This window comes from Oryzias latipes, chromosome 1 (genome assembly GCF_053564925.1).
Source record: "Oryzias latipes strain Hd-rR chromosome 1, Olatipes_Hd-rR_3.1".
In the NCBI taxonomy this organism is placed as follows: Eukaryota; Metazoa; Chordata; class Actinopteri; order Beloniformes; family Adrianichthyidae; genus Oryzias; species Oryzias latipes.
The window spans coordinates 15,822,605-15,944,500 of record NC_136237.1 but is presented as its reverse complement, the minus strand read 5'-3'; the positions used below and the strand labels follow the sequence as shown (position 1 = coordinate 15,944,500).

The following is a 121,896-nucleotide window of genomic DNA, read 5'->3' as shown; positions in this document are numbered from 1 at the left end:
GAACCACAAGGTGGCTCTTCATCATCATAAATGTCATCAAAGGGCATGGACAAAATCTCAAAATTCACCAACCAGTTTTTCTTGAAGATTTTTTGATAGATGGGTTAAACTGGATCCTTTTTTAAATCAGATATCAATCTAATTGCAAAAAACACTCTCAATGGTCTAGCTTTAAATGAGTCTGGAAAATTATATTGTTTATAATTCTTTGTCAAAACATGGAGGATTTCCAAAGACAGAATGCTGCATATAGAAATAATTAATTTCAAATCTTTAAACAAGCAGATTCAACTACATGTAAAGCATTTTGTGTTTGTAAATCATGGCTCTGCAAGTTTTATTTACTGTTAAGTAAATATGTGTTACATGGCCATGTGCTTGACACTTCTTAACTTAACCAGAGCACCAATTGCAAATTAGGCCCAGAAAAACACACCGTGCAAGCTCCGACCAAAAGGGATGGTAATTTTGTGGTGTCTCGACTCATTGGTCGGCGAAATTTGACCCTCCCCCACTTTTTCAAACTAAATAAATTACATTTTTATTGTTAAAATACAAGGCCCATCTGTGTTGCCTGTCAATACGCTAAAAAAAACTTTTTTATTTTATCAATGTTCACTTCCTCATAGCAGTATGGGTAAATCATTGCGAAACACCAGTAAAGAAAGTCAGGAAGTAGAGTCTTCATAGCAAAAACGGAACTTATTTTCTTTGTGTAGTTGACACACATTTGGTTGTTAGATCAGACTTTAAGTAAAACTTTCAGATAGTTTTCAATTTCAATATATAAAATGAGTTAATGAATTGTATGTGTATTAAGATTTAATTTACTGGATCATTATTATTTAAAGAAAAAAAAAATCAGCATTACGTTTATTTCATTTTAGTTTTTTCTTTTGATAATTTTTGTAGAAAACTTTTTTGAGGTACATTTTGAGTTTTTTTTTTTTTTTTTTTTACAAATCTACCTGACAATATTCTTTTTTTCCAGTCAGCTCTTAAATTGAAGCAGGTGGTGAATTTAATTATGAGACTAAATGTTGAGGAAACACAATGCGTAATTGCAAAGCTCGGTGGCAATAGAACTTTATTTTGAAAGACTGCCTCCTTTCTGGTTTTGTGGTTAGGCAGCTAAAAGGAAGAGGTGGGGTTTCACGTTAACTCAATTCAGCTGTCACTGCTGTGTGGACTAAAGGAGTCTAAAACTTGGGGGGTATTTTTTTCAATTGTTGTCAATTTTGGTTTAATCTATTCTTTTTTGCTTTTGGATAAACAACGGAATGACAAATGGGTAAGATCTGCATTGCTCTTATGTTAATTTGGGACTCCTGATGAGTTATGCAAAAAGATAAATGACAAATTCACATGAGATGATTACAAAGGTTTTAAGATTTGATCATTTACAAAATGTTTATTTTTTTATTTGTCAAGAAATACTTTGGGAAAACCAGAATAGCAGTTGTTCACAGGACTTTGCAGTGATTTAATATTCCACACAACATTTAATGTATTAATAAAAGTATGTGGAATTTTGAATAATCCATATTTGAAACTTTCAGAATTTTAAAGATTGTCAACATTAGCATGAAACATTTCCGACTAAATGTATAGGCCTAAAGGAAGCAGCAAAACCTTTGTTTTAGTGTCAAATTGGTTTGATATTTCAAGTACCTATTGTGTTGACATTATCCAATCTCTGTAGTTTAAGAAGACATAAAAGAAAGTTTTAGTCTTCCATGAAAGTTAGAAAATGACAATACAAGTGAAGAATATTTTTGCTCAGCTTAGTGAAGCAATGGACCAACAAATAGTGTCCTTTCACATTTGAAATGGGGAAGAGACATTCATAGTCTCCCACAGGACTCTGCATCACTGGTACAAGTATAAAAACAGAAGTTAGTACTGGTTAGAAACACAATCTACCTTTTATTTCACATCAAGTTTCTTCCAGTTAATCAGAGTTAATGTAAGGAAAATAAGCATTATTTATTTTCTTAAATGACATGAATGCATATTGACATGTACGTCAAGACTTATGGTAGTTTGGGTTAAGGAAGGGTGAGTAAGTGGAAATGTTTTAAGTGAGATCATTACTAGTAAACATACTTCTGAGAAAATATCCTCCTATGACAATTTAAAAAAAAAAAGTTCCCAGTGGTGTTTTAATTATGATTATGATGTTGTTAACCACAATCCCACAACCTAAATGTCTTTTAAAAGAAGCCATGTCTCATGTTCATCTGAAGCCACTGTTTCAAAAATCCAAGGGGACCTGGGAGGTATTCCAGGAAGCATGTTTAAACTACCCTGACTTTAACCCTGAACTCCGGCTGAAATCCGCCTGAACTTGCTTGCTCTGGGTATGTCAGTTCCAAAAGACCGGATATGAGCTGGCGTAATTACGCTCGACTTGGTAACCCTGGGTTAATGCACGAGCACAGCTAGTACACAAAGAGATTCTCAATGGATCGGCGATTTCCGGAGTCACCATGGAAACGCGTGGGGAAAAAAGAGAGTGCTATACTCCAGTGAGACGGAGTTGGAGATTTTAATGACGGCGTATGAAATTTATACGCCCATCAAAAAAGTAATACGGCTGGATCAGCAAAAGAAACAGTTTCTGCTTGTAGAAAAGGAACGGACAAAGTAAACGTTAGAGTTTCTGATCTTATTTTCATTGTGACACACACATATATATAACATATCCAACTTTAATTAATTCATTTGGTAACAAGTAATTGAGTTACATTTATTCAACCTAATTTCTTACATCTATCTAACTCAATATTTTATTTACAACTCAAGTTTACATATTTATCTAACTAAAATTAATATTACTCCAATTTAATTAAAGTTTTTCCATCTTAACTTATTGTAATTCTTGAACTCTCATATGTCTAAATTTGAGCCTGCAGATATACTCATTTTTACAATAATAAAATGAATTAAACAAAACGGATTGGTATCATGAAACCACATACCATATCTCTGAGTTTATCATCATGTCACTGAACAGTAGGGGTGCTATGTAAACTCTTCATCCTCTCCCTCCATCTCACTCATGGTGCAGAAAGAATTAAACATAGTAGGACAAATAACTAAGCAAAACAAAGTAAACAGCTAAATAACTGAACACATTTGGTCAAAAACCCGCACTTGAACTTCTTTAAAAATGAAAGTAAAATAAATGTTTGATAACTACGTGTTAGTTTTAAGCTGACTTAACTAAAAAGAATTGATTTAACTGAACTAAAGCAAATAATTAAGTTAGATCAAAGTAAAAAGGTTTATCTTTCCAACATCCAAACGCGGTCTTATCACCCTCTCACGGTGGAAAAAGTATTATCTGAGCTTCTTCATCCACTAAAACATCTTCAAATGGACACTGCATGCTGCTTCACCTCTCTGTAAACAAAGTAACCTTCAACTAAACCTGCTCCAGACCAGGTTATGTTCAGAGCATGAGTTTACAGGGGCCAGGGCCAGCTGTGAGCGTCAAAAATTTTACACCGTAAATGTCTCTGTCAAAGCGTGCTTTGCTCTGATTGTAACTCCTTTTGCGATCAACCAGATCAGCAGATAAAAGCTGCTGTGTGTGCTGGTAGACAGCACACACAGCACAAAACTGCTTTTCTCCACAACAGACTAAGCTGATTCACGTTGATCTTTAAAAAGTTACATTTGCACACCCTGTGATTCACAAACACACACGATGTGTTTCACACATGCACAATACGTTTTTCTCACAAATACAAACTAAAAAGACAATGCGAATTGCAGAATGTCATTTCCAAACCCCCTCTCATTTGTGAATCTCCCCACATTTATGAGAGAAATCCCTGCGGTTAATTTTGAATATCTGACGCAGCAGGTCAACTAATGTCATCATTGGCTAATGAATCTGTCAATCAAACTCCTCAGCAAAGCAGGCGTGTTTGCTTTCAGCTAATCGAATGGCCCTATGGCATTTCTACACCTTCACACTGGTAACAGAAAAAAGCCCTGCCCATCTTTGATTCTGTACCAGTTGGTTGTTAGCGTGTTAGCTTTAGCATGGCTCATAGGTGTATTGAATTATATCACTAGAGGAGACACACCCGCTTGGGAAGCCTGGCCTGGCGGAGCGCAACGCCATCTTGGTGAGGTCGTCGGCGCCCACATGACAATGCTTTACATAGCCTTTAGTGGTATCTAAACAGTGGCGGCTACTGGTCTGTCAGAGAGGAGAAGCTCATTTTCGGCCTACATCATAAAAATGTCTATTTATTTAAAAGTAAAAAATCAAGCAATTTCGCCAAGCAAAAATCAAAAAAATAGATTGCAGCAGTTTTTATTTCGACTGAACTTGAGAAATGCGATGGGACTGAGCGCGAATAGCTTCAGTGATTCCTTATAGAACAGAATCGCTGTCAGTCAAAAGGAGATGCAGTCTTTTGACAGACCCTCCAATCATCACGCAGAAGCTCGGAGTCCGGGCCAGCCCACTCCCCATTCACCCCCAGAGACGCTGAGCGTCCGTGGGCGGTACATAATCGCAGCGTTTATCCAATGACCATCTAGTTTCGAAGTGCGGAAAAAAACGTTCAAACCAGCCCCTTTGAAGTCAATGGACGCTGGGCTTCAATAGGGAAATGCACTGTGACGCTGCGGGAATGTATGAGAAGGAAATCGAGTCAGCCGACCTGCTATGCATAACTGATTCTGAACGAACTCGTCTTTGAGATGAACGTTTTCTAACGCATTTTTAGTCAATAAAATAGTATACAATAGTACATATTTGACCATTAATTTTGTGACATTATAAGGGAAGCCGAGCTTCCCTTGCAGTCTTAAAGAGATCGCCACTGTATCTAAAGTAGCTTTTATATAAATTATATATATTCATATTTCTATATATTTATACATATTGTAAATATATATGTAAATAATTTATATATATATATACTTCTTTTGTTGTTGTTAAAAAAGAGAAACAGGCAGCCTTAAAAGCTCAAACTTTAATGAAAAATGCATTGTTGCAGGACTTCTAACAAATAAATAAATGATTACAAATAATTAAAAATTATAATTTTTAAACATTTAGAAGTTTTAGCCCTCTTTGAAATGTAATTAATTATTTAGAAAAGCCCAACAATAAGTCAATAGTAAGTCACTAATAATAATAGATGATAACAATATATAAATAAGTCAATAATAAAAATAATAATAATGAATTAATAATAAACAATAATAATAAATCAATAGTAAGTCAATAATAATAATAAATAACAGTATATAAATAAGTCAATAATACTTATAATGCATGCTACATAGTGTGTTCACATGCATGCACTGCAGCAGTGACTTGATCTAACCAAGATGGCGGTGCAAGATTCCCATGACGAATCACGCAATGTCTCCTCTAGCAATACAACTCATTGGGTGTATTGCCTTTGGTCGTCAAAAATTACTGGCGTGCGCAACTTTCCAGTGGACTTGGAAGCTAGGCAACAGTAGTTGAATGCGATGAGTTTCACTCGGGACTGTTTGGTAATATGTTATCCTTAGTAGGTATAATGCTAGTGTCATTTTAACATTCAGACACCAGTTCTGTTCGGTCTGAATCATGAGAAGGTGGAGGAGAAAAATCCTCAACTTCCACAGAAATTTCTGTGGAGACACTGGCATCACTTTTCTCTGTACGACCTCTCCATATTGAAGACTCAGCATGACTACAATACCTCAAGCTAACCTTAATGTCAATCATAGATCCAGACTACACCTCTACCGCTCAGTCCCCCCCCCCTTTTCTTTTTTTCATTTTTCAAATCTGGGATGAGAGTGGAGTCAGCCTCCAACTGTCCTGTTGGGTTTCCCCTTAGGTACCTGAACAGGCAATAATGATTTTAATCATAATGTCGATGATTTAATGTTGTTACTCTTAACTAGTGGACTTAGCATCTCCTGAACTTTATAACTTTTCTACTTTTGTGTGCCGTGCCGTGTACCTTCAGTTTCATCATCAGTGTGAAAGTTTAGAGAAAGTCTGAACACAGGGTCTGCATTTGTGAAACACAATGTGTGCATTTGCAAATTTTTATTGCACGTTTGCATAAAATTACAGTTATGAATCGGAGTGCGTGCATTTGGGACACAGACTGTGGGCATTTCTGAATTATGAGACTGTTCTGGCCTCATAGTTGGTGCTGAGCTGAGTAGCCTCGCCCTTGATCCCCGATTCGCATGGCAGAGGACGCCAGTTTAAATGTTAAGTCAGTAAGAGTGTTTGGCATGACCCAGGTATACGCAGCGCTGCGCAGATTGAAAAAAAATATTGCGAGGTGGGTGCAAGGCGCCTATCCAGGCAAGGACAGTTGGAAATTTGGAACTGCGCTGGCTGTGAGCCACTTAAAGACTACAAAATAATGCATTGTGGGAAACGGTGTCATGTCAGTACTTTTAGTTAAAGCTATGACAAGAGGAAAGTTTTATTTTTGGAAAAACACACTAATAATAACTCATTATAACAGTTTGACGGGTGTTTTTGATCCTTTTATTTGTAATGGCCTTCCACTCTTGTGTTCTTATTTGCCATTCGTCCAAAGTCCCCCCCCTCCCCCCCATATAAAATATTCTAGCTGCACCATTTTTATTCACTTTTGGTTAATAAAAATGGTGAAATAACATCAGATTAAGGCAAGAAAATCTTTATTGCTCTTTAGCTTTATGGAGATGCAGAGACAAAGTGTAAAAAAAAAAAACGTTCTAACAGATCTGAATGTAGGAATACATGATTTTTATAATTAACATAATCTGCAAATACTTTAGATAACTGATCTGCATTTGCCATGTTGATTTCTAAAATAGTTATTTTTTACATAATACTTTAAGTAGATTATCTTTGTCATGTGCTTTATTAATACCTAAGGATTCTTAATTCTGTCTGATAAAAGTTAGGAACAGGATAATGAAAAATTATGTGAAAAAACTGTTACAAGGGTGGGATTATATAAATTTGCTTCCTACCACTCCTTTTCAAGCAATATTTCTTTTTATCTCAAGTTTGATACGTCATTGTATGAATGTATAACTGATGATTGTAATGTCTTTTGTGTACTATTCTTATTTGATTGCTTGAAATGAACAATTTCAAATCAAAATCACATTTTGATTTCTGCATTTTACCCATAACCTGAAAAAGTCATAAGCTGCTTTCGCAGTGGTTATCTGGAACTATTTAGCCGTATTAAACCCCAATGCAACCCTTTAAACTGTGTCCCAAGAAAGGGGCAAAACACTGTCCCATTTTTAAAGTTAATGGAAAAACTCCACGGTGGATTCAAACCCATTCAAACAATAGTCTCATGGCTGTTAATTCCATCTGTACAGTTTCCTCAGATTTTACAGCAGATGAGAGGATGGAGATCGAGAGCATCAAAATGTATAAGAAGGACCTTCTGGATGACATCCAGGTAATGTCTGTACATTTCAGTTAGACTCCACAATAGGCTTTAGTTACATTTAATAATGAAAATAATAATACACCTAATTTTTGTTTCACTTTGTCCAGAAGCTAAAGTCAGAGATAGATAGTGTCATGGCACAAATCCTCAGCTTTGAGTCTGCAGAAGAAAAGTGAGTTTCTCCTTGAAGACATCGCCGCTGTCTGAACAATTACATTTCATTGTCCTTTGTTACCGATTATAAAAATCCCTAACACAAACAGATCTCCACACAAGAAAAAGATACAATCAATCAAAGTTTCTTTTTTTTAAGTTTTACAATTTCAGTTAATTTTTCTACAATTGTGATTTGCAGCAAAGATATGGAGAGGACGAAACAATTCTCAAATGGAAAGAAAAAATTCAACATGGATCCTAAGAAGGTGAGTGGAGAGACATAAAGCTCCATAGAATAAATGTGTTTCAAAATAAGGAAAAAAAAAGGTATTTTTCATTCTTAAAGGTTTTACAGTGCTTAAAGACCCACTCTAATGAAAATCCTGTTCTTAGTGTTTTTAACCGTCTCTTGTGACTTTTTTTCTCATTATGGAGGACATATAAAAAGAAAATCAAGCTCAAAATTGCATTTCTGAGTATTATTCTATTCGTGTGAAACAAGAGCAGATAAAAAAATACAGTTTAAAAAAGAGCGTATTTGTTACATAGAGAACACACTGAACGGGCCACAAGCTTCCTGCTTCATTCTGATGAATCCACTTGCAGACGACTAGCTCCATGCACTTCTTTGTTTTCCTAGCATCTGGCTCAAAACTGCCCAGTTGGATTGCTACAATTTTGCTTGCTATTTTTGTTCCCCTGGTAATGTTAGGTTGAGGGTATGAGTGGCTGCAAGCTAGAGAGAGAGACTGCGTAAACAGAGAGCAACAATTGGGGGAAGAGGGGCAAACCAACAATCCTGCCCACAACTATGAGGTGAATTTCTAATGAGCTGCTGCCGCTGTGCAGAAACTGTCTAATAAAAACAACACAATTTTTGACCAAAAATGGCATAATCATAATTAAAAGACCACTTTTACAGTTGATTAAAAGAGGATCAGAGCTCTGAATAGCGTATTCGTGTCACTCCAATGTGTCACTTCCGTTCAAAGTGGGGAGGCTGTCAGTCTGTGAACTGACTCTTAAGAAGGGACAGTGAAGTTTCAGTGGTTTGTCTTGTTGGTTCTAATATCTTGAAAGAGGAAATGTATGCAGATGAGGTGACAGAAAATGGATAAGCTGGTGAACCTGTGGGAAACTTACAAGAATATATATAGACTATTAAACATTTTGGGTGGCTTAATTTATAGGTACTTCTTTTGTAGCTGAAAGAGGAAGAGAAATTAGTTTCAAGGAATTGGGATTTTGAGAGGTTGCAAGCTGCATGCTATTACCAGTTGGATATGAGGTCATTGTGAAAGCAACAGCTTGCAGCCAGAGGAAAGCATTCTTTTAACAGAGTCACCAGTCCCTGTTCAGATGCATATGCAGTAACCTGAAATAAACATTGTGTGAACCTTTTGTGCAGGGCATCAGTTACTTAGTGGAGAACAAGCTGCTGGATGGAAGTCCTCAATCCATTGCTGAGTTTCTCTACAAAGGCGAGGGACTTAACAAGACTGCCATTGGAGAATTCCTTGGAGAAAGGTGAGACATAATAGACAGTTTACCTGCAGATATGAAAGTGCGGGGACAGAGGTCAGAGGAGTGAAAGGTCTGAAAGACTCACTTTGATAAAAACAGTGTTTTTGGTGTTTTTAACATGCTTGTATGGCGTTTTTTTGATGATGGAAGATAGAGAAAGTTAGTTAAAATTGCATTTCTTAATATTTTTTTTTTCAAATTTCTGTGAATCAGAAGCAGTTGAATAATGCCATTTGAAAAAGAGCTCATTTCTTCCATAGAAATTGTGCTCCATACTCTGAGCTCTCATCAACTGGGAGGGGAAGGGGGATGGGGTTGTTCTAATGAACTCCTGCCGCTCTGCAGGAACTATGTCCTAGAAAGGCAAAGGTTTTTGATTTTGCCAAAAAAAACCATAATCATACAGTAATTAAAAGACCACTGGAACCCTTTTATAATGGATCAAAAGAAGACAAGTATATGAAAAAGTAGACAGTCAAGAAACAAAACATGTGATTAAATTATTGTTATCCACATACTAAATGGCTACACATGAGGAAGACCGGCTCTCAGAGCTGCTTTTTTCTTGGGAGGGTGAAACTTTGTCCTTTTTTTTTTCTCCCATCACACAGGGAGGAACTCCATCTCCAGACCCTGAAGATGTTTGTGGAATTGCACAAGTTCTCGGATCTAAACCTGGTCCAGGCGCTCAGGTCATCACCCTTTACTCTTCAGTTGATGAAAAATACCTATCATTTTTTTAGAAATAAAAGACAAGGAAAATGAGTTTTTAGATGTGTGTGGATATTATAAAAACCTAAAATTGACCTTTTTGTTTATGAGGAACTGACAAAGAGCAATTGTATACCTGGCATGTGACACATGTTCAAGAAAGAGTTAAACACATTTTTGGCTTAGTGCAAAATGTAAAAGTCGTGTAAGTCTTGCAAATTTTGCTGCAGACTTTTTCTTTCGCAGCTTTTTTCTGATATATGAAAGACTTGGTATCAAATTATTGATTTCTCCTTCATCAATTTTCAAATGGTTAGCACTGCCGTGAATTCAAATGGACGCCATCAAAACAGCACCACCAAATCCAAGTCCCCCGTTTAATGGCGTCCATTTTAATTCACAGACAAACCGCAATTATACATTTTTCTTCGAGATCATGTTTGCAATGGTTAGCACTTCCATGTTTTGAAAAAGACGCTACCCACATGTCACTATCAAATCAAGTCCCTGATGCCCCCACTCACAAAACCAATTTCCTAAAATAAAAAAAGTAAAATTATTTTAAGAAAGCACCTCACAACTTTTTTTTGGTTTCATTTAAACACATTTAACAAATTTAATGACAATTGAACAGACATTTTATGTCTTTGCAAAAAAAGAGGGAAAAAAAGGATTTGATTTAATATTAAAAGCAATATATCAGCTTCTGAACCATCAGTTGTTGTTGCTGGGATGTTAATTTTGCTTTATATTATTTTTTTTCCTTTTGGATGTCTCATGTATTTATTCTTTTAGTATATTATAGAGTGCAAGGGGGAAAAAAGTTTCAGACGATGTTTCTTTTACATTTCTAAATAGCATTTTACATTTTAAAAATGCAATGTGAAAGCGTGGCCCATGCTTTGATTTACAGGCTGTGGCAAATACTCAAGATCCTTAGGCCTGATTCCAATTCACTTTGGAACCAATAAACTGTTTATGGAATTTATTTTGAAAACTGTTTATTATTATAATAATAATAATAATACATTTTATTTATAAGGCGCATTTCTGGGCACTCAAGGTCGCCGCACAGCATGTATACAGTATAAACTTCACTTCACTATTCTATTAAAAAGATTTTGAACACTTTAAAATAATACACCAAAAATGTTATTTAATGGTGTGCATTTCTTGTCATTGACACATTATTGGAGAAATTGAGACAAAGCAAGTCTGGGATCAGGAATTATTTTTTACCAACTTGCATGTGACATTCTATTTGACTGAAGCAGTGAGTTTCATAAATGTCATGGTTTTATAGATATGATGACAGAAAAATGAAAGCCTCTCCCACTGAGAAATTTAATTTAAAAATCTCTAAGATCTTAGTTACCTTTTTTTGCTCTTGATAAATACAAATACAAAGTTACAGAAGCAATATGCCGGGCTTAGATTTTAATTGACACTGTCACTTCTTCCCTCCTGGTTTCATGATTGAAAATAACTTTCAATAACATTGAAAAAGTTTGTTTTTATGATTTGAACTTTTCTTATGATAGAAACTGCAGTGTAAAAAGACGATCAATTCTTTTGATTCTTAACCAAAAACATCTTTTGCAGTTTCACAAACTGTCACTGTGAGGGAACTACATCATCTTATAACTGCTGGTTATTTCCACAGTTATATTACCAGTCATATCTTAGATTTTTATCAGAAAGTCTATAACACAAACTGACTTTGCCATCAGACACAAAAATTTTTGGAGGAAAAGACCAAAATGCCAAATTTAACGACTTGTAATGGTTGTAGTTTAAATCAATCAAAGCTTATTCATAGAGTTTATAACCATGGTTGTCAAAAGATGCTTCAAAAGGAAAGAAAAAGAGATCAAACTAAGCTTTTATAGTTACAATTCCTTAACCCTAAAGGGTTTATTTTGTAATCCCCATGCTGGGTAAGCAAAGGATGACAATGGCGAAGAAACTATAAATGGAAGTCGTGAGAAAAAAGATTCTAATAGAATCACAGTTAATAAAAGAGACCATTAAATGATACCAGATGGAGTCCAAGAGGACACGAAAAGTGCTGGAACATCTGTCGTAGGAGGTATTAGATTGTTAACTGCAACCATAAGAAAAGATAAATTAAAGCAGATGGACAAAGACAAGATCCTTAGAAAAGTCAGTTATTGCCTTAGTCACAACTGCTCATGCACATTTGTTCCAGAGGCATGCTAGGGCGACAGGTTGTAATGAACATTTAAACAACACATATGGCTAAAGTAGGCCCTAATGCTATGTTCACACCGGCCTCTGCAACGTGCATTCAAGCGCTTTCAAGAACACAGGGCACATGTGCAGTGTGAACGTAGTATACTTACAAATGTATCCTTAGAAATACATCAAGATGTACTTGCCACACAAATGACAACCATATATGTTCCATTTTCATGACGTCCCTTGAGGTGGCCGCAAAAGCCTCAAGGGAACTAATGCAACCACTCCTGCTACAACCTTCAACGGCCCCAGTCAAACCAAAAACCCACAGCACCCATTCAGGTCAACCACCTAAGTCATTAGGGACAGAAAAAATAAATGAATTATGTTACAGACGTAAGTCATAAGGAAGCAGAAGGGGTCAGAAAAAAGACAACTATACATTATGAAAGTACAGAAGAACATGCTAAAGATGTACAAAAGAAAAACTAAATGGGTGAGTTTGTCAAAAACTTGTCAAAACTGTTTTGTCCCATGTCCTCTTTCATATGACAGGCAGTTCCTGTGGAGTTTTCGTTTGCCAGGTGAAGCTCAGAAGATTGACCGAATGATGGAGGCCTTTGCCACACGCTACTGCGAATGCAACACTGACGTCTTTCAGTCAACCGGTTAGCTTTACTAAATCTATTTCCTCGCTTGACTGCAAGAACAAAAATGTCTACATGCCTAAGCAAGACTGGTTATTTTTGAATGATGACATAACTTCAGAGTTGTTTCTCCTTTTTGCTGCTACTTTTATTTTTTGTTTTATTTTTATTATTGCTTGATTGACAAAATGCTGTGATAAGTAAATAATTAATGAAGCTACTTGATCATCACTTGTGTTTATTTTTCTACTATAAAAAATACTCTTTGACCCTAGATACCTGCTACATCTTGTCATTTGCAATCATCATGTTGAACACCAGCCTCCACAACCCCAACGTGAAGGACAAAACACCTCTGGAGCGCTTCATATCCATGAATAGAGGCATCAACAATGGAGACAATCTTCCTGATGATTTGCTTTCAGTAAGAGCCTCCAGGAGGTTACCCTTTTTCAACCAAAGCTACCGGTAGTTTGTACCTAACAGCCTGTCCCAATGGTTCTTTGGTAAAAGCGGGTCCCACCCTGGACAATGGGAGTCTATTTTATTTGGGATGCTCCGTGTTTTTTTAAGGTTGGAAAAGTAATTGGACTGATAGCAGCAGGTTGTACACCTTTATGAGCCTATAAAGGCTCATAAAATGTGGGATTGAAACTAAGAATGGGATCTAAAACCTGCTCAGGAATTAACTTTGTGCAGGACTGTAGCACAATCTAGGGACTCTAAAAGTCATGATGTTTATTCAAATTACAAAAAGGAACCAAAATTAAATGATAACATTACTGATCTGAACGTTTCTGGAGATTGATGTTCTTAAGAACAAGAACCCAAACATTTCTATGGACTTGCACTGCCAAAAGTCTAGTGATCCAATTATTCAGTACAGTGTTTTTCTTGTTTATTGTGGAAGTTACATTCTAAAAATAACCTGTAATAGGTGAAATATGCAAAATAAGATGAGAGATGTTTTAACCCATCAGAATTCAGACCGAATTTTTATTAATATGAAAATTATGTGGGATATACAACAGACCAAGTGGACCACAAAACATTTCTGATGTTTTTCTGTTAGTGATGTCATTGTGGGTTCTTATGGGTCAAGGCTGTAAAACCCCTCACAACTTACTTCGTGCATCTTTCTCAGACAGATGTTAACATTTTCACGTTTTTCTCTCATGTTTAAACTCTCAAAGTTCAAACCTTCCTACAAAAATAAGTCCAGTTTCATAGAATGAAACCAAAAATCAAATAATTTTGTAAAGGAGACATGGCATGGAGGAGATTGATTGCCAGCCAATCAGGACGCAGAACACAATGCGTTGTATAAACAAAACAATACATGCACAATCTTGTGATGACGATATAACTTGCAGTACATGAACAAATAGCAAAACCTTTTTTGTCATTTCATTGCAACAGTTTAATTTAGATAAGAGTCAACATAAATTAAATTATACTCCAAATAACGCTAGTCGACATAGGAGGAGATCATCTAACATAAAATAGCTCCATCCGATTAGTCAACAACGTGAGCGGGTCCATCTGATTGGTCAAATGCATCAATGGATTTATTAAACACTTCAAGCTGCCACGGGATTGTTTTAGGTAACCATTTATTGCAATTTTAGCCGTCTTTTGTGATGTGCGTATTGCACAGCTTGAAATTGCGACAACGATAAATTTGCGATTTATTGTGCAGGCCTACTGTTCTATATCACCTAAAATACAGTATTTATCTTTTCTGATTGTATCAGTCCAGAGTTGATTTGGACATGCACTACTATAATCGTTAGAGTAATAGTAATTGTTTGATGCTCTTTCCCGCAGAAACTTTATGCGAGCATACGTGACGAACCATTCAAAATACCAGAAGACGATGGGAATGATCTAACTCACACCTTTTTCAACCCTGACAGAGAAGGCTGGCTTCTCAAGCTTGGTAAAATTCTTAATTTTTTCTTAACTTTATTTTTATTAGTTTTTGTTACATGAAAACAAACTACAAACCACAATCAAAACAGTGGTCATCCTAGGTGCTTCTTGTATCTATTTGTTGTAAATTGTCCATTTCTTCCACTTTTGGTGTAATTGTGCCTCTTTCAGTCTAAGTCTGTATGTTATTGTTTCCGTTGAATAAATGTTTTTAATTGTTGATGTCCACTGCTCCTTTGATGGGATCAACGTAGTGCCCCAGTACCTGGTTAATGTTTTTTTGTCTGCTAGTGACATAACTTTGAATAAGTATTTGTCACTTTGGTGAATTGAGTTTCCTGAGAAAATGTAAAAATAAAACGGTTCTGGTTCCAAAGGAATTGTATATCCCAGCACTTTGTATGTAATATTACACACCATCTTCCAAAACCCTGTTACATTCAAACAATTCCAGAATACATGAGAATGATCTACATTTACTTCTCCACATTCACGCCAACAGCTCTGATTTGTTTTTAACTGTTTGTTCTTCAGCTTCGGTGTTATGAAAAATCTTATAAGGTTATTCCAGGCGAACTCTTTCCATGTTCGAGATCCAGTGGTGGTATGGTGGTGTCTCCACATGTCTAACCAATCCTGCTCAGTTATCTTTATGTTTAATTATTTTTCCCCGTTATCTTTTACATTTAACGTTGTGTTTTTGTCATTCTCTGTTAAAGATTTATATAGTGAACTAATAATTTAGTATTGCTGTCCTTATGTACCTTTATTATTGTTTGAATGATCCCACTCTCACCTCCAGAAGAGCCACTGTGTATTGCAGTCTTACAGTAGTTTCTTATTTGTAAATAACAAAAAAAATTCAGTTTTTCAAGGTGAAATTGCTTTGCCAAGCTCTCAAAACTCTCCAGCAGTCTGTCCTTCTTTCTAACAAGCACCATGCTGTAATTCCGTTTGTTGTCCAATATTTATAAGTTGGATCATATACTGGTTTAAATTGCCTATCATATGCTACCCATTTTAATATTTTTGCACTATTTACGATTTTGTATTTTTGCAGTAGTTTTAAGCATATAGTTAGTATATGATTTGTTATAGGATCTAGATGCATAGGATCTAGATGAATTTTCTTTGTTTCATATATCTCCAATAATGTTTTGAATTTTTTGTAAGGTTTCACATTCTATATTTTTCCATTTTCCAGTATACTGGGGATTACACCAACAGTACAAGTATCATAGTTGTGAAGAGATGTAGTATTCTCTCAGCTTTGGTAGAGTCATACCTCCTTTATTCTTTGGAAGCTGGAGGTGCCATGTTTTATTTTTGATCTTTTGTTGTCCCATATGAATCTAGTTATTAACGCTCGCCTGCTTTGGGTTTCATTGGGGGGGGGGGGGGGGGGGGAGGGGGTCGGTGTGTACGTTGTATCTGGAGATCAAAGTCTGCAGGTATGAGAAGCAACTCGTTCAGATGAGTTTCAACCGAACCCCCTTCAACTTCTTCTGGTGACCCAAAGATTCTGATATTATTTCTCTGAGCCCTCGCTTCAGATTCTGTGATTCAGTCTTGCATACGTTAGATCTGCTTCTTCAATGTTGTTAGCTCACCATTAGTCTCCGTGTTGCATTCCTCCAAGTTTGGGATGCGTGACTGGGCCTCCGCCAGGTCTGCTACATGATTTTCATGCGTATTGTGATGTTCTTTGAATTGTAGGTCCATATCTGAGGGAAGATATTTCCCTTTTAGAATTTGTCCTTTACTCCTCGCAGTTGCATATCCAGGTCGAAGATCTGACAGCTAATTTTTGCTAAACCGTCTAGCATTAGCTTTGTGTCGCTGTAGCTGCGCTGGGTTTCGTAGTCCATGTTAGCTTTGTTAGCTTTACTAGCCGCTTCCTCCATCTAGTGGTCGCTGTTTCCGGTTCGGTCAGTTCCTACTTTTCTTTTTTTGCTCTTCGGCTTTTCCGCTGTGTGTTTCCTCCACTCAAATCCTCTCTTGTATTTGTTTTTTTCCCCAAGATGTATTTGTGGACTTTTTTTGATAAGCCGATTGTGGTAGCTCCAGACTTAACGTGTCTCCTCTATGCCATCCCACCGGAAGTCCTTGGTAAAATTCTTACTATTAAGGTTTGCTCACAAGAAATCACTGCTCTGTAATGAATTTCAAATTAATGTGCTTGCAAAAATAAACAGAAATGAAAGGTTGCTTAAATGTGTGTTTCGTTGAAATAAGCAGAGCAGTTGCTTTTGTTGGGAAATGGTCAGTCTTAGGAAATAAACCAAACCACAATTTACTTCTGTGTGTATTAGGAGGTCGGGTCAAGACATGGAAGAGGCGATGGTTCATTCTGACTGACAACTGCCTGTATTACTTTGAGTTTACCACAGTAAGGCTTTCTATCATACACACTCTGTTACTGTATGAGCTTTAAATGACAGTACTAGTGTTTCTCTAAAGCACTCTATTTTTTTTAAAAAAACTTACAGTTTATCACTTGAGTGAAATTCGAAAGAATTGGAAAAGAGTTTTCTGAACTTTATCCATTCATAAACTATTTATTTTCTTTTTCAATACTGAATGTAAACCTAGAAAGATGTAACACAGACGACATTTTTATCATGTAGAAACAAAAAGAGGCCTAAAGCAGCTTCTCTTTCTTTTTTATTTATCTCGTCACAGGACAAAGAGCCCAGAGGCATCATCCCACTGGAAAATCTTTGTGTGCGAGAAGTGCCATACACTCGCAAACCAGTAAGTCTCAGTCAGCAGATTATTGTGAATGCTTAGTTGCTACTAGGGTTGTGCCGATTGTGATGGGTGACTGACCTCACGATCAGACAGACACCATCACACACACCATCACCAAACACAAATCCACGTGATTGTTTGAACGGTTTCTAAGGACTGAGCTACATGTCTACTTTGAAAAGCTAAAACACTGCCCCAAACAGCCCCTGTTAGACCCAGTTCTCCTGAGTCCTGAGTTCGGAAGCTCGTTCACCTAGAGCTGCGGGACGGATTGCAGTCCTAAATCTCCCACACATACCGCACACGTAACAAAGCCCCCCCCCCTCCTCAAAGACAAAGCTGTAAGTCCGCGCTCCACCGGTCCAAGTAATTGAGTGCAGGAGCAGACAACTTCTTTTCTATTGTTTTTTTTTTTTCTTGTTGAAAGAAAATCACCGCGGATGAGTCATTAGTTGGGAAATAAAATAAATAAAGTAATAAATTAAAATATGGAATAATAATTATATAATAACGCAACATTAACCCCCCCCCCCCCCCCCCCCCCCGACGTTATCATCGTCATATCATCGATGGTTTACTGCAAACATCGTCAACTGGTAATTTAAGTGACTTCGCCCAACCCTAGTTGCTACAAAATAAATGCAAAGTTGTCTGTCACCAGATGATGATTTTTTTCTTTGTTCTGTTGTTTGTCTGACAACTTCTAGTATTGTCTGGAGCTCTACAACCCCAACAGTCGAGGGCAGAAGATCAAAGCTTGTAAAACAGAGACGGATGGCAGAGTGGTGGAAGGAAAACATCAGTCATACACCATCTGTGCCTCCAGTGCTGAAGAAAGAGACTCTTGGATTGAGGCTATCAGGTGAGCCAACTTTTTTATTTAAATAGATTTACGTATATTGGACATATTTAATCAGAAAATGTTGTCTTCAACAATAAAACATTTATTTGGCTTTTTTATAAATAGTAGTTTAGGATGTAAAGGCATTATCCGTAATGAGCAAAACTGAGTTGGTTGTGATTTATTTTTTATTTTTTCAGTCAACAATCAGCATCCAAAAATCCATCAAAGTCCTCATCTTCTGTATCTGGAATGATCAGCCGGCCTAAATTTCTGTCAAACACGGCAGGTTCTCTTTCGTCATTGTCAGAGTCTGTCTTGTTGCCGTGCGGCTCCTCATGAATGATGCCGGCTTTTCGGCACCTCGAAAGCAGTGTAAGCAGACGGATTAGCCCAAGCATCTACAACCCATTCACAAATTGTGGCGTAACTCGCGCTGCCTGTGACAACAATAAAAGCAGTGCGCCGTTGTGCAGATCGATACTGTGCTGCTCCCGTTCTTCTCAACATTGTGACTCACCGGGATGTCCAAAGTCAGCGGCGCCTCGTCCATGTTGGTGTTGTGGCTGGGCTGGAGGTGTTTATAGGCAATCATTTTACTGCAGTAGGAGCAGAAGATGAACAGCTTTTCATTGTAATCTGCTGGAAGTCGCTGCAGCACCATATTCCTCGCCAGGATGGAAAGATGTTGAAAGCTTCCTCTATAAGCATTAATGCCCTAAGTCGAATGGTGACTGCAGAGAAGCTTCTCCAAGCTGTTAGCTGATTGTTGATCATTTAATCCATCGCTCGAGTTGCCTTTTTTCTGCGGAAACTCAGCTGCGTCTTCTTGACTTGTCAGAGTTCGTTTTCCAGTTTCCTCCACTTGTGAACCATGGATTCATACATCTGGAATTCTCTCGCAGCTGCTTCCATAATCCTCCATGTTGCTGATAGTTTGCAGTTTGAACAGCGCCTAAGCGATTTTGTAAACAATATTGCTCTGTTGTTTATGCCCACGATTCCCTCCCCCGTTCTCATGCCGTCTTCCTCTACTTCCAAGAACACTCATAGGGCGCTCACTACATTTTGGAGGAAATTTGAGACTTTTAAGTGCGCATTATGGTCGTGAAAATATGGTACGTTTAGTCCTTTCAAGAATGTGGTTGAAATGCTCAGAGTAAATGTAGCATGACCCTTTGTTTGAACAAATTTGACAGATTGTGTAATTGATTCAAGCAAACAGTCTCAACATTTTATTCACAACATTAAGTTGCAGCTTTGTTTTTGTTTTTTTACATTTTAGTAGCTTTGTAGTAACTTTTCTTAGTAGCATGTGCACACACATTTTTATACCTAATGAGTCGTCTTTATTTCAACAGAGCAAGCATCACCAAGGATCCCTTCTATGACTTGGTCTCAGTCAGGAAGAAGAAAGTTATAAAACAGTCTCCACAGGACTGAACAGGGAAGCAATCCACCCCATATGTTTCTATGTTACTGCAGCAATGTGGGACTGTTAGCATCTATACCACTTTGACCTGTTTGGAAAAACTTTGCATTTTGGAGTCGGCGCATTTGACCTAACAGGAACATACTGAATGTGCATGTTGACGCTAAAAACGGAAAGATGGGGGAGGGGGTTTGGTTCTCCTTCAGATTTTCCCTTCTCTGAGAAAAAAACTGTGTCAAAGGTACAAGACTCAGTGACTTGGTATTAGTGAGACAGGAGTTTTTAGGGTATCCACGATTAGTCTATTTCATTTTTCTTTGAGGAATGAAATTTCACATGCATTTTTATGAATGGCTGTACATTTACAACACTTTCTTATTTCTTTAACTGTAAGAAGTTGTTTGAGTGACTAACAATGCTGAAGGACAAATAGGGTCTGTGGTGTCACAGCAGTTCCATAAAGTAAAAAAAAAAAAAAAAGACTGTGTCTTGGCGCGTCACAATCTTCGACGCTCAGAAAAACAACCAACTTTTTGTTGTGCCCTGCTGAAATTTGTGGCAAATGTACATACTGAACTTGCCTGTTTGAAAGTGTTGTAAAGTTTACATAAGTATTTACATTAATGTAAATATACCTGTTTGCAATTCTTGTTTTTCTAATGTAGTCTACTTAGAAAGCCTAGTGCAATAAGTGTGTCCTCTCTCATCTGTTCATTTAAATATGTTACAGGAATGACTACAATGATATATGGGTGTAATAATTAATCAATTTCATTGATGAATCGATTTATACTCCCACAATCCAATCAGATCCATCTAAACAAACCAACATTACAGTTCAACTTGTGGAAACAATTTGAATTTTGCAAAGACATATGACCATACAGTGTGGTATAATGTACTAATAATGTTCTGTTTGTATTATTTTGATGTGGAAAAACAAGTCGAACTTTAGGAAATTAAAATATGACTGCATTTGGCATTATATCTTGTTTACTCATTTGCACACATATTTAATTTATACTTTATTATCTTGCAAATAATACAAGGACTCTGGAAAACTTTACCTGCACTGTTCAGTAGCCAGGCATTAATCTCTGAGTCACACTGGTTGAAATTTTGGCTAAATACATACTGGATCAATCTTAGGTCAGTGAATCGGACTGAATCGGATCGTTCAAAATAAAACAATATTGACTATGATTTGTATTGTCAGCCACAAATGATGTTATGAATCGATTTGTTGTTACAAACCTACTTTGTTACTATGTAATCATTTTACAAAAAATGAATATCTGTTTGTATAAGGAGAAGTAAATGTTTTTTTAAGACTCTGGCATCAACTTTGTGGCAGCTGTGCTTTCAGTCAAATGCACTCAGAGTTCATCTGACCATACTTCACTTCCTCATATTTCCTGTTTCTGTGTATGCTCTTCTCAGACAATTGCTTGCACTTCTTGGGTGAAGTAGCGAAACTTAAACCCAAATTACTCACTCCATGGTAACTTCTATTTGGCCAAACTAACATCTTATTCTAACCTTTGCCAAATTAGGTTTAAGCAGAAGTTTACATGACTCTTTTTCCCCCTTGTGTTGCACATCTTGCATATAAATGACAGGCTGAAAGTGGAAGTATGTTACATGATCTGATGGTAGATTCAAATGATTTTTAACTAAACTGAGCTGCCTCTTGTTGTGACATTAGTAACAATTCATGAGCGTTTAAAGAAAATGCTCATTGACGCTTTTGCATATCTGAAAAAACGGATGTGTATTTTTTGTCACAGCTGCTCTCCCTGCTTCATCTCTGACTTCCTGTTTCAGCATTGCACCACAACCTGCCCCACCCTCACCCTCAGTTCCAGTCATACCAGTGCTTCCTCTATTAGAACTGCACTAGACCAAACATAAAGTAGCACATAGTGGCCACTGGGTGCAGTGCTATAACCCTTGTGCTATCTTAGATGACCCCTCCCTTACAATGACGTGTTCTCCCTACCATGACAAAGGTGGATAAAGGTAAAGAGGATTTCATGTAATCCATGGACACCAGTGAAGATCACAAATCATTGAAGAAAAAAGGTTTAGCACACTGTCTTGTGGGGTCTACATGACCCGACTCCCAATGTTAAAGTGCCTAGGATAGCACAAGGGCTAGAGATGATGTACCTCAGAAAAACACCTACAGCATCTATTTTGTTTTTCTGTCAGTAACAGCACATCAAAGTCCAAGCAAGCTTTTACTTTTTGAGATCAACATCCAAACATAAAAAAATCTAGAATAAAATAAAAATAAAAAAATGTGAAAAACCGTAATCAAATAAAAGTTAGCAGCTTGATGACAAATATGATTCATTTGAAAATAAAATTAAGAAAGACAAATGAGTAATCAAGAAATGTAAAATTCAGAGTTCAACACTTTTAATTATCATAATGCAACTTTTTATTTTATAATCACAAGGAGACTGTATTAAAATGCTTTTACATTTTAAACTTTACACTTTAAATGATATAAAACAATCAGTCTACATCATCATAGATTTAGAAAAAATAATCACCTTAAAGTTACTAATCTTACTAAACGGATTGTTAGGATTCCTAAGAAAATGCTATTCAGACATTTTTTTTAGAATGTACTACATATATGTATGTGATGTAACTTCTGTTACATCACATTCAATAATAGTTATTGCCCCTTTAAAAAATAAAAATGTAAAATATTGCCATGAATCTTAAAAGTTAGCTTGGTTCCAAAAATGCTAGTATAACATTCCTATTTAGCATAATTAAGATGAATTTAAAAAAATATATATTAGAATTGGCCATTAACTGCCTCCTGTTGTCATCTTAAAATTCAAACATTATTAGGGGATCTGTGTCTCTTCTATTACAATATAAAAGGAAAACAAACAACCTTTTATTTGTGTGGATAATCTTGTAAATTTTTTTAGCAAGATGTTGATTTAAGATTCCACAACAATGCTAACCACTTAAACTTTTTTTTAACAAAGTCATTTTAGTCATCATTTGGCATATCAATGTGTCCAAGTGTTTAAACTTGATCCAACCTCACCAATTGCTCCATTTTAACCTGTTCTGGTTGTTTGAAAACAATCTCACCTACTGAGAGAACAAATAGTGTTTAGGGCATGTATTAACTTTTGTTAGTATTTTTGGACAATCAAATGTTATAAATTTTGTTCAAAGGAACCTTGTTTCTTCCATTACAGTGCTGGGAAATAGACAAGCAGTTGCAAAGTTCAAAGAAAAACATTGGGTTTAAGGCTAAACATACTTCAATAAATACATAAACTTACTTTGCAGTTCACCTCTCAGAGGAATCAAAATATTGGGACCTTTCCTTCATAAGTTAGTAGGAGCAATAAACCTAATTAAATCAGATTTTAATTATAATTTGGCACAAAATGTTAACAAATCTCACCGCGTAGTCTTTAAATGTATCCAATCTTAAAGTACATTGGCAAACAAAAGTCACACGTTTTAGGATATACAAGTCAAGATCAAGATACTTTGCAAGGTGCTTTTCCTTGAGACCGACTTTTACCACCTGCGAACAAAAAGAAAATACATGGGTCAGTTTAACTAAAACATCAGTTAGTTGAAATATACTCGTTTCCCATAAAGCAATGTTGAATATTATGAACATGTCAGTGTTTGCTACTGATAGCAATGGAAAAGAAGAAGTCTTACACCGGGCTTGGTGGAATTGTTCCAATGCGACAGAGGATGAAGAATGAATTCAGTGATTTGAAGTTTATTTGATTTGTTAGCATGTTCTTTTTGCTACGATTATCTGAATAATTGTTCATATTTTCCACCTAATATGCTAGATTCATTCTAAATAAGCATTAATGTGATAGTGAAGAATGCATATATTCAGTTATCATTATTTGCCTTTAAAGATAAAAAGTCCGTTCTTGTTTTCACATTTTATTAAATAGATTTCTCCTAAAAGTGCAACTTATTATTTTTCATTCTCATTAGGCATTTTTTGGCTGCTGCGACTTCTAGTCCTAAAAAATGGTAAATTTATTTACAATTAAATAAAAAAGGGTGAGAGAAGAAAAATAAATGTTCCAATTATTCTGATAAACCACGTTTTCCTGACAAACGTTTGCGTCTAATCAAGTCAAAATACAGTTCCTTGTCATCGCGAAAGATTGTATAACAAAACAACTCTCTTTTTCTTTATACTGTTACGTGACAGTAAATGTTTGAATTTCTGTATATGTGATACTTACTGGTACTGCCATTGTCATGTGATGTGTTGACGGTTTGTAGAGACATTGTTTTTTTCTCCAGCTTGGAAACCTTCCTACTCACTTTAGATCTAGACACATTCGACTCCAAACGGTCTTCGGTCTCATCTGTTTGACTAAATCCAGTGGATGGAGGAGTTCTCATCGAATTCTTGATTTTTTTCTTCCATGTCATTTTCTTGTTTTTTTCTGGAGCATTTCCTTTAACACTGGTTACATTTTCACTCAGTTCAGCAGCAGATACTGGGCTTGTTGTTTTCACATGAACACTGCTGGTCACTCTCGGCCTGCTCTCATCCACGTCTTCAGAAATCACCGGATGAAGTGAATTTATTTTAGGTCCTAGTTCTTGAAGAGACATTGTTGGTCGCAGAGGGCTCTCTAAAAGGAGTGAGTATTTTGGGTTATAGTATTTGTGTGCGGGAACTTGGATGTTGACGTTTCTGGAATCCCCTAAGCTGACCTGGAATCGGGATGTGGTCGCTGGTAGCGGTGGCCGTTTGGGCTCCAATTTGGAGCGCACAGTGGCAGTCCTAGTGTTGTTGGGTTGACTGATGTGAAATTCTTTGTAGAGGTCCAATTTCTCAGAGATAGCATACAGCTCACGGAAGTCTCTGTCAAAGAAGTCGACAACTTGTCCTGTCATCACAGTGATCATGTTTCGATCCATACGAGATGTACACCAGGAGAAACTGAAGAAAAAGGGAATATACTGTGAGTTTAATAAATACATTCTGATAAACAGTTAGGAACTGCACAAGATTGTCAAATGGAAATGCATTAAAAACAAAGCTTGACCACTGGAAAAACAGGTCAAAGTGCTTTCACCACCCAGTGGCAGGTATAAGAAATACAACAATGGTTTGGAAGTGTTTGCTTTTCCTCCTAAAAGCGTAGAAGCAGTGCACTTTGTGGATCATGTCAAAACAACTAGTTAGCTAGCTTTAACTTATTAACTACTGTATTTTCTGCACTAGACGGCACACCTAAAAGCCTTATTTTTTTTATAAAAACAACAGTCCGCCATATAATCTGGAGCGCTTTATATCTGGATTCATTCTGGTAGTGTTTACTGATGTTTAAGCGATTCTGATAGGTACACGGGGCTCCGTCAAAATATCAGCCTGTTTTTTGCACGAGTTGCAAAGATGGACCTTAGTGTGTCCTTTTGATTCAGGGTTAATCAGAGAAAATGTGTGTTATGCAAGCTTAGAAAAATCACAGCAATACACAACTTTGCATTCACTTTAGCCTTATTTTCTGTTCCTGGATGGCTAACTTGTTGACTAACTAGCTGACTAAGCTACCTCAGTTCACTGCACACTAAGCTGCACACTGCAGCACTGATATGGAGAAGCTTATTATGGCGTTTCATCTCTGCCATAAAGTGAAAGGGCGTAAAGACAACTGAGCGGGCGTATTCAGGAACTGAGTAAGCGAACCTTACAACTGCACAGGCGCAATTGGAACCGAGCGACCCCGTTTTTTAAAACTGCATGCTTGAGCTGTGATCTTGCATGGTCAGTTCTCCTTTGCGCGCTTGCTTGGATTTGCGCTCAGTGTTAAGGGGGCGTTTTCGTCACTTGGGGGGCGGTATTCAGGGGTGTGAATGTCACTTATGGGCAGTAATCTTTCTGATTGATCTGATTGGCGGAAATTTGGATGTCAAATCCAGCGAGGCAGTGAGGCGGAACTTTCTTTTAGAGGCTTTAAGAGAAAAGAAATGTTCGCCTTATGGTTGTGAAAGTACTGTATATTAGAGGTAAGATTTTAAGCCCGAGCCCGAGTCAGAACCCGACTGGCCGGGGATCTCTCTCGCTGACTTTTTTAATAAATATATTGTAATGGCTGCAAAGAAGCTCCTTAGGCGGGCGGTTGTCAAACAGCTCTTTATTAATCCTGTACGTCAGAACGGTTACCGCACGAACCGAAAGGCACAGCCAGCTTCTTACTCAGAGGGAGAAAGTTCACCGAACGCACACACGCACACACACACACAGGTAGACCCCGTCCCCTCCCACCAGTCACCAGCCCCCCGTTGATTGACATACGCTGTGGTCCAGCAACTGGCAGAAAAAGGGGGCGCCGGCCACCCGCAGCTCTGCGGACGTGATGTGATTTTCCCTCCGCAAGTCCGCATGTATTTTGTCTAGGTATCCCCGATATGGAGCAGCAAGAAGTCAAGGATAAACTTAAGACAGGGGAACTGAAAATGCAAAGACGCACCGCACGGCTGCAGTATTTCTCTGCGTAATGAAGCGAGTGCGCATCAAGATCCCTCTTTCACTCTCTTTGTCTGGCCTCTTATTCTGTGTTCCAGCGTTATTTCATTGTGCAAATGCATTTATTATGTAGGGAGGAACCTATGCGCAGCGCTTCCGGCGGAACTCTATGCCACAACAGCGAGCTTGACTACGTCCGCGGCTGCAGCGACCACTCTCTGTTAGAAAATAAATCATAAATATATGTAGATTATTTTACCTTTTGGAAATCTGGCGTTTTTTTTCTGCCAAAAATACTATGGGATAAATTGAAATTTCGGGTTTGCTTCGGGCCTGCAAATCAAGTTAATTGGTCGGGTTCGGACCGGGTTCGGCTTTAATGCCCGCGGGCCTGTGTCGGGTCGGGCTGAATTTTTTAGGCCCGATCTTACCTCTACTGTATATAAAAAATATGATAAAAGGCAGAGAGCCGCATGCAGCTCAAGAGCTGCCCCCCCTGCTCTAAGAAATGAAAGTCCCACCCCGCTGCCTCGCCGCATTTGACCAGCAAATTGCGGTCAATCAGATCAACCAGAAAGGTTTCTGCCCCCAAGTGAAAAAAACACACCCCTTAATACCGAGCACAAATCCAAGCAAGCGCACAAAGGAGAACTGACCGTGCAAGATCACCGTTCAGTTAGTATTGCAGGCGTGCAGTTGTAAAATGCGGGGTCACTCGGTTAGAATTGCGCCTGCATGGTTGTAAGGTTTGCTCCCTCAGTTCCTGAATACGTCTGCTCAGTTGTCTTTACGCACTTTGACTTTATGGCAGAGATGAAAACACCATACCTTATCAACCGTATAAAATGGTAGAACACCCTATTTGTGCATTGTGTGCTATGTCAATGATGAGTGTGTAAACTACTTCTTGTCACTGCCTGCACCAGTGAGTTTCTCATACATGTCATACATGAGATGTTTCACAATGACACAAAAAAAAACAATGCAGCAAAAAATATTTGACATTCACAGATCCGCAAGTCGAAAAAAGATGAAAGAGTAGGGGTGTCACGATTTTGACTTTAAATCGAAATTGATCGAAATTAAGTCACAGTCACAAACTTCGAATTAAAAAATGGAATAGTCGATGCTGCCATGCCCCCATGTTGCGTCTGGTTACTTGCAAAGCGGAAAAAAAAAACATGTGTTGAAGTGCTGCGAGTCAACCTCCTCTAACAGCCACTCAAAAGATAATTCAAAAGATGGCAACTGCAGATGCAGGAGACCCATCGACAGAACTCGAATCCCCTCCTCTTTCATGGAAATCGCTGGTGTGGAAGTATTTTGGATTTCCAGTGTTATGTTGACAACGTTCCCGTTGTCGACGAAAAAACAACAGTTTGCAAGCTGTGCTATGTGCGTGTACCATATTCTCTCACGGGCAGCACAACTAACATGGCAGGGCATCTCCGCAGGCACCACAAAAACATAGATTTATCTGTTAAACCAACAACTACACAAACTACTCTTCCGTCTTTGTTTGGAATTAAACTTCCTAGCAACTCAACTCGTGTAAATGCAATTACGCGTGCGTCGGAGTATTCATAGCCGTGGACATGCGACCTTATTCGGTGGTGGAAAACTCCGGTTTTAGGCATTTAATTAGCGTGCTAGAGCCACGCTACGAAGTAGAAGGCATCTCACAGCTACGGTGATTCCCTCCATGTACAATAACGTCAAAGAGAAAGTTATTGAAGGTCTGAGCAGTGCACATTTAGTTGCCTTGACTACAGATTGTTGGACATCCAGAGCAACACTGAGCTTCATGACTGTCACAGCACATTACATTAATATTAATAATGACTGGGAAATTCAAAATCCAGTCCTTCAAACTCGCCCTATAGATGAAGCACACACAAGTGAACATTTAGCAGAAGGGCTGAGGGAAGTGGTAGTGGAATGGAAGTTGGACAGACAAAATTCAACCATCCCTGTGACAACTGTTGAACATTGTCAATGCCTCAAATACAGCAGGATTGTCACCACAAATCGGATTTTTAGCCCACACTGTGAATCTGGCCTCCCAGAAGGGGTTGGTAGTAAACCAGATTTCTCGTCTTTTGGGCGGAGTCAGGAGGGTGGTCACTTTTTTCCACAGAAGTACCACTGCAGCAGCCATCTTAAAGTCAAAACAAGACATGCTTCAGCTTCCTCCTCACAAGCTGGTTCAAGATGTCATTACAAGATGGAACTCCAGCTATGACATGATCACACGCTATTTAGAGCAACTAGCTGCTGTCTATTCTGCACTTGCAGAAAAAGACATTAAAAAAATGCCAAAGACCTTATCACCCTCTCTGATCAAGACGTGACTGTTCTGGAAGATGTATCTCAGGTACTGAAGCCCCTGAAAACAGTCACAACCTTGATGAGTTCCAAACAGCAGCCTACTGTGTCTATGATCATGCCCCTACAACACACCATCCTGACATCTATGAAACACAGTGACACAGATTCAACAGTTGTAAAGGATGTTAAATCTGCTATAGAGGCAAACTTTGAAGAGAGGTATTCAGACCCAGATCTGACCCAAATATTTAAAAAAATCACAGTTGTCATCTGCCCATAGAAATGTAAATAGTTAATATTTTAGCAATATTTTAGTCATATGTTAGCAGTTCTCTTTCCATTTTCCTCTTGAAGAAGAACTTAAAACTGCAAAATTGTTACAGTTGTCTTGTGTTGTTCTATTATAAAAAAAGTTAATGTTTTTGACAACTCAAAGAGCAGCTCTAAACAACATATCCATCTTTAGGAAGAACATGAAAAAATACAGTCATCATTCTCAGGGGATAAAAAGTAGTTATCAGTGTGGTATATGTTCATCTGTTCGGAAATAGTTTAAGACACTTAATTGTTCAGAGACTATGGACTTGTCTGTTTTATTGTTTTTGTTTGTTTTGTTGTGAACTTGAATTTTGACACCCCTATGAAAGAGGTCTGTAATGTTCATCATACATACACTTCAATTGTGACGAATGTAAAAAAACAGAATCTAGGAAATTACATTGTGGGATTTTTTTAATGGCCCCCACTATATATATGGTAAGCATGAGGAACTTATTGTTTAAAAGTTTAGTTATGTTTGTCCTTCCTGACTTTAACCATGCCAGAACCAGCCATGGAGAACACTTTAGGGTGGGAATAAGGATGCTTTCAAACTGAAAAAGTCAGCTGGTCCGTACCAAGTTCGATAATTTGGTAGGATCGAGTCCTGAACCTTGTTTTTGGTTGTATTCAGACTACCATGAGTGGACATTTCTGCTTCAAACCAGACCTTGTAAACATAACCTCATGATTAAAGATCTCTTCAGTCATTGACCAGGAATTACAAGGTCAGGCAAAGCAGCTAGAAGCAGAAATTATGGAAGTCTAAAGCTTTGCAGTTATTGTAGGGATAGCTCACTGATTCAAACTTTATATTTGTTGACCAATTTTGAATGCCTGTATCAAAGTCAGGTACATCACTTTTTCCTTGCTGCTTTGGCACGGCTGAGGCATGGTGCAAGGCGGGTATTGGCAAGAAGACGGCTATGAAGTGAAGCTGGTAAGTGTTTATGACATATAGATTGTCAGGAAAACAGTGTGAGAAGCAATGTGTGTCATGTTAAACGTTGTTTTAATGAGCCTGCATTCATCCGACCACATTTCATTGAGCTCATCGGTTGCTTCATTCCTACTCTGTTTACATCTCGAGACGACCAGCTACGGTAGCTGCTTTGGTCCAGTTGTTCTGCTCTGAGCAAAGAGCCTTTTCAGACTCAAGAAAGCTAGTCAGATTGGACATGAACCAAGATCACCTTGAAAGATGGTTCCAAGAGCAGTTCCTGGTCCTGGACCAGGGTCTGCTTTGGCATATTCTGACTGAATATAGTTCAAGATTATCGGGGTAAACAAACTGGTTCACTTTAAGCAAATCAAATGTGTCCAGTCGGAATACACCCTAAGATATGCTGCTAATTCAACTTCTTCCACCCTTTACAAAAATGCCAGATTCAAAAGACGAAGATGACAAGGGTGCAGACAGCTTTAATGTATGTATTTATGCATGTTTTTTCTGAATGTGATTGTGTGACAGTGGTCATCTGAGCAGCTAAAATTGGATTTTCATTTAGGAATAAGATGTTTTTTAGTCACTCAAACACTTACCTGTAAGAGCCAAACATTACTTTGTCCACATCCACCAGCATGTATTTATTACAAAGAGACCCAGGGAATTTGCCAAAAGACAAATTGAAGCCAAATCCTTGAAGTATTCTGGTCCGAATGTTCTGCAACCGCAAAAGCTCCAAGTCAGGTGATAACAAATGAAGAATCCCGTAAGCAAAACAGTGCCAAAGTGAAACAGAAATTTATATTTAACTTATGCTCTGACTTTTTGAACAATTTTGGAAAATTTGGTTCACTACCCATTTTGGTCTTTGGTCAAAAAGATCTTAACTCATGTTAAAATGTACAAACTATTTATCTTCTAATCCAGTAATCACCCAGATTATTTCTAAACGGTGAAAAATGTTAGTGAACATTCAACCACTAAATTAAAAAATTCAAGCATCTTCTTATCCTAAAGAAAGAAAAAAGATAATTATATTTTTAAGGATGAATCGTATTATGGAGAACTAAAGCTAACCACTACAGAAATTTGACTGGGGTGCACTCATGCCAATGTGATAGAAGCTGGAACAAACCCTATCGTCCCCCTTTTTCAAAAAACGATCTCAAATCTGGTTTCACAACACAAAATACAATGTAACCGGTATTATTAAAGCTTCTTTTTTTCTTTTCATTTGGTGATTAATGCAAAAATTATAGAGTGAAGTAGGTTATTGGCATAGACTGAGTATAGACAACTTGGACAGATTGATCCCTCCACCCTTACGTTCCAAACAGAAAGTACCTGCTGGCTCCAAGAAGCCAAAATCCTATAGACTTTCACTGTGAAATAAACTGCTATTACTCAGTCATTCTTTTTGTCAGAATAAACATTTTTGGGCCAATCATCTTGCTAATCCAAATTTTTTCCATGATATTCTTTCTTTATTGCTAGTTATTCAAGTTAAAAACTGACCAATCAGATAGTAAAAGTAAACATTTGATTGACAGATTCTACCAAGTGGAAGGGGTGTGGACTTCGAACTAGCTTACTCGTGATTGCCGACATTAGTTTCCCTAGAAATGTTGACTCAGATCAACTCGGACCAATCATTGTTGACTTGCGGCAGTTGGCGGTGCCCGTATTGCAGAAAAATAGTGACTGAATTAGCTTACTTTCGCTGGAGCTGGAGGTAAGGCAGTTTCTATGGGTGACATCACAGCTGCTTTGTCCATCTCTATATCTAGTCAATGGTATAACCAGTCCATCAGAGTATTACTGATGGTCCAAGGTATAACCTGCTTTTGCACTGAAGTAGCTGGAATAATTAGAAATGTGTGGTAAGTGTATCATGATGTTTCTGTAAGCCTCTACGGGCCCACAGAGAGGTCTACGACCTTGATATTTCATGAGGGCCACTTGTGTCAAATCTTAGTCCCAGATGTGTCCCTCTGCTAAAGCCAGTACATGTGCAGGCCCGTCTAAAGTTTGCTAGTGAGCCTTTAGATGATCCAGAAGTGGATTGGGAGAATGTCCTATGGTCTTATGGCCTTATGGCCTATGGCCTAAGATGAAACCAAAATAGAACTTTCTGGTAAGAACTCTACTCAATGTGTTAGGAGGAAAAAGAATGCCGAGTTGCATCCGAATAACACCATACCTACTGTAAAGCATGGGGGTAGAAACATCATGCTTTGGGGTTGTTTTACAGTAAAGGGACCAGGATGACTAATCAGTGTAAATGAAACAATGAATTGCATTGTCAAATTTTGAGTGAATTGGCAGGTGACTAAATACTTTTTTGCCCCATTGCAGGTGTAAATGAGTCAAACTAATGCTAAATATGCATTTACTGACATTAGTGATCTACTTTTTTTAGAAGTGCTACATTGATTAAACACATATGACAAATATAACTTTAAAATTTCACCATTATTTATCTCCTTCACTTTTTGAATTTAATATAGGGTGGGACTAAACATAAATAAGTTACCAACATAATGCCATACTGTGAAGAATAGTTAGAAACTGCCTTTAACTTTTATTACACTAACTTTTACTTTTTATCACATTAATGGCTTAAACTTGATTCACTAAGTATTATCATCTCAAAATTATATTACAGAGCACAACCAAAAATATTGTCTCGTAACATTTCTCTAGCAGCCTCCCCGTTCATCTTTGTGTGTCACGGTGTATGCGGTCTGGCAATTGTCTGTGATAACCTCAGAGAGATCTGACACTTTTAGGTTCTCTGACCTTCGAACATCTAGCCTGCAACAGTCTGTGGGTGTGTTTTTCACACCATGATCCATCGGATGAGGTTCTGAATATGCAAATGCAAGGTATATAGACCAAGCCTTTTTCTGAGTTCTGTTGTTCGGACTCTGATGCAAAAACCCTGTTCATCTGTCTGTAACCCTGCGTACAAATTTGTGCTCTTTGTGCGGAGTAAATCTACAAAAGCTAAGTAGCTGTCTCTGAGTCATTATTCATTTATTTCTGTGTGCAAGAAACTGGTACGAACCTAAAATATTTAATACAGTCCTTTCTAGAGAATCCAGTTTCTTCACACATACACATTTAATTTAGCTGAATGATTCAATTTCCTGATGCTGAATTCATGATTATTTTATAATTCTCGACTTGAAATGAACCATTCAAAATAAGCTCAAATGGTTTTTTTTCTGATAGTCCTCTTCATTTTGTGGTTGTGAAAGCTAGTCTGAACTTACTATGCCTCAGAGCAAAGGTCTAAATTCACTCACAAAATAACTCAGGTGCAGTTCACTTGAGTTTGAATCCAGAGTCTGCTGTGCCGCAGGTCTAAGAGCAGAAGCAAACCTAAGTGAGTACATGGCATGACAAGAAATGCTAATCATAAGCAAGTTGATAGATAGTCTCATTGTCAACACAGTAATGAGTAATATTATGGTCTGACAACAAACAGAAGGAACCAATTTGATTTTTTAGCTGTTACAGTCAAAGTTCCCTTTGGACAGTACTGCCTCCAAGTGAACAGCTGTTGGAACTGCATGTTTTTTTTTCCAGGCACTTTGGTTTGTTTCTGGGACTGCAGTGTGTGAAAAATCAAAACTAAAATCAATAAACCATCTTTCAGAATACTATTTAGACTTAATTAGAGTGGAGTCAGTGGGTGCTGGAAATTATTCCACCTACTTCAGGGCAAAAGGAGGTTGTACCTTGGACCATCAGTTATACTCTGATGGACTGGTTATACCATTCACTGGCTATAGGGATTGACAAAGTGGCTGTGATATCACCCATAGAAAATGCCTTAGCTCTGGCTCCAGCAAAATGAAGAAAATGTAGTCACAATGTTTCTAAAAATACGGGAACCGCCAACTGGCGCAAGTCAATAGTGATTGGTCCGAGTTGATCTGAGGCAACATTTCTAGGGAAACTACTGTCGGCAATCATGAATGCGCTTGTTCGAAATCCACACCCCTACCACTGATGGTACATGTGCAGGCCCGTCTAAAGGAGAATCTGTCAAGATGAGAGGTAGTAAGCACCACATGCTTTTACTGTGGCATCTGATTGGTCAATTTATAACTACAATGACTTGCAATAGAAAAAGTCATGAACAAAGAACCAGGATTAGCAAAAAGATGTTAAGAAAAAGGCATCGGAGCAAGAATAGGTATTCTGATAAATATAATGAATTCTAAATAGAATTCTATGTTATTTTGGCTTCTAGGAGTAAGCAGGTACCTATTTGGAACGCTAGGCTGGAGGGGTCACTCAGTTCAGTTGCTATGGGCAGTCAATGGGTTATCGAGAATGTCAATCATTACAATGAATACACATTTACCCTATGGGCAATTCAGAGTCACCAATCAGTCATTTACTTTTGTTTTTGCAATGTTGGAGGAAGCCGGAGTCCCTGAAGAAAACCCACACATGCACAGGGAGAACATACAAACTCGCAGATGGGATTTAAACCAGGGGCTTCTCACTAAGAAGTGACAGTGCAAACCACCGTGCAGCCATCCTCAATAAATTAATCACGGTCAAATTTATCTAGACTCTTCACCCATTCATGAGTCTGTGCGACCCAGTTTGAATCCACCTAAACACATGCCATACCTGTTCTGTTGTCAGTCTCAGTAATTTCGTGCAAGATTGTTGTTTTGTATTTTTTTCCTACAAAGAAAAGAGCTGCTCTTACTAAAAGATGCTGTGCGCCGATCTGAAGTCTAGAGCACATATCTAGAAAGTGCGGCACGCCTTGTCGATCCAACAAGATGTAAACAGGTACAGAGCGGCGGCAAGCTGCATCCATTAGGTCTTGTAGGATCTGGACATCTGTGAGCAGATCCATTACTATTGCAATCACCTGCAAGAAACCCAACAAAGTCAAGTCAAGTATACTTACTAAAATGGATGCATTAAACAGAAATAAATAACATTTGATGCTCATTTTGTGCGCACATAGGGCTTACAAAGGGCTAGTAAAGCCATTGCTACAATTCTTTATATTTTATTACAGCAAAATACAGGCTCGGCCTCATCTTGAGATGAGCCGCTCCGGGTTTTGGCCTATGACATTGAAGCACTTACAAGAAGAGCCTTCCCTCATGTGCCTGCTGCAGTCCAAAGCGATCTGGCGAGGGACTAGTTTATTCATGCGCTGTCCGCCTGTGAAGGCGGCAGGCCAGTCTGCAAAGTAGCACAGGACATTGACCCCACCAAATGGAAGAGCATAGCAAGACCAGGATTTTGTTTTTTTCCTCTTTAATACACATCCTTTGGCTTCGGTGACTTATAGTCGCTGTAGCAACTTCTAGTGCGGAAAATACTGTAGTAGGAGTGTCAGCACATTATTCAACTTAAACATGGTAATCAACATTAAGTTAACCACTTTATATCCAAGAACTCCACCTCTTATACAAGAATGGTCTAAATGACAATAAAAAAAATCAACAAGGAAAACAAAAAGTAAAGCAAACCTTATGAGGGGCCGTATAAGACATTATTTATTCTGAACCATTCACATTCATACATTCTTGCTCTCACAGTCATATATACTCTCTTTCGCATACATATATTCTCTTACGCATCCATATATTCTCTCTCTCACATTCATACATTCTTGCTCTCACAGTCATATATACTCTCTTTCGCATACATATATTCTCTTACGCATCCATATATTCTCTCTCTCACATTCATACATTCTTGCTCTCACAGTCATATATACTCTCTTTCGCATACATATATTCTCACTTGCACATCCATATATTCTCTCTCTCGCATGCATATATATTACTTTACACATACATACATTCTCACTCTCATTGTCACTCTTAAAAAAGAATGTATGTATGTGAAAGACAAGTATATATGAACGTGTGAGGAAGAGTTTATATGTGTGTGTGAGAGAGGAGTATGCATGAAACGGAAGTGACTTTGGATGAAAAGGAAGGCACTTTGAATGAAAAGGAAGGCACTTTGCATGAAACGGAAGGCAGATGATTTCTCGTGCTCTGATTGGACGAGAGGCCGCCACCTCCCATTTTGAACAGACGCTAACACGAACCAATAAGAAGGCCATCGGAACCTTAAGAAGTATTTTATCTTCACCTCAAGTGGTCACAAATCTGTCTGCATCTCTAGAGACACAAAGGAATGTCTCAAATACCAATAATGGTAATAGAAGTGCCACCGAAACAGAGAATCCGTATCCACCTTCTTCCTAGCCCCCATGAGCCTTTGCGTGAATTATGGGCGACACTTCCTGTAGACGCTGGAACACGCATTTACATTAAAACAAATTCCTCTTGTTTTCGATCCATAACTACATATAAATGTGGGAAAACCAGCTGTCATTTCTTAAAAAAGGCAACGGTGAGGTGGAGATGAAATATTTGTTAAGGTTCCGATGGCTTCAGGACCCCCGTGGCTACTTCTTGCCGGTTCGTTTTTTTAAAAAAAATAAACTTTATTAACAATATCTTGCACATACAAAATACCAAACACAAAACTCCACTGTGTGCAAAATACAATCTTCACGTTCGCCATGAGAATGAACAAAAAAAACATAATGATAACCATGTAAAACAGGTTATGCAAAAAGAAAACAAAAATAATAAGGCAAAGGAATCTGTTAAAGTTTCAGGAGAGACCATGTTTCAACTGTTCTGACAGCTTTTTTGTTAGTGGAAGATTTAATACTGTTCACATACAAAACCATTTCTTTCTGAAAAACATAAAACACGTTTTTTTTGTTGGCATATTTACACTTGTGTATAAAGTATTTAGCCATAATTATAAGTAAATTAACTACATATATTTTTTCTGCATTAAGTCTTTCTTGTGTAAAATATCCAAAAATAATATGCTCGTAAAATAATCTATAATCTTCACATAGATGAGTTCTTATAAAATGTATCACATCTTTCCAAAATAGTTGAGTGAAAGAGCAAAACCAAAAAAGATGAGGCACAGTTTCTGGTGAGGAATGACAGAATGAACAGTTTATGTCCAGATCTTTTTTAAACTTAGTAAAGAAATGTTTCACTGGATAAAATTTGTGAAGAATTTTGAAAGAAATTTCTCTGATTTTATTGGTGATGAAATACTTTTGTGGCAGGGTCGAAACCTTTTCCCACTGAATTCTACATCCAAAGCTGTTCCAGTATGAGATAACATACGGTTTTGTGGCAATCTCATTTTGAAACAGAGAACGGATACTTTGATTATTCCTGCTAGCTGAAAAACATACCTTTCCACACCACAAGTCTGTTAATTTGGGATTTCTTGCTGGTTCATGTTAGCGTCTGCACTGTAATCCCTAGCGAGTTGACTGAACTTAAAAATTATTGTGTAACAGATTACGCAACAGTTAAGTTATATTATTAAAACTTTTAAGTTAACATTTATTAAAATTCATATTGTCAGTTGGCTTACATTTGTATTATTTCATATAAAAAATATTAAGATTCCTCAACTTATAAAAGAGAGATTATTTACTTAAAGTTTTTAATATTTTCCAACTAAAAAACGCTTTAAGTAACTATATTTTTATATTACTCAACTCATAAAATATGTAAAATTCACTCAAATGCTTTATAAATTCTTTAACTCATTAAATGTGTAGCATTGAAAATATTTAAAATTCTTCAGCTTAAAATGTATTCTAAACGGAGATAGAGATGATACTGCCCCACTACATTTTAAAGGCTAACATTGATAAAAACCAACAAACGTGAAGGCCACACAATAGTGATTGCATAATACACTTTTTTTAATTGCTCTTTAAAAAAAAGCACAAATATCAAGAGGATGAAGAAACAATAAGTGCAATAAAACTGCATTATAAGAGTGCCACACAACATATTGACAAAAAGAGTTGGTTTTGTATTGTACGGCAGAAAAAGCATATGATCACAACAAAACACATTAGTTACATAACACTTAAACCAACAAATAGTCCATTCTGGAAGACTCACTCAACGAAACATTCTTCAGCGTCAATAAAGGTCCTTTCAGTGGTTTGCTGTCCTCAAGGCTCAAGACAGCATTCTGAATAAATATGAAGGCAAGTTCAAGTTTTTTGGGGTGCTGTAGGTCCAGAGCATAGATGTCCCGAAGAGTTAGAAGAGATTAGTCAGCCAGATGTGTGGGACCACTGACGGCAGCATCAGGAGCATCACCACGACAACTGAGAAGATACCCACAGCAGTGTCTGTGAGGTCTGGTATTCTGGAAAATACAAAACAAAAAACACAGATGAGTTCAGACCCTCAAAGATATTCATCACACTAATGTCCAAAACTGACATTCCTGCCATCTGTCAATGGGAATCTTTTCATGCTAACATTCTGTTAGCTTTTAATCAACTGGCTATGATGTTTTAAGGACCAACTCCAATTAAAATTGTGTTTTTAAAAAGTTCTTTAGCATTTTTCTGAAGGAGGACATTTATAAAATAATTTAAGACTAAAGCTTCATTTTTCTTTATTCAAATAATGATGGATCAGGAGCAGAAAAAGGTAAACGAAAATGTTCCCACTCCTTCCAATCAGGAGTCCCTGATGTTCGTCTCATCTTCCATCTCATTTTTAAAACCATTTAAAAATATCACTCAGTTTACAAACTACAAACAATTGCCCATTTATTATGTCACTCAATAAAATCTCAATCAATATTAAAGGATTAGTGAAAACCATTGACAGGGAGTCGTTTGCACTTACTGTACAGGTCTTGAAGAAGTTGGAGGCATCTTCATGCAGATAAACAGGAAGTGCAAGGAGGACAAGTGCCCGTCTCATGTTCACGTCACGCTGGTCCTAAAAGAATAAAAAGAAATATCCATTACCTTTGAAGCAAATGCAGAGCAAACACTTCCATTATTTATTTAAGGAACTTTAAGAAATAATAAAATGATACCTTTTCTAGATGTCTATTTCTAGTGAGAGTACAATACAGTGTTTATGTCATGATCCACTTCAGGTCAAAGACCCAAAGTCATTTTTAAGGCAAGTTACACCTTGGCTTCTTACAGCTGTTATCCGTTTTTGAATTATGCACATTAGAAATTCACCTGGAGGTCATAAATCCTAACCAAGCTGGCCAGTTCCTGTCTGTTTTGGTGGACTTAGTCTCAGAAAAGGGCAGCTTTAAGTTACACAAACATGTAAAAACTGCACAATTTCCTCTGACTGCATCTACTCTACATAAATCCATTTCAGATCTTGACAGATGAGTTTTCATGGTTTCAAATGATGGAATGGTGCTAATACAACATCATTTTATTATTGTAATATACTGTCATAAAGACATGACAATATTCCAAAGTGTCTCCACATACATGGCAGTGGAAACACTTTGGAATATTTGCTATGTAGTACTGCAGTATTATATGTAGTACTGCATAGTGCCAAAGTAACAGAACACAACTTGCACCTCCATTCCATTGTGCCACCTTCAGCCTGCAATCTAAATATGTTTAGTTCAAATGTAAATAATTTCAGCTCTATTTAGACCTTTGGCTAGTTAAAATGTGCATAAATGTTTCCATGCTGCCGTATAAATCTAATAATGGTAATAGTTCAGGATGAATATATTAAATAAGTATAAAACTCACCCACTGACACCTCTTTTCTGGTGAAATGGTGACTTTCTGGTGAACTTTCTGAAGTTCAGTTTCTGAAGTTCAGTATCTGAAAAAGTCCAAAAGAGATTTTTCAATGTTAAAAAATGTTTCAATTATATTCTGATCAAAAAACATTTATTGCACTACACAACCTATTGCATTTTTTGTTTTTTTAAAATAGCTCTAGACAAATAACTGATCAGGAGACAAGTTACCTGGCTGGCCTTGGCGTCTACCTGAGGTGAAACACTGAACACTCTGTAGTTCGGTACCTGAACACAACACGAGCACGTTGATTAATTTATTTTTACAAAAACCTTTTTTATAACGGAGATCAGTGATTTATAAAAGCTTAAAGCTGCATTCAAAACCCAATGCTTCCATGTAGCAACCAGGCTTAAAACTGTTGGCGGTAGCTCCTCCCACACAACCGTTAGAGGCTTTGAGTGACATTTTTGGACAAATGTCCAGCAGCAAACTTTAGCCACAGACAGAGGCCTCCAACGCGAATTTCACACGCGGATCATGTTTAGTGTGATTGCAGCATAACAGATCATTTCTACCTCTGAAAAAAAAAAAAAACCTCATCACTGTCGTAACTTACGGGCAGAAATGCATTTTGGGTTTGGCTCGCCATACGTCTGCTAATATGACAAACTAATCATGTATGCATTGCCACATTAAGCTCTAAAACAATCGTAACACACATATGTTTAAACAACAGTAAACCACATTTACGGTAGTATAAAGAGCATTCTTAAAGCATTCATTCAAAATAAACCATGAACGATACTTACCAAATTAAATCAGGGCTGAAGACAAGACGGCACCATCAGCGATGAGGCGGATGAAAAAAAAAACCCGAGGTTGGGGCGTCTTGAAGCGGGACGAAATCGCAACGCTTTGCAGAAAAATAAAATGCTCGACTTTCAATTTCAAACGTCGCTTACTCGCATTCGGCAAATCCAACATGGCCACCTGAGCTAACGTAGAGAAAACGAAAGACCCTCCCACCAGTACGTGATGACGTCATGACGCTACTTCAGGGATCTTAAAATTTTTGAGTGCTAGATACAAATAAGCTTTAAAATATTTAGCACTGTTAAGTTAAATTTGAAAAAATCTTGATAGAGCTTAATACTTTATAGTTGAATCAACTACAAAATGACATTTAAGTTGTGTAACCTTAATAGTTATGAGTCAGTACAAGTGATAGGGTTTAGAGGGTGTTCAAAATGGGAGGTGGCGGCCTCTCGTCCAATCAGAGCACGAGAAATCATCTGCCTTCCGTTTCATGCAAAGTGCCTTCCTTTTCATTCAAAGTGCCTTCCTTTTCATCCAAAGTCACTTCCGTTTCATGCATACTCCTCTCTCACACACACATATAAACTCTTCCTCACACGTTCATATATACTTGTCTTTCACATACATACATTCTTTTTTAAGAGTGACAATGAGAGTGAGAATGTATGTATGTGTAAAGTAATATATATGCATGCGAGAGAGAGAATATATGAATGTGCAAGTGAGAATATATGTATGCGAAAGAGAGTATATATGACTGTGAGAGAAAGAATGTATGAATGTGAGAGAGAGAATATATGGATGTGTAAGAGAATATATGTATGCGAAAGAGAGTATATATGACTGTGAGAGCAAGAATGTATGAATGTGAATGGTTCAGAATAAATAATGTCTTATACGGCCCCTCATAAAACCTTTCTGAGCACTTTTACTACATGAAGGTTCTTTAAAATGATAGCAGTCTTTCTTTTCAAAAGCAGGAAGTCACTTAGTCCTATCCTTCTCCTGACCTCCAATCAGATACACAAGATTATGCCAATAAAGCTAACAAACTAAAGAATTCCTAGATTTTACAGCAGGTCAAAAAGATCTATACATATAATTATGGCATTTTAGAGAAAACAGAGGGTTCAGAAGCAAATTACATATAGAAGTGTTTAAAAAAATGGAAGTTACCTTTCAAATAGTGGATGGTATAACCTAGTTAAAACTATTTCAAGGCAAAGCCTAGTTTAGAAACTGTGGATTGCTTTACCTCTCCAAAGTTTAAATCAGGAATACATTAAAAAAATACAAACAGGCTTCATAACATTTGCAGCAACCACTGCTCTGTTAAACAATTAAAGACTTTTTGTTCCCCACATAAAAAAATGAATTTGTTTTGATGGAAGAAATGAAACACTAAGCTTTAAACTAATGTGATGTGCTATCTGTAATGAATGGCTTTATCTCCCTACACTAGCAGTCAAATGTTTTGATGCCCCATGGTCTTGAAGTGTATCTATTTTGTAACTGGTAGTATCCTTGTATGGAGACAACTAAAGTTAATTAATTTGGAATGTAGGTTATACTAAATGTTGCACAAAAAGAATGTGAAATAATGGAGCACTTAAAAACATCATTGCATAAGTCACTCTGCTTCCTGCAAATCTGTCTTTACAAGGAACATGAATAGGAAGAAACACAGCATTTAGACCAGGCATGGGCCTATTGCAGCCCAGAATTAATTCTGTCAATTTGGAAGCAAGTGGAATCAAAATGGCGCCATTGTGTGTGGCCTGCCGTCTGTCCCTTGTTGTTTGTATGCTTTTGTTGTTTTTGATAAGTATTACACATAAAGCAACCTGGCTACTGGTGTATGACTGACAGTCGCTTCTGGATTTCCAATCTTTAATGAATCTTTACCACCTTTCTGGAAAGAATTTCAGTATTCCTCTGCCGCCCTCCCGGGGCCCCTTCCCCGTGGAAAAGATGCCACCGTCGCCGCAGTAAAAGAAGCGGCAAAATCATGTACTTAAAGACTTGTTTATGTTGTTTTACTGGACACATCAAGGCAAAGCTCACTGAGCTCAACAGTTTTTGCCCCTTACACCACTCGCTGGAGCCTGCGATCAACTGGCTGACACCTGTCACCGGCTTCGAGGAGCTGTCAAACGCCTGCAGGCCCTGCTCGCCCCACCCGCGCCACTGAGGGATAAACGCAATCAATGACCTCTGTGTGGGGTCACCATGGACACACTCAAGTTTGCGCTACTGAACGCGCGGTCCATTTCAAACAATTTTATTTTAATTGTATTTCTCATCGGATCTTGGACTTCCTGTGCCTCATGGAGACATGGCAGCGGGAGACGGATCACATCTACCTGAACAAAATGTGCCCCCCGGACTGCTCCATGCTGAGCACCCCCCACTCATCTGGACGGGGTGGGGGTGAACTGACTCTCATCCATCAGGACCTTTTCCCCAGCACCAAACTGAACTTTGACTCTTTTGAACTTTGATCTATAAGGTTGGATCTAACCCTTTGTTTTACTGGATTATAATTTATCAACCTCCTGGCGCTTGGACAAGTTTGCTGAGTTTTTATCTAGTATTATCACATTTGATAAAGTGCTTTTAGTGGGTGATTTTAATATTCATCTTGATGATTCTTCTTGTGTTTTTGCATCAGAAATATTATTTTTAACTGAGTCATTTAATTTTATCCAGCATGTTACAGGTCCTACCCATGTCACATTGGACCTGGTCTTTTCTCTATGCCTAGATATTGTTTAGCATTGTGTAAAAAACAGTCATGTAAGTAACCACAGCTGGATCTAATTTATTATGTCATTCACTCTTTCACCCTCTCGGTCTCCTCTTATATCTCAGCGTTGTGTTCTAGATCAGACTGTTTCTGATGGTTTTATTGACCTGTTTGACTTTCATTCTTTTAAGAGTTTTTATGATGTCGATTCTTTTATGCAGTCTTTTAACAGTCATTGTGTGACCATTTTGAATGAGGTTGCTCCTGTCAGAGTGAAAATTGCCTCTCCTAAAATGTCTTTTCCATGGATATATGAAGAAATCCGCTTCTCCAGAAGGCTTTGTTACAAAGTGGAGGGTTTATGGAAGTCAACAAATTTGGAAGTACACAGGTTGCATCTTAAAGATCTGATCTGTTCTCTAAATTAAATGATAAGAGAGGTCAGATTAGCTTTCTTTTGCAAACTTATTTCTACAAATAGGAAAAATCCTAAGATTGTTTTCAACAAGCCTGACTGTAGTTAATTTCTTCACCGTTTCTTAGCTAAGGTTTTGGATGTTGGAGCAAACATCCCCCTTTAGCCAGTGTTCGGCCCTCTCAGACCCTTCACAGGCTAACTGTCAAATTTTTCTCCTGTGACAGTGGAGGACGTTCATTCTCTGCTGAAAAGGATCAAACCCTAGACATAATTTCCACCCGTCTTTCTAAAAGTGTTCCAGAGTATAGGTTCTACTGTTGTTGACCTCATTAATCTTTCCTTGAACTCAGGATCAGTCCCCAACTTCTTAAAGCATGCTTTAATAAATCATGTTCTTAAAAAGCCTTAAAGACCTGTCAGATCCAAAAAACTTTAGACCAGGGGTGGGCAATTATTTTAACTCGCGGGCCACATTGAGTTCTAAAATTAGATAGAAAGGCCGGACCCCAAGCAGATGAGTGGACTGAGAATGATATAACATGGAATATAGACAAAAACACTTGGATTGAAAATATATTCTAAAACAGAACATTCTAGAGTTTTTAGTTTAAAACTTTTGTTCCCATTTTAGATCAGTTTTTCACTGTGAAGCCCTTTGGTACCTTCAAGGAGTTGTAAAGTGCTGTATGAATAAAGTTCCATTCATTCATGATCTTTTTAATAAAATAAATAACATTATTAATGAAATAAAGCAATGACCAATTGCCAAACTCTCTGATTTTCAAAGACAAAAATTCAGGTAAAATATACTGATACATTTTTAAAAAAAACACAAAAAAAAACAAATAATCGATCCTCTCCTGTCATAATCCTAATAAAGACAGGGCTGCAGCTCCACACGTCTTACAATTTGCGTAGCTGCGCTGTGTCCTGCGTGTCTGTTTCTCATCCAGTAATAATGAAAAAAAGCTAATTTCTATGTCTTCTGCAGCAGCTACGCATGTTTCTGCATTACCTTTTCACCAGTACAGAGTTCCTCGTTTATTGCAGGAGTTACGTTCTAAAAATAACCGTGATCAGTGAAATCCACGGAGTCTGATTAAAAAATACTTACTGCCTAAATACATTTTTCTCACACAAATATTTTCACCCTTTTCTCTCTTGTTTAAATTCTCAAACCTTCCTAGAAATTAGATCCAGGATCTTAGATTGAAAACAAAGATCTGATCGATCACAGATTTCTGTAGATCTGAAGAGCTCCGCGTTTCTGTACAGGTGACACGGCACGGACTGAGGAGATTGATTGACAAGGTCTCCAGCCAATCAGGACAAAGAACAGGGTGCGCTGTTCAAAAAAGGCAGCATGATCGCCCTGAAAGAATGAGCTAAACTAGGAAAGATGAACTGCGACGTAGAAAGGGTAGACTGTCTTCTGTTCTATTTGACAGAGATTTTGAGAGGGTTTCAGGTTGGAGAACAGACTGCAGAAGGGGGGAATAATCTCGAAGCTTCCTTTTATTTCTAAAATCTTGGAGAAAGTGGTCACTGTTTAACTACATTTGTACCTAGAACAACACAATATATCAGATTATTTTCAGTCTGGCTGTAAGAAGAACCATTCCACTGACACAGCTCTCCAAAGAGTTTCTGAAAATGTGCTTATCGCAGCTGACTCGGGCCAGTAAACTGTCCTCGTACTTCTAGACTTGAAATCTGCTTTTGACTGTAGATCACAAAATTTTAAATGAAGGTCTTCACAATGACTACGGTCTCTCTGGGTCAGTTTTAAATTGATTTATTTCGTATCTTAGTGGAAAAACTTTTAATGTGGCTGTCGGCTCCTCAAGCTCTGCAATTGGAAAAATAAGTGGTGGCGTTCCCCGGGGTTCTGTACCTGGCCATATTTTATTCATTTTATGTATGATTCCTCTTAAGAAAGAAAAAATTTCATATCAATACTATACGGACGATATCCGGCTGTACTGTTCTTTCCCAGAAAATAATTAGTGTGAACTACAAAATTTGTCGAGTTGCTTGATGAGCATTAACACATGAAAAAGCAATAATCATTTACTCTTAAATACACAGAAAACTGAGACATTGATTTTTGCCCCAGAACATGAAATCCCTTCCATCAGGCAACAACTCTGGTTTCTGAGCTCTTCTGTCCAGTCATGCCTCAAAAATCTTGGGGTGTTGTTTGACAAGTCTGTGTCCTTGGAAGGTCACTCAAACGGATACTAAAAATCAGTTTTTATCATCTGAGGAACGTGGCAAAATCAAAAAGTATTTTGTCTCGATCTGACCTGGAAACAATTATGCAACCTTTTATTTCTTCTCATTTCGATTACTGCAACTCTCTTTTTACCTGTTTTAACAAACATTCCCTTAACCGTCTTCAGCTTTTCCAAAACTCTGCATCAAAGCTTTAACAGGAACCAGTAAACGGACACACATCACTCCTCTGTTGTCTGCTTTACATTGGTTAGCTGTCAAATTTTGAATTGATTTCAAAGTTCTACCTTTAGTTTTTAGAGCCTTGCATGGTCAATCTCTGAAATACATATCTGACCTTTTTACCCCATACTCTTCAGCCCGATCATTGAGGTCTTCCAACCAAAATCTTTTAAGAGTTCCAAAAACCCGCTTTAAGACTAGAGGAGATCTCTCATTTCAAGCCGTTGCTCCTCCTCTTTGGAACTCCTTCCCATTGTTGTTGCATCAGATTTACTCCATTGAGTGTTTTAAATCTCGGGTAAATACATTTTTTATTTAGGAGAGCTTTTAGTTGATTCCTTGCTTTACTACATTTTACTGTGTTTTGTTTTATTATTATTATTGTATTTTATTACCTCTCTGTGTCTTGATTTGATTTTATGCTCCTTTTGTAAAGCACTTCAAGGTTCTTTCTGGGAAAAGTGCTATATAAAAAAAGATATTCTATTCCATCTACCCACAGGCTCTTGTCATACAATCGATAACATGCCCCCCAGTACTTTCTTAAGAGTGGGTATGATTTATTTATCGTGATTGGCTTTTTTCTGTCATAAGCCGTTGACTCCTCCGCGACACACTCAAGCTCATTTCTAAAATGTCAACAGTAGACAAAATGAATAAAATTGTTTCTGTGATCAAAACCACTTCTGAATAAGTTACCTATTTGTGTTATTTTCCTGTTCACACAATTTACATCTAGAAGTTTAAAGTGAGGTTTTGATAGTTATTTTTTATCGTTGCAAAAAAAAAATTGTATAATTTTTAATTTGGATTGGTGGTATTTTAAGGGTTCAAAGAATGCAGAAAATGGATGGCCCTCACATATTTTCACCTCAGCAAATCTGGCCCTCTTTGCCAAATGTTTGGACACCTCTGATTTAGACCATAGTTAAATAACACTCATTGAAAGATGAGTAACGGTAGGACAAAAAAAGAGTGAAAGAGAAAGAGGACAAAAAGGGACATAAATCACTGAGGCAAAAATTAAAGGGAAAAGTGTTTTTGGTGTTTTTAACATGTTATTGTGGCATTTTTCTGTTGATGGAGGACACATAAAAGCAAATTAGGCTTAAAATTGCATTTCTGAGTATTTTTATTCAAAGCGTTGTAAAACAGACAAAAAAAATTAAGTTTGAAAAAGAGCTTATTTGTGATGATGTAAATACACAGGACAGGCCACAAGCTTCCTGCTTCCCTGTGTGAGGGGATGTAAGCTAGCGGGAGAGTGTGTAAACAGAGAGCTCTTAGTAACCGGGAGGGGAAGGTGGGATAAGTTTCCTTCACAACAATGGTCCCGCCCACAACTCAAAGGGGAATTTCTAATTAACTCCTGTCGCTCTGCAGAATTTATGTCCTAGAAAACCACTTTTTTTTAATTTTAGCCAAAGAAAAATTGCATAATCATAACTATATGACAATTAGGAATGCTTTGAAAATAGATCAAAAGATGATCGGAGTGGGACTTTAAAACTTTTGAAGTCAGGTAGGTCTTTGACAGAAAAATAAAAGGATTTTTAAAAAAAATATCAGCACATTGTTTAAGAGACGGTGTTGTAAGGGTTGACACCAACCAAAGACACAAAGGATGTATGTGTAAAGCATTACAGGTGCAAAAAAATGGTGGAGCCAGATACCAGCTCAGACTAGGAATATGAAGATGTTCATGGATATTCGTCTGCAAGTGAATGCATCAGAATGGAGCGGCGCAGGGAGCTGCTGTGGTGTAGCTTTTGTAGGCTCTATTTCACACCTACAAGATTTTTCCAATGGCAGTGTTTCATGTGCTCCTTGTTCACAAAGATTTCAATAAATAAATTCTCGACAATGCAGCTCTTATCTCAATTTTATTATTATTTTCCCCCCATCATCAGAAAAATGCCACAAGAATATGTTAAAAACACCATATGCACCATTTTTGTTTTAAAACGCCAAGCAGCAAAAAAAAGGTACCTAGGATTTATCCCACTGTGTTCACAAAAAGGTGGATGCATTTATAGAAAGTCAGGTGGTGTAAAAAAAAAAAAAACCCAGGTGAGTCATGATTGTTGCCCTGTATAAAAAATCCCCCAGAATGACTACTTTCATATTACAGGCTTTAAACTACTGGTCTCTGTAGGTTTTTATTTTTTCTGTTTTTTTGAATAAAAATTGTCACCAACGTTTTACATTCTCTCAAATGTATCTTTATGTAGCATTTTTGGAACATTGTGGGTGTAAAATACGTTATCAAGCGAACCTTTTTTCTGATCCAAGCTCTCACCTTTGAAGCCTCTTGGATGAGCTGCCTCGCCACTTCCTTGAGGTGAGGTCCATTGTCCTTAGGTGGATGGGTGTGAACGGCCACCCGGGTGACCCCTTTGAACAACCCCCCGCTGGGCCAGCCGATTTCCAGCGACGGCACCTCCGTGTCCGACGTCTCCGGCCAGTAGGTGGAATTGACTCCAGAATCTGCGTGGGAGTCTGTCGGACTTGTACTGCTGGCACTCTCCGTGTCATACTGCCGGAAGGAGCTCAACAATAGTTTTATTTCTCTGGCTGACAGAAAGTCTATCATCTTGTCCTCTTTTAACCGCGTTTTGAAGGCGCCATCGCCGTTCTTTAGCAGCTCTTCGATGGCCACGCGCTGCTCCTCACTGTAGTAAAACTCCGGTCTAGATTCTGGGATCCTGGTTCCGATGTGCCCATCTTCCAGAACCATTAGCTGTGATTCAGCCATTGTTTGGTTTGACGCTTATCTTTTTATGCTTTTTCTGGACCTCTAAAACTGCCTCTGTAGAGTTTCTATTCAGTGATCACTCGTATGACGGCATATCTAAAGTGAAATGTCACCTGGCCGGGAGCGGCAGAGGTGGGGCCCGGTGTTGAAATCGTGATGCCTTCAAGACCGTTGGAATAACGATAACTAAAATGAAAATGAGGTTTTAAATCCAGCCTGCATCGAGCTATTTTTACTTTGCAGTTTTTGTTGTGTGACACTAACTGAAAAAAAAAGAAATGGAAAGAGATGGATTTATAAGTTACATTTAAAACATCTATTAATGTGCTACTAATATTTAATGACCAAGTTTATGTATTACTATGTATGTGTACAGTGTCTGTATATTTTAAGACACTAAAATGCTAAACACCACTTAATTTTTTTCTATTATAAACAAGTAAGGTATTAGTCGAAATGTAGAGCATTAGGGGCGGAGTCAAAGCGAAATGATTTATTTTGATGGGAGCGTGAGAGATATCATTCACGTCTAGGGGGCTGTCACGTGACCTTTGAGAGTTTCTTTTTGGTCTTTAACCTCCATCTATATTTATCTCTGTTAAACATGACTTTAAGCTAAAATGTAAACAATTCTTGACGAGAATAGAAATATTTGCTCACTAATAATCTTAGTAAGATTAAGTATTGTATTTTATGTTTCAGTAATGCCCTTTTTGACCCTTTAGTGTACCTCTCATTTTGGCATAATGCAGTCATTACAAGAGCATGATAAACATGAGTTAAATATATATGGCAACATATTTTACTTATGTATGTATAAATCATCTGTTTTATAGTACACAAAATGAGACATAAATAAAATAAAATACTGTTACGTTAAAAAAAAAAGATTGTTAGAGTTATGAAAATGTGGCGACCCCTGATGCGAAAGAGGAAGAAGTTAGAGTTATGAAAATAAAATGAAAAAATGCTACTATTCTATTTATGTTCACCACAAGATGGCAACAAAACACACTATTCTTCCATTTGCATCCTGTTAACATGCACTGACATTCTACCATAGAAAAAATATAGAAAAGACTGAATTCCTTTTCTTAAATTGTTTGTGTCTCTGTGATTTGTTTGAGCTGCACAGTCAGCACTGTCACACAACTCATTCAGCCCCCCCCCCACCCCTTGCACACACACACATATCCACCCACACACACAAAAGTTGTACTTTACTTAGAAATTCATCAAAAAATACCAAAATAATTTGTCTACCTGGATACAGTACATGATATTAACAACCATGACGAATTAAAAGGAATATTTGGTCAACTGTCTCTATCTTGTCAATATGTAAGGGTTAATGGCCGACGAAGTGTGCATTATTACTTTTTAACGACGCGAAGCGGAGGACGGTTCAGGCGTTAAAAAGTTATAACGCACACATCGAAGGCCACGCTTATACCATGGTCACTCACAAAAAAAAAATTTTCAATCAGTTTTAGTATTTTATTCTTGTTTTTTGTTCAGTTTGGATCACTTTTTCACAGAAACCGTACTATTTTTTATGTGGTGCTGCACGTTGTCATGACTACAAATGCGGAGCCGGCACTGTAGCGGAAGAAAGTAGGATCATATGGTGATCGTCATGATAAAATAATCAAAGCGTCATTGTGCACCTCTTACCGCTCGTTATTATCCAGATAATGAAGCAAAGCATGTTAAAGAAACAAATACACAAGATGCTTCCAAGATTTTATTATAAGAGATTTCTACCAATAAATCTGAATATTAGCTGTCAACAACCAAAAAAATGGTTTTATTAATTAATAAGTACGTTATTTTACATTGAGCCTGTTAACTTTGAACCGAGCAAAAAAGTCGGCTTTAGGAAGACAGAATTGTTTATTTAAAATTAAATTCAACATTGCCATTAATCGTAAAATTTGAAAGAGATACTGGCATGTCCACCATATTGCTGTTCGAAGGACAGATGTTTAATTTTTGTGGACCCTGACCACTGCTGGTGGCGACGTTGCGGGACGACAGAATGTTGCTCCATTCTCGTCTTTCCTGAAGTGACAGAGCTCATTGAGCCTGCAGGCTGCTTTCACAGCGGTGCCCTGTCACAGACATGATCTGGCGTGATTCCAGACCGGCGTCTGAGAGTCGACCCACAGCCGTGCTCCGCAGGCTGTGGTTTGTGTAAATCGGCGACAGACCCACCTTAAAGAAACAATCGTAAACACAAAGGCTATTAACAAAATCAGAAGAGAGGTTTGACAAAATAGGGCTATGTAGTTGTACAGACCTCTTCACTCATTTTTTTTAGCATTGCTCCCAGGTAGTTGACACCCATCGATTTCCTGGAGTACCAAACCTCCGATGCTGCGGTGATGGAGCGCTTCGGATGCAGATAAAAAGATTTTGCATCTGGGGGACATTTAGAGATGTATTTCTTGAAACTTTTTATTGGGCACAGAGGATCCCCGGGTCTTGCAAAGATTGAAGACTTCCGCTTCCGGTCCGCATGGAGTAAGCAGCGCGAAGGACCAGCTCCGAGCTTGATTAAAATTTATTATACTTCCCAGAGTTACACTCTTCTAGTAAGCTGACTGCTACGTGACTGGAACTTAAAATTGGATACAAGGAAAGGAAAGAAATATACGCAGACGACAATCGAGGCGGGCGCGCAGCTTTCAACTGAGGAGAAAAGCAACACAGCTGACGCTGGCCGCGCCCCCCCGAAGGAGGACGGGACAATTTCACTCGCAATGCTGCGTGCTGGGCTGAAAAATCACTTTGAAATATATAGAGAAGATATGAAAAGTGACATTAAAGCCCAAATAGAAATCCACTGCAAGGAAATACGCGATGATATTGCTTCCTGGTGATGTCAGACTGAAAGCAACATGGAAACTATCCGAGCTGAATTCGCAGGCCGGGTAGATAAACTAACAGCAGCACAGAAAGAAGCTGCAAAAACACAAGATGACATGGAAAAATCTCTAAATGACATGTCTGACAGAGTGGTGGCCCTTGAAAAATCATATCAAGTGCTGGTAGATGATAATAAGAGGCTGGCGGACAAATGCTCTGACTTGGAGAACAGAAGCCGCAGGCAGAACATTAGAATTGTCGGGATCGCAGAAGGCATTGAAGCAAAAGATGCAAATAAGTTTGTGGCAAGATTTCTCGGGGAAGTGCTTGGAGAAGAGAATTTTAACCGGGCTATTCTGATTGATAAAGCTCACAGAAGCCTCGCACCAAAACCACGCATAGGAGAAAAACCTCGAGCCATAATTGCCCGGCTCCACTACCTCTCTGACAAAGAGAAAATTATGTCTCTGTCCCGGGCAAAGGGTAAATTAAGCTTTGAAGGATCCCCAGTTCACATCTTTCCAGACGTAAGCCCGGAGGTTGGACGACAATGAGCAGCGTTCAACCAGGTGAAGGCAAAGCTTCGCAGCTCGGGAATCCCATACAGTATGCAGTTTCCAGCCAGGCTTGTGGTAACAGTGGACGGCATGCGACACGTCTTCAAAGATCCACCATCTGCGGAAAGATTCATCAGGTCCAACTCCCTGTGCCCACAAGAGGAGAGCTGAAAGTCTGCCAGAGTCAAGCCAGTCAAAAACTTTATGAGCTGGGAAGTAAATATTATGCTTATTAAAAAGTTATGTAGTTCACAGGAGCTTAGTGGTAAGTCATATGTTCTCTTACTTCTCTGAGTTTATATACTCAGATTTTTCTCTTTGTAGTCGCACTCTTGGGTTAGGTTCTGGCAGAATTGTTTGTTTAAAGAGTTCAGAGAAGGAACAGTTTGTTTTCTTGTTTTGTTTATATTTTCACCTGCAATTAATCAGAATATTGTTATTTATAGAGGTTGTCTGTAAAATACTGAAAATGTGTTCTTTTTGTCCTTACAATCTAAATGTCGGCAGATAACAGAACGGGTTCTACTGTAGAAAGGGGTGTGAAATGGGTGTCATGGAATTGCAAAGGATTAAATGGAGCAGTAAAACGGGGAAAGGTTTTGACACATCTCAGAAAATTAGGAACTGACATTGGGTTCTTACAAAAAAACCCATTTAAGAGAAAGAGAAAATAAATATTTAAGTGCAAAATGGATAGGACAAACTTTTCATTCCAACTTTACAACTAAGAGCAGAGGAGTAGCAATAATTATCAGAAAATCTATCCCTTTTGTTCCCTCTACTGTAATATCAGACTCTCATGGGCGGTATGTTATGATCACAGGAAAATTACATAAGGATAATGTTACTTTAGCTAATATCTATGCTCCCAATATTGATGATGAGAATTTTATTAACACTTTTTTTTCATTACTTCCAAATATAAATTCTCATAAATTGATTATTGGAGGAGACTTTAATCTAGTTATGGATCCGATGATGGATAAATCATCTCAAAAATTATCCACCATCTCAAAATCAACAAAAGCTATAAAAACATTCATGGAAAAATATAAATTGTTTGATCCATTTCGCACGTTGTCACCAAACTTTAAAAAATATTTTTTCTTCTCTCCCGTGCATCACTCCTATTCTATAATAGATTTTTTTTTGGTGGACTATGCGTATTTATCAAAAATCAGCAGTTGTGACTACGAGGCGATCATAATATCTGATCACAGCCCAGTAACTCTTCAAATTGCAATAGATCAGAACCCAATAAACAAGAAATGGAGATTTAATAATACACTTTTGGGAGACCGCAAAATTGTAGAAGATATTGAAAAAGAAATGAAGATATTTTTTGATATAAACGACAAGCCGGAAATCAAAAGATCTGTACTATGGGAAACACTAAAAGTGTACATTCGAGGGCAAATTATTTCAATAAGTAGTCACGTAAACAAACAACAAAAGGAAAAAGAATTAAAACTAACCGAAGATTTAATCACAATTGACAGACAATATGCCATATCTCCTACACCTGATATCTACAATAAAAGGTTGTCTGTACAGAGTAAACTTAATTTTCTCTATACAACTGAGACCGTAAAACTATTAACACAACTGAAACATAAATATTATGAACATGGCGAAAAGATTGGAAAATTATTAGCCCAACAAATTAAAGAAAATACAGCTTCAAGACTAATTACTGAAATACAAATAAATTCAGGGCAAACCACCACAGATTAGAAAAGTAATTAACGATGTGTTTAAACGTTTTTACTCCAAACGTTACTCCTCAGAATCTAAAAAAGACCAAATCTTAATAGACAATTTCTTTGAAAATATTCATATGCCCACAATCAGCTTAAAAAGTAAAAAGTTGTTAGACGAACAAATTACAAAAGAAGAAATAAAATTCGCAATTCATAGCATGCAAAGATCTAAATGCCCAGGTCCTGATGGGTATAGCGCAGAGTTTTATAAAATGTTTACGGATCAGCTTGCCCCACTGCTACTGCAGGTCTATAATGAAGCCTTATCAACAGGACATTTACCATCAACCTTATACGATGCTAATATCTCATTAATCCATAAAGTTGGCAAAGATCCGACCGAACCGGGATCTTACAGACCAATTAGCCTTTTAAATGTAGATAATAAAATACTTGCTAAAATACTAGCTAGACGTTTAGAAAGCATTCTTCCAACTGTTGTGTCCCCAGACCAAACGGGATTTATTAAGGATAGACAAATGTTTTTTAACATCAGGAGGTTGTTTAATATTATTTACACCCGTAACCCTAAAAATGAAGGGTTGGAGATGCTACTCTCATTGGATGCAGAAAAGGCGTTTGACAGGGTTGAATGGGACTTTCTCTTTTCAACCCTGTCTAGGTTTGGCTTTGGCTCTAATTATATCTCTATGATAAAGTTACTTTATGCCGATCCCAAGGCGTCAGTACAAACAAACAACATTTGTTCAAGTCCTTTTTCTCTCCAACGTTCAACAAGACAGGGCTGCCCTTTATCTCCCCTTTTATTTTCTTTGGTCATTGAACCCCTCGCCATATCCTTGCGTTCCTCTAGCATCTATAAGGGGATTATGAGAGGAAATACAGAGCATAGAGTGTCTTTATACGCAGATGATCTGCTTTTGTACATTTCAGACCCTCTTACGTCAATACCTTCAATTATGACTATCCTTTCTAAATTTAGTGACATATCAGGATACAAGATTAATATTTCAAAGAGCATATTGTTTCCCATAAATTTCAGCAATACAAACTTGAATATACTGGCACCTTTTCCTTTTGTTGTTTCGAACAATTTCAGATACCTAGGCATTAATATAACAAAAGATATATCTGGACTTTTTAAACAAAATTTTCTGAATCTTTACCAACAAACAGACAAACAATTTAAGCGTCTAGGTAATCTACCCATCTCATTAGCTGGTCGTGTAAATATAGTTAGAATGAATGTATTGCCAAAATATTTATTCCTTTTCCAATGCATCCCTATTATAATTCATAAAAAGTTTTTAAAAAAAATTGATTCTCTTATCTCATCATTTATTTGGAATAAAAAAACACCCAGAATTAAAAAGGTTTTTTTGCAAAGACCAAAATTCTTGGGAGGATTAGGACTACCCAGCTTTAGTCTGTATTATTGGTCCTGTAATATTCGATGTATGTCATTCTGGGACGGAAAAACCAGACCTGACTGGGAACGGTTGGAAAATCAAGCTTTCTTCCCAAACACAGTAAAGTCACTCCTATACTGTACATCAGATCTTTCTAAATTTAAATGCCAGAACCCAGTTGTATCGCAGTCCCTAAAAATTTGGTCCCATATAAGAAAACATTTTAAATGGAATTTTTGTTCAGTACAAATGCCATTGACCAACAATCAAACTTATAAATTACTATCACATGATACATTTAAACAATGGGGCTCTAAAGGGATCCTCTTAGTAGCAGATTTGTTCATAAATAAGACTTTCTCTACATTTGACCAATTAAAACAAAAATATAATCTTGATAACAAAGACTTTTTCAAATATTTACAGATTCGCGACCTCATTAGGGCAATCTTTCCCACCTTTCCCAGTCAACCAGAAGAAAATGTTATGGATAAGATCTTACTCAATGACCCGTTGAAAAAGGGCTCAATTTCTATAATATATCATAACCTTTTTGACATTGAATGTATTGCTACATTGGATCATCTGAAAGAAGCCTGGAGTTTGGACTTGAAAACAACAATTATGGAAGAACAGTGGATAAAAGCACAGCAACGAGTTCACTCCTCATCCATATGCTGCAGACATGGTTTAATCCAGTTCAAAATACTTCATAGACTTCACTTGTCCAGGAAAAAACTATCAAGAATGTTCTCAGGAGTGGACCCTTCATGTGAACGTTGTGGACACGCTTCTGCCTCACTGTCCCACACATTCTGGGACTGCAACAAAATCATTCCTTACTGGACCAAAATATTTGAAATCTTGTCTCTAATACTTAATGTTAAGTTAGCATTGGACCCTATAACAGTATTATTTGGAGTGCCAACTACTGGAATTTGCTTAAACAGTAAACAAAAAAATGTCTTGAACTATGTTACCCTATTGGCTAGACGTCTAATCCTACTTAATTGGAAAAGCAAATTTCCTCCAACATATCTTAATTTGATAAGAAACATAATGCAATACTTACATTTAGAAAAGATTAAATTTTCATTGAAACAGCAAGAAAACCTTTTTTTTTAAACATGGCAACCATTTATTGACTATTTCAACAGTATATAGACAAGTCAACCCCCCATTTAAACACATAATAGTAAAATAGCAGGGTTTTTTTTTTTTTTTTTTTTTTTTTTGTTCATTTTTGTTGTTGTTGTTGTTTTGATATTGTACTGTCTGTATTGTTTGCTGAAGAAAGGAATTAAAAAAAAAAAAAAAGTATGATTAAATCTTCCATTAGCGGTGAAACAAAAAAAAAAAAAAAGAAGAGAGGTTTGACAAAATAGGGCTATGTAGTTGTACAGACCTCTTCACTCATTTTTTTTAGCATTGCTCCCAGGTAGTTGACACCCATCGATTTCCTGGAGTACCACACCTCCGATGCTGCGGTGATGGAGCGCTTCGGATGCAGATAAAAAGATTTTGCATCTGGGGGACATTTAGAGATGTATTTCTTGAAACTTTTTATTGGGCACAGAGGATCCCCGGGTCTTGCAAACATAAAACCTCTTAAGTTTTGCTTGTGTGGGTCGTTTGGAGTTTTGTGATTTTTAGTTTCCGGATTATGGATGCTTAAAGATGCCATGGTCAGCTCACGGCACCCCTCAATCCCACGTCGAGCCAAACACAGCTGGATGTCAAACAACACCTTTCTGACGAGGCCAAGGGGCGACACTCCCAACAAGGGAAACAGCGCAGATGAGCATCTGGTTTTCTCAAGGTCCGACTCAGGAATATGAGGATGGTGGTAGTTGGTGTCTTTCCCACTCTTTCTGTAGCGCTTCATTATTGACTTAAAAACCGCATTGCTGCTCTTGAACACAGTGTCGCTTATGATGTTGACGTCTCTTACGTGGCGATTCAAGCTCCTCAGACTGGCAACACTGTACTCTCCTCCTTCCTTAGTGGACTGAACAGAAACATAAAAAAGCCGCAGACTCTCATTGAGAGTGGTGGCAGTGTAATTTTCAAAGTTGATGTCCATGTTTTTTTGAGCCAGGAAGTCTCGAATTATATTAACTGCCCATTTCGTGATTTTCTTTGTGTTTACCTCGTCCTCGTCCTCTTCCAAAAAGTTCAATTCTTCCGGTGTCACTTCCTTGTGTCTCCTCTCCCTCTTTTGATGTTCTTGTCTCTCTTTCTCTTTGGCTGCATCCCAGTCATCAAAATTATGAAATTCACCGAACAAGTTAAAAGAAACAACAAAATCGCTCATGTCTTTTTGCTGTCTTGTTGTAAACTGTGAAATAATCTTTTAACGTATGTTTTAAGTTTTATTCTAGCGGAGTGATATGTGACCGGGACTTCTTTTTTCACCGTGCGGTTATCAGGTTTTAACGCACACCCAGCAGCCAATCAGAATCGAATATTCACCCGGACCATGGTATAAATACCATGATAAAAGCTTGGACCTTTTCCCAATCTATAAGCCTTGCTCCCTTTCCAAATGATCTCTAAAGCGCCAGAGATATCCAAATTATTTTTTTTTCAATGATGTTAGCCAACTGTCCAAGCTTCCCTGTTAAAGTCCCTAAATTCAAAGTTCCCACTCAAAGGCCTTCCACCGCTTCTTCTTCTTATTATTCAACTAGCAGTTTTTCCAATTTCTTTCAGCACACTATAGGGTGACAGCACTGGCAGTGGACCCAATAAAGTTTTGTTTGTGATTTGCAGAACCAATTTAGCTTTGGTTTTATATCAGATGTTTTTGTAAATATTTTTTAACAAAACATTTGGCATTTTCCTGGGCTTTGGACCAGCACACGAAGGCACTGGATTCTGCCCTGTTATGGTTGCAATCCTTCTGACTCTTGTGCCAACATGCAATTTTATCCAGTCAGTAAAAATGCCTACTGTTGTCATGGTGCTTACATTAATCTTTCAAGATATTTACCCGCACCCACAAGTAAAATGCACACACACAAACACAATTTTTTTCTCAATACCAGGCACATGTAAGCACAAATGGTTTTCTTGAACTGATTTCATTGGATTTATCAAAGGCAACCATGAAAACTAAACATATAAAACATAAAGACATGTCTTGACAATAAAAACACAATACCCATTCACTTTAATCCTCATCTTTCAATTCCTTTTTCCCAAAAAGCCCTCAGCAACGCGTGTTCCAGCGACCACTTACAATGAAGTCTATGTAAACGTATTTATGTGTTTGTTTCTGCCTTCTATGTTCAGCTATGCACATGTTTAAGTAAGATTTCTGGCTCTGCCTGCCAAATGCATTGCCACTGAACACACGTTGAAAGTTAAAGTTGGGAGATTTCCGGTTCTGGGTTACGGGCAGGGCGCGTGGCGTGCCTCTCTGCGAATACAACTATCTTCGAATTACTTAAAAGGTTGATTTTCCCCAAAAAAGAGAGCTGACCATGCCCCCGAAGAAACCCCAGGAATACGAAGACCTCAAAAAGACTCTTGACATTATTCAAGAAACGCTGAAAAGTTTTATGGAACAAGTGTCGGCTAAGCTAACGCCACTTTGGGAAATGATGGAAGAGTTCCGAAGATTTCGGGCTCAAAACGAGCAGCGAGAAAACCGGGTCGAGATTCTGGAGAAAAGACTGGACGATGTGGAACAGCAAGTAAGGATAGATAATGCCATTCTCACTGGAGTACCATTCAAGCCTCGAGCGAAGCTGAATGCAGCAGGAGCAAGCACTGCTAATGCTAGCGCTAGCATAGCTAGCAGTGCTAATACGGAGATCGGTGCAGAGTCTCTTGAGCAGCAAATACATTCATTTCTCACATCTAAAGGGATTTCCCTGGATCTCAATACCATCGAGACCTGCCACCTGCTCCCCAGGAGAAAGGAGACGGATAAACCAGCGATCCTCATCAGGTTTGTGAATCACAAACAATAGCTAGCTTTGATGAATCAAAGGAAGAATCTGAAGGGATCTGCTGCTTATCTGAACAACCATCTGACCAGAAGGAATGCTGAAATCTCAAAACATGCACGGCTTCTCAGGAAGCGTAAGCAGATTGAGAACACTTGGGTTAAAGGCTGCAGGATTTACGTCAAACCGCTCAGTCCAGAGGACCGATCCAAGGTTCTGGTTGTGAACACCATGAAGGACTTTGAGAAGTGTTTGATCACGGTCGTCTGAAACAACATGGAGTAATAAACCAAGAGCCAAATAATTTCAAGAAATATGACACGTGGATTCCTCACTTTCTCTGCTGTTATTCAGGTTACGTTAGACATACAGAGAGTTCTGACCTGCAGACAACTTGACCTCAACTTTCACCGTCGCTGATATCAGCTGAAGAAGGATATGGACCTGAATCTAATGTCTACAGTCATAACATCGAAGAGAACTATTAACTCTGTTTAAACCCAGAAGTACGGCTGTTATCAGTAAAAGAAGAAATACCAACCTTGGACAATCGACAGTTATGGACCCTTTTTACTTTCCCCCTACAGCATTACTTTATTATAAAAAAAAAATAATAATAAAAATACAAAAAAAATATTTAAAAAAGTAAAACAAATGATTAATCACTTATTGAAAATTGTTAAATTGATTGACTTTTAATGATATTACTTCACTTTCTCCCAAAATTGATAAATTGATTCAAAAATCTTTCCTAATGTAGCATAATTTTGCACGTTTTTAACTTTTGATACTTGATGAAATTTTGCTATGAAAATTCCTGAAACAGTGTTGTGTCTACTTTACTGATATAGTATTATGTTTTATTCATATGAATGGCTTTTATAAGTAACATAATCTGCATATATTTCAGATGACTGATCTGCATTTGCCATGTTGATTTCTAAAATAGTTATTTTTGACGTAATACTTAAGTAATTCATCTTTATCGATATCTTATGATTTTTAATTCTGTCTGATAAAAACTGGGAACCGGATATTGATAAATCATGTAATAAAATGGTTACAGTATAACGGGGTGGGATTATATAAGTTCGCTTCCTTCCACTCCCTATCAAGCAATATTTATTAATATGTATAATTATCCTAAGTTTGATTAGTTACTGTATGAATGTATAACTGATGATTATATTGCTGTTGTGTATTATTTGTACTTAATTGCTTGAAATAAACCATTTCAAATGAAAAAAATCAAATAAACCAGTTGCACTTTGATCAATTAGGGACTCTGCTTAAGTAGTGATGTCTGGATGGTGACCCTTTTAATTTACAAACGTGCCAACTTTTAGAAAATTGATAATGTGGAAGAAATTAGTAATTGCAGTTTTTGCCTGGCTAGAACTATAAGACACCAAGTATTTCATATATCCGTGTAAGGATGTGAAAGAAAAAGCCTGGAGAAAGATTTGCGAATTTTGCACTGATTCCACATTTTTGAAGCAATCCTCCTGTAGGTGACGGATATGCACTAGTATTAGGTAGTGACAGTCCAGTGTGAACTCCATGTGCTAAACATGCGTTAATGCGCATTACTTCCCCAATGTGAACATAGCATGAGATAAGTGACAAAGTATGTTTTGTAGGACCTCTCATACATAACAGTTAAAGGCTGCTGTTGTTAAAAAACTAACGCATTTTTTATTTTTTCCTTTACATCCAAAAAATATCATTTGCTTTTTAGGATAAAATGATACTGTAAAACATCATATTTGTTATTTAAATCATCCTTTACACAAGATTAAAAATATATCTGGAGAGTTAGTATTTCCAAATTGGATCTGTGTCAGTCATCATACCAGAAACTCACCTTTTAAATATATTGAACAGGAACCACTTGAAAGGACCTGAACATGACACCTACAGGTGTTGTCAGAGTCTAACTCTTGACCTGGGCAGTGTTCTCCAGTGTGAGAGGATGACCGCTGGACCTTCTAGAAACTTAAAAATAATACCACCATCCTTTTAAGAACACAGACAGAAGACAAGAAATCCAGTAAGAAGACATAATTAACCAAGGTTTTCTCCTAAAATGTCTTCAAATGCTCCCTCAAATGTCAAACCAAACTCTCTTACAAACCAATTCTGCTGCCAAAATGATTCATTCTCATCAAGCTCTTCCGCCATCTCATCTTCCTCCTACCATAATGTGATTAATGCTGTTTATCTGGTGGACTTTTTTTTTTTTTTTGGTGTGTGTGTGTGTATTTATGGTGTGTATGAGTTTCAGCTCCTGTAGAGGTTTAGCCCCTTCTTGGCTGCTGAAAGCTGAGGTCCTTTAATGTGTCCAGCAAGATATTGGAGATCTTCTACCAGTCTGTGGTGGCCAGCACATTGTTCTTCTCTGTGGTCTGCTGGGGAAGCAGCATTGCAGTCAATGACGCCAACAGACGGAACAAGCTGATTAGGAAGGCAGGTTCTGTCTTTGGCTGCAAACGGGAAACATTTGAAGCAGTGATGGAGAGGAGGTCACTGAAAAAAACTCTTATCCATCATGGACAACCCAGAGCATCCTCTCCTCCTTGTTCTGTACAAACAGCGGAGCTCCTTCTCTAGGAGGCTCAGACAGCTCCGCTCCAAAACCGCCCAATACAGGAAATCATTCTCACCCAACACAAATCAACTCTACAAAAACTCACAGTGTAACAGATGACTTTTGCACATTTTACTGTTTGTAAATAGTCTTTAAACTATACCGCCTTATTTGTTTACATTTCTGCTACATTTTTGTTTTTTTATATTATTCTATTTCCTCTTATGTTTACTGCTATGGTAACGCACAAATTTCCCACATGTGGGATCAATAAGGTACTTCTGATTCTGCTGACTCCAACTCCTGCATAGCTGATTGAGGCTTCAGCTCTACCAATCACCAGGCTGGGAGGAAGGTATAGCTAGCCTTTTAGCATCAAATTGTTGTCCTTGATATCAGGCAAGCACTAGTAATGTCTAACTAGTAAACTTAACAAGTAAGAGTACAGTTGATTAGTGACATAAAAAAATGTCACAAAAGACTGGAAATTCTGTTCTGTGTCTGAAGGAAGCAAACCTGTCTTGTACTTGACAGACTTTATTGAATCCCAAGAGGAAATCAACACAGCGAACAAGCACAATGGTACTGTATTAAATGGTTGTAAATTGTAGTTCTCCATTTTTTCTTTTTTTGTACGTTCTGTCTGTCTTCTTTTATGGATCACATCTAAGTCTGAAATAAAGTGAATTATTAATTATTAAAGAAGAATGAACTTCTTTTGTTTTTAAAGTCGTAGAAAGTGTTAAAGATACACATCTAATTTCTTGATATGTGCCATGAGAATTTACTGTTTAGTTTTATTTTCACATAGGTCAATTTTTAGGTAAATGGGTTTTGAATGGATTGTCTAGAAACATTAGCCGCGGTTACATGGGCAGAATATATCTTGATCGGATCAATGGTCGGGTTAAAGTTCACCCGTGCACATGGGCACAGAAAACCTTTTTCCGATTAGAACAAACGTTCCCATGGCTCACACTTTCGGTCAGAATGAATAATTTGGGCATGCGCAGTAGTGCAAAATCACCCGGATGAGGAAATAGGTCCCGTTGTAAACAAACTGCTGCCACAGACAGACAGCATGTGCAGCAGCTCCGTAATACGAGACGATCTTCCAAACGTGCTTTTATTAATGTTATGAATATTATGAAGCGCCTGTTTGCTCAATGTTATATTTAATCCGTGTGGTCAGTGCTTTTTTGTGGAAGAATTAAGCTGGAAGAAGGGTTAGGGCAGGCTAACATCATTAGCCTTGATGGACACAAAATCCAGGACCGTGCGATGCAGCAATCTGCATCTTGGCTGCACGTAAATGTGTGGGAATAACATCAGCCTTTATTTTGTCGGGACACAACTGGAAACACAAATCCACGTGATTGTTTGAACAGTTTTTAAGGACTGAGCGACATTTATTTCTGCTCTGAAGTACCCAGGCGCAGAGAGGAGAGGAGGCAGGAGGTTGCAGGGGAACAGGGCTTTAATAATAACAAATGACTACAAACCAAAATCCACTGCTTAGCAGGCTAGAAACTCGAAACTTGAAAATACACAACGCTCGAAACCAGGGAACAGCACAATATGGACCAGCACAGGAGGAAGGGAAAGACAAGACTTAAATACATACAAGGGAACAAGACACAGGTGGAAACACTCAGGACTGATGGGGAAAGGTAAAACTTGAGACAACAACAAAACAGGAAATGCTACAAAATAAAACAGGAAGTAACTCAAACAGGCCCGAACATAAAACAACTAGAACATAAAGGCAAAGAACCTAAAACCGTGACAATATGTACATAAAACAGAGTGGCGCATTACCGCCACCACCTGGTCTGGAGCCAAACTACTTCTATTTAAGGCGGATTATGACAACACCTATTTTCTGAAGTAAAAACTTAATAAATATGAACATTTTACCAAGACTATTTATGAATCTGCTGTGTTCTGATGATGAAAAACATGACTAATTTATAAATAATAAAAATTACAAACAGATTGGTGTAGATTTAATGTACTTGTTCAGAAATAAACCGCCAAGTTACCAGTACTATTTTCGTGCAGCTGAACAATTTACGGGCTCGTGCCAGGAGGCAATTTTTTTCCGTAGTTTTCTCTTCCACCTTACTAAAAAATGGCTTTGAATATGAATCTGTCTGTTTTTCTGTTGGCAATAATTCAACTGTTTTTCTTGAGATCAAACTAAAAACGAGCAGTCTCTCTCTCTAAAGCAAAACAAAATACTTAAAAACCATATGAGCAAACACCAACATATGAGCAAACACCATGACAGTAAGTACTATACTGATGCTGATCAAGAGGGGTTAGTGAAGCACTGCACTCTCAGCAACTTCTGCAGTTACAGGGAAATGTACTGGAGCACCTCAGACCTTCACTCAGCAACTTGAGGAACTGAAAATTTACACACACACTCATACACATTAGCATCTATCAAAAACATGCTTGACAGGCAACTGATGTCAAGTATTTTTTACAAAGAGATGCACACTGATCAAGCTTTAATATTTTTGCCTGTTTTTCTTCCTTTCTGGTGCTCTAAGACCGCACAGACAATCCTCACATTCTCACACAAACAATGTGGAGCTTGATCGATGTAGGTGAACAACCATTAAGAAGGTTTGAAGGCATTTTACATCTAATACGCCGTGTTTGGTGTTATTTGGCCAGCTGTGTGTGATTCAGAGGTTTCACATGAAATTACAAACAATAAGCGCTTGTGTGCAATTTCTTTCTCCACATGGGTTGAATTGTTATTGACAGCATGTCAGTTTGCTTAGTCCAGGTCAACACTAATGCCCTTGCTTGCCAGACACCAGATGGTGTGTCGACAGGAGCTGATCTACCCACAGGGCTTCCATCACACTGTTATACGTCATCAATGCCCAGCACACTACGTAATGTCATTAAAATTGAAACAAGCCTAACTCTGAAAACAGAACTTATAATCACACAAGCAGACAGAACAACAATTGCCCATTCAGTGAGGATACGCATTGATTTAAAAAAAAATAGTCTTTCACCAAAATATTCTAAAATAGTTTGTACAAATTCAAAATATGCTTAATCTCAAAATAGAACAATATAATCAATTTATGGATGGATTTAAAATATGCATACCAGGCATCTTGTAATATATTTTAGCGCCTTTCAAAAATACTAAATACTAATGGTGGATAAGTGCCAACAGAGCAGTAAAGGGGGAATTAGGAATTGACGTTTAGTTTTTTTTTTCGATAGTTTGCATAGTTTGTTGTACTTTTTTAAAATATGTACAATCAGTCATGCCTGGTATTTAAAACAAAACTTCAAGATCCCAGCAAATGTTTTTTAAACCAAAATTTTTATTTTCATTTTTTTTAAATTGTGTTTGATTTAAACAACAGTGTGCATAACAGCCCTATGCAGTTTGTTGCATAGGGCTGCACTAGGGTGTAGTGGTTTGCACGATCACCTCACAGCAAGAAGGGTCTGGTTCAAGTCCCATGTGTGTTCATGCGTAGGTTTACCTCAGGAAGTCAAATCTTGCTCCTGCAATCCAAAAACAAGCTTCATAGGTTGATTGATCATTCTGAAATTGTGCCTTAGGTATGAGTGTGTCTTTCATGCTACATTCACATCGCCCTTGACAACACATGTTAAAGTGACCATTTTCTATGAAAAGACTAAGTAAACACACATAAAAAATGTTTTGGGCATCTGCATTCAAAACGCTTCCATTAATCTGTCACTATGCAAGTTTCTACGACAGTTCTTAGGCTCTACATACAAAACTTGCAGCCATTGAACAAGCTTTGAAAGTTTGTTGAGAGATTTTCTATTTATTTACTCAAGTTAGAATTTATTTTATGTATCTTTAATTAAGCAGCATTTGATCCCTGCCACCAGGAACTGCAAGTTTTTTTGTTTTTTTTTAAACACGAAGAGGACAACGAGTAGCATAGACATGTAGATCTCGTGGCCAGTTCTAATAAACCTGTTCAAGTTGATTAAGCTTTAGTGCCTCCGTAAACTTCTTTACCTTAAATTCAGCCCAGTGATACTGCAATAATCCAACAGGTCATGGACCCAGGAGGAACTCGAAGAGGTTTGATGTTTTATTGCCGATAGAAAGTTGAGACGGAGAGCGTGCTAACGGCAAACTAGCATCATGGATCAACAAGGGACAAGTAGGTTACCTCGACTCATGTTTGACGGAGATGAAAGTCAGTATGAGCTTTGGGAAACTAAAGTGCTTGGAAATTTGCATTTGTTAGTGTTGAAAGAGACTGTTTCGAAAGAACCGAGGGGTGAGGTCACGATAGCGCCAAAGCCAGGAATAATGCTGACACATATGCCGAGATGATTCAACTGTTGGATGACAAAAGCCTGTCATTAGTTATGAGGGATGCATCCGATAATGGAAGAGCTGCACTGAAAATTTTGAGAGGCTACTAAGCAGGAAGAGGAAAGCCCTGCATTATTAGCATTGTTACACCACGCTGACATCGCTTCAGAAATGGAGCGAAAAGATGATTACGTCATCGAGGCCGCCATTATGACACTACGCAACGTGGTTGAGATATTAGCAAATGGCCTGCTGATTGCTATGGTTTCTAAAAAGACTACCTGAAAGTTTTAAACCAATTGCAACACGTGACTCATAATAGGAACGATATGACACTTCCTGAATTCAAAACCGAGTTGCGCAGTTATGAAGACAGAAAAGTTAACTGTGGCAGAGTCAAATGGAAGTGATGAAGACAATGGCAAGAACCGGGCAAAAGCACATCAAGTCAAGCGCACATAATAGAGACCACAGTGATGCAGATATATTTGTCACGGTCCCTCTGTCAGCTCACCTCCCCCCCTCACAGCTCTGCTCTGCTGATTGGAACCAGTTGTCCTTTATCACCTCATCTTCTGCCAGACCTTCTTAAGGGAGCGGCTCACCAGGATTCAACGCCAGTTTGTTAAACTCACTCCGGTTCATCATCCACTGGTCACGCTGGTTCCTCGTCCAGAGCTTATCTCGTCTCGCCTCTAGCTGGTCCCGCCGTCCTTGGCGTCACGCCTCGCCTCGCTTTGCCTCACCGTCCCCGAGGTCGCGCTTCACCACAAGCAGGTCCGGTCGTCCTCGACCCCCACGCCCCGCACCTCAGGAGCCAAGAGCCACAGCGCTACTAGAAACTCTTTTTTGAAACTGCTGGAGTAATAAACTCTTACAAACTATCTGGGGTCTGAAGTTCCTTCTGGGTTCCAGCATCTGGGTCTGCCATGTCTACGTCAGCCCTGACAATATTAAATGTTTTAAGTGCGTAACAAAGGTCCACCGAGCAAAAGCATGCAGGAGGAAAACATGGTGCAACCATTGTAAGAGCAGCACACACAATGATAGCACCTGTAGACACAAAGACAAACAGTATGAAGCAAGGAAAGTCGCAGATGAGAGCGGCAACAGAGCTGGGGCTACAGCTGCAGATTACGCCTTCCGGGTTACTAAGGCAGACGTCAAAGGCCAGCAGCAACCAGCATGTCACATAAAGGAGAAGGGTCTGATGGTCGACACTGGAGCTTCCTCACACATCATTAAGTAAGTTGCCAAGTTCAAGAGCTTCAAACCAGAAATGCATGTTGTGGAGCTTTCAGATGGAACTATGTACAAGGGAGTAGCTCAACAAAGAAGGAATGCAGAAGTGTTCCTGGTAGACAGTACAGGTCAGTAGCACAAGACAACCCTGAGAGGAGCATTGTTTATTCCATCATATCTCCAAGACATTTTCTCATTGAAGTCAGCTACAGCATCAGGAGCTACAGTCACTTTTAAACAAGGCCAGGATGTGTTAAACCCACAAAGACAGTTCGAACTTTAACATTCATGTGCAAGGTAAGTAATATTATTTGCAAACTGAAGTTGAGGAAAGTGATAAATGTAACACCTGTCACGATATGCAGACATAGCACAAGATATCAGGTCACTGCAACTAACCAACCATCTACCACATTTTGTAACCAAGGTTACAAAATGTGGTAGATGGGATCACTATTAAGGGCAGAACAGATAAGCCTGACCATGACTGTGAGGTATGTATTTAGGGGAAATTAACACAAACACAAATCAGAATCCTAATAGGGGAGCAACAGCCCCCTGCATATGGTACACACAGACTTAGTAGGACCAATAACAAATGAGTCTATTGATGGGTACAAATATATGCAGTAATTCACTGATGACTACTCCAGCACGGTATTTGTATATATTTTTTTTTATTTTTAAACTTGTCCTGTCCAACAGCTAGGCAGACAGATGAGAGCTGAGGGCCTCTTGTGTTGGACATATTTTACTTTAACAATAGGGGTTATTAATCTTCAGACAAACCAAAGGTATGTCTGAATAAACCCCTTTTGTAATTGAGGCCAAACTTTATTAATTTCAACCATGTTTGAAAATCTTTGGTGTTGGACCGGACGGAAAAGGAAAGAGGGGAAGAAGAGAGAGGGACGTTAGAGAGAGGGGGGGGTAGGAGGGTGATAATAGGAGGGGAAGGGGGGTAAGACCATGAAGCAGCATAAAGCAACAAGTTTACTGCTTGTTAATCATTATGGTAAGGTTCAAATGTAGCACAAAAAGGGCGGGGCCTATCCACACACACACTCAAATGTTATAAACACACCTGCTAGCTGCAAAAATGTCCACCTGTCGACATGTACACAAAACAGATAGTGTTCACACGCATACTTATGCCTTTAAAACCAACTAGTGTGAAATATTTCAGTCATTCAATCATGCAAACTGTTAGTGCAAAGGTGAGCTAACACCTGTGCTCAGGTGAGTGTTTATGTTCTTCTAAAATGGATGGTGGAACGTGACAAGAAGGAGGGAGAGTGCCCAGCCATCCCCACACCAAGACCCCCACCGCAGCAGCAGCGGCAGCCGGAATCCCCACAACGCCACACGGGAACCGGCAGGGAACAACCGCCGCCCGGGCGACCAAGCCCGCCACCCAGGCCAGGGCCAGCAGGACCGCCGCAAGGCCCCCAGAGCCAGAGAGCAGGGAGGCACGGAGGGAAAGAGAGCGCCGCCCCAGCCCAACCAGGAGAGCAGCCCCCCCGCCGCGCCGGGAGCGCCCAATGCAGGGCCCCACCGGAGAAGGACGCCCACAGCCCCAGACGGGCACCCCACCACCACCCAGGAGTTCTGGGCATCCCCCCGCCCCAACCCCAGGTACGAGCCAGGACCCCCCAAGGGAGACCCGCTCCGCACTCCAGGCAGCCATCCGCCCGGCCCACGGTTGGTCCAGGGAGGAGCAAGGCAGGGGCCCGCCAGGAGGGGGAACCCAGGGGGAAAAAAGAGGGCCCACAAGGGGTGTTGTAAATATGGCCCGACCAGGCTCAGCCACAGTTGGAAATTTGGCGGGGCCCAGCGCTCAGGAGCAGGGACCAGAACCCACCCCCCAGGGACACGAACACCCCTGGCTCAGATGTAATGTGAACCCCCCCACCGCGCGGAGAGAGCACCGCCGGGCCCAGGAAGCCGACACCCCGGGGACACGGCCGCCGTTGCAAAGGGGCCCGTACCCCCCACCAGGGAAGAGGTAGGGGACAGATGGTCCTAGGTCCCACCTTCCTTGCAAAATGTGTGTGCGTGTATGTGTGTTTGAGAGGGTGTGTGTGCATGTGTGTGTGTGTGTGTTTATGTTGGGATGTATATATTGAGGGGGGAGGGGTGTGTGTACTAAGGGCGGTGCAGTTAAAATTGGCGGGTAGGGCACTAAGGGGACATCTCCTGATTACTCACAGTGACGTCCCCTCATCCTCCCCACCAAGGGGCCCTAAATGTCTAAGGTGCGGTTAAAATTGGCGGGTAGGGTGCTAGGAGAACATCTGCTGCTTGCTGGCAGTGATGTCCAAGCACCCCCCCTACCAAGGGCCCTACATGTCTAAGGTGCAAATAAAACCGAAAGAGGGGGAGCCCACTCCATACGGCAACCATAGGAGGGGGGCCACTGCCTAGTAACCCCCCCCCCCAAGGCCCATCGCAGGCTAAGCCCCCCACCCCCTCACCCTAATATGAGGTTGTATGAGGAAGGGGGTAAGTTGGGGGCAGCTGGTAGACTGTCCCCCGGTGGTCAAACAGCTGTCCCCCCCCCCCCCCCCCAGCAAGGGGGCCAGGCCCACCCAGCCCAGGGGCCCCACCCCCGGAGGCGCCGACACCCCAGGCCCAGCACCACCCACCCCACACAGAGAGAGAGGAGCCAGAAAGCGTCGCCCCCCCCGGAGCAAGCCCAGGCCCCCACCCCCAAACGCCGGCCCTAGAAGAGCTCTGGTCAGGCCTCGACGGGACCGAGGCAGCCAACCGGCCGGGGAAACCGCCGATGGCCTCAGCGGAGACCCCGACCCGTCAACCCCCCCTGCCCCGTACCAATAGTGCCCCCCCCCTCCCCCAGAATGCCCCCCCACAGGACAGGACCGACAAGACCCCCACCCCCACCCCACCCCAGACCCCGCAGCCGAAGCGGATGACACCCAGAGCGACCGGGGGCCCCAAGAGGGTTGTCCCGTCCCGCCCCAGAGCCAGGGAAGGGCCGATCCCAGCCCCAGGTGTAGATGGACAGCCCATCCGGCGCCGCTGGGCCCCCCCCGAGCAGGGCCCCCCGCCAACCCCCCCAGCACAGGCAAAGGGACCACCCCCCCAAGCCAAGCCAGACCACCACCCCACCCCCCCCACCACGCACCCCCACACCCAAGCCCATATTTTTTGAAAGCCAAAAGTGATGCACTGCACGCAACAGAGACATTTTTAGCCAATATTGCCTCTTTTGGGAAAGTAAAATGCATCCGATCTGATAACGGCACAAAGTTTACATACAGAGACTTTCAAACTTTGTTGAGGAAAAATGGTATTAAGTATGAGACATCAGCACCATATTCATCTCATCAGAACGTCACTGCCGAGAGAGGCTGGCATACATTTTTTGAGATGGGCAGGTGTATGTTAATCGAAACTCAGTTCCTAAAAATGTCTATGGAACTATGCTGTTCAAACAGCAGCCGTAGTGCAAAACAGACGATTTAATGAGTGAACAGGAAAGACTCCTTTCCAAATGCTAAAAGGGAGAAAGCCAGACATGTTAAAAAATAAAAAAATTGGATCTGTATGTTATGCATACAAACAGGACAAGGGAAAAGCTTGATTCAGTCTTACCAAGGATTCTTTGTTGGTTATTACCAACAAACACTGGGGGACAGCTGTTTGACCACCGGGGGACAGTCTACCAGCTGTCCCCAACTCACCCCCTTCCTCATATAACCTCATACTAGGCTGAGGGGGTGGGGGGGGTTTAGCCTGCAATGCACCTTGGGGGGGGGCTACTTGGCAGTGGCCCCCAATCCTATAGTTGCCGTATGGAGTGGGCGCCCCTTCTTTCAGTTTTATTTGCACCTTAGACATGTAGGGTCCTTGGTAGGGGGGGTGCTTGGACATCACTGCCAGCAAGCAGCAGATGTCCTCCTAGCACCCTACCCGCCAATTTTAACCGCACCTTAGACATTTAGGGCCCCTTGGTGGACCAACCGTGGGCCGGGTGGGTGGCTGCCTGGAGTGCGGAGCGGGTCTCCCTTGGGGGGGTCCTGGCTCGTACCTGGGGTTGGGGCGGGGGGATGCCCCGAACTCCTGGGAGGTGATGGGGTGCTCGTCTGGGGCTGTGGGCGTCCTTCCCCGGTGGGGCCCTGCGTTGGGCTCTCCCGGCACGGCAGGGGGGGCTGCTTTCCTGGTTGGGCTGGGGCGGCGCTCTCTTTCCCTCCGTGACTCCCTGCTCTCTGGCTCTGGGGGCCTCGCAGCAGTCCTGCTGGCCCTGGCCTGGGTGGCGGTCTTGGTCGCCCGGGGGGTGGTTGTTCCCTGCCTGTTCCCGTGTGGCGTTGTGGGGATTCCGGCTGCCGCTGCTGCTGCGGCAAGGGTCTTGGGGGTGGGGATGGCTGGGCACTCTCCCTGCTTCTTTTCACGTTCCACCATCCATTTTAGAAGAACATAAACACTCACCTGAGCACAGGTGTTAGCTCACCTTTGCACTAACAGTTTGCATGGTTTAATGACTGAAATATTTCACACTAGTTGGTTTTAAGGCATAAGTATGCGTGTGAACACTATCTGTTTTGTGTACATGTCGACATGTGGACATTTTTGCAGCTAACAGGTGTGTTGATAACATTTGAGTGTGTGTGTGGACAGGCCCCCCCTTTTTGTACTACATTTGAACCTTACCGTAACGATAAACAACCAGTAAACTTGTTGCTTTATGCTGCTTCATGGTCTTATCCCCCCTCCCCTCCTATTATCACCCTCCTACCCCCCTATCTCTCTAACATCCCTCCCTTTTCTTCCCTTCTTTCCTTTTCCGTCCGGTCCAACACCCAAGATTTTCAAACATGGTTGAAATTAATAAAGTTTGGCCTCAATTACAAAAGGGGTTTATTCAGACATACCTCTGGTTTGCATGAAGATTAATAACCCCTATTGTTAAAGTAAAATATGTCCAACACAAGAGGCCCTCAGCTCTCATCTGTCTGCCCAGCAGTTGAACAGGACAAGTTAAAAAAAAAGAAAAAGGCCCTTCCATCGCCCACACGCCCCCGCTGGTCTCCTTCTGGATGGCACCCTAGCTGATCGGAGCCGCCGACAGATAGTTCCAGGTGAGATGTTGCGCCTCTCCCGGAGCACTCCGCTGACGGCCCGGTAGACGTGGGTCCGCCCCCTGTCCCTCTCCGCGCAGGCCTCCAATGCCTGCGTAGGCGGCATTGGAACCGGGCGGTATGCCCGTCCTGCCTCTGGCCGTCTCCGTACTCCAGCGGTCCGCCCTTGCTGTCATGGGCACTGAGCTGGACGTCGTAGTGTCTTTCCGGGCCCCTGGCCAGGCCCAAAGCACCGCCAAGGCCACCCGGATCCACCCCCCTCTTCCTCAGAGGATGGAGCTGTGCCTGCAGATCTTCCTCCTCAGCCTCTGCATCCTCACCTTTTTGTGGTCTCCTCTGCGATCCCACTTCTGACACCATATGTGGCGGGGTCCCGCCGAGAAAGGATGCAGAGGAGCCAAGGTGAGGAGGTTCTGTCTTTATTCAAGGCAATGAGCACTACAACTGCACTACGCAGGGCCGCACCAGCACGCGACACCTCCGTCTCTCCTCATTTTTCTTCCTGTTAAATGATAAGCCCCTCCCCTTGGGCGTTGCTCTTCATTACCTGGAAGGTAACCTCAAAGGAATGAGCTTTAAACATAAAATACATAAATACACAAACAATAAAACACGGTGTGTGTCCCCCTCGTCATCTGACGGTGCCACACCGTCACAGTTGTCCTATGATGACTGTAATCATCTCTCTGTAATATCTTCATTTTACACACCTGCAGCTGTAAAGACAGCAGCTAATTTCACCATTACTCATCTCCACCCATCCTGACAGTTTTTAACTCAGATGTTTTACCTCCTTTTCAATTGCTAAATTGCCGGTGATGACAAGAAATTACAGATCACAAGGGTACGTCCTGTTAAATGTCAGGAGAGATAGGAAGGCGAGTGTGAGAGAAGGAAGAAAAAAAGAGCGTAAAGGTCTTGACAGAGAGGATAAAAAGAATTTAGCAGTCACTCAGTCTGCAAAATTTCCCACTTCCAAAGATGACAGAGGTCTGTAATATTCATGATAGATACACATCAATCAATTTTGAGAGACAGAAAGTAGAAAAGAAAGCCATGGGATCCCATTGTATGATTTCTTTTTAAAATAATGTATTTGTAGAGTGTTACAAAAAATTACTTTTTGATCCTTTGTGGTTCTTATCAGTTTGATCTTGAAGTTCCTACATCCCCTCAGTTTGTAGTCTCATTCATTTTCTAAAAACTGTTTTTGGAAGTGGAATGGTAACGATTTCCCACTGGCTCTGTATAAAAGTTGCGCAGTGTAAAAATCCACAAGGTCATACAGTTTTAAAAGTCTAGATTTATAAAATAAATTGTTTGTATGATCAAGATATCCGGCTTTATGTACAATTCTGACGGCTCGTTTTTGAAGTAGAAAGAGAGGATGTAGTGAGCTCTTATAATTATTCCCCCAAATTATAATACAGTAGGTGAAACATGGTAGTATTAAGGAGCAGTACAACAAATATCTACTGTTGTATTCAAATATATGTTTCGGACACCCCCAGAGTAAGCTTTTAAGCAGGTTTAAGGGTGTATTCAGACTGGAAACACCATTTGATTTGGTTAAGATCCGCTTAATTGGTTCCAGATCAATACTGTGACAACTTGCAGAATCTGAGACTGAAAAATACTTTTCTGCCCCACTGCATTTTGATAAAGTGGAATGGGAAGGGAGAAAGTTGACATAAATATTTGGATGTATCACATGAGTGGTGATCCATTTTTGTTTTGACCGGATTTGACTTTCTTCAGGTATCCTGTGTTCAGAAAAGAAAGGAGAACTAAAAAAAAAAAACAACAATTAGTAAATAAAATTTAAAGGTTGCATAGATTAAGGTATGAGTACTTAACACTGTGTTCCATTCTTAAACTGCTAAAAAAAAATAAAAGATAAATGCTGTTAAAGGAAGCATTTGTTCTTCTCAAGAAGTCAAATAAAAATAGTGTCTGTTAAAGAAAACAAAATTTCCTGAAAACCTAAATTTATTTTGGGGTTTGTGTTTTTGTCTTAGATGCTTCACTTTTCACTGAATTGCTTTGTGGGAAAACAGTAAATTGATCCTTGGACACAAAATAAATAAACGACCATGCAAATTATTTTAAATGATGTGTTTGGAATGATGTAAAATGTACTGTTTTTGCAGAAGCCAGAAAAGACTTGACATCTATTAAAGACTAACTGCTTTTCTTTCTTTGGAAACCAATACAACTGCCAATAATTAGTATTGGTGTGTCAGTCAACAGAACATAATACAATGTTGCTGCAGGGCAGGACATGAAGATACCACCAAAGTGAACATAGGTCTCTGCAGTATTGTTTTGTTCACTCCGCAGCTGTCAAGATGTCTCTGCAAATCAAGCCAAAATCCTGTACACTCATTATAATTGGTCATTAAAGTATCATCACAAGCTTGAGGAATGGAGGCATTGGCTGGAGGGGGCAGAATTACCGTTTATTGTCTGGACGGACCATAAAAACTTGGCTTTTCTCAGATCCGCCAAACGCCTCAACTCCCGTCAGGCCCGCTGGTGCCTTTTTTTTGATCGATTCAATTTTACCATCTCCTACCGCCCAGGCAGCCGCAATATCAAACCTGACGCCCTTTCCAGGAAATACACTTCCGACGAGTTCTCGACTGATTCACCCATCCTTCCCTCCACCTGTCTCGTGGGGAACCTCACATGGGACATCGAGACCAAAGTCCAGCAGGCCCAAGGTGAGAAACCTGACCATATCGTTTGTCCGCCAGGAACCCTGTTTGTCCCCACATCTCTCAGGACTGATGTACTCAACTGGGGACACGCCTCTCGTATTGCCTGCCATGGAGGGGTCCACAGAACAGCGAACCTTCTCAAAAGACGCTTCTTTTGGCCCTCCATGTTGAAAGACGTCCGCGAATACGTGGCTGCTTGCACCACCTGCGCCCGCTCAAAGACAACTAATTCACCCCCTGCTGGTCCTTTGCTGCCTATTCTCACCCCCAGTCGTCCCTGGTCCCACATCGCGGTGGACTTCGTTACGGGTCTACCTCCATCTCAAGGAAATACTGTCATATTTACTGTTATTGACCGTTTCACTAAAGCTGTTCAATTTATCCCCCTTCCTCAGTTGCCCACCGCCTCAGAAACTGCCGACATCTTGGTCAATCAGGTATTCCGCCATCATGGCATACCCACGGACATTGTCTCCAACAGAGGTCCACAATTCATCTCTCAAGTGTGGAAGACATTTTGCTCTGCCCTCGGAGCCACCACCAGTCTCACATCTGGACACCACCCACAATCCAATGGGCAGGCAGAAAGAGCTAATCAGGAGCTGGAGGCTGCCCTCAGGTGTCTGGCTGCCCAGAACAGTGAAGACTGGTCCAAGTATCTTATTTGGGTGGAGTACGCTCACAACACGCACCCCTCCACAGCTATGGGACTGTCTCCCTTTGAGGCTTCCTTTAGGTACTCACCACCTCTGTTTCCGTCTCAGGAACTGGATCTGGCAGTGCCCTCGGTCCAACTCCATCTCCAGCGGTGCCAGAGCATTTGGCGCCAGACCAGGGCTGCTCTACTCCGCACCAAGGAGAGCAACTGCCAGATCGCCAATCGCCACAGGGTGGTGGCACCCAACTACCAGCCTGGACAGAAGGTATGGCTATCTTCCCAGACCATTCCCATTCAGGCTACGTCTCGCAAGCTGGCCCCACACTATATCGGTCCCTACGTCATTGACCGGATCATCAACCATTCATGTGTCCGTTTACGCCTACCAGCAGCACTCAAGGTTCACCCCTCCTTCCATATTTCCCAAATTAAGCCAGTCCATGAAAGCCCTTTGTGCCCTCCGTCCACTTCCCCACCGCCCGCCCGGGTCATCGACGGTGCCCCCGCTTTCACTGCTAGTCGGGTGCTGGACGTCCGACGCCGTGGTCGTGGTCTGCAGTTCCTGGTGGACTGGGAGGGGTACGGTCCGGAGGAACGCTCTTGGATCTCCCGTTCCCTTATCCTGGACCGTACCCTCATCGATGACTTTTACCGTGCCTACCCGGATCGGCGTCCTGGACCGCCAGGTGGCGGTCGTTGAGGGGGGGTACTGTCATGGTGCCTCTGATAGATTCCTCCCCCTTCTCTCTGCACTCTCCGGACCTGACCAGCTGACTCCACTCATCTCATCAACCACCGCTTCTTAAGGAGTTCCACCACCATTAGTCGACGACCGTTCGTTGTCTCTCAACGGTGCTTATGTCTGGTCAAGTTTATGCTCTCGTTCTTAGTATCTGTGCTTTCGCTAATTCTCCCTCGCCTCGCCTACAGGATACCCGTCCTTGGGTTCTTACCTGGTGTCCTTGGTCAGCCTTGGTCCTACGTCCGACCGCCGTCCTCCTGCCTTGCCGCTCTGGAAGTTCCTGTCTCATCGCTCTGGATCTGTCCCCTGCCTTATCCCTCCAGCCGCGCCGTACCTTCAAGCCGAAGACTCAAGCTCAGGCCTCGGACTCTGCCCAGCAAAGCCACCAACTATCACCACTTACCTGTTATAAAATCTCTCTTACTTACCTCCCGCCTCCTCAGTTCTTCCGGGTTCCAGCATCTGGGTCAGTCACACTAGACGAATCATGACAGATTCCATGTTGCTTTCAAATTACAGGCCCATCAGTATCATACCCACAGTGTCCAAGATCGCAGAAAAACGTATTGCCCACCAAATTATTTCACAACTTAACAATGCATTTTTTTCTCTTCATCTAATGCAGTTTGGTTTTAGTGCTCAGCTCTCAACAGAGACAGCTAACTGCTTTTTCATAGAAAACATAAAGTTTGTCTTAGATAAGGGTGGTGTAGTTGGGGCTGTGTTTCTTGACCTGAAAAAAGCTCTTGACACCTATAAATCATAAAAAAACTACTTACCAAACGTATCAAATTCAATTTCTCCTTGATAACTATAAAACAAATATGTCTGACTCTTAAAAGTTAAAACATTTTAAAACCTACTACTGCGATATAAAACAACTAGAACCATATTTATTAAATAGATCTCTGTCAGGTATGATAAATCAATGTCATTCCCCTCCTCTCCCTATCTCCACAGGTGTTCTGCAAGGTTCCATTCTAGGGCCTTTACTTTTCTCTCTCTACATTAATTTCCTCCCTTCTTTTTATTCCAACATCTTCATTCAGATGTATGCTGATGACACTGTCATTTTTGCACATGGCAATAACACATCATATGTGACTGAAAAGCTCACTAAAATGATGGGACATCAGATTCTAAAAAGACAAAAAAACAACAAAAACAAACACATAGCGGGAGGACTGAAGTGCCAAGATAATGACCGCAGTATGATAAAAATGTGTGCTGCCCATTGCAGAACAACCTTACCACTTGGCCCTTCAACCTTAATGCAGAGATTGTTCAACTGTGTGCAGTATAATGGGAATGTATTTGTGAGGCTGACTGTGTAGCCCACAGTCTGGTGTAACAGAGTTTGCTGTTGGCAGAAGTTTTTATGTGGTGTATGCCTGTAAGCACAGTCATAATGATCTTATCACACATGACATAAGTTCTATACTGACCAATCATGACCCTTTTGTCCTATTAGAAAGTTTGGTGACAGACAGTAGCTTCAGTATCTTCAGAGCTATTGAGCACCTTTTTCATAACTCATATCTGTATGAATTACAACAAAACAGTAGCTAAAAGCTCCTCACACAAGCGGCCACAGCATCAAGCTCAGGAACACATTTTTTGGAAAGGCTGCAAGTTCAGAATGCCCGAGCAGGAAGGCTTCTCATCCTGCAGTGGATCTCTGTATGCAGGCGTAACAAGCGAGCGAGTTCCGACAGTCACTGAGCTGCTAGCTGGCTGGCAGACAAAGAAGTGTCACTGATTCCCCTTTTTCCCTCCGTGTGGCTTGCTTTTGTTTGCATTGCTTTTTTTGTTTGCAGCAACTTTTCCCTTTTTTCTGTTGCTTTTTTTTTTTTTTTTTGCTGCTGCAACTTTTATTTTTATTATTTTTACTGCAATGGCTGTTCACGCCCACCGTAGTTTCTATGTACTGGACAACTCAAGCTAATAGCAGTATGTGAAAAAGGCACACTGCAATCGTCCACTCTCAAAAAGAAAAGAGAAACAATAACTTTGCTGCCTTATTTGAAGAGCCTATACTCTGCTAAATCAGGCACAAATAGTTCTATCGGCAGCTGATGTGGTGGGTAGAGACTGTGTGACTGAGGATGTCTGCACAACATGAACTTCAGGGACTCTTTCAAATGGTAACAATGAAAAGAAGGGGTTGCCATGGTAGGAAGAGTCACTGCAGATATTCTTTGCTGTTCTAAATCATCAAAAATAAGTTTCATAGACAGATAAGTGACAGTCCGTGATGGGCTCCTCAGTCCTTAGCCTTTAAAAGATAAACTTTTAAATAGCTATCAGAATCCAACAGAGGCAGTCACAGCACGAGAGGTGGACATGAAATAACTACTATTTCCTCCCTGTAAGCTGATTCGTCATTTCAAGACATGAAAACCAGAACAGAGGTGTTGTCTTCAAATTTTAGGATAACATTAGGACTGTGGCTGTTCACACAGCTGTGGGTCTCATGGGAAATCAGCCTTAGAGACCCCTGATCATTGTGCCACTACATGCTGTATTTTTGCAGGGGAACCTTTTTTTATTTCAAGAAGACATTAAATTTAATAAAAGACACATTTGCAGGACGATCATCCTAAATTACTAACCATGTCACAAATTCATTTCTAGCAAATGTTAGACATTTATCCCCGGCTTTCTTTGGTCGCTAGATCATAGGAAAATTAGTCTCTGAACTTCCCTCAATGTTTAATGTACAACTACCTTTCCTGTGCTCAATCAAAGCCATCACCATAACTCTTTCATGTCTGGTGTCTTTCATCATTTGGCCAACTGAACACCAGGGGGGTATTCCAGGAAGCATGTTAAACTACCCTGACTGTGAGCCTGAACTCTGGCTGAAATCCGCCTGAACTTGCTTACTCTGGGTATGTCGGTTCCAAAAGACCGGATATGAGTTGGCGTAATTACGCTCGACTTGGTAACCCTGGGTTAATGCACGTGCACAGCGTGTACATGAAGACATTCTCAATGGATCGCCGATTTATATATATATATATATATAATTTATCCAATTTTGGATGAATGAATTACTTCTGTGTTGGTAACAAGTAATTGAGTTAAATGTATTCAAACTAATTTCTTACGTCTATAAAACTCAATAATTGTTTATACAACTCAAATTTACATATGTATCTAACTAAATGTCATATTACTTCAATTCAATTAATATTTTTTCCATTTTAATTAAGTATAATTCTTGAACTCTCATACGTCTAAGTTTGAGCCGGCAGATATACTCATTTGTATAACAATAAAAAGAACGAAACCATATGTACAGCGTGCATAAAGCTATTCGGAATTTTATGTCATTGTCACAACTATTACAGATAGTAGGGGTGCAATTTAAACTCATCATCTTCTCCCTCCCTCTCACTCATGGTGCAGAGAGTTAAGCATGGTAGGACAAAATAACTCGTCAAAACATGGCAAAACACAGTAAAACAGCTAAACAACTAAACACATTTGGTCAAAAACCCACAATTAAACCCAAATCCATCCAGACATTTTCATCATCGTTATGGCAAAGGGCATGGTATCCCACAATCCTTTGCAGTGCCAATCTAACAGCAGCACCAAAGTTACTCCTACTTAATTGAATTCATTTGAATGAAAGTAAAAATAAAAGTCTGAAAACTACGTGTTATTTTTAAGATGACTTAACAAAAAAAGATTTATCTTAACTGAAGCAAATAATTAAGTTAGATCAAAGTATAAAGGTTATTTTTCAAACATCCATATGTGGTCTTATCACTCTCTCACAGTGGAAAAGTATTATCTGAGGTTCTTCATCCACTAAATCATCTTTAAATGGACACGCCATGCTGCTTCACCTCTCTAAAAACAAACTAACCTTCAACTAAACCTGCTCCAGACCAGGTTATGTTCAGAGCATAACCTGGTCTGGCAACTTGACATACCCTGAAACATACCTCCATTTCTGGAACCGAAAGCTGAGGTTATCAACTTCCTTAGCCTCAAACTTACCGTGGGAGCTACCATAACCTGTTTTCTGAAATACCCCCCAGGGAACAGGAGGGCAGAGTTTAAACTCAAGAAAGGTTAAACAGAAACAGGATGGAACTTTGCAGAACCAGAAAAGCAGTCAGGGAACATGCAGCAACATCAAAGGCCACCTCCAATAAAAAATGTGTTTTTGTTTTTTTTAACATGTTCTTGATGAATTTTTCTAATGATGGAGGACATCTGTAAATAAAGTTAAGATTAAAATTGCATTTCTAAGAATTTCTTTACTCAAATTGTTGTGAAACAACTTTTAAATAAGTTACCATTCTGAAAAGTCTGCTTGAAGACTACTAGATCCATGCACATTTTTCTCGCCTGAGCTGGTATCTGGCTTCAAACTATGTGGCTAGACAGCTCCAATATTTCTCACCATTTTTGGACATATGGACATATGGACATATACATATATATGTGTATATATATATATATATGTGTATATATATATATATATATATATATATATATATATATATATATATATATATATATATATATATATATATATATATATATATGGACTGAGAGGTCTGAGGTCTTTCCAGGTATCTGTTGTAGCCACTCCTCCAGCTTGGGGGTTACTGCCCCGAGTGCTCCAATTACCACAGGCACCACTGTCACCTTCACTTTCCAGGCTTTCTCCAGTTCTTCTCTGAGTCCCTGGTATTTCTCCAGTTTCTCATGTTCCTTCTTCCTGATGTTCCCATCGCTTGGCACTGCCACATCCACCACAACGGCTCTCCTCTGTTCTTTATCCACCACTACGATGTCTGGTTGGTTCGCCATTACCATCCTATCAGTCTGGATCTGGAAGTCCCACAGGATCTTTGCCCTCTCATTCTCTACAACCTTCGGAGGTGTTTCCCATTTTGACCTTGGGGTTTCCAGTTCATATTCTGCACACATGTTCCTGTATATTATTCCAGCCACTTGATTGTGGCGCTCCATGTATGCTTTCCCTGCCAGCATCTTACACCCTGCAGTTATGTGCTGGATTGTTTCAGGCGCTTCTTTGCACAGCCTACACCTTGGGTCTTGTCTGGTGTGGTAGATCTGAGCCTCTATTGCTCTGGTGCTCAGGGCTTGTTCCTGGGCTGCCAGGATGAGCGCTTCGGTGCTGTCCTGTAGGCCAGCCCTTTCTAGCCATTGGTAGAACTTCTTGATATCAGCCACTTCAGTTATGTTCCGGTGGTACATCCCATGCAGGGGTTTGTCCTCCCATGAGGATCTGTCCTCCAGCACTGTATCCTCTGTTCTCCATTGCCTGAGACATTCACTGAGCACACTGTCAGTTGGGGCCTTGAGCTTGATGTATTCATGGATCTTGGATGTTTCATCCTGGATAGGGGCTTCTACGCTCACTAGTCCTCGGCCTCCTTCCTTGCGGCTAGCATACAGTCTCAGGGTGCTGGATTTGGGATGGAACCCTCCATGCATGGTGAGGAGCTTTTGTGTTTTCACATCCGTGGTCTGTATCTCTTCCTTTGGCCATCTTATTATTCCTGCAGGGTATCTGATGACGGGCAGTGCGTAGCTGTTTATTGCCCGGGTCTTATTTTTGCCATTGAGCTGGCTTCTCAGGACTTGCCTTACTCGTTGGAGGTATTTAGCTGTTGCAGCTTTCCTTGTTGCCTGCTCGAGGTTGCCATTTGCCTGTGGGATTCCAAGGTACTTGTAACTGTCCTCGATGTCTGCTATTGTTCCTTCTGGGAGTGAGACCCCTCCTGTGTGGACTACCTTGCCTCTCTTTGTCACCATCCGGCTGCATTTCTCGAGCCCGAATGACATCCCAATGTCAGTACTGTAGATCCTGGTGGTGTGGATCAGGGAGTCAATGTCACGCTCGCTCTTAGCATATAGCTTGATGTCATCCATGTAGAGGAGGTGACTGATGTTGGCCCCATTTCTGAGTCGGTATCCATAGCCAGTCTTGGTGATTATTTGACTGAGGGGGTTGAGACCTATGCAGAACAGCAGTGGGGACAGAGCATCACCTTGGTATATCCCACATTTGATGGACACTTGTGCAAGTGGCTTCCCATTGGCTTCAAGGGTGGTTTTCCACAGCTTCATTGAATTTCCTATGAAGGCTCTTAGAGTCCTGTTGCTGTTGTACAGCTCCAAGCATTCAGTGATCCATGTGTGTGGCATTGAGTCATAGGCCTTCTTGTAATCAATCCAGGCTTTGCACAGGTTGGTGTGTCGTGACTTGCAGTCTTGAGCGACTGTTCTGTTGACCAGGAGTTGGTGTTTGGCTCCTCTGGAGTCTCTACCAATGCCCTTCTGTGTGTTACTCATGAATTGATCCATGTGCCTATTTATCTTTGTTGCAATGATGCCTGACATGAGCTTCCATGTTGTGGACAGACAGGTTATTGGCCGGTAGTTGGATGGGACTGCACCCTTTGAGGGATCCTTCTGGATCAGAATCGTTCGCCCTTTCGTTAGCCATTCGGGGTGAGTCCCATCTCTTAGCAGCTGGTTCATTTGTGCTGCCAGGCACTCGTGGAGTGCGGTAAGCTTCTTTAGCCAGTAGGCATGTATCATGTCAGGGCCCGGTGCTGTCCAGTTCTTCATACCTGAGACTCTTTCTTGTACGTCTGCCACTGTGATGGTCACTGGATTCTGTTCAGGGAGGTTGCTATGTTCTTTTCTCAGAGAGACCAGCCACTGGGCATTGCTGTTATGTGCTGTCTCTTTCTCCCATATACTTTTCCAGTGCTGTTCAGTTTCTAGCCTTGGTGGGTCTGCTCGGCTGTTTTGACCCTGCCACTGAGCGTACACTTTTGCAGGTTGAGTTGCGAAGAGCCTGTTTATTCGTCTGGCTTCATTGTCTCTTGTGTACCTCTTTAGGCGGCTGCTCAAGGCTAGGAGCCTTTGTTTGGCAGTTTCCAGTGCCGGGGAAACTGCCTAGGGGTTGCCTAGTGTTCATTGTAGACATGATCTTGTCTTTCAGGTCAATTGCTGCCTCGCTCAGCGTAATTGTGGTTGTTGGGGCTGTGTACCCAATCTCAGGGTGGGAGTGTGGCATAACCTCCTCTCTGACCTGTTGTTCTGGCTCTCCCGTGGCATTGTATTGTATTGCTTCAATCTCAATTGTGATAGGAGTTGCCGTTTGTGGATGTTAGAGCACTGAGCTACCAGTTGTTTGGCAGTTAGCCTTGATTGTGGGTTTCGAAGCATCCATCCATTCCACAGTCTCTGCATGTAACCCCTCTGGGTGGGATTACTTGAGTAGTAGCATTCTAACAGAACCTTGTTCTCACATCTAGTCCATTTCCGTGTTGTTCCAGTAGCCCACTTTCCATCAGGGTGCTCTGGTTCCTCAGCACCTGACGCAGACCTTGTTTGGCCGGGCGAAGTCTGAGCCGGCATGACATGTGGTTCATTGTCTCTCATGTTGTGAGGTAGGCATTAACGTTAAGGGTCTTGCCCAAGGACCCTCACTGGGTGATGTAATTGCCCGTCTTTGTTATGGTAATTGCCCCATTTTTCCATTACCATTAATTGTTCGTTCCCCCCTGGAAAATCGAACCCGGGTTTCCTGCATGACAGTCCTGCACCTTACCAACCGAGCTACCCAGCCGATTATATATATATATATATATATATATATATATATATATATATATATATATATATATATATATATATATATATATATATATATACATATATATATATATATATATATATATATATATATACATATATACATATATACATATACATATAAATACACATATATATATATATATATATATATATATATATATATATGTATACATATAAATACACACACATATATATATATATATATATATATATATATATATATATATATATATATATATATATATATATATATATATACATATAAATACACATAGGCCATTAACCGGCTTATACCATGGTCACTTACAAGAGCAATAAATATTAACCAGGTTTTAGTCCTTAATTCTTGTATTTTTTCCGATTTGGATCGCTTTTCTCACAAATAGTCCGCGCCGCACCACTGCTGCAGTCGCGATTCGGCGATATATTTGCTGATCTTTGGTGATTTGAAGATCTCAGAACAATCGAAGATGAAACGCACATGGTATCTTTTCCGTTTCCCTGCAGTGTGGATAATGCACCCATTGATGTTTAGCTGGAGCTCATTGACCTGCAGTCTGATGCAGTACTGGCAGAGCACTTTAAGTCATGATCTCTGCTGGATTTCTACTCTTCTCTTAAGGAGGAGAACTGTTCAAACATGAGGAGACATGCTCAGAAGATGTTGGTTCTCTTTGGCTCTCCCAACATATGTGAACAAACATTTTCAATGATGAAATTTACAAAATCAACGTACAGGAGCTCTCTCATTGATGATCATCTGTCAGCTGTGCTTCAAATCGCTACCTCAAACATTAAACCTGACTTTGATGCACTGGTTAACGCCCGGCAGAGACTAGATTTCACTCACTGAACAAGGAAAAAGAAAAACACCAAATTGGGTGGTTAACCTACAAATGTAGGCATGTAAAGGCACCAACTTCCTTTGGAGGCCTTTTTCTTAAAATCAAAATTCAGTGATGCTCAAAAACTTATAATATGATGTTTCTTGCTTAATGTTTGGAGCACAAAGACAATATTGTGATGTCCTTAGAATGTTAAAAACCTCTTGTCAACAGTATTTGAAACTCAGAATGTAACTTGCAGGGAATGCGACTGAAAATGTTCACTAATATAAGTCATAAATAGTTTTAAAAATAGTTCATATTTTGTTTGCCATTGGTTTGGGAAATTTGATTGAATAAAGGATTTTTTGTAAGATAACCTCACTTTTTCATTGCATCATTATAGACACATAGCCTACTCATACCAGCTTCTCAAAACTATGCTATTCACTGCTTTTTATAAAGAAATACAATTAATGTAATGCAGAATTAAGTTCAGGCTTTTGGCCGTCCCTATACAATATTTTCGGTTTCTCGTGTGGCCCCAGGGAAAATAATAATTGCCCAGGTGGAAAGATTTCATGTAATCCATGGACACCAGTGAGGTTCACAAATCATTGAAGAAAAAAAGGTTCAGCGCACTGTCTAGTGGGTCAAGATGACCTAACTCCCAATGGTAAAGTGCCTAAGATAGCACAAGGGTTACTAATAATTACACTAGTACAAGTACACACACATATTCTTTATAAATATACAAGCTATCTATGCCGGCATGTATGTGAATCCAGACCAGACTTTAACATGTTGTCCACACATGTCAAAAAAAGCTCAATTAAGGGTAGAAAATCTGAATTTCAATTGTTTTGATCCAGATCCAGATCGCAAAACCTGCTTCATAGGTTAAATTGGTTACTTTAAATTGTCCCTAGGTGTGAATGTGAGTGTGCAGGGGTGTGTGTGATGTGTGTGATCCAGTAGGAGTGTTATAAAAAATAGTTTCGTTGATACAGTGATCCCTCGCTATAACGCGGTTTACTTTTCACGGTTTCGCTACTTCACGGATTTGCATCGTGCATTGTGTTCTGCATTCTGATTGGCTAAAAAAGTCAATCCGCTTCTTCTCTACCTGTGCGTCAATAATGTTGCAGTTTAATATGTACACGTACCTAAATCAGCTTTCCAAATTACGTACATGCGAATCATCTTGCAATTTCAAGTTTCTCTAAAACCCATAGAAAAAGAGCAACACCAACTGTCAATCACTATGTTCTTCTCCCGAACAAACACACAGCTGCACCGCGGGCTTGAGAAGGAGAAAACACTGCAGCTTCTCAGACTGAAGAGCATTGAAATACACCTGAGCCACTATTTGTCCGTTTGTACTTTGTATTTTTTTCATGATCATTTTACATTTTCTCCCGTTTAATTCAATTACTCTCGGGTCGCGGTGGGCGGGGCTAATCTCCGCGATTTGAAGCCTTCTGTTTACATCGATGATTCAAATTATTATTTGACAGTACAGTACAGAAGTTATTTGTTGAAAAAAAAACGTTTTTAAAGTACTTTGATTGGTGAAACAAGTGCTTGAGCCTGTAAAATGGTTTGTTCTTTCTTTTCAATGTATAATAGAGTTTTTAATTGTATAATAATTGTTAAAAAAAAATAGAGGTTTCTACTTCACGGATTTTGCCTATCACGGGTTCTTTCTGGAACGTAACCCCCCCGAAAAACAAGGGTTTACTGTATATCGCGATAGTTCATTTGTTGATACTTGTATTGATTTAAAATGCTATCAGGACAATATTTATTTAATAAATTATGAGCGTCCTTCAGCATCTGACTCTTCTTTTCCACTACAACCTCCGACCGCTAGTTGGCAGCAGAGCACAAGGAGCCTCTTTGAGTGGCTCTACACAACACAAAAACAACAGGAAGTCCTCAGCTAGAGACCAGTGTTGCCAGATTGGGCGGTTTTCCGCCCAATTGGGCAGTTGTGGCTCTAAATTTGCGGGCAAAAATGGCTTTTTTCTCATGAAAATATAATGGCGACTAAGTTAGGCTGTGTGGCTTTTGGAGTTCTATCTACTGGAGCTCCGTAAACGCACCAGGCAGAGATGCTTAATGGGCTGGGCTCTGTCATATAACCTGTTGTTGGAGGTTTGCCGCTCCTCTTAGAAATTGTGTTCTTTAAAGCTTAACACCGCGGCCACATGTGGGAGGAGCTACCAGCTAATGTTATCGTTTGATCACCACATGGAGCGTCTCTGCGCATTTCTCACATACAATGCATGGTAGACACAGAGAATGTTGAGAGATCAGGTTTATTATTTTGAAGAGTTCATTCATCTTCTTCTTAACTGTTTTATTCCCTTTCGGGGTCACGGGGTTGCCGGAGCCTATCCCGGCCACTTGGGCGTAGGCAAGGGATGCCCTGGACTGGTCGCCAGTCTGTCGGAGGGTAGAATATCCTCAATCACACATCCATTCACTCTCACACTCACACCTATGGACAATTTAGAGTTGCCAGTCAACCTATGTAGCATGTTTTTTGGACGGTGGGAGGAAGCCGGAGATCCCGGAGAAAACCCACGCATACACGGGGAGAACATGCTAACTCCACACAGAAAGGTCCCCAATTGATGTTCTGTTTTTCATGTCCCCCAACCGGGACTAGAACCGGGGGCCGTCTTGCTGTGAGGCAAGAGCACTAACCACTGCGCCACCGTGCAGCCCTATTTTGAAGAGTTCTACTTGGTAATCCTGTTTCCATGTTTGAGTTCATAAAATCATCCAGAGAAAGTCTCTGCTTTAACTCCCGCAGTGAAAGCTGCGTCTTAATCTGATGCCTGTGTTTCAATCTCTCTGACAGAGTTTGAAGCTTTCTGTCATTAACTCGAGAGTAAAAAATTAAACCGGGGGAGCTGATTTATAATTATTGTCTCGATGAAAAAAAAAAGAAAATGCCATAAGGTTTAGGAGGCCCGAGCAGGCTGGCTCCCCATCCTGCATCTGTCTGGCTGCCAGCTCGCATCCCGGGAGGGAGTCAGCGTACTTATCACAGTTGCTCCCGCTCCATGAACTCTGCGACAGACCGTCTAGGGCAGGGGTCTGCAACCGTAGCCATTTGGATCAGTTTCCCACAGAAATGAAAACACAGGGAGCCGCAACACCCTCTGCAATCATTAGCGGTTAGTCAAAGCCCCTCCCCCGCCTCTCTACCTGCTTTTCCTCACTACCTGTTCATCTGTTCATATCCTCTGCAGCTGTGAGTTGTTTTTCCCCGTGCTCCTCCAGTGTATTCTACACAGAGAGCGCAAAATACTGTCATCATAGCGGCAGGTTGACACGTTAGTCGGAGCGCCCTTGTGCAGATTTCATCAATTTTATGCGGAAACTGCGAGGAAAATAAGAAAACAGGAAAAGGCCGGTCCACTGGAGAAATATTCAATACCGTACTCATTTTATTATTAGTCTGACTATCTTTTATTTTGAAAAATCTTTTATTTTTAAAAATGACCAGATCCGGGTGCTAAATTAGTCCAGTAGGAGACAAAAACAACAACAGTTGTGTATGTTGTTTCTCCCGATCCCATTATTTTACACACACACACACACGTGGGTGTAAAAAAATGTTTACCCTCCCCGTTCAGCAGTTTTTTGCTGGGTCTGGTTTTCAGATCAGATCTCGTCACTGCTCGACACTGCTAGAGGCTGCTTTTTTCGTTGTTATGAGACATTACCTACTTAGTTTTTACTTGGGATGGGTACCAAACTGAAACTCTGTGCCATTTTGCTGCCAGTAACATAAAAACCCTGATTGCGTGGCTTTTTAGCGGGCTAAGAGAATAACAAGTAAATTAAATTAAACACTGCAGATGCACGTTGCATCAGGCAAAATGCCGTCGGCAAAGCGGGTCAAAGTTCTGCTGAACCTCATAGCAATAGATTCTAGTTCAGCAACCTTATGGATCACACGGATGTGTACAACGCCCTGAAAAAAGGCCAACCTCGTGGCGATGACCATTACTTGTTTACGTCCGTGTGTGAGAAAGTGGGGCTGGAGCGCTGCAGTGCAGACTTTAAACAAACAATCCTTGCTGTCATGGTGCCTCTGTCAGAGTCCTCCCCCTCTTCAGCTCCACCTGACGCAACCAGCTGTTCCTCCTCACCTCATCATCCTGCAGCCTCAAAAGGAGATCCCGGATCATTATTGGACGCCAGTTCGTTGTTGCTACTACGGTGCTTAGTCTGGCCACATCAAGTCTGCTCTCATGTCTGTTTTGCCTTTCGCTTATGCCTTGTCTTTGTGCCGCTTCAGGAATCCTCTTCCACGAGAAGCTCACCTGGTTGCTGTCCATCATCTGCTCGTCTCGCCTCGCTTCCTCTCTGGCTCCATCTCGGAAATCACGGTTGCTGCCATCAAGACCCTCCAGCGTCATCCTCTGGCCGCCCCAAGTGTCCTGGGATTCATTCGTCGTTCATAAATACATTTCCAGCTGTGAAAAAATGAAATCTTTTCCCAATTACCTCGCCGCCTCCCGAGTCTCCTTCCGGGTTCTAGCATTTGGGTCTGTTACTCTCGCGAGATCATGACACTTGCTACATTAAAGCAACTTTCCTTCACCTTGTCACGCCTCATCATCACACCTTACTGTTTCTGGAAAGAAACAAGTCTACTCCTTGTCTATCTGTATAAGAAAACGGTGTTGTTGTCCTCCTGGTGAAGATTTTGAAAGCCCCCCCCCCCGCTTTATTTTTGAGGCACTAGTCAGGCATCTGAATCATTTAGAAGTTATGGAGAAGCTGCATTAAGCAATATTGAAAATAAACAGCACTATATTTACTCAATCGTACTTTTAGAACTTTACTGGTTAAGGCAAATTCATTACATTATTGTTTTTATACTGAAAAATGTTTTGCTGTGGAAAGCAGACATTGTTGACCCTTCCCTTTCTACATTTTAAGTTACAAAAATAAAAGCACTATGAATTTGCTTGGGTAAAAAAAGCAACTTGTATATGAGATACAGTTACAGAGCTCAACATTGTAATTAAACCAAATTTTACAATTTTATTACAATGGAAGACATATTGAAATTTAGAGTTTTTCCTTAGTCATACTTTAAATAAAAAGAAGTGTCCCGGTACATTATCAGGGCTCTTCTCTTTTCTTTTGTATCGCATCGTGGGACGCGTATCGGGATACGTATTGTATCATCAGACTCTTGCCAATACACACCCCTACGGTCCAGGGTGTCCCCAGCCTTTGTCTACAAGTGGCCGGGATAGGCTCCGGCAGCCCTGTGAACCTGAAAGGGAATAAACGGTTTAGAAGAAGAGGACTGATCCAGATCTCAGTCAATTAATCCTGCCTGTGATTATTTCCACGATTAAATGACTAATTCCCAGCGGGCTTCTTAAAAAAGAAAATGTATATAAAGAGCCAAAAGAACCAGTTTTTTGAATGACTATTTGAAACGAACTGATCCAAAAGATCAGTTATTTTTTCTTTTAGAAAACAGAGCCATAAATCCCATCACTATCACAGTCAAAGTCAAGGCCCACGGACCGTATCTGGCCCACCAAATAATTGTATCCCCCTCGCCAGATCACTTTAAATTATTGATATAAATGACCTGGCTGTATCTCACACTGGAAATATATTTTAGTGACATTTGATCAAGGTGGGTGAGAGATCAGTTATCATGAACTCTGGCTTTGTTTAAAACCACATACCGATATACATCACAAGGGGGCTCGTCATAAACCTCTCCCTCCTTCTCACATATGGTTTAGAAATAGAAAAGGATAAAATAACTAAGGGCAAACAGCCAGACAACAAAACAGACAAAGACCCCCGCTTAAACCCCAATCCACCCAGACAGACAACGAATGGTTTTCCACAATTCCTTGCATTGCCAGATTTGACAGCAGACCCAATCCCAATGTGTCTGTGACCTTCACTACAATGTGTGTTTGAGATGAACCAGCGCCTTGCCTGGATCTTCGGTGAGACCAGGCGGCTGAAGGCGTGGGGCGGGGAAAGGCGACTGAGATGAAGGTGAACGCAGGGCAGCAACAAGACTGAACAATTACAGGAAGGTGGGGTTGTCCTTCATGTGAAGTTTAATATTCCTCTCCCCCTTAGTATGATCTATGCTATTACTGTATATCCTTTACATTCATTTTAATGTTTTGTAATGAATGCAGCCTATTTTTTTCTATTTTCAATAGGTATTTTAATTGTCAATGTCTTTTTTCCTTTTCGTATATCCTTGTAGTCTTGTATGTCATGACTAATGCGGGACGGACCCAGATGCTGAAACCCAGAGGCAGAGACAGGTAGGTGAGTGGCAAGTAAGATGTTTAATAAAGTTCTTGTTGGTTCCTGGCGAGACTGTGGGTAACGTGGCTTGAGTTCTTGGTGCGTGGCGTGGCTGGTGAACTACAGGAGCACAGAGACTGTGGCTCACATTCACAGGTGGTATCAGCACAGGAAGGCTGTGGCTGCTGCTGCTGCTGCTGCTGCTGCTGCTGCTCGAGGTGGTAGGGCTCAGGTGACACTCTTGGCATGAGGTGAAAACCTGGAGTGCAGAAAACAGACAAGGTTAACTCAAGACAAGAAAAGGGGCGAGGCGTAGTGAGCTTCAGGAGACTAAGCACCATCAGGGCTAACAGACTGGCGAAGAATGATGAAGCTGGGTCTCCTTTAGTAGCAGGTGGCTTGATGAGTTGAGTAGTCACAGCTGAGATGAATGAGCAGCAGAGCTGGAGGGGGAGGAGTCTGACAGGCCACCATGACATTGTATATCCTTTTTATTGATATTTTCAATTGTTGTTTTTATATGTTCTTTTTAGCTTTTAAGGTCTAAAAATATCAAAATTTATATCTAAATTTATTATTATCATTATTATTATAAAAGCTTCCCCTAGTTTCTATTATGTCAGAATGTAGATCAGCTGGGCCTTCTAAAGATTATAATGAACAACCAATTTGAGAGTTACAGGAAACACTTTAGTGTTTAACCCTATGAAACCATTCTTTTCATGCTTGATACAGGCAAATTCTGACACCCCAATCTCATTAACATCATTCAAACTTTCCTTAAAATCACCTATCTTGGTCCAGGTTTTCTGCTCTGTACTTCATTATCATTCCACTAGAGGTAGTAGAAGGGTTTTCTGCTCATTTAAAATGGCTGCTTCCATTAAAACTCAAAAACAATTTTGGCGAGAAAACATTTTTTTAACCAAAATTTTCAAAATGTTTAGGTGAGAATAACTCATCTGTTCATTTTTTTAATGACTACTTGCTGTATTGAAACGATGCAAAATTCGTTGATAATTAATTCTTTATAATACTGTTACACAATGTGAAAAATGTGTGGATCAAATCTGAGACGGTGGGTAAATAAGGTATGTTTTTTACGGAACACTCATATATATACTTTTACATCTTTTGTAAACAAAATGCTACCAAATCACCCAACGTATCCTAATTGAGACTATCTTTATCTTCATAAAAAAGGGATTTGTAATTTCATGAAAAGGCTAAAAAAAAAAATTATATAAAAAAACACATTTTTATGTGAATTTTGATTTGGTGGCTTTTGTGTGTTTATGAGACAATGTCATTATTAAACATGTTAAGAAAGTGCAGTCTTTATGGAGTTATACCACAATTTTTCAAGACTTTTTTTGTTCTGACTTTATGTATTTATAGTAAGACAATGCAGGAACCCTTGTTCTATCCTAGGCACTTTGACATTGGGAGTTGGGTCATCAAGACCTACTAGACAGTGCACTGAACCCGTTTTTTTCAATGATTTGTGATCTTCACTGGTGTCCATGGATTACATGAAATCTTTCCACCTTTATCCACCTTTGTCATGGTAGGTATAACACGTCAATGTAAGGGTAGGGTCATCTAAGATAGCGTAAGGGTTAATAAGTAAATCAATATTATTCCAATAATAATGCAAACTACTCACAGATGTGTAAGAAATAAGGGTAAAGTGATAAGTTGATGCCAAAATCTTGTTTGAACAGCCTCATGTATTGAAAACTCAAGGATACTTCCTGCTGCCCTAACATGTCGCTGTCCTTGGTTCTGATCTGAGAATCCATTTTCCACCAACTAAAAATACTGTATCTCCTTTCATGATTTTCAGGACACAATCACACCGTAAAAAAACAAAACCAAAAAAAACAATAGAAATTAAAATGTGAGGTAACAATTTCCATCTAATATGACTGGTTATATTCACCTGCATTTATTGAGAAAAGACTGCCTAAAGTATTATACCCAGTACAACCGAAAATAATAAAGTTAAAGCTACAAATTGTCTAGACATACATCATGCCTAATTTACATTTTTTTTAAAAGCCATTTTTTCACAAATGTTTTAGCCAACCTGTACACTGTGCAAATATATATGAGTGATTTTTTCAATAGTCTAAACTTATTCTGCTAATGTGTTTAAATGTGTCTAAATATCTTCATTTTTACAATATCACAATATATAATTAATTTTAACCCACAATTTGCTGCCAAACATTAAACATTGTAGTTGGACATGTGTTCCTTTATCAAGTCATTTTTAAACATATTGATTTCAACTGATTAAACATATTTGGATTTTCTACACAAATTGCAATCAAACGACTTACTTAAAATTTGCAGTTAATTATTAAACATTAAAATAGTGTTACGGTTATTATCTTAAAAATATTTACACATATTTATTCTCATAATTTATGTTGACTTATATATTATGTAAGACAAAGACGCAATCAAATGGAGTAGTGCTTACCCAAATTTAGCAGCTGCATATTAAACATTTAATAGTGTTTATTATTTCAAATTTAACAACAATCAAACAGATATTTGAATAGATGAAGTCTACTTCAATATTACATTTGACTAAAACACGATAAAATTCAGTGAAGCTTATTCAAATTTAGCTGGTAAATAATAAACATTCCAATGTTGTTTCTCTTTTAATTCAGTGTGCCTAAAATGACCATTATATGTTAATGTCCTTGAGAGATATCAACGGTATAACAGTGACTGTTTGTTTTATACTGTGGATTTGTTCTGAATGACATATCACTTAAATGTCAGTATGCCATCAATATATGGGAAGATACCAAAAAAAAATTATTTCACCGATTTTTTAAAAAGTCTGCTGAAGCATGATGACATCACATTCTCTTTTGTCTGAACCGGCCTGGTGTGAGTGCCTTCTCATCCTTCTCCCCTTTGGAAGAGGTTTGCCATCCTGGTGCTTCGAGGCTCAGGCGCCCGGTTTCTCAGCGCTGTTTAATGAAGATCTAGGAGAAGAATCCAGCACAAGTGGATGCACATGCAATTGCAGTCTCTTGCAAGCAAAATGTATCATAAATTGCCAAGAAAAGTGGTGTAAAGAACAGCATTTTGGCCATCAAAAGTGCAGGTTTTTAACCACCTTTTAAAAGTAGCAACCAATTTATGCCATTATGTGTTGTCCCAAGACTGCTCTAGCCTAGTGGTTAAGACAGCAACACTTTCTGTTTTTATAGTACGGGAATTGTGACTTTGAGTCCAGGGTACATACAGCAGATTCTTCATGTTTGTTATCTTTTTCTTTTGCCGACTTTTAGTGACAGTATTGTTTTGATTGTAGTTGATTGTAGTACTTTTTCCCTCTTCTTCTCTTTCTTTCTTTATTTTTGGACAAATAGAATAGAATAGAATAGAATAGAATAGAATAGAATAGAATAGAAAAGAATAGAATATCTTCATTTATAGCAATTTTTCCAGAACAAATCACAAAGTGTTTTACAATAAAATCATATCAAAACACAAAGAAGAAATAAAATACAACACTAATCATAAAACAAAACACAGTAAAATGTAGTAAATCAAAGAAGCTCTCCTGAATAAAACCGTCTTGACCTGAGTTTTAAAACACTCAACGGAGTAAATCTGACGAAACGACAATGATATGCAATGGTTGGAATGGGACATCTCATCTGGTCTTAAAGCAAGTTTTTGGAATGCTTAAAAATATGTGTTTCATTGATGAACTATTGAAAATATCAAAGCAAGCTGTTGCTGACAATAAAAAAAATTGTAGTCCTCAAATTGACAAATCAACATGTTACAACAGAAAAACTTGATTCCTATTTTTTATTTTTATTTTTTTCCGGTTCCGGGTTACACGGCAGGACGCGTGGCGTGCCTCTCTGCGAATACAACTATCTTCAAATTACTTAAAAGGTTGATTTTCCCCAAAAAAGAGAGCTGACCATGCCCCCGAAGAAACCCCAGGAATACGAAGACCTCAAAAAGACTCTTGACATTATTCAAGAAACGCTGAAAAGTTTTATGGAACAAGTGTCGGCTAAGCTAACGCCACTCTGGGATATGATGGAAGAGTTCCGAAGATTTCGGGCTCAAAACAAGCAGCGAGAAAACCGGGTCGAGATTCTGGAGAAAAGACTGGACGATGTGGAACAGCAAGTAAGGATGAATAATGTCATTCTCACTGGAGTACCATTCAAGCCTCGAGCGAAGCTGAATGCAGCAGGAGCAAGCACTGCTAATGCTAGCGCTAGCGTAGCTAGCAGTGCCAATACGGAGATCGGTGCAGTGTCTTTGGAACAGCAAATACATTCATTTCTCACATCTAAAGGGATTTCCCTGGATCTCAACACCATCGAGACCTGCCACCTGCTCCCCAGGAGAAAGGAGACGGATAAACCAGCGATCCTCATCAGGTTTGTGAATCACAAACACAAGCTAGCTTTGATGACCCAAAGGAAACAACTGAAAGGTTCGGCTGCTTATCTGAAAGACCATCTGACCAGAAGGAATGCTGAAATCTCAAAACATGCACGGCTTCTCAGGAAGCAGAAGCAGATTGAGAACACTTGGGTTAAAGGCTGCAGGATTTATGTCAAACCGCTCGGTCCGGAGGACCGGTCAAAGGCTGTGGTTGTGAACACCATGAAAGACTTTGAAAAGTGTTTGATCACGGTCGTCTGAAACAACATGGAGTAATAAACCAAAGAGACAAATAATTTCAAGAAATATGACACGTGAATTCATCACTTTACGTAACCTGAATAACAGCAGAGTTCTGACCTGCAGACAACTTGACCTCAACTTTCACCGCAGCTGATATCAGCTGAAGAAGGATATGGACCTGAATCTAATGTCTGCAGACATAACATCGAAGAGAACTATAAACTCTGTTTTGAACCCAGGAGATCAGCTGTTATCAGTAAAAGAAGAAATACCAACCTTGGACAATCGACAGTTATGGACCCTTTTTACTCTTCCCCTACAGCATTTCTTTATTATAAAAAAATTTAAAAAAATAAATAAAAATACAAAAAAATATTTAAAAAAGTAAAACAAATGATTAATCACTTATTGAAAATTGTTAAATTACTGGGGGGGGTTGGCGGGGGGCGCTGCTCGGGGGGGGGGGGGCCCAGCGGCGCTGGATGGGCTTCCCGTCTACACCTGGGGCTGGGATCGGCCCTTCCCTGGCTCTGGGGCGGGACGGGACAACCCTCTTGGGGCCCCCGGTCGCTCTGGGTGTCATCTGCTTCGGCTTCGGGGTCTGGGGGTGGGGGTCTTGTCGGCCCTGTCCTGTGGGGGGGCATTCTGGGGGAGGGGGGGGGCACTATTGGTACGGGGCAGGGGGGGTTGACGGGTCGGGGTCTCCGCTGAGGCCATCGACGGTTTCCCCGGCCGGTTGGCTGCCTCGGTCCCGTCGAGGCCTGACCAGAGCTCTTCTAGGGCCGGCGTTTGGGGGTGGGGGCCTGGGCTTGCTCCGGGGGGGGCGACGCTTTCTGGCTCCCCTCTCTCTGTGTGGGGGTGGTGGTGCTGGGCCTGGGGTGTCTGCGCCTCCGAGGGTGGGGCCCCGGGGCTGGGTGGGCCTGGCCCCCTTGCTGGGGGGGGGGGCGGGGGACGGCTGTTTGACCACCGGGGGACAGTCTATCATCTGTCCCCAACTTACCCCCTTCCTCATATAACCTCATAATAGGGTGAGGGGGTGGGGGGCTTAGCCTGCGATGAGCCTTGGGGGGGGTGGTTTACTAGGCAGTGGCCCCCCTCCTGTGGTTGCCGTATGGAGTGGGCCCCCCCTCTTTCGGTTTTATTTGCACCTTAGACATGTAGGGCCCTTGGTAGGGGGGGTGCTTGGACATCACTGCCAGCAAGCAGCGGATGTCCTCCTAGCACCCTACCCGCCATCCCCACCCCAAGACCCGGGTCTTGGGGTGGGGATGGCTAGGCACTCTCCCTCCTTCTTTTCACGTTCCACCATCCATTTTAGAAGAACATAAACACTCACCTGAGCACAGGTGTTAGCTCAACAGACTGAATGACTGAAATATTTCACACTAGTTGGTTTTAAGGCATAAGTATGCGTGTGAACACTATCTGTTTTGTGTACATGTCGACAGGTGGACATTTTTGCAACTAACAGGTGTGTTTATAACATTTGAGTGTGTGTGTGGACAGGCTCCGCCCTTTTTTTTGTTTATTTTTTACATTTAAACCTTACCATAATGATTAACAACCAGTAAACTTGTTGCTTTATGCTGCTTCATGGTCTTTTCCCCTTCCCCTCCTATTATCACCCCCTACCCCCCCTCTCTCTAACGTCCCTCTCTCTTCTTCCCCTCTTTCCTTTTCCGTCCGGTCCAACACCAAAGATTTTCAGAAATGTTTGAAATTAATAAAGTTTGGCCTCAATTACAAAAGGGGTTTATTCAGCCATACCTTTGGTTTGTCTGAAGATTAATAACCCCTCTTGTTAAAGTAAAATATGTCCAACCCAAGAGGCCCTCAGCTCTCATCTGTCTGCCTAGCTGTTGGACAGGACAAGTTAAAAAAAAAAAAAAAAAAAGACAATTGTTAAATTGATTGACTTTTAATGATTTTACTTCACTTTCTCCAAAACTTGATAAATTGATTCAAAAATCTTTCCTAATGTAGCATAATTTTGCACATGTTTTTAACTTTTGATACTTGATGAAATTTTTGCTATGAAAATTCCTGAAACAGTGTTGTCTGCTTTACTGATATAGTATTATGTTTTATTCATATGAATGGCTTTTATAAGTAACATAATCTGCATATAGTTCAGATGACAGATCTGCATTTGCCATGTTGATTTCTAAAATAGTTATTTTTGACGTAATACTTAAGTAATTCATCTTTGTCATGTGCTTTATCGATATCTTATGATCTTTAATTCTGTCTGATAAAAACTGGGAACCGGATATTGATAAATTATGTAATAAAATGGTTACAGTATAACGGGATGGGATTATATAAATTCGCTTCCTCCCACTCCCTTTCAAGCAATATTTATTAATATGTCTAATTATCCTAAGTTTGATTAGTTACTGTATGTATGTATAACTGATGTTTATATTGCTGTTGTGTATTATTTCTACTTAATTGCTTGAAATAAACCATTTCAAATCAAATCAAATCAAATATTTAAAATTTGTAAAAAAAAAACTAAACAAGGAAGGATGAACAAATCTTTCATTATAACCCGATCACTGCACCCAGCTCTTTCTGGGTGGCTGTCTTTCTTCACTAATAAACATTTCATGGCTTACCAATGTTACTAAGTGGTGAGGAGTGATTACACTTGACTTGGTAGAAGGTTGGCACTAGTGCTTGGCAGCAGAGCCTCCATCAGTGTGTGAATGCGTGAATGGGACTGAGACTTTAAAGCGCTTTGGGCCTTCAAGGATGGTAGTAAAGTGCTATACAAGTATACGCCATTTACAATTTAATACATAGTTAACACAAAGAAATTTAGTCAAAGGAAATGAACTTCATGTTCTTTTCCTTTGACTAAGCCACTGCATGTGCCCTGGAGTTCAACTCAAAATTTCTGTGCAAGAAAAAAACAAAGTGATTCTGTATTAACCCTTGTGCTATCCTATGACCCCACCCCTACATTGAAGTGTTCTCTCTTTCATGTAATCCATGGACACCAGTGAAGATCACAAATCATTACATTAAATCCTCTCCACCTTTATCCATGTTTGTCCTGGTAGGAATAACACGTCAATGCAAGAGTGGGGTCATAGGATAGCACAAGGGTTACCCCCAAGGCTATAGCAATCAAGCATTACTTGTTTCAAACCTTAGCTGTTTTATTTAAACATAACAGTGTTTTTGATGCCCATGTGTGACTGCTGTTCTTTACGCCACTTTTCCTGGTGATCTATACCTTTCGTTTACAATAGAACCCAATGGTGCTCACGTGATTTGGACAATTTTCCAGGATCTCCCCACTTGATGGCCCTGGCGTCTGTCTCATCATTTTCCTCACAGGGGGTTCTTCGCGGTAAGGCTCACCCTGGCTGGCTGCCTTGAATCTGTCAACTTTTTGCATGAAGACAATTGACTGATCTAATAGCAATGATCACGATAGAGGAACAAGAGCAGAAAAATGATATCAGCGGCTTTTTTCAACTTAGACTTTGTGATGAAGATGAAGACGTCAAATTGGATGCCAACAACCGGATTCTAACTTTTCTTAAGTTAGCATCCAACCGACTTTAAAGATGTAATAGATAAATAAAGCAAAATAAAATGACACAATTTTCATAAAACTGGTATTTTCCAAATATAATAAATAAATAAAAATGAATAATAAACAAATCCACTGTGTCTGTGATGTATGTGATCCATATGTCGAGGAAAACTCCAAGTTTTGTATGTAAATAGCAGCTTTATTTTTCTTTAAAGTCGAAGACCCTTATTCAGCTTACTCTTTGGCTCTTTTCTCCCCAAAAGAACTTTCCAAATTTTTTGGTGTTTATTATCCAAAACAAAACTTCCTTCAGTCTCAAAAAAATAAGCGAAATGGTGTGTGCGGTTTTTTTTTCCTGTCTGCGACTCGGTACCATGTGATCCATGGATAAGTCCGTGGCCCTGGGGTTGGGGATCACTGCCCTACCCCATCCCTGGCGGGGGGAACAAGGGCCTCGGGTGCTGGTTTCCTGTCAGCCCTTTTGCCATGCGGGGAGAGGGTTCCCTAAGTTTTCTGGCAAGACCGGCTGATGAGCCGGTCACATCACATGTGAGCCCGTGTGACGGGTCTCCCTTGGGAGGCACTGGCTCGTGCCTGGGGTTGGGGTGGGGGGGGATGCGCAGAATATCTGGGTGTAGTAGAATCAGTAAAATCTGCCCAACACAACATGCCTTCAGTTCTCATCTGTTTGTTCAAATGTTGGACAGACCAATAAAAAAACACACACAAAAAAAAACAGAAAGTAGTAAGAAAGTAGTAAGAAAAGTAGTATTTTGTATGTGACACATCTAGATGGTGTTTTGGATTCACATATTTGAACGCACTAAAACAGCGTTTTGGACACAACGTTTGTATGAGATAAAACGTTTCTTTATACTCCCGTCTTGGGACAACATAATGCGGTGTGAATTAAGTGCCACTTTTAAAATGTGCGTAATGAACTGCGTTTTCAATGGCTGCGCTTCAAATGTACCTATAATTCATTCTAGATACTAAGTAATACTGTATCTATTGCTAAATGTTTTCCGACATATTATAATTACACCAAAATGTGTTCTGCATGGTTTATGTGTGGACACATTTTAAAACATAAAAAATTATAATGAAAATTTAAATGCAATCCCCTCTTTGTATTTTCATTTTAATTATGACACAGAATAAGCGGTTTTTAAGTATAAAATGAAAAAAACATTTTGAAATATTGCTTTTTCATTTTAATTTTGAGTCATTTGATGCAGTTACATTTTGAAAATTAAAAAGCATTTATGTTAATCCATTTTAATTGTCAAGTTAGACATTTCTAAATGAATTTTGCTACACATTTACCAGAGAACTTTTTGAAAATGAAATGTCAAATACTATTTTCATTATCATTTTAATTAAGTGACAGAACAAGAGGTGTTGAGGAAGGAAATGAAAAAGCATTTTGAAGTATTGCTTTTTCTTTTTAATTTTGAGTCAAAAAATGCAGCTTCATTTTGAAAATTAGAAAGCATTTCTGTTAATCCATTTTAAATGTCAAATTAGACATTTCTAAATGAATTATGCTACACATTTACCAGAGAACGTCTTGAAAATGAAATGTCAAATACCATTTTAATTTTAATTAAGTGACAGAATAAGCTGTGTTGAGGAAGGAAATGAAAAAGCATTTTGGTGGATTGCTTTTTCATTTTATTTTTGAGTCAAAAATGCAGCTTCATTTTGAAAATGAAAAAGCATTTCTGGTTTTGACTTTGCTTTTTATTTATGCTACATAATCGTTTCCATAGTAAATGACAAGTGGATACTGCTGATATTTTTGTGAGTGTGGACGCTCCTTTTTAAAAAAACACATTCTGCTTTTCAGAGAAACCCACCACACTGCAACAAGCGGCGAATCTGTTTCTGTTTTTGTACCTAATCGAGATGGTTTCCTGTTAAAATAAAAAAAGCGTAATTTCCTCCGTGGGCGGAAATGCATGACTTTTCATGTTGAACTCATTTAAGAGTCTTCTGTTACCAAGCTACAGCACCAGTGAACATTTCTCTGAAGAACGTTTTGAAGAGTCTTCTGAAACCAAGCTGCAGCACCGTAAAGACACCTTCCACCTGCACAGCCTCTTCCATCCTTTCGGCGCTATTCAGCGCTCGTGGAAAACGTGGACAAATACTTTTCTTTGTAAGACTGGATACTCTTTCTGATATTTTAATTGCTACAACAATCCTTATGATTTAGTTAAAGTTGGGAGTTGAAAAAAAAACGAATAGAAGATAAAAGTGGAAGGACACGTGGTTTTCCAAGGCGCACCGCACCGCACGCGAGGTTCCTGCATGCAGGTTTGACGCTCATTCGTCTCCATCTCTCAGCAGCGTCGTGCTCCTGCATCCAAGCCGCTTGTGTCAGCTGCCATGTCAAAATCTCACCAAAATGGAAATTGAAGGGTTTAGCAGGAGTTCGTTGAACGCAGAGAAGATGCTGTTCGGATGTTTTCTTTAGGTTTAGAGGAGGGAGTCGTCGGAATATATTAGCCTACCGCGGATACGCAGCAGAGGCTCCGAAGTTCTAGGGATCAGGAGAGAAGAATTTAAAAAGTAGAGCTTACAATCAGGGATTTATTGGCTTTTTCTCTCCTGGATGCGCTCTTCTTTGACGTCTGTAAAGGTAAGAGGACGCACCACTTTCTCCCTATGATTGTTTTTATTTATCATTTTGAAAAGGGAGTATGGCTTAGAGGGATCCAAATTTCCCGTAAAAATTAACCATTCATTATTTTACCCATTGAGGTATTTGCCTCAGCCCAGTGATCCAAATATTTTGATCCTTAAAGGTTAAGTATCTGAGGTATGTGGCGCATGAATTGGTAAACGGAGGAAAAAAATGTACCAAACACCGTTCATTTCAAGAAGCTGGCTCAAAACGCACAGTGTGTAATAAATGTGTTTATTTATATCTTTATTAATATTGTTTGTCTTTAAATGATCAGATATTGTGACATATTTCTCTATTTTTCACTTGTTGGTTGCTTCGAGAAATGGAGATAGAAAAAATAATGAGTCTGGATTAGTTAGACCGTTAGAGGACTGTGGTGGAACATTCAGAAGGGACTTAAGAAGACGTTGAAATGGGCAGCAGGGGGCGCTCTTTCAGACAGTTTCAAACACTACCTGTAATGACAATTTCAGGTTTTTCCTGCATGTTTGATACAAAGGCCAATCGCCAAGAATGCGTATTTAAATTAGATTTTTCTCAGATAGATAGATAGATAGATAGATAGATAGATAGATAGATAGATAGATAGATAGATAGATAGATAGATAGATAGATAGATAGATAGATAGACAGATAGATAGATAGATAGATAGATAGATAGATAGATAGATAGATAGATGCAAGTATAATGGTTATGTAACATTATCCTATAGAGAACAAATAGTTCTTCAAAATGCTTTGAAATCCAATGGAAGGTTTTGTTGGTATAATAGAGTTTTATAAAACCCAGCTGGACTGCTAGTGTAAACCTACAGAGACATCCTTAAGTGGTGAAAAAGGGCAAAGGGCTTACATCTCACCATTGCTGTGGTTGCTTAAAAAGCAGCTGGTCAGTTGTCAATGTAGGGGCCAGGTTTTAATTTAACCTTCCTTGAAACCAGACAAATAAAGAAAAATAATTTGAAAAACTTGGTTATTTCTTTAAGATGAAAAAAAGAACATTTTAAATAGAAGTTTTGTCATTTGGATTTTTAAGCTTTGGGCACATCGGGCAAGTTACGTATATTCAAGAAAGCTGCTTCTTGAAGGCAGGTTTAACATATGGCGTTAACACTGGACTAGCAGGGAAGACCTACGTCTGCTTTTACTTATCTTTTTAGTGTTTTATATATTTATTGAGTTTTCAGTTTGAAAACATAATACAAACAAATTCAAACCCCAGTCCCCCACCCCCTCCTGCTGTAAGTTGCATATACACCAATATCAATTTAGTAAAGAAAATATAAGGAAATAAAATGGTACAAACGATAAGCAAAGAGAAACATGAATATATAAAATCAGTCATAGTTTAGGTGAAAGAGCATATATAAAAAAAAACAATAAGTAAAGTGCAAATATATCAGCACATGTAAAGAAAAGAAAGAAAAAATTTAGAAAAGGGCAACAATCTGTCACACTTGTAGATGGTAGACTAAAAAAGTATAGAAATGGTCTCCATACCTTATAAAATTTATGTTCTGATCGTCTCAGTAAATCTCAGTTTTTTCAAGTTTAAGATGGTAAAGCACATCTCGAATCCAATCTGATAAATGCTTTTGCTTTTTTTTTTAACCTTTATCAACTTTCAGTACAAGTTCAATACCCATGCATGTTATACAGTAAACCCTTCTTTTTCGCGGGGGTTACGTTCCAAAAAGAACTCGTGATAGGCAAAATCCGTGAAGTAGAAACCTTTTTTTTAAAACAATTATTATACAATTAAATACTCTTTTATACATTGAAAAGAAAGAATAAACCATTTTACAGGCTCAAGGATTTGTTTCACAAATCATTGTACCTTAGAAACGTTTTTTTCAACAAATAACTTCTGCACTGTACTGTCAAATAATAATGTTAATCATCAATGTCAACAGAAGGCATTTACGGAGATTAGCCCCACCCACCGCGACCCGAGTAATTGGATTAAACGGGAGAAAATTTTAATGATTATGAAAAAAATACAAAGTACAGTCGGACAAATAGTGATTCAGGTGTATGTCACTGCTCTTCAGACTGAGCCGCTGCATCCTGTCTCCGCTCTGTAGTGTTTTCTTCTTTTGAAGCCTGTGGCACAGGTGTGTTTGTTCGGGGGAAGAACATAGTCATAGGCAGTTGTTGTCGCTCTTTTTTCTATGGGTTTTAGAGAAACTCGAAATTGCAAGAGAATTTGCATGTATGTAATGTAAATTTGACAAGCTGTTTTACGTACGTGTACATATTAAATTGCAACGTTATTGACGCACAGGCAGAGAAGAAGCGGAGTGACTTTTTAGCCAATCATAATGCAGAACACAATGCACAATGCAAATCCGTGAAGAAACGAAACCGTGAAAAGTAAATCGTGTTATAGCAAGGGATCACTGTACCTTGAAAACAGTCGAAGAAACTTGCAAAGCTACGTGTGGATGTGAGAGTTTTGAATGCAGAAGTCTGAATTTATGGGTGTTAATATAGATTCTATACCAATATTTGGTAGTCATAAACCATTATTTAAGGTAATATTTTCCAAAGTACATTTAAACATTAAAAGAAAATAGTTTTCTAAAGAAAAAAATAGTACTGTATACTGTTTTTCAATAACTATCAAAAACACTAAATTTTTTAATTTCATAGTAATTTTTTTGTTGTCTCTTTCTTTTAAAAAGGCTGACATAGTAACTTAAAGGACAGCATAATCAAATGTTGTTCTGCAAAAAAATCCAAGTTTGTGCACTCTTATTCAACCGCTAATATTTACTTGGCAGAATCCTGCAGGTGGAAGAATGCATCACATGCTGTGCAAAATACGGAGGACAATGTGCCATGCTTTAAATCAGTGTGGAAATATACAGTGGAATAACAAATTGATAGAAGCGCAAAGACACTGACAGCAAGAATAAATAATTCCTAAAGGTCACCACACACACATAACATACATACACCGCACACCTTGTCCGCCGACTTGGTTTAGTCAGACATTTCCAGAAAACTGTGACAATAGTGAGAATATAGTGTATTTTTAAGTTAGAGTATTGTTTTAGAACTACATTCTGCTAATGCTTTTAAATTGCATAGGTCAACATAACATGCAATTTTTCACTTTACAATTGGGGTGTTGAGGTTATATTTTACAGGAAACAGTTGGATATGTAAAATTTGGAATAAAAATGCATAATAGTGACAAGTTTTATTTGTTAAAATAAAAGTGAAGGGTGTTTCATAAATGCTGAGACTAGGTTTCACAAACATGTAGTGCACATTAGCTGTATATGAGAATTGGACAAAAACGAATGTGACGTTACCCATAGAAAAACGATTTACTTCTGGTTCCAACCAAATGACGTTAATTCAGTTGCCAGTTTGTCGCAATATGGACATGCTGGAACCACATTGTCAGTAAGCAATGATTGGTCCAAGCTGATATGAATCTTTCCTACGGCAACAATCTGAATAATCAGGAGTGAGCTTGTTAGAAGGCCACACCCCCTACCCCTTGAAAGCAGGCTAGAGAGAATCTATCAATCAAAATATTTTGAACGCTCAATGTGAGACCTCATAGTTATACTGAGGCCTCTGATTGGCCAGTATAAAATTAGAATCACTTGGGCTAAAGAAAAAAAAAGTAAAAAGTAAGATTAGAAAGAAAATGTTATCACCATTGACGTCTATTGATGGGAATATGCATCAAACCATTTCAGCTCCAAAATTACCTTAATTTAGCATTAACTTGAAAGCAGAAAAAAATATGATTATTTTCTTTTGATTTCATAGCTGCAAATAATTTTAGGCGTCATAGGGTTAAAAAGGAAGCAGAGCAAGAATGTATATTCTGACAAATACATTGAATAATAGCTGTTTATTTCTCAATAGAAGAATTTTGGCTTCTTGGAGCCAGTTGGCACTTCCTGTTTGGAACACTAGGAGGGAGAAGTCAGTCTAGTTCTCATAAACAGTCAATGGTTGATCACCATATTTTGTAACCTGGAAGTTTTACGTTTTTTTTTTCAGTTTCCCCACGTTTTGAGTCTATACTCATTGTAGCATAGCTTGGAATGATTCTTAGCCTCAATAATAGGTACCAACTGGTAATAACATTTTCTTATAAAATCTTTGCAGATCATGCTGCAATGTGTAGAATAACACGATGTTTTGATCCATAATTACATTGAGACACTCTTTATGTTCAAGTTAACATTAATATATGTCATTGACAAGTTGATGCACCCCAAGCTACCGGCGGCCCAAGGACATCTCCACCTGGGAAGCTGCTGTCTTACCATATGTACCAGGATCCATCATCCTCCTGTCATCCTGCAGCTCTTCCCCACATGCTTCCAAAGGACTGACTAGATGACTTTGGCATCAGATGGCAGTTTGTTATGTGACTTTCAATACATGCCTCCTACCTTGGATTCTCTGTCGTGGGTAGATGATGGACAGGCACGTTGGAGGCGGAAGTCACTATAGAGTGACAGTTTTATCTTGCCCCGTTTTTTTTTTCTTGTGGCCACAATAAAGCCTCCAGATTTCCATCCACACCAAAGTGACTTTTTTTGGGCTTTTTATTTCTGTAAAAATGTTTGCAATAATTGCTTCTTTTTGAGTAGTTTTTTAACAGTCTGTTAGAAGATCGCATCGTCTGCTGTTTGTGGACCATACTGAATGGGGGATAGTTATTTTTCTCAAGTTTAGTTGTGCATCACTGCTAAAATACAACATAGGTAAGGAAATGCATAAATACCAGTGAATCAGTTTCTTTTATTTAACATATTTTTGGCTCTAGAAAAGCCCCCTTTATGTAAAATCGATAATGTGCCTTTTAATCTGGAGTGCTTTATATATGGATGATTCTGGTTGTGTTTGCTGATGTTGAAGGGATTTTATGTAATCAATGCAGTTCTGTAGACCCAGATCATGCTTGTTCACAAAGAAGAATTCGGCCCCTTTTGGTGATAAATAGGGGCAGATGATCCCAGCCTGTAAACCCTCCTCAATGTACTCTTCGATAACCTCCTATTCAGGGCGAGAAAGAGGGTAGATGTGACCCTTAAGGCCCGTACACACCGGGACGAATTTCACCCGCAATATTCGCCGACGTGTAACGCCTCGTGACTAAACAAAGGGCACCAATGTGAGTGTGCACACCGATGCGAAAAAACGCCACGCGTCAAAGCGTCACTTTTTATAAAACGCCTCGGGTTCGTTTTTTTGGTTTGACGCGCTGCGTCAAAAACTATACGACCAATGAGAAAGGCGCTTTTGCATACGTGTCTGGAGCTTCTGAAGTTACAGTAAAACACAACTTGGGGGCGCTCAAACACAAAACTGCCTTTCTGGGCACATATACCAGCGAAGAAGATAGACGCCAAGTAGCGTCTACACTGCTTCGAAGAAATAATGACTGACATTCTAAAATATCCCCGAACCAAGCACCAGTTGGAGCAACTGGTGCTTGAAATATACAGGTTTTCTTTGTTTGATTCTGACAAGTAAGTAAAAACTTGCTCTCTTCTTCTGAGTGAAAAGCGACTTTAAAAGCGTGAAGTTGCGCAGCGCCACCTTGTGTACAGGAGTATTTCTGTTTTACATTAAGCGCCATCTAATGTCAGGGAATGAAATTGCATGTTCGCTCGGCTCATCGTCAGCGAAAATCGCCTGGGTGTGAACACAAAAAACGTGGCGAAAAACGCTGGCGAATAACGCCTGGCGAATATTCTTCCCGGTGTGTACGGGCCTTTAAGGGGGCTGTGTCCCTGGTAGTCACTCTATGGCATTGGGACAATGAGGAGGCAGAGACTTAGCTCAAACCTTCCTGAGAACTACACGCAGGTCATGATATGCGGGAGGAACATTACATAGGTCTGGGGGTTTAGGTGTAGTTTGACTTTTGAATCGTAGAACATACAGCAGCAGCAGAGAGACTGTTTAGCAGACAAAAATTACTCCTTGATAACACACCCAGTCAATGTGAGGTACATGTCTGCATAACCATGGGAAACCCAAAAATAACATGAGGTTGTAAAGACTCTACTCCGCGAAACCTCATGAGTTCGGTGTGTTTACCAGACACAATTACTCCAGTGTTAACAGTATGTGCAGTAACTCTATGCATGCCTGAAGCATTGAAGGCATGGATCAGTAAGGCTGGAGTCTGGGGTTAAACAGAAATCATCAGTTGGCTCACCACAGCTTGTAAATTCAAGTCACCATCCGAACGTGAGTCAAACACTCAAACTCCTCCTGCACCCCAGCATGTGCCACCAAGACCATGGCAGGTGGCTGAAAGGGGGATATGAAGGAGGAGACACGACTCACTAGGTCACTCCTGGATCTAGGGATCCCCTGACAGTCATGGAGGGGATGCCCGTGTTGTCTGCAGTGCAAACATAGCCCTGCCCCCATGTGCTTCCGTCGTTCAGTAGGGGAAAGACTTTGCGATTGCAACTGCACTAAAACTAAGTCAGGAGTGGAAACCAGATGGGAAGCTTGAGAGTTAGATTGCATTGGCGGAAAACACATGGGCAAAGATGTAGAGAAGTCTGTAGGATGACGTTCCTCTCGTCTTTGTGCCATCATTTCCCGGTCGATGCGGACAGCCAGCCTAATTAGCTTCTCCAGCTCCTCCAGAACTTCCCTTGCCACTAGCTCATCTTCAAGTGTGCTGGAGAGACCCTGAAGGACAATATCCACTAGTACCTTGTTCAGGCAGCGGCTGCTGGCAGCCAGAGTCCTGAACTCAATGCTGCGAGCTCCTTGCTGAGGTGGAGTGGTGATTGGATCAAACACTGTCAGGAGCTGGTTTGAAAAAACTCGAAACAAGCTGCACAGCTTGGCTCTGCTGTCCTATTCTGCCAAGCCCCTTTTTTTGGCCCGGCCAGTATGAAAACATAGAGCGAAGACCACCTTGCTTTGGTTGGAGGGGAACGCGCTCAGGTTGAAGTCAAAATGGAGCTAACACAAAACGAGAAACGCAGTTCTCCACAGTCCCGTCAAATGGCTCTGGTGAGACCAGTCGAATTTGTAGAAACAAAGAAGAAGATGGAGATGGTGGTGCATGCTCCAGTCATGAAGCTGTTGAATGCCGGAAATACAACCACGCATAGACAGACATCTCATCAGTGGATGGCTGTGGTGATTCTTGAGTTTGTGATCCTCTTTCTGGATTAGACGTGGTCCAAGCATAAGGTTACGGCAAGCTGTAACCTGTGCAGGAAGGACATGACACAGATTCTCAAAATAGTTCAGGTTTAATCAAACAGACTGACAGTTTGCGTCTACGGGGCCTCTGACCATCACCGGGGCATTCATACACATTCACACACCAGTGGAGCCGCTGGGAGGCAGGGAGGGGGAAGTGTCTTGGCCAAGGACACAACTTACCGCCGACCCTTCGATCATTGGACGACCTGCTCTACCTTCTGAGCCACTGCCTCTGCTGCTGAAAAGCATGAAATAGTTAAATACCTTAGACAAGATATGAAAACCTTGGATATTTTTCAAACATTTTAGCGTTATCATTGTACTATGTGTGAAATTTGTGGCTGATTTTGAGCACACACGGAGTGATCCAGATGAATATCCTGATATGGATGTAAAAGGAAATGAACTGATGGTGCGGCTCCCATTTAAAACCATGGCGATAGATGAGAACAAGTAGTGTTTTAAGTTGATTCACCACCTCGACAAAGCGCAAAAATGTTTTGGGGAAAAATGCAAGTTTTTTTCTAAATTGTGGTGTTTCCATTAGGCAAAATGATTTTTTTTAAACTTTATTTAAATTGGGACTTTCATATTAATCAATGTTTTAACATAACAAACATAAATATGCCAGATTTATCACAAGGACTAAACTATATCTTGTTTTCCAAGGCAGGTAAGAGGGAAAATCATAAACATTAAGCAATTTTGACAACAACAGACACAATTTTGAGAAATTAAAGTGAGTAAGTTTGGCAAGAAGGACATGGTGGTTGTGTCGAAGGCATGTGTCAGGTCAAGAAAAGATTTTTAGAGGATTGCATTAATGAATCAAAATACTGCTTTGGAGTAGTTTTTTGTGAGTAATTAACATGATAATACACTTAAAAGCTCAAAAAGGGGATTTTGCATTATAAAGGCCCTTTAACTTGCCACGCGTGCTCAATAGCTGAGCATTGTAGACATAGAGGCCGATTACAGTTGTAGAAACTTGGGTTAACACAAGGATTTTGAACGGAAGCCCAAAACAAGCATTTAAATAGACTTTTTATTGGAAGTAGCCGCTTGAACGCATGTTGCCAAGAGCGGTGTGAACGTAGCCTTATGCCAGGCTTGTCGGCATTGTTCCAAAGCGACACAGAGGATAAAGAATTCAAGGGCTTTTAAGTGATAGAAAGAGTTTAGTTGACTTGTTGTCATGTTCTTCATGCTATTGTTATCTTTAAAATTGTTCATAAGTTGTGCTAAAGTACTAGATTCCTCCTATGTTTTATGAAGCTAAATGAGCATCAATGTGATTCAGCAGGGAAGTGTGCATATATTTAGCCTATTATTGTTATCCATTTTATTATTATGTTGACGTTCAAGATGAAGTGTCCATTCTTGTTTTTGTGTTTTGTTAAATACATTTCTTACGAAAGTGCAGCTTAAACTCCAGTGTGAGCTATATGTGATTTTTACTTTATCTTGCATTTTTTTGGTGATGCTACTCCTTCTCTAGAGCGACTTGTAGTCTGAAAAAAACATGGTAGCCATAATTGTAAACTTTTTTAACAAAGTAAAGACACAAAATTGCTAAAACAAAATAGAAAAAGCAACCTGAAATGTGTTAGTATGTAAACAGAAACAGCTAGGGGGTTTACACCCACAAAAAATAAAAATGGAAAGTATCATTTACAGGCTCGACAACTGAATTGAAAAACTTAATCAGATCTCTGGGAAGGTGAGGAATAATGTTTTCCATCATAACATTCCCAAAGGACATATTCTCGCTATAACTGTCATTTAAAATACAGGGCCAGTGCAAAACAACATCCATTGAGAGGCTTTACCAACACAAGAATGTTATTCTCTTTCATCCTTTTTCTCCTATATCAAACCAGAAAAATGTTCAGAAAGATGAAAAGAATATTTTAGATTTACAGAGAAAATGTTTTTTTGTTTTCCGTATACTTGCCATTGCAGTCGTTTTGAATGTAAGAGTCGAAGGAACTGCTGAAGTTCATTATTTCTATAAAAGCAACTTACAGCACCAGGCTTAACAGTTTCAGTGGATGCAGCATTAAAAGGTTTAGCTTAAAAGTGATAAAAACATATATGACAAGATAATTAGGTTTAAAGTTTGATTGATTGATAAAGTTCTATTTATTGAACAGGACACAACTGCATCTATATTTAAGCATATAAAAAAGCCAACCTGAGTAATACCTGGGATCCTCATAAAGCTAAATTCATAAAAATAAGTAATGATGTGATAAGGAAGCTTGCCACAAGTATGATAACCTTCTCCAGAAGACGTTAATAAATTGTAAAATTTACTGACATCTTTGAAGGTTGCCAGTAGAGGATGATGTTTTCTGGGTTTTTTGTTTTTGGTTGTTTTAATTTATCTAAATGTATCATCTGAAAACATTAAATTGTGATTTTTCTTCTTTTCCCAGTAATCTATACAATCAAACACAAGTTGCCTAATTAGCCTTAATTTACCTGTCTAAAGCTATGTTCACACCACTTACGGTGTTGCGTGTTCAATTGGCCACTTCAAATCAAAAGTCTACGAAAACTTGGGCTTTCGCATTCATAACTCTCGCATTCCTGCTTATGTACGCTCTATGTGCAAAACGTGTGTCCACTGAAAGCATGTTGAAAGTCAAACCAGTTTTAGGTGTGGCCAATCAGGGACTCGTGTACCTGTTAATTCATGGCACTGCCAGTTATATGAGACCAAATCTTTCATATATCGGAGACGAGCTGTATAAGAAAAAGCCTGGAGCAAGATTTGCACCGCTTCAGCTTTTCACACCAAGCGTCTTCCTAGTGTCGGTGGTGGACAAACGCTAATAAAATGTAGAAAAAGAAAAAAGCCCCTTACTGCTTGTCCAGTATGAATACCACATACACATTAAATGCCTGGTGTGAATGTAGCTTCAGGCTGAGCTATGCTTCTTCTTCTACAATGCTGTTAGTAGCTAATTCTGATACACAAACCTACAGTGCCCTCCAGTGGTTGCTGTTTTTAATTTTTAAAAATGACAAAAGTACGAGTACAGTATTCTCCCCATATTTGCGGGAGTTAGGGACCCGTTAAAAAAAAAGGCTTATAATCTGTTAATGTAAATCGTGAAACTTTTGAAGTTTTGAACTTTTGATTTGCTGCTGTGATGATTTACATTTAAAAGTCCAATGATGACCTAAAAATTAATATTTGTCAAATACAATATTTTCCACAAAGCTCAGAAGTGTGTGATACAAATATTTTTGGGGTACTTCCTCTTTTAAAAATAATTTGAAAAAGTGTAACAATAAAGTTACAGTAATAGCTTAACAAAAGGAATAAAGAAATAAAAACAACAATAATACTTTGAGGCAAATGGTAAATGTAAATTGTAACTTAAAACCTTACAAAATATATATATTATTTCTAATTGATATATGCAAAAACACTTTTCTTAGAAATGAAATTTGTGCTAAGTTTATTTAAATATCAGTTCAACAGTAATATATTCTAATACATAAAATTTTTTATATCAGGCATTTAGTAGTTTACTATTGTCTGAAACCATAACATGAGTGAGACTAGAACATTTTGTTCTGTTTTCTTAACTCTGAGAAACTGTGAATTTTTAAAGTCATGATAGAAACTGTCAAGAAAACAGGGTCCATCAGGGTGACTGACTGACATAAATCCCAATTTCAACACAAAATTTGAAATCAATAAAACATTTCACTTAATGATAATTGCATGTAAAATGTAGCACTGAGAAAATGGACGTTCCTTTGTGTTTACAAGTACAATTATCCAAATAATCGGCTGCAATTACAGTCGATTACAGAGAAGGCGTGAAGCTCTTTTCTGACATGTGATCCTAAAATAACAGTCATTATGCCACAGCTGAATCAAAACAATATGGCTTTGACTCAGTTTCATCGTGGTATCAAGCATGTGATAAAATCCTGAGATTGGACCATGATGCCTAGAAAAATGACTGTTGCGTTCCCCTGGTGTTATACTGCCCTGTGAGCCTCTTCCAGGTTGCCTTTGATTTTAATTTGGTCATTGGCTCCTAAATCCATCACACCCTGGCCTTGAAGCATTAATTTAGGGCAACATATCACTACCATTTTTATTTAAGAGTTTAGTCACATTTTTCATGTGAAGTCTTGTGCTGACTTTATGGGTGTCTTGGGTTACCAGACCTTTTTTTGGAGTAGATTAAACTGAACAGGATGGTGTGTCAAACATTAAACCATCAAAGACATCACAGCACTCTGAACTCAGTGACAGACAGCGACTCTTCTCATGAACAGCCTTCAATCATGGCGAGACATCCTGGATCAATATGGTCTTATAAGTCAGGGGTTCTGACCCTGACCACAGATCATTATGACCCACATGAGATTTGACCCATGCACACACACATGCACAGTCTTGATCATGCGCAGGTATCATCCCAAAGTGCTCAGAATACCCTTACAGAGGTGTCCTGTTCATCCACAGACGCACATAATGTGCAGCCAAGTGTGAGCCGAGTGAGTCTGACATACAGTATAAAGTGAAAGAGATTTCTTCAGGGAATCTGAGGATTACGAGAGTAAGGCAAAGCAGAAGTTGCAACATTTATGATTGTTATAGTTTCTTTGTAAAAGTATGTTATCAAAGCAATTTTTCACTTCAACTTTTGAGATATTTAACAAAGAATTTATGGTGAGGCCTACCGGTAGTTCTTTTTCTGAGGCCGACAATAAGTCATTAGAGACTCTAACTAGTGCAGTTTCAGTGCTGTGGTGTGGTCTGAACCCTGACTGAAAATTTTCAACGTGACTATTGTCCTGTAGGTGGCAGTAAAGCTGCTTAACTACAACTCTTTCTAGGATTTTTTAAATAAAGGGGAGGTTTGATATTGGTCTATAGTTGGCCAGGTTGCTAGGATCTAAACTGGGCTTTTTCAGAAGAGGTTTAACAACTGCATATTTAAAAGACAGTGGCACATATCCTGTTTCTAAAAGTTCCAAGTTAGGGTGAAGTGGGTGAGACGCCGGCATGTTGTATGGTCCAGGAAACTGCAGAGTGTGGCGTAAGGAGACCTTCCATCACAAGCAGGTGCAAGTTACATTAGCCTTTGAATACTTCACAATACAATTACCACACATGACAATCTGACATTCGATTTTCACCAAGCTTTAAGGGAGTTGCAAGACACATCTACAGATGCACTTTGTCTACGACACTTCATGAGCCTGTACAACCCAAAACCCCGCAGCACCCATACAACTGGGTCAACCCCCATAACGAGGCATGTGACTATACCCTAAATAGTAGAACTCCCCCAGTTGTTTTACACTCAGCTACAATAAAGCACAAACGCCCTGAATGGTTGTCCATCTCAACACCTGCTAAGACTAATGACAATTCCTTCTGAAGAGAAATTGGATAGAAAAAATACTCGGGCGGGCGGCCGTGGTCTAAAGGGAGAGTGGTCAGATGATCACATGATTGCATGTTTGGCTCTCGCCTGGGCTGTACATGTGTCCAAGTGTGGTTGGGAGGGACACTGAACCCCACATTTTTCCTGGTGGTCTAAGGGCAGGGATGTCCACGGTCTGTCTAGTTTAGTTTAGCAATCATCTATTGTTCATATTTTATGACTGATTCTATGTTTTGGTACAATTTTCAGTGTAATGCCTGTTAAGACAATTGTGTTGCAATATTGAACTATTTAAAAAAAAATGAATTTAATGTATGTGTTGACATGTCATTCTCACAATCATCTTAAGCTTTTTTTTACTCATGGGAAAATAGGCAAAGCTTTATCCATATTCTGTGCAAGAAAATAAATAGTATATTTTTCTGTGACAGTATTTCCATTTCTTTGCAGTAGATCTAATAATACAAACTCTGCTTTAACCCTTGTGCTATCCTAGGCACTTTACCATTGGGATTTGGGTCATCTAGACCCACTAGACAGTGCGCTGAACCTTTTTTTCTTCAAATATTTGTGATCTTCACTGGTGTCCATGGATTACATGAAATCTGTCCACCTTTATCATGGTAGGAATAACATGTAAAAGTAAGGGTGGGGTCTTCTAAGATAGCACAAGGGGTTAAGAAGGTCAGTTGTACTATTTGTCATTCATTCATTTTCTACTGTTTTGTCCCTTTCGGGGTCATGAGGCTGCCGGAGCCTATCCCAGCCGCTTGTGGGCTGAAAGCAGGGTACACCCTGGACTGTTCGCCAGTTTGTCGCAGGGCCACAATCACACACACATTCACATTCACTCTCACACCTAGGGACAATTTAGAGTTTCCAATTGACGTATGAAACATGTTTTTGGACGGTGGGAGGAAGCCGGAGACCCCGGAGAGAACCCACACACGGGGAGAACATGCAAACTCCACACAGAAAGGCCCCCCATTGATGTTCTGTTGCAGGTCCCCCAGCTGGGACTTGAACTGGGGGCATTCTTGCTATGAGGCAAGAGCGCTAACCACTGCGCGACCGTGCAGCCCTATGTTTTTTTGTCAGTACCTCTAAAATATGCTTATATGTTATCTGACTCTTTAGTTTTAGCAGGAGGGCATGTCTCTGGAGACAGTGTATGAATAAAGCTGAATTGTGTGTGCAGTGGGGAACGAGACAACAAATAAAGGCCACAATGAAAATGTGATTAAAGACAGAAGAAAAGGTCTGATATTTATATTCTAGCCACAAAAGAGTAATCATTGTCTTTGGTTTACACCCTAATCAGCTGGATTGATTAAAGCTGTTAATGTGTGCAAGTGTGTGTGGAGCCTCTGCAGAGCACCTGATGGAAAACAACTGAGCAAAACAATGAGATTATTGGATAATGAGCGGAGAGCTGGAGTTTTAAACTGCACCTATATTCTCCAGCTATATTTTCCACGTCATGTACTTTTTGGTTTAGGCCAATTTTATTTAAGATCCACTCCAAGGAAAATTATATTTTTGGTATTTCTAACATGTTCTTGTAGGATTTGTCATGATGGAGGAAATATAGAGAGAAAACTAAGATTAAAACTGGGTTTCTGAGTATCTCTTCTTTCAAATCATTGTGAATCAGGAGCAGACAAAAGAGTGCAAATGGAAAAGCTTGTAGTTGTTACATACAAACTACTCACCAGTCCACAAGTTTCTGGCTCTGCTCGAATCTGATACCATCGTCCATCGTGATGGCACGGCCTCGCCACGCTGCGAGTCAACACCATAAGGTGCGATTACATGTGCAAAATATCTTGATCAGATCAATGGTTGGATTAGATTTCAACCGAGTAAATGGGCCCAGAAAAATGTTTTCAGAATATAACTAACGTTCACATGGGGTCACACTTTCGGTAGGAATAAATCATTCGTATATGCGCAGTAGTGTTTGAAATACCGGAAGAGGACATGAGTTCCACCGAGCGGCTACATATACATAGATATGTCAGCTCGGTAATATACGAGGCGATCTTCTAAACGTGCTTTTATTAATGTTACGGTTATTATGAAGCGCCTGTTCGCTCATCATTTTAATCTTAATCCGTGTGGTCAGTGCTTTTTCTGTTGAAGAACGAGCCGGAAAGAAGCCAGTGTAGCAGTATGCTAACACGGGCTAACAACATGTAGCCTTTGATGAACATAAAATCCATGCGGGAAATTCTGCAATCTGCATCTCGTCTGAACGTAAATGTGGGAATAACATCAGCCTTTATTTTGTCGAGACACGACTGGAAACACAAACCCATGTGATTGTTTGAACGGTTTCTAAGGACTGAGTGACATTTCTGCTTAGCTCACACACCGCCCCAAAGCCGCTGTGTGTGCTGACGGTCCGAGCTCTGCTCAGACACACACTTTTAGACCCGGTTCTGAGTTTGGTAGCTCGTTCCCCTAGAGCTGCGGAACGGATCGCAGTCAGGGCTCCAGACTAACTTTTTTCACTAGGAGCACAGTGGCCCCCAACTGAAAATTTTAGGGGCACAACCAGAAAATTTAGGGGCGCATACCGTAAATCAACATTCTAACCAAATCTACTAATTTCCACTGTATTATGAATAAATACTTAAATAATAGATGCAGAAATTACAATGCGCTGTTTCAAATTCAGTGTTACATTTTAATCTGCACTTTTGAAGATGTAACAACAAGGTAAACTGACAGAAGAAGGTAAACTGTAAAAGAACGGACGATGTTCACTGGATATCAGAACAATCAATACAGATACCTGAGATCAGAGAGAGGCTCAAAAACTGATATTAAATTTTATCTTGGTGACACCAAATAAGTGCAGCCAAGACGCACAATAAGCGTGTTTGAGATCACCCAGGTGGACGCAACGCTGTTCAGATCACCTGGTATGTGACATATATTTTTGTTTTTGCTCCAACATCACCTGTCAATCATCACAAAAATATCAAGAGAAAGGGGCGGGAGCAGCAAGGCCCCAACCTACCGAACGCAGCTGGAAATTTAGTACTGAACTGACTGAAAGCTGCCCTATGACTACAAAACAATGCATTATGGGACATGTGTCCTGATGGTTTTTGTGAGATGGTCCTGATGGTTAAGTGAGAAATTGAAATAATTTAAAATACCAATTGATTAAAAATAGGCTACATCCATTACAAAACATGCAAATAAATATAAAATATATAATAACACAGATCATACTAAGGGGGAGAGGAATATTAAAACTTAATTGAACTGAATTGAACTTCAACTCCCTGTTCTCCTTTAGTCTCGCTGCAGATTCACCCCCCCGGCCTGGTCTCCCCGATGATCCAGGCGAGCCGCTGGTTCATCTCAAACACTTCTATCCTTGCATTTTCACCACGTGTTTTAAGTGCGTCTCAGACTAAACCCTGTTGTTGCTCGCACATGTTTAATGCTAAAGCCCCGTTAGCTGTCACGCATGTAGGTGTGGAACATTTATTCTCCTCAGCTGACCCGACTCCCGCGGGAGCGGTGTGCTGCCGTAACAGCCGCGCGCTTAACCGTAACCTCCGGGTCTGTGCGGCCCAGAGAAAATTTCAGCACGGACTGAATGCATTTAGAAAAATACGAGCGAATAGATACGTTCTAAAAAGGAAAGTAAGGAACTCCTTCATGTGGTCCGGGGAGGGGGCTGTCAGGTTTCCTGTTTCAAGCCCGGTCATTGTCACGCCCCCAATAGTCATTTACTCCACTGTGATTGGTTGGTTTGTCAGCTCCGCACACGACAATGAAAAGGTGTCATTCATACAAACTGGCAGGACGCATAAAAATTAAACTTTCATTTCAAGGTGGGGGCCACAAATAGCCCGCGGGCCGCGAGTTTGAGACCCCTGCTGTAGACTCAGGCACTGGTACACCAGCCGCAGGTCGGAAGAACGAATCAATGGTTCGCTTGCTCATAGCTCAGATGCACGCACAGGTTGTGATGATATTTGTCTCTGTTTCATTCCCACAGATGTTTACGCGCGCTAGATTATCTCTAGGTCCCTCCCCCTACACGCGTCTCATTGATTATTTCATTGATCATTGACGTGCTGTTTTCACGTTAAATGTATAAAAAATACGGAGGGTGGGGGAGGCAAATTTACTGGTTGCTCATTACACTCTGAAATTTTGGTCGCAAAATGCGACCAAATGGTCGCAGTCTGGAGCCCTGGCAGTCCTAAGTCTCCCACACATATCACACACATCGCACATATCGTAACAAAGCATCCCCCCTTCCCCTCAAACACAAAGCTGTAAGTCCGCACTCCACCAGTCCACTTGACTGATTAAGTGCGGGAGCGGACTACTTCTTTTCTATTTTGTTTATTACTTTTTTTGTTAAAGTCACTTCCCTCAGTTTATACTGGATCATCGCGGATGAGTCATTAGTTGTAAAACAAAATAAATAAAGTAATAAAGTAAAATAAGATTAAGCATAAGAACGAAAAATTAAAAATAGCCCCCCCGAAGATTTAATCGTCCATCACGATGGATGTTTACTGCAAACATTGTCAACTGCCAATTTAAGAGACATCGCCCAACCCTTCTTGCAGACAAATAGATCTATTAACGTCGTCATTTTGCTTTGTCTGAACTGGCATCTGGCTCAAAACTGTACAGTTAGATAGTTTTGGATTGTGAGGGGCTGTAAGCCAATGGGAGAGAGTGTAAACAAAGGGATGATAGGAAATGAGTGCAGGCTAACTTCGTGCCAACAAAGCCCACAACTCAGAGGTGAATTTCACCTACTACAGCCGTTTTGCAGTAACTGGGTCTTAGAAAACGAAACACGTTTTTTGAATTTGCATAAAAAAGGCATATCCATAATTATAAGACCACAGGGAACAATTTTAAAATAGTTTAAATGATATTTAGATTGGGACTTGAACAGCTTGCCTCAGACAGATCAGTCTGGTTTATAAATCAATTCAACGATTAATTGTTACACCTGTATCATTTATATGTAACATAAACCCAAGCTGACAGTACTTATGTGATATTTTGATATAGACAAGAAATAAAAATGATAAATTTCCGATTGAAAGAATCGTAGCATCACAGGCTGTCAATCAGGTAATAACTTTAAAAGTGTCGATACTCCAGAGAATAATGAACATGAATTTTAGATCTCATTATTTCTCTGCCATGCACGGTGAAGAGTGTAACACAAATTATCTTTGAAGTTTGGCAATTCCCTCTGATGCAATACAATGAGAATACAGTGCAACCCAAATGAGCTAACAGTAACGCACAGCCATGAGAGCAATGAGGACTGTGCTTGTTGTCTCAATTTCCAGGCATGGTTAACTTAAGATTTCTTTTGTCTTTTTGTATGTTTTAGTGGACTTTCCTCTGCCAACTGAAAGACAGTTGATATTTAAATCCCCACAGGATGGAGACGATTCTTTTATTCTTTTGACAGTCCCCAGGCTTCCTACTTTTCTATTGGAGAACATTTTATGAAGCCAGCTGTGCCATTACTCAGCCTGTTCAGCTTTAACACACTTCATTCCAGCTCATCTTTCTCCACCACTTAAATTCTCCACTTTACTAGTCTCCTTGCAGCCTGGTTCTGCTCTCATCAACATTATCTGTCTCCTACTTTCTCCCTCTCCTGCCTTTGTCCCTTTTCTACTTTTACTTCCTTTTGCACCTGTAATTAATCCTCGTTCGCCCCCACTTGTGGTACCAGCTAGCCAGCATTATTGGTTTCCGTGTTAGCTGCCTTCACTGCTCTGTTCTGACAAAGCATTGTTTGTATAGGGAGATCCAAATTCATATGTCCTGGTGTCTCTCATTGTTTATCCATACAGAGGCATATGATTATATTCATTGTGTATGTGTGTGTGTGCGTGCGTGTTTGTGCGTGCGTGTGTGCATTCATGTGCAGTGCTGTCATTCCACACCTGGTTGTCAGACTTGGTTACTCAAGATCTGTGCCAGGCAGCTCACAATTAAAGCAGAGCTGAGGAAGATGGAAAACAGGGTTGACGAAGAGCAAGGAACCAAAGAAAAACATTAGGTATATTTCCGTCTGATAGATTGAGTTTTTTTTTTTATTTCCTTTCTCCGGGAAAGTCTAATTTATATTCTTTATAACCATTTATGTCATTTTTCGCCCCCTCTACTACCAAACCCACACTGGCACACATTAGCCTGTTGTTTTTGCCTTAGATCATCCACAATTCTGTTGTAATTTTTCAAATGTATAGTATTAACAACTGCAACATGCTTAAATGTACCTTAGGACAGAGAAAGATTAAGAAATTGCAAAAGTAAAAAGTTGGCTTTATTAAGCATCTGTAAACAACATGGTGTGTCTTGTTCTCTGCCCCCTGCATTGGTTTAAATCATTTTTTTAAATAAATTAATAAGAGCAGCGTTGCAGGCACTACCTGCCCCCTTTCTACTCTGCGCCGCTCCTGACCCACCCTCACGGGCTGAACAGCTACGACACGCTCCTCACTCTCCCCATCTTTTCTGTTAGTTTTATCTCCATAACAACCACGTAATGTTTTGGTTGCCTGGGGGGGGACATACAGTATGTGTATATAACTTTTAAAAGAATTGCCATTATGCCCTTTTGATGTCCAGGGGATCTAGGTGAACATAAAAAATGATTGTATCCAGACAACAACAATCAATAACGAAAACACAGAAAGTCTGGCTCTTTACATACTTCAGTATCTAATTTATTTACAAGAAAAATTGTAACAGACCTTTACTTAAATGTGAAGCAAAAAGACTAAGGCTAGGGATGGCGCATTTGACATAGACGCTTTGGCGCTTGTTTCACCTTCGTGAAGCAGAGTGTTTCAATGTTTCGGGGCGTGTGTCAACTAGCGCAGATCACGTGGTTGATGACGCATGTAGCGCCAAATGCGTTTATTTTCTTCACACAATGTTTTGCAGTGTCAAGAAAGCACTTCTCACAGAAATCGTCACATGTTGTGTTGCTTTACATGTTTTTTATAATCATTTCCACATTGAAGTGTTACAAG

The 121,896-nt window shown here is 39.8% G+C and overlaps 2 protein-coding genes and 1 long non-coding RNA gene across 6 annotated transcripts; 1 reads left to right on the top strand and 2 right to left on the bottom strand.

Annotated features, from left to right (window-relative positions):
- The first annotated feature begins 1,134 nt into the window (after positions 1 to 1,134).
- On the top strand, positions 1,135 to 20,978 carry cyth4b (cytohesin 4b). Of its 2 annotated transcripts, none has more exons than XM_023959005.2 (13): positions 1,135 to 1,291; positions 7,369 to 7,451; positions 7,550 to 7,614; positions 7,798 to 7,864; positions 9,007 to 9,125; positions 9,734 to 9,814; positions 12,588 to 12,700; positions 12,955 to 13,103; positions 14,507 to 14,618; positions 16,924 to 17,000; positions 17,294 to 17,365; positions 18,070 to 18,224; positions 19,565 to 20,978. In XM_023959005.2, exons 1-13 carry the CDS (start codon positions 1,288 to 1,290, stop codon positions 19,644 to 19,646), a joined length of 1,179 nt encoding a protein of 392 aa, XP_023814773.1. In that variant the 5' UTR covers positions 1,135 to 1,287; the 3' UTR covers positions 19,647 to 20,978. The 2 variants fall into 2 exon arrangements, with proteins under 2 accessions (XP_023814773.1, XP_078800189.1); XM_078944063.1 differs by having other exon boundaries at positions 1,156 to 1,291; positions 18,404 to 20,978.
- Positions 20,979 to 22,813: 1,835 nt separating this feature from the next.
- Positions 22,814 to 48,709, bottom strand: fam83fb (family with sequence similarity 83 member Fb). 3 transcript variants are annotated; one of them, XM_023959010.2, is made up of 6 exons: positions 48,115 to 48,247; positions 34,854 to 34,952; positions 34,462 to 34,629; positions 30,326 to 30,447; positions 23,898 to 24,607; positions 22,814 to 23,203 (listed from the first exon to the last, which is right to left on the bottom strand). In XM_023959010.2, the coding sequence occupies exons 3-6, from the start codon at positions 34,612 to 34,614 to the stop codon at positions 23,157 to 23,159; spliced, it is 1,032 nt and encodes a 343-aa protein (XP_023814778.1). In that variant the 5' UTR covers positions 34,615 to 34,629; positions 34,854 to 34,952; positions 48,115 to 48,247; the 3' UTR covers positions 22,814 to 23,156. The 3 variants fall into 3 exon arrangements, with proteins under 3 accessions (XP_023814778.1, XP_011476796.2, XP_020560610.1); XM_011478494.4 differs by lacking the exon at positions 34,854 to 34,952 and having other exon boundaries at positions 48,115 to 48,708; XM_020704951.3 differs by lacking the exons at positions 22,814 to 23,203; positions 34,854 to 34,952 and having other exon boundaries at positions 24,090 to 24,296; positions 24,379 to 24,607; positions 48,115 to 48,709.
- On the bottom strand, positions 37,847 to 40,325 carry LOC144990734 (uncharacterized). The gene is made up of 5 exons (XR_013654693.1): positions 40,188 to 40,325; positions 39,606 to 39,662; positions 39,382 to 39,457; positions 38,489 to 38,584; positions 37,847 to 37,997 (listed from the first exon to the last, which is right to left on the bottom strand). It is a non-coding gene; the product is annotated as an uncharacterized LOC144990734 (long non-coding RNA).
- Positions 48,710 to 121,896: the final 73,187 nt, after the last annotated feature.

What these genes read in the sequence shown, in the direction of transcription:
- fam83fb (XM_011478494.4), bottom strand. Translation starts at nt 48,570, where the DNA reads ATGGCTGAATCACAGCTAATGGTTCTGGAAGATGGGCACATCGGAACC. An exon ending in TCATCCAAGAGGCTTCAAAG is followed by an intron (nt 34,630 to 48,114) that starts GTGAGAGCTTGG and finishes GGTTTCTTGCAG; the next exon opens with GTGATTGCAATAGTAATGGA. An exon ending in TCGGCGCACAGCATCTTTTA is followed by an intron (nt 30,448 to 34,461) that starts GTAAGAGCAGCT and finishes TTGCGGTTGCAG; the next exon opens with AACATTCGGACCAGAATACT.
- cyth4b (XM_078944063.1), top strand. An exon ending in GGAGAATTCCTTGGAGAAAG is followed by an intron (nt 9,126 to 9,733) that starts GTGAGACATAAT and finishes CCCATCACACAG; the next exon opens with GGAGGAACTCCATCTCCAGA. An exon ending in ATTACTTTGAGTTTACCACA is followed by an intron (nt 17,001 to 17,293) that starts GTAAGGCTTTCT and finishes ATCTCGTCACAG; the next exon opens with GACAAAGAGCCCAGAGGCAT.